The sequence below is a fragment of the Medicago truncatula genome, chromosome 4 (assembly GCF_003473485.1).
Source record: "Medicago truncatula cultivar Jemalong A17 chromosome 4, MtrunA17r5.0-ANR, whole genome shotgun sequence".
Taxonomy (NCBI): domain Eukaryota; kingdom Viridiplantae; phylum Streptophyta; class Magnoliopsida; order Fabales; family Fabaceae; genus Medicago; species Medicago truncatula.
Genome location: NC_053045.1, coordinates 29,755,611 through 29,899,789, shown reverse-complemented (window position 1 = coordinate 29,899,789; position 144,179 = coordinate 29,755,611). Strand labels below are relative to the sequence as shown.

General features: G+C 32.8%; 12 protein-coding genes across 21 annotated transcripts in view; 2 read left to right on the top strand and 10 right to left on the bottom strand.

Moving 5' to 3' along the window:
- LOC25492435 (3-oxoacyl-[acyl-carrier-protein] reductase FabG) overlaps positions 1-2,119 on the bottom strand; it is a 3,175-nt gene extending 1,056 nt beyond the window's left edge. Inside the window, exon 1 of the mRNA XM_013600542.3 lies at positions 1,595-2,119. Within this exon, the coding sequence (XP_013455996.1) occupies positions 1,595-1,907 (313 nt within the window). The 5' untranslated portion in view covers positions 1,908-2,119. The remainder of the gene's footprint in view (positions 1-1,594) is intronic.
- Positions 2,120-2,878: 759 nt separating this feature from the next.
- LOC25492432 (3-oxoacyl-[acyl-carrier-protein] reductase FabG) lies at positions 2,879-6,994 on the bottom strand. Its single transcript, XM_013600539.3, has 3 exons — positions 6,507-6,994; positions 4,288-4,517; positions 2,879-3,250 (listed from the first exon to the last, which is right to left on the bottom strand). The coding sequence occupies exons 1-3, from the start codon at positions 6,817-6,819 to the stop codon at positions 2,972-2,974; spliced, it is 822 nt and encodes a 273-aa protein (XP_013455993.1). The 5' UTR covers positions 6,820-6,994; the 3' UTR covers positions 2,879-2,971.
- A 4,749-nt stretch (positions 6,995-11,743) lies between these two features.
- Positions 11,744-14,490, bottom strand: LOC25492431 (uncharacterized). Its single transcript, XM_024780989.2, has 13 exons — positions 14,407-14,490; positions 14,158-14,307; positions 13,875-13,979; positions 13,649-13,732; positions 13,441-13,556; positions 13,199-13,300; positions 12,998-13,111; positions 12,828-12,884; positions 12,653-12,719; positions 12,519-12,572; positions 12,254-12,328; positions 12,085-12,120; positions 11,744-11,922 (listed from the first exon to the last, which is right to left on the bottom strand). The coding sequence occupies exons 1-13, from the start codon at positions 14,464-14,466 to the stop codon at positions 11,839-11,841; spliced, it is 1,104 nt and encodes a 367-aa protein (XP_024636757.2). The 5' UTR covers positions 14,467-14,490; the 3' UTR covers positions 11,744-11,838.
- Positions 14,491-19,329: 4,839 nt separating this feature from the next.
- On the bottom strand, positions 19,330-24,292 carry LOC11410743 (uncharacterized). Of its 2 annotated transcripts, none has more exons than XM_024782609.2 (4): positions 24,156-24,292; positions 22,313-23,470; positions 20,869-21,539; positions 19,330-20,586 (listed from the first exon to the last, which is right to left on the bottom strand). In XM_024782609.2, coding segments are annotated over exons 1-4 (2,853 nt in total). In that variant the 5' UTR covers positions 24,158-24,292; the 3' UTR covers positions 19,330-19,564. The 2 variants fall into 2 exon arrangements, with proteins under 2 accessions (XP_024638377.1, XP_003606369.2); XM_003606321.4 differs by lacking the exon at positions 24,156-24,292 and adding an exon at positions 23,678-23,807.
- A 12,431-nt stretch (positions 24,293-36,723) lies between these two features.
- LOC11407980 (cytokinin riboside 5'-monophosphate phosphoribohydrolase LOG1) lies at positions 36,724-41,983 on the bottom strand. Its single transcript, XM_003606319.4, has 7 exons — positions 41,536-41,983; positions 40,239-40,336; positions 40,115-40,145; positions 38,916-39,015; positions 37,737-37,807; positions 37,499-37,642; positions 36,724-37,017 (listed from the first exon to the last, which is right to left on the bottom strand). Exons 1-7 carry the CDS (start codon positions 41,653-41,655, stop codon positions 36,952-36,954), a joined length of 630 nt encoding a protein of 209 aa, XP_003606367.1. The 5' UTR covers positions 41,656-41,983; the 3' UTR covers positions 36,724-36,951.
- A 9,614-nt stretch (positions 41,984-51,597) lies between these two features.
- On the bottom strand, positions 51,598-54,949 carry LOC11412066 (protein CNGC15b-like). The gene is given in 8 exon segments (XM_024781535.2): positions 51,598-51,768; positions 51,770-52,222; positions 52,319-52,555; positions 52,669-52,780; positions 52,901-53,193; positions 53,386-53,598; positions 53,696-54,188; positions 54,343-54,949. Coding segments are annotated over 8 exon segments (2,130 nt in total). The 5' UTR covers positions 54,567-54,949; the 3' UTR covers positions 51,598-51,663.
- Positions 54,950-55,449: 500 nt separating this feature from the next.
- LOC11410037 (exosome complex component RRP41-like) lies at positions 55,450-61,418 on the bottom strand. The gene is made up of 8 exons (XM_003606317.4): positions 61,147-61,418; positions 59,961-60,183; positions 58,845-58,923; positions 58,626-58,728; positions 58,413-58,533; positions 57,067-57,155; positions 56,377-56,526; positions 55,450-55,944 (listed from the first exon to the last, which is right to left on the bottom strand). Exons 2-8 carry the CDS (start codon positions 60,094-60,096, stop codon positions 55,846-55,848), a joined length of 777 nt encoding a protein of 258 aa, XP_003606365.1. The 5' UTR covers positions 60,097-60,183; positions 61,147-61,418; the 3' UTR covers positions 55,450-55,845.
- Positions 61,419-62,281: 863 nt separating this feature from the next.
- LOC11408721 (receptor-like serine/threonine-protein kinase NCRK) lies at positions 62,282-68,945 on the bottom strand. Of its 7 annotated transcripts, none has more exons than XM_003606316.4 (11): positions 67,494-67,740; positions 66,456-66,508; positions 65,955-66,041; positions 65,708-65,821; positions 65,507-65,620; positions 64,712-64,990; positions 64,360-64,601; positions 63,922-64,218; positions 63,487-63,720; positions 63,024-63,254; positions 62,282-62,823 (listed from the first exon to the last, which is right to left on the bottom strand). In XM_003606316.4, the coding sequence occupies exons 3-11, from the start codon at positions 66,022-66,024 to the stop codon at positions 62,545-62,547; spliced, it is 1,860 nt and encodes a 619-aa protein (XP_003606364.1). In that variant the 5' UTR covers positions 66,025-66,041; positions 66,456-66,508; positions 67,494-67,740; the 3' UTR covers positions 62,282-62,544. The 7 variants fall into 7 exon arrangements, with proteins under 7 accessions (XP_003606364.1, XP_024638034.1, XP_039689385.1 ...); XM_024782266.2 differs by lacking the exon at positions 67,494-67,740 and adding an exon at positions 66,999-67,318; XM_039833451.1 differs by lacking the exon at positions 67,494-67,740 and adding an exon at positions 66,646-66,954.
- Positions 68,946-69,971: 1,026 nt separating this feature from the next.
- LOC11405602 (E3 ubiquitin-protein ligase WAV3) lies at positions 69,972-75,465 on the bottom strand. Its single transcript, XM_003606315.4, has 2 exons — positions 74,943-75,465; positions 69,972-72,233 (listed from the first exon to the last, which is right to left on the bottom strand). Exons 1-2 carry the CDS (start codon positions 75,147-75,149, stop codon positions 70,326-70,328), a joined length of 2,115 nt encoding a protein of 704 aa, XP_003606363.1. The 5' UTR covers positions 75,150-75,465; the 3' UTR covers positions 69,972-70,325.
- An 11,429-nt stretch (positions 75,466-86,894) lies between these two features.
- Positions 86,895-99,343, bottom strand: LOC11412065 (helicase protein MOM1). 3 transcript variants are annotated; one of them, XM_003606311.4, is made up of 9 exons: positions 98,933-99,343; positions 97,627-98,176; positions 93,901-93,971; positions 93,741-93,761; positions 92,825-92,937; positions 92,196-92,300; positions 88,933-91,095; positions 88,595-88,823; positions 86,895-88,158 (listed from the first exon to the last, which is right to left on the bottom strand). In XM_003606311.4, exons 1-9 carry the CDS (start codon positions 99,099-99,101, stop codon positions 87,191-87,193), a joined length of 4,389 nt encoding a protein of 1,462 aa, XP_003606359.2. In that variant the 5' UTR covers positions 99,102-99,343; the 3' UTR covers positions 86,895-87,190. The 3 variants fall into 3 exon arrangements, with proteins under 3 accessions (XP_003606359.2, XP_024637450.1, XP_013455989.1); XM_024781682.2 differs by having other exon boundaries at positions 86,895-88,152; XM_013600535.3 differs by lacking the exon at positions 98,933-99,343 and adding an exon at positions 98,318-98,834.
- Positions 99,344-113,206: 13,863 nt separating this feature from the next.
- On the top strand, positions 113,207-118,580 carry LOC120580262 (putative E3 ubiquitin-protein ligase RING1a). The gene is made up of 7 exons (XM_039833846.1): positions 113,207-113,305; positions 113,422-113,476; positions 114,888-114,946; positions 117,547-117,628; positions 117,726-117,846; positions 117,971-118,012; positions 118,175-118,580. The coding sequence occupies exons 1-7, from the start codon at positions 113,221-113,223 to the stop codon at positions 118,190-118,192; spliced, it is 462 nt and encodes a 153-aa protein (XP_039689780.1). The 5' UTR covers positions 113,207-113,220; the 3' UTR covers positions 118,193-118,580.
- A 4,981-nt stretch (positions 118,581-123,561) lies between these two features.
- On the top strand, positions 123,562-125,558 carry LOC11410742 (lysM domain receptor-like kinase 4). Its single transcript, XM_003606305.4, has one exon. The coding sequence runs from the start codon at positions 123,643-123,645 to the stop codon at positions 125,452-125,454; it is 1,812 nt and encodes a 603-aa protein (XP_003606353.1). The 5' UTR covers positions 123,562-123,642; the 3' UTR covers positions 125,455-125,558.
- Positions 125,559-144,179: the final 18,621 nt, after the last annotated feature.

Below are 144,179 nucleotides of genomic sequence, written 5' to 3'. Positions count from 1 at the left end.
AAACGTTGAAGATTTATTAATTAATTTTAAGTGTCTGTGGTCAAGGTTCAACCTCTAATTGGGGCGTGTAAAGAATAAAATATGTCGATAAAGTTCAACCTATATAGATTTTATTTTACAATTAGTCACTTTCAGTCACTTGGATGATATAGCTTATGGTGGATGCATCAACTGTTTGTGCCTTATATTTTAAAAAATTATAATAACTTACAGAAGCAACTTAAAAATTATTTTTTGAAAATAGCTTAATCTTATGCTTTTATCTTGAACTATATAAACAACTTATTTATAAAAAAACACTTGAAATACTTTACTTTTGATTACCTTACAATATTTTTTTCATACACTTTTGTTCTTTAAGTTTTTGCTGAATTGAACCAATCATTCGAAGAAAAGTGCTAAATTATATATATTTTTGGTTTTTCGAAATATTTTTTAAGTTTTATTTGGCATTTAAGTTTTTTCCGTTTCATTTGATCTTTGAGTTACAGACATTAGACAATTTAATCTCATAATTGCTTTTGATTTCATTTTGGTATCTTAACTTACCAACATTAGATACTTTGATCCTACCTAAGTTGCAAATATTGGACCCTTAAGTTCTATTAAGTTATAAATGTTAGACGCTGTAAATATAAATGTAGTAGTAAATTAAGGTGTAAAGAATCTAATATTTATAACATAAGTAGTTAAAATATCTAGCATTTGTAATTTATCACTCTAAAGTGTCTAATGCTTTAAATTTAAGTGATTAAAATAAAACGAAATAAATTTTAAAACCCAAAGTGTTTTCACCGATAACATAAAGAATCAAAATGAAACTATATACTTTTAAGGACTAAAGTCAAATCTTGGACAAAAATGTAATTTAGAAAGAAAAAAATAAAAACAGAACTTTACTACATATGTAGGGGACAAAGTAATATAAATTTTATGATTAAAAAAAATAGTATAAACTTTATGATTCAAAAAAAGAAAATAGTATGAACTTTAATAACTTTTATTTTGTGTCACACATTTCCCCTTTTCAATATTGTACCGTTTTTTGGTCAAGTAGCCTAGTGGTTAGAATTCACCTTTCTCAAGATGAATAAGTGGATGTCTGGGATTCGAACCTCAGCCCCTGCATATAATTATACATATCCCTACCAACTGAGCTATGCTCATGGGGACAATATTGTACCGCTTTACTACATCTCAAATAAAAAATGATTCCTTCACACAAACCTTAAATCATCAAAAAAAAATTTCTTCAACAAGAGCAATCATCAACTTTTTGATTCAACTAAAAAACAACAATATTTTTGAGACAAAAAAAAATAAAATTAATTCAGTGAAACAAAATCATATCTAAATATAAATGGATCAACGCAAACATCACCAAAACTTATGAAGAACAGATACTAACTGACACATACACAAACACAAACAAACACCAGATACGGACGTTGACACGCTGATATTATTAATAATTTAAAAATAATAAATAATGCAGTATAATTATATGTGTCGGTATCATATTGGTGTCAGACATGCCTAATCTCAAAAGTGTGGATGCTTGATAGAGCAAAACATTAATTTAAATTCAAATTACCTCTAACACCAGCATTATTGATCAACGCATCAATATGTCCAAAAGCCTCCCATGCCTTCTGCACATACTTCTCTATAGCTCCACCATCAGCCGCCACATCAAGCTCCACCGCAACAGCACGGAGCCTTCCATCCTTTCCATTGATTTCATCACACAATGACTGTAAACGATCTACACGACGAGCCGCCGCGATCACAAAACATCCTGCACGAGCGAGATCGAGGCAGAAATCACGGCCGATTCCAGCAGAAGCGCCGGTGACAAGGACAACTTTTCCGGCAAGGTGATGCCATGGTTCTAATTGCTTTGGCATGTTGAATTGATTTTGAAGAAATGAAAGAATGTTGAAAATGGGGGTTTTATGATGATTTATTGAAATGAGAAATGGGAAATTTCGGTGAATGATTGATTTGGTGGCAACTGGCAACTACCATGAAGTTGGAAGTAAATTCGTTGTATGTCTTTAAAGACAAGAAGGTGACGTTAGACTGTGACTGCTTTGAATAATGTCTTTAACGACAAAATAATGTTGTTGTGGAATAAAGATCTTGATCTCCTCCTTATGTCAAAAATGGATCCTACCCTTTTTAGATATTGTTTTAATTCATGCATCAATTGGCAGACATAATTTATTATTTATATTATATGTTCCAATCTCAACACTAGTATAAATTATCATTGAATAAGAATTTACTATATTTTAAATTTGTATGTATTTTTTTACTTAATTTTTAAAATTGGACAGTAATACGTAGATATTGCAATAATCATGGGTTTTCTTAATAACCATGAGAGCATCTTAACTCATGTTTAGAACAAAATGTTGAAACCAAGTTTCACTCATAATATTTTTGGCCATTGAAGAGTATATCATATCAGGTATTCATTTATTTTTTACAAAATCAAAACGATATTTATTCATTCAAAGTGATAGAGTACATCAAATACAAACATCGCTAAAAACATAAATGGTGAAACTGCGAACAACCTCACAACACTCAAGTTAATAGCATACAACACCAAAGTGTCTACAAATAATATGATAAAACCTAAGTCACCGAAATACCCATGCTTCCGGATCTGCAACGTTGACGCTCAAATCATTGATTGGATTTGTAATTGACTGATGTTGATCTTTCAATAGGAACTAAACGAATACCGCGACAAGACGCGAAATCAAACAACACAACCATACTTAGATGACGATATCACAAAAAACACAAAAGGAGACACTTATATGTGAAAACCACTTATTTAGATGTAGATAAATGAATTTAGGTCAAAAAATGACCTAAAACCACCCCTCCTCGTGAATGAAGAAGAAAGAAATTTTAGAGAAAAATTGGATATTCTATCACTAAAAAATTATGACCGGATTCATAGTGAAGAATAAATAGGAAAGCCTGGTAAGGTAGCACCAGCATCAGCAATAAATATATTTCCTGTCACATATTCAGAAGAATCATGAATTAAGTAGCGAACAATTTTGGTTAATGCTGGATTTGAAGTGCCCCATTCTCTTAATGGCACTGTTCTCTTGGCTACATTGTTTAGCCAATCTTTCTTCATCAAACTTTCAGTAATTTCAGATTTGAAAAGTCCTGGTGATATTGAATTCACTCTGATTTTGTGTGCCCCCAATTCCAATGCCATTACCTGTCAATTATCATTAGAAAAAGACTAAACAATGTCGGTATGTCTTTGCTTAATTATTTAAGTTCTAAGACACATTATTTTAATTTATGAATATTCACAACTTTATTAAAAGAAGAGTTATGTTATTTGAACATCCATTTGTTTAACTACCTATGTGACAACTATATTTTTATAAAGAATAATACTCCCTCCCTTTCAAAATACATGTCCATTTTGGAGAAATTGCAGTAACCAAGAAACCAAATAAATTTTATTATTTTTGATGAAAATATGTGTGTGTTTTCTATAATACCTTTAACCATTTATTATTTCATTTTATTTTTTTCTCTCTCTACAATAAATATGCAAGGGTATTATTGACAAGACAATACTTAATGTTGCATTGAAACTTGAAAGTGATAAATATTGTGAAACAAAATTATTCTCTAAAATGGACAAGTATTATGAAACGGAGGGAGCATATATTGACACGAAAATCAAAACAATAGAGAACGAAAGTTAAAATATAACGTGAGTATAAAAGAGAAAGTTATCACAAAAATATGATGAATGAAACTTGGTTTCAACATATGCACTTCCATTGGGCATGTACAAATATTGTTTGTTTTTAAAAAAAATTCATTCATCACACATAGCAACAAGAATTAATGGTTGTTAGCTTCTTGATTTTACCAATTTCTTGATAAGAAAAAGAAAAATATTAGAATAAAGGACAACAACCTGATACACTAAATCTCCCCCGTATACATTCGGTCCAAAAAAGAATCTTATCATTTGATGTATTATACATATTCTTACCGTATTTTTTATACAAAAAACTCTTTCGAAAACTTAAATCCATGAGATTTTAAAATAGATTGTCTAATTTATATGTTGAGAAAAGAGCCTATTTCTAAATCACTTCATGATTCAGAAAAGAGTCAAATGAAAACGACTTTACTAGTTACATCAAATCACATGAAAACAAATATCAGAATACAAACATAAAAATGAAAATAGTTTGTCTAATTTATAAATTAGATTTAAAGATTAATTACCTTTGTGAGCATGTTCACGCCTGCCTTTGAACAAGCATATGCAGTTCCACCGGGCACTTGCCCCCTTTCTAGGCCAGCAATTGAAGAAATATTGATAATTGACCCTTTCCTCTTTGAATCACGCATCAGTTTGCATACATATTTTGATACCAACCATGCACCTGTTATGTTTGTTCTAAAGACATTATTCCATTCCTCCTCGGTCAATTCTAAAGGTGAACTCACATTTCCTGCACAACACGACATCAGTTGGTAGGGACATTGCATAATTTATATCGGAGTTGGAGTTCATCTCAGACATCCTACTTCTCCACATTTAAATGTGGGAGATCTATCTAGCCACTAAATTACTAGACAAAAAAAATAAATAAATAAAAAAACGTTGAAAACTTATTAATTAATTAATTTTGAGTGTTTGTGGTCAAGGTTCAACCTCTGATTGAGGTGTGTAAAGAATAAAATATGTCTTGGCTATTACTTCAACAAAACCAAAACATAATACCTGACAATTAAAAATATTAAGATTCGCCACAATTAAACTGTGTGAGCTCTAGCCACTAGGCTACTTGACCAAAAAAAATATATATATTAAGATTCGCTTATATGTGCATAGCAGCAAGAACCATGGTCATCAGTGGTCAATAAAAAGTCATCCTACAAAATAATTTGAATCCCAAAAAAAACTTGATATGGCGGAGCGGGTCTAAGCATTGTAGAGAGGAAATTCGAAGATTATAAACCAACTTGGGTTGGTCTGGTGGTATTGACTTGAGATCTGGGAGTGTGCTCTTCCTCGAGGTCTCAAGTTCGATTATCTCTAGTGTCAATTTAGGTAGACTAATTTAGCTTCTTAAAAAAAAAAGAGTAAATAGTCAATTTCCCCCTGAAATTGTAAGTTTCATCAATTACCCCCCTGAAATAACAAAACTTCAATTACCCCTTGAAATTTCACAACATTAGTCAATTTACCCCCTCCGTCAAATTTTTCTGTTAGTGAACATGACGTTTTGCAAATACTCCCCCTGAAGTTTTGCACTTATGTGCAAAATGCCCCCCAAACTTAAAAATTTATATTATTTTTTCTTAAAAACAAACAATTAATAGTTAAATATTAAAGCTAACTATTAATTTTGGAGTTTGGAAAAACTACATACATATATACATCAAAATAGGGAAAAATGTGTATTTTTAAAGTGACAATAATGATTATTTCTAATAGACAAATTATTATTTTTAGAGGTTTATAAACAAATTAATAATCAGATTTAAATTTATATTTTCTCCTTCACCATCTTAGTCTTTTAACTCCTCCAACTCCTTTAACAATTTGCTCAAACCATTTAAACTACACAACCCCCAATATTAATCCACAAATCATCCCATTATTGTCACTTTAAAAAATACATATTTTCCCCCATTTTGGAGCCTATTTTGATGTATATATGCACGTAGTTTTCCCAAATTTCAAAATTAATAGTTAGTTTTAATATTTAACTATTAATTGTTTGTTTTTAAGAAAAAAATAATATAATTTTTTAAGTTTGGGGGGTATTTGCAAAAAGTCATGTTCACTAACAGAAAAATTTGACGGAGGGGGTAAATTGACTAACATTGTGAAATTTCAGGGGGGTAATTGAAGTTTTGTTAATTTCAGGGGGATAATTGAAGAAACTTACAATTTCAGGGGGAAAATTGACTATTTACTAAAAAAAAAAATTATAAACTTTATGATTAAAAAAAAAATTGCAGTATAAACTTTATGATTCAAAAAAGAAAACAGTATAAACTTTAATAACTTATTTGTGTCACACATTTTCCCTTTCAATATTGCACGGCTTCTAAAGGAACCACATCTCAATTTAAAAATGATTCCTTCACACACAAGCGATCAATCCATAAACACTTTTTTCCCCTTCAACAAGAGCCATCGTAAACTTTTTGATTCAACTAAAAAACAACAATATTTTTGTGACAAAAATTTAACTAATTTAGTGAAACAAAATTATATTTAAACATAAAGTAATCAACGTAAACATCACTAAAATCTACGAAGCACTCACACAGACATATATATTGATACGTTAACACCACTAATAATTTGAGAAAATCACATAATTTACTATAATTTTAAGTGTCGGTTTCATGTCAGTGTCGGACACGTCTAATCCGAGGAGTGTCCATTCTTGGTAAACCAAAACGTTAATTTAAACTCAAATTACCTCTAACACCAGCATTATTGATCAACGCATCAATATGTCCAAAAGCCTCCCATGCCTTCTGCACATACTTCTCTATAGCTCCACCATCAGCCGCCACATCAAGCTCCACCGCAACAGCACGGAGCCTTCCATCCTTTCCATTGATTTCATCACACAATGACTGTAAACGATCTACACGACGAGCCGCCGCAATCACATTACATCCAGCACCAGCGAGATCGAGGCAGAAATCACGGCCGAGTCCGGCTGATGCACCGGTGACAAGGACCACTTTTCCGGCGAGGTCGTGCCACGGTTCTAATTGCTTTGCCATGTTGAATTGATTTTGAATAAGATGAAGTGAAATTGAGAAATGAATGTTGAAAATGGGGTTTTATGATTTATGAAAATGGGAATGAAAAATGGTGAAGGGCAACTAGCATGATGTTGGAAGTAAATTCATCATTTCATTGTATGTCTTAAAAGACAAGACTGTGACAACTTTAAATAATGTCTTTAACGACAATGATGCTGTTGTTGAGGAATAAATATCTTGATCTCCTTCCCTTATGTTAAAAATGAATCTTACCCCTTTTAGATAGTAGGAATTAGAAAAATTGTTCAAATTTATGCATCAATTGATAGAGATAATACACTATTATATTAGTATTATTGATTGATTAACAGATTTATGGAGGGTTTAGTTCGAAAGAAATCATTGTACGTAGTAGTATACAGCTTTTGTTTCGGCCTGGTGGGTTTATCTTTGAATTTAGTATATTCTAAATTTGTATGTATTTTTTTTATTTAATTTTTTAAAATTGGACAGTGATACGTAGATATTGCAATAATCATGGGTTTTCTAACAACACCATATATACAATTAGATTGAGTTTGATGATATCACTCTAACACACCATAATTCTATCATATATATTTACTATAAACATCCTATGAAGCTATTTTCAGTTGGCGCTGATATAATTTTCCCTTTCCCCTCTTCTTTTTACACAACACATAAGACCTTCTTCGAACGTTATTCATCATTCGATCTCCATCTTACCCTCACCAAACTCATCTCTCTCCCGTATCATCATCTCGCCCTCAATGATGAGATACCAAACATCATTCGCCGAAGTCTGTTTTGGGTTTCTTTTGTGGGTGTTGTTGCCTTAGGTGGCTTTGGTGTTTTCTTCTCCTCTCTTTGCATTGATGTTGCGCACCCTGCTCATCTGGTGCTTGGTTTTGCGCTTTAATAAAACTTAGCTGTTTCAAAAAAATTGATTGCTATGTTGTGGTCTCTATCCAGTTAGTTGTGTCTTTATTTGTACTACTTATAAGGATAGATACAAACATGGAAAAAGATTGATCTTGCGTATTACTTAACATTGTTTAACATACATACAAAGTTAATGAATGATGCATTGCTTGTAATTGGGTCACTATCTAATTAATATCACAATACAAATTTTATCCTTCAGTTCTTTCAATAGTAGACATTCCTGACCATTTGACTATTGTCATTTCCTGTAGATGTGGTTCGAAATGCACTGCGGGGTATGCTAGAGGTTGGTGTACAGTACTATAAATCCAGCAGCATACCATGTTTCATTTTTTTGTTTTGTATTCCTACATTGATATCTATTCAAATCTTGTTTGACTTGATGCACTATGAAAATGCATCAAGTTACCTTAGTTTCAAACCAATCAGGTGATTCTTAGTTTCTTACCTTCTATTTACACTATAATCTTTCATAATCAAGTTACCTATATTTGCAGAAAAAGATAGCTTTTAATTTTGAAAATATTGATCAATCTTGATTTATGTTTCTGAAAATCTTCATTATGTTTTCTAATGAAAAAACTATATTACTAAAATGGTTAGATTTTCCAGAAGGCAACAATATTTGATATGGATAGTAATTGTTTAGATTCTCTTAAAGGCTAAAGTTGCTCTTACAAAGCAACAATAATAGCTACTTGAAATAAGTTTTATTGGTGTTAACGACTGGGTTGCAATTGGTCATTTGTGTCAAGGGACAAAATGATAACATTGTTCAAATCCTTGTGGATCCTAATTATTAGGCTTGCTTGTTATTTCTAGAATGAGACATGACAATTTTACTTTCTCTTTTTAAAATTTTCCTGTTTACTTTCATTTTCATTTTACTAGATACTAAGAGATTCTTTTATTGTGTCAACTAGTTTTTTGGACATTATTATCTCCTGATCAAAATGGAGTTCACAGCTCAACAGAGACTTCACAATCATTGTCATTTGGGTAAGTTCTTGCATATACTATGCATTTTCTCATCATACATAGACAGTGTTATTATAACTTCAGAGTTTATTTTTTATATTGTATATTTAGTGATATTTGAGTAATGTTTTTTTGCAATGCCCCCGTCGAATTAATGTTATTGCCTGTGAATAATTTGTAATGCGATATATGAAAAAGATCATCATAGGAAATGAAAATATGATCCCCGTAAATGTAAGTGATTTTAATTATTATTAATTTGTAATCATATTAATGTAATTTAGTTCTAACTCAATATTTTTATTGATTTATACTTGAAGTACTTTCCTGACCATAAATGTCGCACCTACTCTAAAGATAAGTTAACTTAGGTCAAGGATGATTGGGCTACCTATGTGGTGGATGATGCTTTCGGTGAGTTTTTGCTCTCTTTTTCTTTGTTTTTATTTTTTTTATTTTTCCTTGGTGTACCCTTTTTTCTGATAAATAAAAAGAAATTTGGTAAGCAGAAAAAAGTAATCTATTAGCTATAATGATACACAACTCAAGAAAATAAAGACAATGTCTAATAATTTCATATAAACATATGACTTAAATGTTTGACTTTTGAAAGCTGATGATTCTATTGGTTTTGTTATTAGTAGTTGTTAGCTATAGATGTTGAGTTGGTCTTAGTTAATATTTTGCTTAGAAACTATCGAGAGAAAAGAGTTCAAGGTTGTTCGAATTAACTGTTTAGTTGACCTTTACGGTTTTACTACACAGTTTTGACAATTCAATTCGTTCGATTTTGTAAATGCAAAAAACTGAACCATTAACATGTGATATTTAACTTATATTTTTATTTTACAGTACATAATATTTATTCCATGAAACATAAAACCAATAAGTTGTTGTTCTTCCTAACTAGGTGATTGCATATGTGATTCAGTTTGAATTAGAAGGTTGAAAGTGTTGGTGTTAACTTGCGGCTATGAAAGATGGACAATGTGGATTTTTTTTGTTTCAGCAGCTGTTGCGTGCAGGTTGGAAAGTACAATTGGTTTGTGAAGCTGTTACTAGTTTATGCTGTTGTTTTGTCCTTATTTTTTGATTTAGGTGGTAATTCTTTAGTTAAGGAAATATGAGTAGAATATTTGTTTGAAATATTGTTTTTAGCGTTGTTGGTTTTATCTACAAATTTGACTATGTAATGCCCTCTTTGTTATGATATTTGTAGACAAGATTTTTGGATTAATACAAATTCATTGATCATATTACATATGCAATGCGTAATTGCAATGTTATTTGGTATTGGAAATTGAATGTAGTTTTTTAACCATTGTTTTAAAATTCTCAATTTGAAAAGAATATGGCTGCATTTGGGTTACAAACCAATCATCATAATGACTGTAGCCTTAAAAAAGAAGTGGCCTTTCAATAGCACTTTGTGTATGAAAAGCTATTAAAAATACACAACTTATGATAGCACTTTTAAAGGAAGCGCTATTAAACATTGCCTGAATCCTATTCAATAGACCTCTCTGTTAGCGCTATAATGATACTACAATAGCACTTTCAAGAAACAATATTAAACACCATGCTTTTAATAGCACTTTAAAAGTGCTATTACAGAGGATGCACTTACAATAGCGGCGCATTTAATAGCCCTTTTAAGTGCTATTATAGGTGGAAAAAAGTGCTATCAAACAACTTTTTTGGCGTAATTGAAATTTGGTGCAAAATCAAAATTAGGTACGTTTTGATGTATGTTTTGAGGACGTTGGTTGAAAAATTGATTTGGATTTAGATAATTGTTGGGATTTTCGTAGTTATATGGGTAATTAGAAAATTTTTGGGTGTTGAAATGGTTATTATTGGGATCCATTTCACAAAAAATAAGATTAAAACTTCACTTAGTTTGCTAATAGAAAGATAATAATAAGATGAAGATAGTGAAAAACTTGATTTTTTTTTTCTGTGTCCAAATCAAATGATCCAAGTCTCTATTTATAGAGAAAAAAAATCATGAATTTTGGTAATTTTTTTTTTTTTTAATTAATTTACAACGAAATAATTGAGGTCAAATTATTAAAATGATAAGAATCCGGACAACCAATTAAAACGCGCCACGTGTCCTTATCTATCCAAAAACCGTTTCTCTCTCCGAGCCTCTGACCGCTCACGCGCCTTGTCGGCGCGTGTGATGCACGCGCCCGTTTTGGGCCAATTTGCTTGCACCGCGTGGCAGGATTAATTGGTGTTGAATGTATTCATCTTCTCTCTCTTCTATTCCCCCATTCAACACACATTAAACAAACCATTGGAGACAAAGAAGGAGTTGAATGGCACATTAAACATACCATTGGAGATGGTCTTACAAGTCTATTGAAGTCAAACTTCCTATGTTGTTACTCGCTCCGTCTCATATACGTGGGACTTGTTTGTAAAATGAAATTGTTTTAAAATGAACGACTCTTGATTTTTAAGATATTATTAAATTATTTATTTTCCAACTCTACCATCTAATTAATATTACATTCATCACTTCAAAATTCAATATATTTCACCATACATTTATGATAGTGGTGATTACACCAATACAAGATAAAAGATATTTAAGTAAAACTATTCACTCTCATTCGTTTATACATTTTTTTAAATCGGAGTCAATTTATAAAGGGTCACTCACTGCAAGACCGATGGAATATTTTCAAGAACTTGGACGTGCGTATAGGGGGTGTAGAAGTGGTTCCAAACACATGGTAATTATTACCATTAAAAAAATTATAATCAAGTGATGCGTACAGGTAGATCCATTTAAGTATTCAAAAACAAAGTTATCTATTGTGATGATCATTTTGTCTTTAACTAACGAAATTCTGTGGTGCTACTCAGATACCAAGAGACTTTCCAATCTTGAACAACATACAATACTATGAGCAGGTTTTGGTTGCAAATTGAGTGCAAAAGACAACCATTTAATGGCAATTTTCTTGAGAAATGAGCTATAACTTTCTTTCCTTTGATAAATATATGTGTATGCATCTGTAAATATAAGTAAAACATGTACACTAGAATTAGAGACTGTATATGTTAACCCCTCACAAAACTTCAAAGTCCTTTAAGATACATTTTATCAGCATTGGTGAGACGTGCTTGAAATTCTGCCCACTCACTCCTGCATCTCGTTTTCACCTGATGTACAAGACAAAAATCATAAACTCATTGTTACTAGACAAATTCAAATGTGGTATAAGAAGAAAAAATGAACTGATTTGAACATTTTTTACGTGAAAAATGTACTGTAAATACAAAGAGTTGTGCGAGTAACATCGTTTGCGTGTAAAATATACATACCGCGTCATATTTATCTTTTCCATCGTCAGCTTCTCCCTGAAAAATTGTACACATATATCTCAGAAAAATTAATTTAAAAAATTAGCTGGTTGAAAGGTTTGTCAAGTTAGGATTTATCAGAGAAAGTATGTAACCACAAAAATGTTGTAAGTTAGTGATAATGACTAACCTGGTCACCAAGAGAAGGAATTGTTTGATGAACAATCCATTGTGCATCCACCACACCAATCTTTTCATGTGCTGGCTGCCAAATACCAAACAAACACTATAAGGTATTGAAGGGGACCAGAAAATAACTCAGAACAAAAATTCCTTCAATAATTCAAAACCATGAAAACAAAAGGGTTCTAATTTTTAAAAACATAGTTAAAACCATTGAATTCATTACAATAATTAAGCTCAGCCATGTATATAAGAGAGAAAAATCTTCTGACCTCTACACATCTTCTGAGAGCAAAATCCAATCCCCATCCATGCACTAAATCATTCTACAAGCATATGTTTTGTAAGCTCATCATGCAATTAAAAAATTTGAATCGTTACGGGTGCTTTGAAAATCATAGCATACCTGAATCATATGCCAGACGCAACGCCAAGCTTCTCGAGAAAAGACTGGGGCCATAATTTCTACAAATCTAAAAAAAAAAAAGGAACTATTATCATGATAGCCTAATGAAAATAAAGCCTATCGAAAAAGTTAAGTTACATTTAAAATTTGCATCAAGGAAGAAGAAAGACCATACGCGGCACAAGGAGGCAAATCTGGACTACCACACCAGCCCGGTTTCTCATCTGTAACTCTTTTCACCAAGAAACATAAAAATGATTAATAGCACATTTTGAAAGTATGGCAAAGGGAATCTCAATAGAGTAATGATTGAAATTAGAGAGGAAAGGAAGGTTAAAGACATACTTGTGAACTTCGGTATCATCCCTCTTCTTTGTCATCTCCCAGGTGAATCCACTATTGGCTCCGAGTCCCGGTTGTGAAATCTCCAAACCATGTTTTTCAATCAGCTTAATATACCTGGTACATAAATACAGCTAAATAAACTAAAAATTACATCCAATGAAAAATAAGAGCAGGATAGAATAGATAAGAAAAAGAAGATACTCGTCTCCATTGAAGTTGTCCAGTCCTAGATCTTCGTCCCATATAAAAATGTATTCATACGCTGCCACAATATCAGGATGCAAAAACCTTTTAGCATACCACCTGCATAAAACAGTATAAGAAGTAAAAGCTTAGATATGACAAACTGCTTCAAGAATTCTCAAGTTTTATTTAAGAGCGAAAAACCTCAGCCTGTACATTGTCAACCAAAAATCGAGGGGAAAGGGATGAAAAAAACATACCATTTGGTTTGTTTCCTAGCACTAATATGGATTACTTTCTTTGACCATTCATATCGATCCCATTCACTAGTTCGTCCATCATAATGAAAGAGCAAAATGTCAAAATCATCCGAGAACTACAGAACAATATGATGGTTGTTAGTACTTTGAAGACAAATATGAAAGGGTGAAACATCGCATATTCAAATATATAGTACTTCTTTATAACCTTTTTGACAGCAGCATCAATATTTTTTCTCTGATTATAGCCAACAGTGAATGTTACCAAATACTTTGGCTTTTTCTTCAGATCCTATAAAATTCAGGATGTCATAGTTAGTTTAATCATTAACAAGATATCGATAAATTATCTGCAACGCTTGAGAGCAATTGTATGTTTCAAACTCATCTTACACGACTTTAATTGTATAGTAAACAACTATCACCGATCATACCTCACTAGGCTCACCCCATAATCTGCGCAAATACAAATCAGATTCTGATACAACAATTCCCGCAGGTAGTGATTCTGCTCCACGAGGATTCGTTGGAACATACATCTGCAAAAGTAACAGTTTCCAATCAGGCTTGATAATCGTTTTTCTAATTATCTTCATAAACGGTATTCCTGCAAACCTAAAGTAAATATAACATATAGTGGCAAACTAAATGAAATCCGTAGCGGCAATACAGTATAGAGCCATTGTAAGAGAGAAAATTACTAGTACTAAGCATGACCTTAGGTAATTTCATGGAGCCAAGAAATTCAATACGCTTGGTTGAAGATTTGTCATCTATAGTTAAAGATTTGTCTAGATCAGCTGAAAATCTCTCTATTTCAGCTATAGGTACATTAAAAGAATGTCCAAAGCCTGAAGATAAGTTAATCTGAAAAATTCAAGAAATCAAAATTGCAAGGAAGTACATTAAAAGAGGATGTTAAATTCTCCATACAACATTGATGATTCAAAAGGTGCAAAATATTACCTTAGTCAAATGCAAAGGTGGAATGGAAATACCAATAAAAACTCCAAAGGCAATTGCCATAATTGTTGTAATGATAGCCTTGGTACCACCATATAGTCTTTTTACCACATACAGAATAAATAATGAACTAAATTATTGAATTTCTATACAAAAATGCTCTTCATTATCAGAGAAATGATATTTTGACACAAAACCTGACTGCAAAATTGACACCAATTTGGATGATTAATGAATATAACAAAATGACACGACTTTGAATGTCATTAACCACAATTTTTCCGAGTTCAAATATTCATATATCCATTAATATTTAACCATCCAAATCATGTTCTAATATACAAAATAATATTTAGCTATGATTTATGTTCAAATATATACTTGAAAATTTCGAATAATGACGTTCAAATCATAGTTAATTGTAATCAATTAATGATTAATGAGTTCTGACACTTTCATATACCCCTGGTTTTAAATATAAGTGAGAGTCAAAATGTATAACTTGAACCAAATACATTTTGACTTTTACTTATATTTAAGACATGAGGAAGTATTCATTAACCATGCGCCGAAACCGTGTTAACCATCCAAGTTGATGTCGAAATTTAATGTTAAACTTGTAATTATTAAACTACAAGATGAAAACTATTCATACCTGCGGTGCATTATTTCCAGAGCAGTAAGAATCTTCCAATATCAAGTAAAAAGATTTAAGCACCACTCCTTAATCAAACTATGAAGCAAATATGTCATCCTTCAAAAAAAAAAAAAAAACCAAGACAGGTTACACAGTGAATAAGACACAAATAAAACAATGTTAATCACGGATGCATGCACATAAACACACGTGAAATCAATCAAAAACATTGAAACTAAATTCACGTGCAATAATTTGCATTCTGGATCTGCATGTAAAGAAAAAAAAAAACAATGAAGTAATAAAGTGATATACATGTAACGTTATTATCGTTATAAAATTATGGTAAAGATTGGAATAAATAAAATGAAAATTTAGATGAAATTAAAGATGAAATAATGTAATTAAGAATTGAAGGAAAATGAGAAGAACTTACGGAATTGAAGGTAGGGTTCTTCAGGGTTAGGTTCTTTGTGGATCGAATAAGAAAAGGACAGTGATTGAAAAGACAAACGCACGCACGTATGGCTGATTGTTGCTCCTATACTATGAAAAAACTTGTAAGAAAGTAAAAAGGAAAACGTTTGTACAAAAATATTAAATTAAATGACTAAATTGCACCCCAAATATTCGTTTTGTTTTATGGTAATTAATTAAAGTAGTTTTAATTGATATTGTAATAAATTTTGACATTGATTTTGGGATGGCTTAATATATTCCACACTCTTCCATCATTGTGTTTTATAAGCAAAATTCTATATTTTAAATTCATATTCAATTAATGATGTACATGATCTTTATTATAGACCACATATATCATTTAATGAAAGAATCTAATATATGGTTTTTCTTTTGTGGTGGTCGGGATTTGAAGCCCGATCCTTACATATATTATGCATTGTCCATCCCGACTGAGCTAAGCTCACGAGAATATATCAATTTTTGTTTATAATAATGATCAGAGGATTGTAGCAAAGACAAAAATTAATGATTGTATTTATATGTTTTTTGCTATGCTTTTTGATGTGGTTTTTTTCTTTGGTCAAAATACCTTTAAACAAAATTGACCATAATTTTGAGAAATTAAATTAAATTAATTTTTTAATAGGAGTTATTATATATGTATCTTATCCATAAGTCCTGACTCAAATGATAAAATATCAAAATAGTTAGGCCGGATGTTATTATCGGAGTTCGAACTCCGGTACATCCATGTATGTGAGTAAGTTTAAAATGACTTTATCATTTCGTCTATCTATCCAAAAAAATTATATATGTATCTTAGAAACAAAGTGCTATATTATTTTTGTAATTGAAAAAGATAAAAAAATTGTATTTTTATTTTATTTTTAAGGATATAGTGTTTTCTTCATCATGTATGGTCGCAATCTTCTGTGACAAATTGTATTATATGTCATCCAAACAGTGTTTTCATCATGATGTATGACCACAATCTTCTTCGTGTTGTTTACACATTTTTAATTGTCATGTCATTGCAAAAATCAACACTAACTTCACAATAATCAGAATAATACATGAAAAAAATTATTAACAAAAGTTTACAATAATAAAAACAACATAGAAATTCAATTTTCATTAAATAAAATGTGTAGCGTCTTACGACTCCATCAGTCAACATCCTGACCACGTGAACATGATACATGGTCAGCACAAACAAGTCATGTGAACCATCAGGATAGTCATCCAACTGCTCTGGCTCTGACTCCACATCCACATGGGGCCCGTCTGTGGCTCATGATCGTTCCCCTGAGATGTTCCACTGCCATGAGCACGACATGTCCTTCCCTTACCCATGCCTCTGCCATGCATGGGCACCCCCTTGCTTTCCATCCTATCCAAACCCTCTCGCCTAACAGAAGCATGCATCGCTTCTCTCTTTGACCCCTAATGCGTTCCATACTTGTAAAACGCATAATCCAGTACACACACAATGAGCAGAAATCCAGAAAACTGCTAAAAAAAAATGCATGCTGGTATAGTTTGAATTATAGAAACCGAACAATAACAATCCTGTTTGAATTTTATAATTCGAACAACTTCAGTTTACATGGAAAAAAAAATCTGAACACAAATAGTTGCATGCAGAGGGAATGAGACCTAACCTTTAGTTTGATGTTTGCTAAAGATTGAAACGTGATGATTTTGAGCAAAAAAACCTCCAAGATTCGACAAATGTGTGGATTTTGGATTTTGAGATAGGGAGAGAAACCGTAGAAATGGAGTAAATATAAAACTGTAGAAATGGGAAAGTTACTGATTTCGTTTTATATATAGACATGTTTCAGATTTTAGAATTCTAAATTCTTCGGATTATAAAATTTGAAGGACAATTTTGAAAGAAAGAAAAAGGCGCGCAAGAATCTTGCAGGGTGGAAAAAGTAATAGTCATAATATGATTATGACTAAGTACCACATCGATTTTTCTTTTTTACTCAACATGTGACTCATAATATTTTCACTCTTTTACGAGAACTTCCACGATGACTTTCTATTGAGAAAAATTCAAGTCCCACATCGGATAGATATGACTCTTGATAAGAGGTTATAAAGAGGAGCCACTTATCACCTTATGAGCTGGTTTTGCACTAACGGATCCAAGAATTTTAAATAGTGGGGGCACCTTATATATGAATTTGTAGGACTCGTGAACATATCTTAATTGGTATGGTCATTGTGACATGAATTTTTAGCCATTAAACTACTACTTGACCAGAAAAAGAAATATAAATCATAATTGTCCTTAATAATTGTTGATATTCTCGAAAACATTGAATGATTTATGATAATTTTATTTGTTATAATAAGTTATAGTAACTAGTGCCCCGAACACGAGTTAAAGAAACAAAAAAGGTAAATTGGTTACACAAATTCCAATTTTTTTTTACTATACATGTTTCTTTAACTAGTGTTCCGGAGGCACCAAGTAACATTTTCCTTTTTATTTTATTTTTATATTTGAAACATGAAGGTGGTTGTGTTGTTATTTGTAGTGTGAGTGCTTGTATGTGTGGACCAAAAGAGAAAGAATTTGTGATATGTTTGGACTATATGGTCTAAATATCAATTCTTACTATATTATAAGAGGGGCAACCCGGTGCACTAAAGCTCCCGCATATGCGGGGTCTGGGAAGGGGTCCCACCATTATTGGTATATTGTACGCAGCCTTACCCTATTTTTTACACAAGAGGCTGTTTCCAGGACTTGAACCTGTGACCTTCCAGTCACATGACAACAACTTTACCAGTTGCGCCAAGGTTATCCCTCTCTTACTATATTATACTACTATAAAAAAAAATAAAAAACTTAGTGCAGGCACAAGCCTACATAGGCTTGTACATGGATCCGTCCCTGCGTGTTTGTAAGGATGAGTTAGACCCCAAATTTCAACATGGTATCTGGAATTGATGATTGAAGGACCACCTACCTATCCACACACCAAACCCAAAGAGTGTTGGGCGTGAGGAGGTCTATTGGAAAAAATTCAAGTCCCACATCGAAGAGATACAATTCATGATAAGAAATTATAAAGAGGCGACACTTCTGACCTTATAGGCCGGTTTTGTGGCTCTTATACCATCCAAATCCCACTTCTCAGCTGACAATGTGTTTACAAGTAGGGACAATCCTCACCTTACAAGTCGGTTTTATGGGGCTCTATTAGGCCCAACCACGATTTTTAAGATGGTATTAGAGTCTCTCCAAGATTCATTGGGTCACCTGCTATCATGTTTTCACTATCGGACCACCACCATTTATGTCCATGAACCAAGTCCAATAGTGTTGGTCGTGAGGGTATGTATTAATAAAGACTCCCACGTCGGACAAGATGGCCTAAACATGTGTTTATAAATGGGGGCAATCCTCACCTTACAAGCCAGTTTTGTGATGTTGTGTTAGACCTAACCACAATTTTTAAGACTTTCATTATGTCAGTATTGATCCAATGGTAGCCTGATTATCACTCTATCTATCCAAGGGTAGCCCTTTTTCCTTTGGTGGTTTCCTTCGATTATGTGTATTCGGTGGTATACAATAATCTAACTTATAGGTAGTTATTTTCGTAACTCAACTAGCAATGAAAACACCAATTGCTATTAAATTAAGCTCATAAGAATAACTCAATCCAAAAAATTAGTCCATTAGATAGGATGAGAGTTTCATGACTTAAAAGTACCTCATTGAACTTTCTATTTTACTCCCTTTGAGACGCATAGTATTAACCATTTTAACAAATCATGAGAAATAACACAATTTATGCAGAAAAAACTTAGCATAACACATTCAACAATTAATTACAATTGCATTTTGGGAAAGACCACTTTATCTTGTCTTTTTGGAAATATACAAGTTATCTCATACATACTTATTCCATCAACAGCAAAATTGCTTTTATAAACAAAAAACAGAAACAATTCTTCAACTCAAAGTAGAATAAACAAAGAGTGAAAAATAAAAGCAGAAAGAATAATTAATTAATTGATAAATGATAACAATTCAGATTTTCAGAATCTTGAGCAGTGATGAGGCAGACCAGTATGATGATCAACAGCAACAATCTCAGTAACATTATTACATCTAAGCACATCCTGTCCCAACTTAGCACCAGCAGCTTTAAGTCCCTTAAGAGAAACAGCTTGATTGAAAAGGTTCAAAGATGGTAATCTTGAAGCTGAAGGCATCTTCATTCCAGGCAAAAAATTACTAAAATCATCCTTCAATAATGGCACCTCAAAATCCATTTTATTATGCTTAACCACATTATCTTTAGCACTAATATGTGCACCTGGTTCCATATGGTTAGTTGAAAAACTTGCTTGGTTTGGAAAATTTGGATAAAGACTAACATACCCTCTTAAATACATCATATCAATGAGAAACTTTTTCCATGAAGCTTGCCAACCATTTGTTCTTGATTTCGGAATTTGAACCGGATTTTTCTTAGGATCTTCAGTGAACCTCATGTTCATGTAAACATAAAATTCTCTCCAATGTTTAGGGAAAAACACTGCTCCCCAACTACAAGGTAATTGATGAAGGTAAGGTGTGTTTGGATGGATTTGTTTGAAGAATTCTGTCGCATTCCATTTCGGTCTTTCTTTGACAACTTCAACAATTCTTGGTGTGTATAGGGAGATGGAAGAGAGTTCTGGGAGAGAGACTTGAGGGTCATAATGGTAATTCATGAGTGCATATTTGATCCATAGGTAGTAATAAGGTGAGACTTCAATATCATCTTCAAGTAGTAATCCAAAGTTGTCATCTGAAGATGGATACCAACTTTCACTCACTGCTCTTATGAGTCCACCTTGGATGATTCTTCTTCTTAGTGTTTTTGATCCATGTGGCCATTCAAATGAACCTACTAGTTTTATGGTTGCTTCATCAACTCTACTATCCATGTTGAAAGTGATTGGAATTTCATCTCCTAGATAGTAGGCATTGGTGAGTGATTTGAGAAGCCTTGTTAGTGAATTTACCCTGTTTTGGGTTATGATGTTGATAGATAGCCTCATTTTGTTCCAATCTGCAAGACAAAATTGTATAAAAAATTAAGACAACATAATGAACTATTGTGCATCACTCCTAGAGCGCGAACGATGCAGGAAGCCCAACGATAGACCTGATAGACTCTGATACCATGCATGAATTACAAGAATCCTATCTATCTGATGTGGGATTAAATCCCACCGACTGTTGGCTACTAACAATGTTGAGTTAGACTGACCCAAAATTAAGTTATATATCATTATTAATAATCTAATCTAGAGTTGAGAAATGCAATTTAGAAAAAAATAGACTTTCTTACTTGGCAATGCTGTTGATCTCAAATCAGCCATCCAAAGAACTTTAGAAACAGAAGCCCTAGGCAAAAGAACCAATGTAGTTCCATTTGAATTAGTTTCTGAAGCCATCTTCAAAGCCTTTCTCACATTAACATCAATATCATCCACAGTAATAACAACACTTGGGTTATGAATTTTAATCAAACCCTTCAAACTAGAATACACTGCTTGTATAACTGGTGCCTCAGAGTTCGACACCCCGGAAATTGAACCAACACCTAAATCAAAGATCTTAAACCGACGTTCTTTGCAAACCAAAAGAGGCCATTTGAGAGCTGCTGCAGCTTGTTCACAAGGACAGAAATTTCCACCAGAGACAACAATGTATGCTTTTTTGCCAACTGTTGATCTGAATTTTTCAAGAAGTGGTGAAAGTGCTTTTACTTCATCAACTGAATGTGCATAAAAGAGTGCATCAACTTTTTGAGGGTACATTGCTGCCCATTGTGTTATGTAGCCAGATGAAAGTGCTTTCCACCATTGATCATCGCGTACTTGAACTATGTCTTTGAAAATTACTGTTGTTTCGGATACGTAGGCTAGTCTGTGTTCACTATCACCCCATGTTTCTTTGTCTTTTGGATCTACTGGTAGAACAAATGAGCCTGCATTTCTATACTTTTGAAGCTGATAGCTGCAAACAATATCAAAAGATTTTTCAGTAAATCTGATTGAATATGTGTCTGGTGTCCGACAAGTTTTAGCATTCAACCCTAATGCACCAACACATGTAAAAAAATATTACTGATGTCTAGGTCTGAATACAGTATCATGTCCGGTGTATGTGACATGGTTTACTAGGTTGAAATTGTTTGTGGATTCAAAGTGTCAAATAAAATGAACATTTAAGTCAAATGCAATAATAAAAATAAGAGTTGGTTTGATTGCAAATAGAGGAATAAAATAAGAAGATTCCTTCATATGAAAACTGAATAAAGTACACTAAGTTGTAGTAAGAAAAACATATATATTAGTTGACACTAGAGAAAAAGTCTTTGGAATTCTGATTTCAAAGGAATAAGATATGCTTACTACAAGTGTTTCTGAACCTAATGGCAACTAGTTGAGCACTACCAAATAAGTCATTGTTTGACTTGGATGGTCAACGTTCAAACAAATTTCACAGCTAATTTGTTAAATTTTCACTAAGTAAGTGGCGTATATACTTTCGATACAACAAATTTCTACGTTAATAAAGAGTTTTTCTATCATATGTAAATTTGGACCTGTTAAAAAGTTCAACACAACAAATTTGTATTGAAACTTATACATTTTATATTAAATACTCCTTCCGTCCCTGTAAATCAAACTCTATCCAATATTTGTTAAAAAATATATATTATCAAAAAATGGTAAAAGAAAAAAAGTTAAGAAGATGTAAAAACAAAGTAGACAATATGATTGTACCTGAGGTGCAAATCTTCACCAGTTGAGAAGGTAAAAGGAGTCTCAATGAAAAGTGTCTTAACAAGCTCAGCAGATAAAAACCAAGAACTTGAAAGAAAATCAACCTGCACAATTTTATCAATAGTGATATCATAAGCAGGATCAGGTAAATATAATCCAGCTTCTTTAGACTTAAATTTCCTATAACTTGGAAAAGTAAAGTCCTTTTGTCTAAATGGCAATATCCTCCCAATACTTCCCAAAACTGAATTCTTATACTTTTCAGTCCCAGCTACATGTGCCAAAATCTCCAACATTTTCTTTCCAGGTATCATATCATCATCAACGATATAAACCAAATCAGCTTCTGTCTGCAAAGCCATTTGAAACCTTCCATAGTACTTAAAATCATAACTCGAGCTTATGAAACTTATCCGCGAATCGTTATAGCTTTCCACGATTCTCTTGAGGGACGCCTCGTTTGGACTGCCGAAAGAAAGCACCCAAACTTGATGAAAAGGTAGGGTTTGTTGAAGCAATGAATCAAGTTGAGCACAAAGTGTTTTTCTCTTGAAATGGTTCAACAAAACATTGATTTTCGGTTTTGTTGGATTTGGACCTTTTATATCCCATTTGGATTTCATGTTCATTAGCTCTTGAAGTGTCTCAGTTCCAATGGTTTTGTTTTGGAAATTCAAAACCTCTTCATAAAGCTCTCTCTTTATCTTGATCATTTGAACATCATTTGACTTCTTTTGCAAGAAATCAATTTTTTCATTCTCACAAACAAGAGATGGAATTGTTGTTGCTTGAAATTGGTTATTGTTATCTTCTTGGATGAGAGAAGATGCAGATTCTTGGTAATGTCCTACAATGTGTGGTGTGATCATGAGACTTTTCCATTGTTGTGCAATTCTTGAGAAATCTGGTTTGGTTCTTAAATCAATTGAAGGACCCATGTAGTACAATAAAAATGTTGCATAGACTGCAAAGAAAAATTGAAGACATGTTAGTGCTGCAACAAATTTTGTTGTGGCTGTTTTATGAGGTTTCACTTTGGTCTTTCCAGCAACATAGTCATTCAACATTCCATCCAATGAATCTCCACTTCTCGCCGTCGAATTTCGACTAAAACTCATGTTACAAATTGGAGTATTAATAGATTCAATGTCCTTTAACCTGAAAAAGAAAATAAACATAGATAAAAAAAAGTTAGCTAATTAAGGCCTCTCATATAAGCTTAATTGCAATCATAATTTAAAATTGCGGCTACGATGCTATTGCAAGACCTCAAAATTCTTTATATTATCTTAGCAGATCGCAATTTAAAACCATGATTGCAATCACAAATTTGCAAAAGGAAAGTAAAGTTCAACAAAATCTAACCAAATTTTTCAATCACTAATCTTTGAGATTGTAATTGAAATCCACTAGAAGATGAATATAGAAAACTAAAGAAGAGGATGGTATCTTGAAATTTGAAGAGTAACGGTTTGTGTGCCCAATATATTATATATATACAAGTGGAAAAGTAGGCACGAAAATTATAATGTATGTCACATGTTCTAAACGCGTTACCTTCACATATATTTTCCCATTGGACCCATAAGATACCATATTAAAAGCCAAATTTGATGCCATAGAAAAAGGTTATGCTGCGTTTTTGGCACTTCATAACTCATATTTTTTACCCAAACTATAAGTTAAGCCTTAACCAATAATTTCATTATTATATTGTGATTATAATTTTATAAAATATAAAATAAGAAAAGAAAAGCATGATTTAAGGGAATTAAGTCAAAAGGCACAAACAAACACGAGAAAATAACATGGGATGGAATGAAATGAAAGTGATCATACGTACATTAATGAGTATAGGTTTGTTAAAAGATAAATTATAAGAGAGAAAACAATCAATCAAAGCCTTTGCTTCTTCAGCAAAACAAGGTTACACGAGATACCTAAAACTATAGGCGCATATATTTGATACGTACCACAATTAATGAAACCTAAATTACAAGGAACATTATATATAGTGTTTTTTTTTTTGTTACAAAAAGTATATATGGTGTGAACTCATTGATATTATTATTATTGCATATAAAATAAAATGGTTGACCTTGATTAATTTTGAAGGATGATACGTAAATGAAATTAGTAGCAAACATTATTTTTAATGGTTGATTGCCAAACTATAGCGGGTTCAACGCAAGAAATCTCATGGCTTGCATGGTTAATTAGCTTATAGAAGAGAGAATTCAAATGCATCTTGGTTGCTTAGACTATCAATAAAGGTATGGTATTGGTGGAATAATGGTAACGCAGCATTTCCTAGATATTAAGTAGTCATGAATTTTATTTTTTTTAACAATATTTTCTTGTCCAAGAACATTAGTCATTTTTCATTTCTATTTTCCTCTTATTTTTGGTCAGTTTCCATTGACGTTGCAAGTGGCCAGCTAGAGAGATAGAGATAGCTAGGAAGAATGAATCAACGAAGATATATAGATAGAGTTACCATGATTGAGAGAGTAATTAATTTACTTGTTGATTGCTAAAAAATAGATATGGGATACGAGTATTTTTTATTTTTTTTTAAATCGAGTATTGTCGGCTTGCGCAACAACGGAGACTAATCCCTAGAGTTTTATATGACCCAAATGGACGAAAAATTCTCCCTACAAATTTTACCGTTGTTGCATGCTCAAGATTGAATTATATGGGATGCAAGTATAATCACCATATAGCGCATCCACAAAGTTTTAAAAGAATATGGTACTTGAATACTCACTTTTAGTACACATGTACGAAGATATTTAGATAATCACATGCAAAAATGTGTTTACCTTAGTTGAGTAGATGGTTAATTTAATTTACGGCTAATTCAATTGTATGCATTAACTATAATTTTTTTTTTTTGGTGAAGCATTAACTATAATTTTTAATATGAATAGAATTAACCACATCATTTTTTATATATAACAGAATTAACTACATCTTTTGACAGATGAACCGAGCGCCGTGGATGCATGAAAAAATGAATATCCATCAAAATTGTGTTACTTAAAACTTTTGTAAAAAAGAGTTATTTATCTAAATGAATCGCTCCCCTGCATTACTATTTCAAAATGATTAATTTAAACTAAAAACAACTTAAAACTATAAAATTATAAATAGGCACCGATTCTGTCTTAAGCAATACAATCATTCAATATCTTATTCATTATGAAAACTAAGTGCAACCACTAGAGTTCTCAATCCATCTCATTCCTCGATAGATGAGTATGAGTTTTAGTTTTTAGTGAGTTAGATTTATGATTACTCAGGTGAATTATGCAAAGAGCTCACCTTTTTTCATTTTGGAGTGTAATCATCTTTTAACTCTTAACTTATCTATTAATATAGCTATTACGTTTTCATTCATCTCTTAGTTACTTTATGTTTTTGTGGTTGAGCTCATCATAAGCTAAATCTCTTTAGTGGTTTAGACATGATGAGGTTATGATTATATTTGCATAGGATTTGAGAGTTACAACTTCAAAGCTTCTTTTTTAAAAAAAAAATATTTTCACATTAATATTTAAAAGTAAAACTTAATTACTTTTACATTTATTGTCAAATTCCATGAGATTGAAAGGAGATGAGAATGGAATGGTTTGTTTAACATGAGGTACTTCCATAAGACTAAAAGAAGATGGGGACTTGAAAGGCTACTTAATATGAACATAGATCTTTGAGGGCAAAGAACAAAGATCTATCTAGATTTCTTGTCATAGATAAAAGGATCAGCCTCTCCATGAGAAGAATTATGTACTAAGACGTAACCAGAAAACTTGCATTTTAAAGATTGTGAGTGAACTCGGAAAGGTGTGTCGTCCCATGTTTGACATGATGGTCGAGTTGAAAGACCCTCCAAAACCACTAGGTTGCTAAAATGTTGTATAAAGCTATATCTCTCCATATCGTTGCAAAACTATGTCATAACCGAATCATTGTTATAAACTATACTTTTATTCTTGAGATTTTCTAAGTGATTTAGCTACTTTCGTAAACTGTTATTCTTTTTAACACTCTATTTTTATTGTTGGGACACAAATGATTTATTTTATTTTTACAAAAACAAATTTACCACGGGAAAGCTACAACGCCCCGTCCCTATGGGTTCGATCTTTTTATACTATTAATTGAGACAACGTATACTTTCATTAAGTAAGACTCTTGAAAATACAAAGTATTTTTAAAGATACCATATTTTCACTAGGTCAAACATTCTCTATAATACTTTTTTAACAAGGCTCCACCCGCTGAGGAGTCTAACATTAACCATGTTGAAGGCATCAAGCCATTATAAAAGATTTCCAATTGAAGAGGACATTGTATATATAAGTAGCTCCTTAAACCTTTTACATGCATCAAAAATATTTTCTTCATTAGTTTGCTTGAAGGAGTTTTTTTTTAAAGGAAAAGACAGCTTAACAGTGTGTTAAGACTATCCAAAATATATCAGCCAAAGAAAAAGATACAAAAGAAAGAAAAGGAAGATGAGGACCAAACCAAAACATCTTAAAAAAATTAACAAACCTAAAACAAGGCATGCCTAGCCTCTTTTAAACATATTCCTTTCTAATGCAACTAGGAACCTCTAACCAAATAGTAAGGTTTATGAAGCTCAGATACATGACACGATACAACACTGACACAGAAAAATTTTAAAATTCAAGATACGATAAGTCTGAGATACTTCAATAAAAATTTAAATTTAAACTACATATTAAAACTCAAAATACAAAATATGCACTAAAACTCAAAAGCAAAAAAATTGGCGCAAAATCTAGGCCAAACAGATATAGAAAAACGATAAGGCACAACAATGAAATTGCCTTCACACAACAATCAACAATAGCATCGTTCTCAAACAAACAAAGAGATACAAAACAGACGGCGGCAACAATATTAATATTAATGTAAGTAATATTGATAATAAAGAAAACAACAATTAGTCAATTACATACATGATATATCCTAAATAGAAAACATCATTACTTAGTCAATTATATATATATACCAAATATAATAGAAACATCAGGTAGCACGCACATATCGGTTTTCCACCGCCTATCCCTCGTATCCCAGATGTATCTGAAAAGTATCAGATAATTGTTTTTTAAAAAAATAAAATTTAATCTTCGGATACTCTCCTGATACGTATCGGGAAGTATAAGAGAGGTATCAATGCAGAATACATAGGGGGTATGGGACGTCATCCATTTTGAAGTATCTGGACTTCATAGGGTGTGATACAGTTAAACGAAAATTAGCTAAGGTATCAACACAAATGTTCTCTTCTCTTTACACATGAGTAACCAAAAAATTCATGCTACTAACGAGGAAAATACTGGTCTTCCATCTGTTTCTTAACCTCAAGGAACCAGAGAATGATTCTTGAAATCATTAACCTCCATATGTTTATTTCACTCTTCTTCCTTGCATTCATAATTGGATGGAAGTATTTCACCAAAAAATTTTGTACATACTCTTGCCAAATGTTAATTAACAGGCTCCAAAGAGTTGAGCCAAATCTACTTATATAGACAATATATCGGTTGATTTAAATTTTGTGGACAACATCAACATGCATGAGATCTTTAATCCCATTCTAATAAAAAAAATTACTTAACTCACCGAGTAACTAAAATTTACAATAATTTTTGTATGATTATATAAGTTGAAAAGTTGATCGCCGCCTATGCACTTGAGGATGATCTATCAAACTCTTGAAGAAAGTCAAGGTTGGTATATATAACTAAAATCATGTCATCTCCTAATCCTCGAGTCATTTTTGGTTGGTGATTGATTACTAAGCATAAGGAAAGGTAGTGGCCTAGTGGGGAACTAAATAAGCAATCTCTTGCCGTTTGTAGAAAATTTTGTTAGGGCAAAGGACACAATCGAGCCAATTATTTTTTTTAAATTTCATTTTATAAGCAAAGAACTTTATTAAAGGGAGCATTAGAGTACTCCAAAACCATCTACAAACAAATAAATAAAATCAACAACGATCCATACATGCAAGAGGTTACATCCAGATCTATTTCCTATCCTATAACAAACTTTTTGTTTTTATAGAAAAAAGTTTAAATTAGTTAGACTTTGGAAGTTTACCATCAAAGATGTTTTACATTAACATCTACTAAATAAACTTTCATTTGCTCAATCCAACCAACTATTATATATATATAGATATACAAAAAATAATATTACATCTGAACGAAATAGTACTACTCTATTAATTACTCTTTACCAACTTACCCTTTATTATGTTCATCATTTTTGTAGGATATATAATTTTTTTCTTTTTGAAGGATTGTAAAATATATAATAAATATATAAAACAATATCAATGTCGATAATTTAATATCACAACTAATTTCTTTAATTCTTATATTTTCACTCGATCAAGAGGAGGACATGCATCAGGAGAGATCATGTCAATTAAGTTGACATTTATGTGAAATACTCATCCTTTGTCTCCTGTCTCATATGATAAATATTATTAAAAAATATGAAAAATATATAAGAGAGGGAGGACTGGACCTAATCCTCATAAACAAAACGAAACAAAAGAAAAATAAAAGAAGACAAACTATAGTGGTCCCTAAAGAAATCATCTCTAATAAAAGAAGGCAAAACAATCATTCTCATACCCTCCGGTTCTATTTATAAGAGACATTTGAATCAACAAAAATTAATGTATTTGCTTCAATTTTTTAACCTGATACATCAACTTTTATCGACTCAAATTTTTCTTATAAATTGTATCGGAGGAAATATGTGTTAAGATATATGTTGTTAACTTTTTTTTCTCCAAAAAGTTTAATGGTTAAACTCACCCCATAATTATAAAGAAAAAAGCTTATTGTGCATTCGAACCAACACAAGAATTAATTAATGTTGCTGAGTCATTTCATTTCAATCTTTACTATCTAAATATGTTATCAAATGCATGTTTGGTTCTTTTATGAATAATTTTAGTCAAGCTCTGCGGAAGAATTTATTTATGGTCTTAAATTAACAGCAATTGCAATTTATTCTGACAAAATGGATCTTCACCAAACTATTGCCCTAGTTGCATTTTATTCTGACAAATAATTAAAGGAGAATGCTTATGAATGTCTTTGGAATATTAATTAAAGTATTAAAATAAATAAGTTTACATCAAAAATTGATTTAATTATTGTCAAGATAAAATAAAAAACTTGTATTTCTAAAACAAAGATTCAATTAAAGAATTCTTTAACCAATACTCGACACTCGTTAATCGTTAACCAAACCCATAATTAAAAACGTTCTTGTAGCAAAATGATCAACAAACTATTGTACCAGTGCCTGACAGAATCCGTACATGGCTTGTTGAAAGCCCATAATTAATTATAAGCGACTGCAATTAAGCTAAACATATGATACCGTGATAGCTTAGTGACTTACACGACCTTTGTTTTAATACCAAACATATTAGTATGTCGATGTAAAGAGAAATACAACTTGATGTTGGTTTATGATGTTCAATACTTAACTAGTCGTTATGCATTAACAACAGTCTGAAAATGCTTCACATGTCTTAAAAAAAAATTAGGCAAGATTGGATCTTTATTTGTAAACCTTAAAGTCAATAAACAAGGTCAAAGTCAGACTTATAAGTTGTCCTTATGAGGCCACAAAACATAAGCAGTGGTACATATATATTTAGGATAAAACTTATCTATAATATCATAACTGATATAGGTGCTGTTTTTTCTCACTAAAAATATCATGAAAGTTGAGAACTTCAGATTCCAAAAACAGTTAAGCAAAAAATATTTTAGGCATGGATAATTGTAGTAGAAAATAACACTTGCTACTAGGGATGGTAAAGAGGGTCAATCCGTCCCGTCCCGTCAATAACTCGTTTAAAAAGAGGCAGAATGGGGAGGGCCAACTATAGATGTAAGGTTGAAAATCTCAGCCCACCCCATTTTATGACGGACCGGCGGGTTGACCTGTCAATGTTGTTTTTTTATTAAAAAAATTATTTAAAAACTTGACATAAACAATGTAAAAATATACTCCCTCCGTCCCAAATTGTATGACGTTTTGGGCATTTCACACATATTAAGAAATGTAATTAATATTGTGTAGGAAAAAGATATTATGAGTTGTTTTACAAAATTGTCCTCAATAAATGATATGGGAAAGATAAATGAATGAATTGAAAGAAGATAGAGTAATAAATGATTAAGGATATAATAGGAAAAGTAACATAATTTTTCATTGGTATTGTAAAGCGACATATAATTTGGGAAAAATATTTTTTCTAAAGTGACATACAATTTGGGACGGAGTGAATATAAAATTGAAGTCAATTTAAGGAAATCAAAATATATAACTAATGACTCCACTAAAACTATGAAAATAATCATTCAAACATATAAATTATATCATCTAAAAATCTATAATAAATTAATAAGACATTTAAAATAAAAACTTCATGAGTTATCAGTTGACTAACTGTTAAAAATATGAGGCTAAAATCATGAAATAAAAGTGATGAAATTAATTGAATTTTTTCCTCACTATAACCGTAGAGAAAATTGAAAAAATTGATTGTGACTTATAAATAAAAGAAATGAAAAAGAGAGTTTCTTTTTAATATATTAAACCAACGGACCAACTCGGCCCACCCCATCATCGCCCTGTTTTTTAACGGATTAGACGGAAATGACACCTTACAAATGGCGGGTTCAAAATCTCAACCTACCTCATTAAAAAAAACGGGCTAAACGGATCAACCCAACATATTAAACCCATTGTCATCCAATTGCTTGCTACCCATATGTATTATAGGTAAGTTTTGTCCACGCATATTTCCAACTTTCACTTTGAAAGTTTATCCAAAATTTCAAATTATGCATTCACGAATGGTCTGTTTGGTAAGCCTACTAAATGAGTTTATAGCTTATAGCTTATAGCTTATAAGTTCGTTTGACAAAAAAAGTTTTGTTTGGTAATGTTCTCTTACCACGAGCTTATAGCTTATTTCACGAGCTTATAAGCTATTTTTCAGAAGCTATTCCAAATAGCGTTTGAGCTTATAGCTTATAGCTTATCATCTTTTCTTCCATTTATACCCTTATTATTTTATCTAAAAACCAATTTTACCCATTATAATTTATCACTCCTATAATTAAAAATAACACATTAATTATTGTAATAAATACCATGCCTTAAAAAAGTCTCGTTAGATTTAAACGAATATAATTTATACTGTACATTTAAACGAATATAACCTTTTGTAACCAAAAAAAACGAATATAACCTTTGGTTAAATTTTTTTTGCATCATACATATAACATTTGTGTTTTTAATCTTTTATCATGACTACATGATTTTTATACAATTGTGTTAGATTTTGCTAAAATAAAATACAACTGTGCTACGTATATATATAATTATAATTTTTTCTTTTTGATAAGAAATATACGATTGTTTTTTATTTTATTTTAAAAATAAATTTTTATAAATTATAAAAACTGAAAAAAAGAATAAATTTAAAATAAAACTTAAAAAACACTAATTTAATAATATATAAAATATGTACTAAATTAAAACAATTAAATTATCAATTGTCCTTTTAAGTCATTTTACCTTTATTACTTAGTTGAACTGCTAATTTTACCAAACACTTTAATTAGCTTATCAGTCATCAGCTATAAGCTATCAGCTAGCTTATAAACTAGCCACTATTTTTACCGAAGAGAGCCGAAAAAGAATTATTGAACTACTTGAGTGTAAACTTCTTTTCCTATGAAGCCACTAATTATTTATTTTTCAATCAAGTCACTAGTCTCTATCTCTATCTCTATCTCTATCTCTATATTATTATACATGTATTCTAAGCTACATTTTGCCTATGTGTCACCTTACCAATACCCCCCTTTCTAACTAATCTCTCATACTTATGCCAAGTGGCGCTCTTTTGTTCTTGATTCTTTACTAGCCATTCCTTACTATCTATCTTTCATTTTCTATCAGTTGCAAAAAACATTTCATTTACTTCACTTCTTGCAAGTTACACGATGAATGCATTATGATCCATTTTATTAATATTGAGGGGTTATGTTTTAAAATTGTTCATATTCTTAATCAATCTTCTTACACACACAAGTTTACTATAAAGCTCCTCATTTTTTTTCTAAGCTTATTATGTGTTGCTTATGTTATCCTTTTCATTTCTTCTTCCATTTCATTTTTTGATAGTTTTGCTTTTCTCTTCAAGCTTTGTGCATGTATTCTAAGCTACATTTCGCCTATGTGTCACCTTACTAATGCCCCCCTTTCTAACTAATCTCTCATACTTATGCCAAGTGGCTCTCTTTTGTTCTTGATTCTTTACTAGTCATTCCTTACTATCTATCTTTAATTTCCTATCAGTTGCAAAAAACATTTCATTTACTTCACTTCTTGCAAGTTACACAATGAATGCATTATAATCCATTTTATTAATATTGAGGGGTTACGTTTTAAAATTGTTCATATTCTTAATCAATTTTCTTACACACACAAGTTTACTATAAAGCTCCTCATTTTTTTTCTAAGCTTATTATGTGTTGCTTATGTTATCCTTTTCATTTCTTCTTCCATTTTATTTTTTGATAGTTTTGCTTTTCTCTTCAAGCTTTGTGTGTATGTTTCTATTTCTATAATATTTCGTATTCTCTAATGGATATTTTTCTTTGATTTCAAATACACAGGTTTTGGGAAAAATGAGAGTTTTGTTGAAAGGACACTTCATATATGAAATGGTAGTTGTATTTTTTTCATTGAAATTAAAGTATTTTTTTCATTATTATTTTTTATTTAACATTGTTATGAGATAAAGAGTTCACTAAACATGTGGAAGGAAACATATTAAAAATCCATAAAAAAAATTGAATATTTTTTTATTCATTTTTATTTCAAGCCAACATGTGGTTGTTGCTATAACTATTAGAGATTTTTCCTTCTCAACTAATTGCCATAAGATGGAGGAGGATTAGGATGGATCTTACAAGAAACTCAAAACTCTCAACACCAAAAATCCTAAAGGGTCGAACAAGAGAAAGTAAGAATCTTTATCCATAGGTGTTAGTTTAATTTGATCAAGTATCCGTGTCTTTGTAATACGAAAAAAAATACTCTTATTATATTTTTAATTGAATAGTTTCTTATAAGATCAAGTATCCTAGGTAAATAATTGTAGAAGCACACTTTTTTTCAAAATTCTAATGGAATGTGCTTGATCTTCGTGAAATTGAAGAGTCAAAATCATGTTTTGATGATTTACATGGAAATTTAACCCTTGACCATGGAATTGGCTGACCTTCATACTTTCCATCAATTGAGTTTCCTACAACTAAGAGTAAATTTGGGTGCATCTGATGAAATTGTCTAACTATACTCACATTCTTTTGAGGAAGTTTTATTATTACATTATTTTAAGGATAATTAAATGACTTTATTGCCATTTAGTTGTTTTCTTTTAATTAAAGTTTAATAAATTTATTAGCAATATTTTTAGATTTAATTTCATAAAGTTTATATGGATTTTATATATATGAAAGTATTAGGTTAAGGTTGAATGTATAAGTGTTTATATCCATTATATATTAGTCTTCTATATTTATATTGTAAAGTAAGTTTGAGTTACTCTTGATCTAGCATTGTGATGATATGGTACCTTAAAGATCTTCTCATAGATTAAATTTGACTCATTATTCTCAAGCTATGATTATGCATATGTGTCACCTCTAAAAAAAACATTCTCCTATATAGTATAACTTCTTACCCTTTCTCATTCTATCTAATCTAATAATTATAACAATGCAAGTAATTTTAAGTTACAAAATTTATCATCCTTTCTTAATATATTTGTAGTTATTATTTATCCTCCATTCAAAAAGGCGTAGAAGGTAGAAAATGTGAGAAAGAGTTAGTAAAAAAGAAAGAAAATGAGAATGAGAAATGAATTAAAAGAAGTGTTGGGAATGATTATTTTGGAGTGCAGTGTTGGATTAGAGGAGGATGTGAGGTAACTATGTGTAATTATATAGCGTATAATTGATGAGTTGTAAACAAATAATTTCATGGGTCTATTTTAATATATTATAAGTTATGGAAAAAGAGTATGTGAATATTAGGAACCATATTAAATAAATTATTATTTTTTACTTGAATTATTCGAAATACAATTTAAATCAAGAAAAAAATTATAAGTTGTCATATTTTTCTCCAGTCTAATTGTTAAACTTAAATTAAACACTATGAAACTTTAACTATCTAAAAAAATATTGTGACATTTTAGCGTAGACACATTGAGACAAGGAATCACTGTATTAGAGATCAAGTAAATAAAGGGAGACTGAAACCGCTACATTGTCCTACTGCTATATATGGAAGCAGACTTTCCAACAAAATTTGTGAAGCATGACAAGTTTGAGGAGTTAAGGAACAAGATAGGTGTCGCATCTTTGGGGCATCTATCTATCTACCTATCTATCTATATATCTATATCTTCTTCTCTATGTAAACTAAACTTGACTCACTCTAATGCAAGGATTGTGCCTATGTGGCACCTCTAATAAACTAATCTAATACGTAACTTATCACATATTTTTGTTCACAATAATGCTAACTCAATCATACAATACATTAGAATACAATGGGTTATGATCCCACTCTAGACAAAAATAACAAAGAAGTTACGTTAATGAATAGAAACATCATTGTTTTTCTATAGCCATGTTTTAAGAATCTAATAGTAACGGTTTATGCACCTAACAAACTATTAAAACATTCCATAATTTCTTGCAACATCATCATTGGATGCATCTTTTAACATTCCTTCAATTATAACCTACAAAATGGAAAATTTTAAAGTGTATTTTTTTTTTTTGAATTCCCACTCACCCTTTATAACCACATCTTATGCCACATTCATTTTCACTCAATCCGGGATGTTTCCACCATGCCTTCTATAAACTATTGGATTATACTCTTCAATCAACTCTTGGATGATACTCTTCAGTTTTGTATCATTATATATTGAAAGAGGACATTATTTTCTTAACAAGATTGATGTTGTGTTTTATTTTTAGAGAGTACATTATTTTTTAACAAGATTGATGTTGTTTTTCTTTTAATTTTGTTTTCAGGTTCTATGCATAACAATTAGAGAGAACATTTTAGAGCTTTGTTATCGTAAAGTCACATAAAGATATTTAAGCAATTGGTTTGACTGACAACAATATGATGCATTTAAAATATTAGAAACAATATTATATTTTAAGGTAGGATGAATAATGTGGAAAAACTGGTGGATCAAATTAAAAATATTGCTTGGGTATGGTTCTTGAGCAAATTGCAAGCAGTATTTTAATCAAACCTGTGCAACGCACGGGTTATATACCTAGTTACCAGTAATAAGAGTGTTAGAAATTATTAGGATCCTGACGTTCACATCATTTTACATCAAACTCCATTAAAAAATGTTTACGCAGCCGTTTTGACGTTGAAGTGACAAATTTAAATCCAGGGCCGTCTTAACAAATTCATAGGCCCGGTTTTAATTTTATAAGGGATGCAAAAAAAAAAAAAAAAACTGGGTCCCAAAAAATTAAATAAGTTATTTAAAAAAAAAAAAAGTATTAGAAATCACACTTTGGTGGATCTTGAACACATGACTTCACACTCAACAAAAAGTGACCATGCCACTAAAGCAAGTTGTACAAATTGAAATAAATTGCTTTTAATAGATATATAACAATTATTTTCGTGTCTTACATATAAAAAAAATATATTTTGGGCCCAAAAAATTGGAGGCCCGGTGTCGTCGCCCAACCTCGACGGGCTATGGGCCGGCCCTGTTTAAATCAATAAATTACATTTTTTTTAATATTAAACAAATGAAAATCTCAAATAAAATTTTTGAGTGTTTTTTATCATGATCACCTTTATATTGGTCAATATACATTTCAACATCTTCATCAACTTTCAACATCTTCGCCAGATTAAAAAAAAAAATACTGATATATTTCAGATTGAATGTTTAATTTGGTATTCATCCTCTTCTTCCATATTATCTTCTTTAAAAAAGAATCCAAAAAATTTCAAGTTAAAAGACCCTAAAATGTATTTGGCTTAAAATATAATAATACCATTGCAACCTTGGTATAATCCCAAATTGATAGGATATATCCACTGTTTCCTACCGAATGATGGAACACCCATCCAAAATTGATGACAAAGGCTTTCACTTATATATCTATCATTTTTTTAATAGAAATGAAATCTAGTTTCTCCCCCAATATCAAACTCTTATAAACTAATCATCCTATACAAAACCTCTAAATTCTATTCAATTTTTTTGCAAAAAAATTAAGCCTTGAAAAACAAGAATTCACATTTAACAAAGTAGCTATGCATCACAGCTAGATTAAATCAGTTTTGTAGTCCATAATCCACACTAACAAAAAAAAAAACTAGAACATAATAAAGAATTATGGCTTGAGGAAATAAAACTAACAACCGTTTCTAATTCACACTTTCTTCATCATCTAACCACAACTTGAGATGTCTCCATGTGAGGACTAATCCAGCTTCCCAGTTTCCCAACTTTGCTTAGATGCAACTCTTTCATGTTGTGGAGAATATTCCTATAAGGGTAAAATCAAATCTCTTTTAATTTCAATGAATAATTAATTCTTTATTATTTACAAAATTCTTTATCTATAATTAAGTCAATCGGCGATGCGATTGACAGAATTACGATGAATTATCACAATTTTAGCATAAACTATACATAGGGTTTCAACAAAATCACATTCTAAACTTGATAGAATCAACTAATGAAGGACTAAACATTAACGAAAATATTGGCACGACTAAACTTGATAAAAACTTATTTTCCATATATTAAAAAAATTTGTAATCCATATTTAAGAGATATCAAATAATTATTAGCATGTTTGGTTTGACATTGGTCTACTCTTTCACGCATTCAAATGTTGTTTCAACGTGAATATTGAGAAGCTACATATTGTAACATTAAAGTGAACGCACGTTTGGTAAGATTTCAACTTGAAAACAAACACAATACTATATGACAATCTTGAAGAAAGAAAAGATGTGAAGTACCTCCATCTTTTTGACAAGCTCTTTTGTTGATGGTGCAGATACAATTATATGACGAGCTTTAGGGCTAATGAAGCCTTCCTCCACAGCTTTGTCAATGAAAGATAACAAAGAATTGTAGTAGCCATCTACATTCAACAACCCCACCTTTTCCAAAAACAAAATAAAATTTATAGATTATGGAATATAATACATGTTTAAAGTTTTTAATAAAATGGCAAGATTGAGGAAGGAACCTTACTGGTTTATCATGGATGCCAAGCTGAGCCCAAGTTATGACCTCAAGAAGTTCCTCAAGTGTCCCATAGCCACCTTCATGCATATAATGGACATATTCATGCATTATCATTAGTTAAAATTGTAACATCCTTACAGCTTTAGAATATATGTTTGTTTAAAGCACACACCATCATAACATCTATTGAAGAAAATTCAAGTTTGCATTAATTTTTTTAAAATAAACTTTAAGACATCTATCTATTTATTTTTTTCATCTGTTCTCTACATTTGAAATAATCATATTTGAGACGTATCGGAAGTTAAACACGAATATCTCTCCTAATTGGATTCAAACCTTGATTGTTGGAGCTTAGTTCATTCCGCCAACTTCAATCCCTCGATTTGTATTTTAAAATAATTTTTAATTGTATGCTGATGTTATGTTATATAGATATAGTAGGATACAAGTTATATAACTATATAAATCTCTCTAAAAAAAAAAAAAACTATATAAATCTGTCCGAATTATTTTTTATTTTAAATGGACCCCTTTCTCATTTCTTTTTCAGCCGACATCAATTTTTCAATAACGTTTATAGGGCATTGTGTTGCTTTCTTGGTCCCACGACTAATCTTCCACATCAAATCAAAGTTATTTGAAAGCTTATTTTAGCACAAAAAGTGATGGGACACAAGTAAATTTTACCTAATACAAAAATGAATATTAGAGAGAATGATAAAAATGGAGTGTTCTTAGCTTTTCTTTCTCTTTTATGTAATCTAAAATATTAGTTTATAGAATATCCAGTTCAAACAAGAAAAACGATAAAAAAAAAACTTGAACCTTGGGTAATTTTTCATTCAAAACTGCAGAAAATTGCTTTATTTTGATCTTATTTTGAAATGTAATTTGTCATTATGCCTTTAGTTTGACATTCTAATGTCATTTTAGCCTTAGTTTGGAAGTTAGATGTTATTCTAACTAATATTATGTATTGTCCCTATTAACTGAGTTAATCTGAATTGTACCAGAATTTCACAGTAAAAACATAACAACAACGAGTGTACAACTTTAAATTAAATTAAGTGATCCTTGATTTAGTGTTGCCAATAACTTAAAATAAAATAAAAACAAACACATTAAAAATGCATGTACTATATATATAGTTAAAAGAAGAATATTGGTGGAATGGGAACCAACCTGGTAAGGCAATAAAAGCATCAGAATGCTTAGCCATCTCAGCTTTTCTTTGATGCATGCCTGCTACTGCCTTCACTTCTCCCACTGTCTCTCCAGTGATCTGCACAAACCCACTCACACCCAAAAGAACAATCCAAATTATTACTCCTTTTTGTGAGTGATTCGTGCAACAATGCATGGATGCAAAAATAGTAATGATGAGTGCTTCAGAAGTGGGCTCAAAGGAGAAAAACAACAAAAAAAATGTACAAACCCATGTTTTAAATACTTGATGTGAGGTCCTACAAGTGAGGCTTCCTTAGTCATGATTCAATTTGTTTAATTACAATTGAACAAGATGTCTAATAAATAACTATTAAAAAATTGAAAATAAACACAATGAGGTCGAATTGTTATTCTATCCGGTTCGGAGGATCAAGAATCGATCGTGGTTGAACCAATTAACTGATTGTCTTGTTCTTGATTCAATCGATTGATCCGATCAATTTTAGTATCCTAAAAATATTGGCCCCAAAGAAAAAGAAATAAAAAAAAAATGAAAATGAAGTTATGATTTTAAGTTGTATTGTAAATCAGAGTTTAGAATTTGAAACACAAACTATCTAATCTCCATATGATATAATTGCATTATTTTGTAAGTGCATTCAATCTGGATCCAACGATCACGATGTTACTTTCTCAATGACAAGAAAAGGAAAATTAACTCGAAACAAAGTTTGATTGATTCTCCATATTAATCGATCTTCTGTTGAATACTGAATTTAAAAATAAAATAAAAAACAAACAATGACAAAAGAATCTAAAAAAGGTTATGTAGAGCTTTGAGAGAGAGGGACAAAAATGCTCAGAAGGGAATGCCCCAGATTGCCAGGTGTAATGATAGGTAAGTTTGTTAAAGAAATCCAAAATGTGACATCAAAATAAAAAAGCAAACACAACAACACAAGTTACTTCCCACTTGGAACATAAATGAATCACACACAAATAAAAAAAAAAAGAATGGAAAATCAATATATTTGGATAACAAAAGCAAGGTGTAAATTAATCAAAAAGATGATACATAGAATTGGAACAAGAAAATAAGCAAAATAAGCACATATTGTGGTAGAAAGGGAAAAGTATATTTGATAATTTTCTCTCCTATGGTAACTTTTATTTGCAATGATGATTAATGAAATTCCTTCAAATCCTAAAATTACCTCTCTTGGCATCAATGTCCTTGGAATAACCCTGCAACAATACAATGACAATAAAAATAGCATAAATTAACAACATCATCACCAAGACAAATCGATCATAAGGAAGAAGATGCTCATTTCTCACCCAATCACATGTCGACCTCCATCAGAAACAGCTTGAGAAACCAACCCCATCAAACCAATGCTGCCTCCTCCATAAACCAAATCAATATTTCTTGACACCTTTTTAAGACATCAAACAATATCCAAAAAAACGGTTTTATTAACACTATTACTCAATGTCTCGTTTTACAAGCAATTTTTAGGGGAAAAAATATCTCTAAATAAAAATACATTTTTAAATTACTACATTCATTTGGTAAACATTAAAATGATTTGAAGAAATTTTACCTTAAGTAAAATCTCATGTTTGTATCTTATGAATGAAAACAAATGTATTTGAGAGGAAAGATCTCACTAAAAGAGTTCGGTGAAGTTCTCTAGCTTGCATATTAGTCATTGGTAAAACCGATAGATACTTTACACCAATAACATAGTCATAAAACAAATACTATATTTTTTTTTTCTTTCAAATAAACCTCTAAATTAATACAACTACACACACATTTCCCACACACACACAAAAGGATATCGTAGATACATCTATATCTATATATAAATAAAATAGAGACAATAAATTTCCCACATACTTTTTTTGTTTTTAGGTAATAACTATATGTGAAAACTACAATTATTATTTGTTAAAATTGACAAGTAGAGAACAATAGTAATCATCAACACTTTTTTTTTGGTCAATCAACACTCTTTTATTTACCACAAATTTATCTATGTGAAGTTGTGAAATAAATGGTTTGTATATAAATTCTAGCTAGAGGGTCCATGAAAAAAGTTGAGAAACTGAAATGAATTATTCTTTTTGTTTATCTAATTTGATTAAGTATAAAAGGTCACAATTAAACAGTGTGACAGATTTTTTTAATAAGCCCATTTATTAAAGAAATAGAAGACTCCCACAACCAAAAGTGTCAAGATGAAAATTTGTTTCACAACATCGTTGATGAGATTAATTAGTTCAATTGTGAATGAAGGAATTGATGGGCTATCAAGAAGCTCATCAAGGAACACCAAACAAAAACAAAAAGTTTTAAAAAATATAAAAAAAAACAAGATAAAACCAAAACACCAAAGCAAAACATGAAATGTTAAATTTCCAAGAAGAATGGAGGGTGGACATTAGGATCCAATGTTTTAAAGAATAACGTCAAGAGTCTTACTTAGATGAAATACAATTTAAACATGCGTGCGATTTTAATTGAGAGACATCATTATATTACAAACAGATTTTGTAGGGTTGAGTTTTACCCGGTCTAAATTTTAAGAAAGAAAAAAAAACATGTGTGAGTTAGAGAGAGAGGCATTACCAACTCATTTCCAAGCTCAATAGCAGCATCTTTATAGCTACTCTTGTTACCAGGACTACTACCACAAAAAACACAAATCCTCTTAAACTTTGATTCTTTCATCTCACTTTCTTCCTCCATCTCTTTATTTCAGATCAATTCCAAACCTTCACAATTTGTATGCACAACACCTATATATAGAGAAATGTAGAAGCATGATTACATGATGAGCAATAGCGATGATGACTCCTTACAAATTGTACACGAGGGAAGAATTGATACACATAATTCATAACACAGACGTGTGTGTTTGTTTTCTACTTTAATTAATATGGTCCCCTGATTGTACCAGAAAAGATAAGAGAGAAAGAAAATAAAAAAGGAAACCCGTGGTCCTATGTAAAGATGATTGTGTGGTTTGGTCTCACCAAATTAAGTATTTGAATAGGAACCTTAATATGATTAGATGTTGATGATGAAACACTCTGTCATCATGTTCTATATATAATACAGTTTCATAGGGTTAGTGGTGTTCACTTTTTTTTTTTTTTTTTTTTTTTTACGAAGACTTTGGTGTTGCATTTTTATGTTTGAGTTATTCTATTTTTTTTTTTATAACACTGCTAGATTATTAATATTTTGTCTTCGTGAACTTAGTTCAGTTGGTAGGGACAATGCATAATATATGCAAGGTCTGAGGTTTAAACCTCGGCCATCACCAAAAAAAATATTATTCATATTTAAGTGGTTATTGAGTAATCTTGATTAGACTATGATATTATTTTGAAATGAGTCTTGTTAATCATCTGCTATAAAAACATTGATTGATAAATCTTTTAATAGAAACATTGTCTTTGAAATATAAGTTTGTACATTTGTCTTATCAATAATTATACCATAAATGTCCTTGACTCTGCATCTCGTTGTCACAATGTTCCCTGATTCAGGATTAAATACAAAATAGTCCTTGAATGTGCACTTCTGTTATCACTTTAGTCCCCGACGTTAAATAATTATGTTAACTAATGATGTGGCACAAGTTTTATACTGACAAGGAGTATGAGGTGTCACAGAGACTAAAATGAAAGTAGAAAATGGTCACTTTGCTCTATGAACCGAAAATCAATCTCCTCGAAAATCAATATTCCGAAACTCGGCCAACAAATTATTGTTCTTTGTCAAGAACTGGGTCATCTACCTCAATGAAGTTGTTTTGTGGTTGCAGGAGACTTGTTAGGTCCATGATTGTGCATACTTACTATCAGTTAGGTCCATGACAGTAAAAAATTATTGTCACTAAGGTCCCTGACAGTAAGTTTATTTGCATTAGTTTATGGGAAATGATAACCAGTACCCCGGGTGCATCGATTAAGGAAGCAAATATAGTAATATTTACATTGAAAGTTGTGTAATCAATGCATTAAAAATTTGAAAAATGTCTTTTTTAACTTACAATTTTTTCTTTTGGCTTCCTTAACCAGTGCCGGCACTGGTTAACATGACCCTTAGTTTATTTATGTACTGAAGTTACTAAATTATAAGCACGACTGTGGTGCAATATTTTGTTTAATATTTTGCTGAATCATTATGTACTAATGACTTATTGAATTATATGCCCAAATATGGTGCAATCTTTTGATTACTCTATGGTTGACCTTTATGTAATGACTTAATGGTTATGTTATAGAAACATGTTGGTATTTAATTATGGAATCATTTTGTCAAGTGTTAGACTAGTTTACAAGTTTTCTAACACGGATACAACAAAAATTAAATGTTGCAACACCTCTTTCCTGTTTATTTTAGATACAACCAGTATCAGGTGATGCTGTCATTTTGTGTTTGTAAGTGTTTACTGTCAAAGACCTTAGTGACTGTAAGTGTTTATTGTTAGAGACCTAACTGATAGTAAGTATGCACAGTCAGAGACCTAACATAAGTCACCCGCAATCACATAACAACTTCATTAAGGAAGATGATCTAGTTCTTAACGAAGAGCAACATTTCATTTGAGCCGAGTTTGGGGATATTGATTTTCGGTTTAGGGATATTGATTTTCGGGGATATTGGTTTTTGGTTCAGGAATCAAAGTGACCATTTTATACTTTCACTTTAGTGCTTGTGACACATCATACTCCTCGTCAGCGTAAAATCTTTGTCACATCATCAGTTAACATAATTATTTAACATCAGGGACTAAAGTGATAACGGAAGTGCACATTCAATGACTATTTTGTATTTAATCCTGAGTCAGGGACCAAAGTAACCATTTACTCTTAATTTTAACACTTTAATCAATGCCTCAAGGGGCACTCATTAGCATTCCCCTTTTGAAATTTGGGTATAGATATAAGAGATCTTATTTTTAAACATCCCTTATTTTTTTTATTTTTTTAAACTCGATATCTGATCCAAGGACCGGCTAATCCGAGGGAACCAATTCCACCGAATTATATCCTTAATTTTAAACATCCTTAATTTTCAAATATTTGTTTCACACCTTATTTTGTTATATCTCTATTTTTCTATCATATCAAATTGATCTCTCTATTTTTCTCTCTTTCATATAGATGGGGTGTTGAATGTCCATTGATAATTTTTCTAGGTTTAATTCGGTCACAAAAGTTAGTTTATATGTTCATATGTGAAGATTATCTCTTGTGTAATTGTCTAATGTGGACTCTTTACACCTTAAAAAGTGTTTTGTAGACATTATTCTTCTTAGGATGAAACCTTCTTTTTATTTTATGTAAACCAATTCAATTCAATCAGCATATTTATAATATAAATGGGTCTTTTGACAAAAAATAATGTTTTGTCGTATGATTCATATTTTGACTTTAAATTTTAAACTTTTTTTTTTAAATTCAAAAGTTAATCAGGTGACTAAAATCGTATGATTACATACATGAATCTACAAGTATCTCAAAAGTGTCAATTTTAGGGTCTATCTATATAAAACTCATGTAAGTATCTATCTTCATATCGGTTGACTTTGAAACTCCCTATTTTATCACTTTTTTTTTCATTTTGATAACCAACTAAACATGGCCAATCACAAACTTGCATTTTCTCTCTAAAAGCTTTGAATGATCTAAATGAAACACACAATAATACATGCAAAGACATGTGTACATCATGTGATACTGTAGATTATATATGAAATAATTGTACTCTTATATTGCTACTACCAGACAAGATTCATATTTAATTTATGCTCCAACTATAGTCACATGGTGGCCATCACATGCCCTAAGAAATGTATGTATCATCAACCACCTCCCTTCACTAGACAAACATGATGCATGCCTAGGAAACATTGATTCTTTGTTATCACTAAAATTTAATTTGGACAGAAAATAGTTTACCCTATTTCTATTGTTCGCAGACAAAACCTTGCAGTCTTAGACATATTGTTTTGTTGTCTTTATTTATTTTTTTAATTTTGTTGGCATCAATTTATTTATTTATGAATAAGTATATACTTTCCATTTAGTCAAAAAAAAGTATATACTTTCCATTTTAATTAATGTTTGTTAGAATTCATTGTTTTTTTTTAACAAGCTTGTTACAATTCATTGTTAATACTCTCTTCATCCCTATTTATACGACTCTTTGACACCTTTTATGCATATTAGAAAAATGATAGTGTTGATTCATATATGTATAATTTGTATATGATAATTATCATTAAATCATCTTTTGTGTATAAATGTATTTGATGTCAATTTTTATATTTCAATACAAATTGGTGGTATTAATAAAGAATATTTTTGGGAAAGAATAATAAATACCCTAGAAATGTGTAGTTGAAATAAGGGATATTGTACTTGTTGAAAAATTGTTATTCACGTTTTTACATGAGTCTCACAACAAATTATATATGATCTGAAAAATATTTGTAAGTGAGGGGCACCCCTTAACTTGCAAATTTTGTAATGATGAATCAATTCAAAAATCTAAGGTAGTATCAAAACATATCTAATTATGATCCATTAGCTATCTGCGGATAATTCAAGTCACATTCTAGATGCATGCCTGATTCTAGGCGTAAAAGTGGGTTTATACTTGAGAGCCTCACAGTGGATTTAGAATGGAATAAAGAAAGAAAAAAATCTTATCATGTCTGGATACTTGTTATGGATGCAGGTACGATATAATATCGACACGCGGATACGTGAAATTTTTAAATTTTTAGAGCTTCTGCATGTAAAATATATGAAAAAAATATTGATTACTCTTTATTACTATACAATCATAAAAGTCACAATCGACAAAAAAATAATACATGTGATCAAAATATAAAATATAAAATTTTCGTAAAACACATTCTATTTTTATTCATATGTTAGGATATTAACACGTGCATCAATAAAATAACTCAAATAAAAGTTTGTTTAATGTTGATTGATTGAATTTTCTCTCTCATTACCTTCATCCACAAAAAAAATAATTTTTCATTGATTAATCGAAAAACAATTATACTCATTCATATCTTAAAATTGAATCATATACATCTTCATTGAATTTTCACAAAGTTGTCTCACTTTTTCCCTTCGTCTTTTCCAAGATACATATTTGTAAAGTATTTTATAAGTATTTATTTGTATATGTGGAGTATCATATAAGTAACCGATAAAACATTTTTTTTAAATTAAAATAATTAATTCAGATACTTCATAGATACATATCCGTAGTGTATCAATATCTTATATGTATCCAATATAGGTACGTCTTCATATTTGGAGCATCCTAACTTCATAGCTAGAATCATATACTTAATGTTGAGATTTATACCCAAACCTATAACATACAATGATATGGGTCACCTAAGGGCGCATATTAATCAATCCATAAATATTAATTATATCTTGAAATAACTAATTTATATATTGTTCAAATTAAATGTTTTATTCTCATTTAAAATATTTGTCTTTTTAATGTTAATTCATATGTATTTGGTGACTCAAATTTTCAATAACAATGTGTGTGAATTAAAAAAAAAAAAAAAAACTTTGGTGGTTTTTGAATTGTCTCTTATAATTAAGTTCGAAAGGAGTAATTTGTAGTAAGACTCTCAACATGTAAAACGTGAATATCTTTTCTCGTTGTGCAAAAGTTATGATCACGATTAGCCCCACATTAATACAGATACAAATCAGCTGATGTTCAAACAAACAAGCGGACTCGACCACCACATGTAAGTCTCAAAAACAAAACGGACTTTTTTAACTTGAAGCCACCATAAAGAATACGACTATAACTTTTTCTAATAATTGAAACATGGTATTTTTTTCTGCTTAAATAACCTGCTGTTACGCTCATTCCACACAATCCAAGCACACAGCAATCAAATCAACTAAAAAAAGGACCGCCGCAATTTCAGACCACTTGTTTAAATGAACTGCTGAAAATGATATGTAATCACTTGAGAATACGCACCATCAAAACAGATCCACGACTGCACTAGCTGCCACAGAGTACCAAATGTGCTACACGAGAGGAATAAATGTTGAGCGTCCTTCTCGTGACAGCACCCAGGCACACAAAATTGATCTACCATAGAAAAGATGTAAAACGTAATTAAAAATTAAGTTTGAAAGGATACGAGAGAAAGGAGTAGAAACTTAATTTTTAATTGGTTCATCCACATCAAAACTTAATTTTTAATTCTTAAAATAATTAAGTTTGAAAGGAGTAATTTCTGGTAAGACTCTTAACATGTAAAATGTGAATATCTTTTCTCGTTATGAAAAAGCTATGATCACGATTGGCCCCGCATTAAGAAGATTTTTAAGGGTCATGACGTCATTGGTTGCGTCGTGTGAGCCATATTCGACTGAAGTATAAGAAATCACACTCCCTTCGCCTCTTAAATACAAGACTCTTTTAGAAGATCTTATTTGTCCCTATATATAAGACCATCTACATATTTATAGATGTATTTACTACTATTCTTTTCTAAATATATCATTTATAAAATAATATATTATAATTCCTTTTCTTTCATTTATAATTTTTTTAGTTTATGTAAAATTGTTAGATACAACAATAACTAATTACTATGAGACCAGAGGGTAATTCACAATGGTCTTTACAACACAACATTAGTTTTGCCAATTATTATCAAAAGAAAATGTTTCCATTTCATCCGTGCAATAATAGGTGGTGTAAGTTGAGAATAGAGAACACATAACAGTAAATAAGTACCTCACTGACATCAATGTTGGTTTGCTCTATTAAGAGATTGTTGATAGGAACATGCATGTGCTATCCTCTCCCAACCATTCTTTGTGGAGAAAATTATGGGTTGTGGTCACCTAGTCCTATAGGATATAGGACCATTTCTATCTATTTTATAAATCCAATAGCAACTCGACGCCAATAACTCCATGACCAAATTGGTATATTGGGTTCACAAAAATTAATTTATCACGAGCTTGGTTACTATGTTATGTTCCTCATATTATGGAACTATCAATCAATTTTTTTTGAATGTTGAGCAATTAGCAATGAGTTATGAGGCTTGTGTTTATTCCCATCACTCATCATATAGTAAAAAATGTTTGGCATTATTTATTGGTTAACAATTGATATCAATCCATACCTTTTATTCTTTGTTGGGACCGTGGGAAGTGAGAAAACTAATGCTAACATGTCTTATGTTAAGGAGAAATTAAGTTTCATCTAAGTATAACTCATTATACAATATTATAATATTGTGGCAATAAGTTATTGTGCTTCCTTCTTTAAAAAAAATTGAGGAGTGTTATTTGAACATCCTTTAATTGACAACTTATGGGGACAACCATAATTTGTAAAGAAAGAATAGGTATTTGCACGAAAATCAAAACAATAGAGAGATAAAGTAAAAAATAATGTGAGTATGAGAGAGAAAGTTGTAACAAAAATTGTCACAAAATGGATGTTCAAATATCATTTCTCAAAAAAACTATTGAGCTTTTACTTTCTTTTATAACGTTGACTCAAGTGATTAATGAGTTTCGTTTAATGACAAATCATTTGAGAGAATCTAAATTTAATAGTTAGGTGAAATACTACTTAGTTAGAGTTTACTTAACTTTCGATCAAACTCCATATTATTATGGTTCTCTTGCCTTACAAGTCGGTTCACTAAATCAAATATAGCTTTCATGAAGTAAATTTTGAACCATAATATATAAAAATAAAATAAAAGTGTCGTGTTAATAAATGTCTTAACAACATTTTTAAAGAACCTAAAAATTAAAAATTTGTCTTAAAAATACAAGTTACTTACTTTGTGAAAGTAAAAAAAATATACACTATTCTATGTTAAAGTCATTTATTTTGATTTCTTATACAATATCCTATCTAAAGGCACCTTTTGTTCTTGACAAAATATCATAAGAACACCTGATAGTATTTTTCTATATATAAAAAAATCTTAACCCTAACAGACATCATAATATTTTCATGTTAGACTCTTACGAGGATTAATGTAGCATGCTTGGTCTTTCAAAAAAAAAAATGTAACATGCATGATTGGAAAATGTATGTATGAATGGGTGGAGATTTTATTCATACTTATAGTATCCAAAATGACCCTATATTTTCAAGTGAATTTGGTTCGAATTGATCGATCAGATCATCAAATTGATGAGGAATGCCATCATTAAGGAATGGTACGTACTATACAAGTGAGGAATAATGCTAGTCACGTAATTTTCTTAACTTGTCACTTTCAAGTATTTCAACATCAAAATAAAGATTGTAGCAAACATGAATGAGGTAGGAGAAGCAAAGATGGATACGCAACTCGTGGGGATTTTGCAAAACACACTATCTTATTGGCTACAAAAATTCTTTTTGCTCTATTGTCTCTATGCAATGTGTCCAATTCAAGCATAATATTCCTCTTTGATTCCGGACATTGTTTCTCAATAGAAGACCAACCAAGGAAAGATTCCCTTTCTTCACTCAATAATTTGTACTAATCATAAGACTACTTTTTTTTTAGAGGAACGATATATAACACTACTTGCTAACCATCTCTTGCTTGAATGTGTGTTGTCGGAATAAAAACGATGAAGACATATCAAATTATTAGTAAAAAAAATGCACAAAAAAATAATCGCACTTTTAGTCCTTATAAAATTATTCTGCAATCAGTTTAGTTTTGTTATTAAGTTAATATCCATTTTTAAACAATTTTTACATACACGTTTAGAACAATATTGAAAATTTGTCCATAAAAATGAATTCAAAATTTGATTTGTAAGTCATAATTCTTTTTTTCACTTTTATCTCAAACTTTTGACGTTTAAAAATTTCTATTATTCCATCTCATGTTAAAAAGATCTAATTTTTGTAGACAAAATTTTACAATGTTTTTAACATTACTTCAAAAGTCCATAATTATTAAAAAAAAAAATCATTCAAAAATTTAAAAGTTGATGCAATATCGACCTATAATAAGGATCATTTATGTAGACAGAGATATTTCAGAGGATCGAAAATGTCAATTTTTTATGAGAACAAAAAATAAAATCTACATTTTGTAGGACGAAAAACATATTTATCCTAAAAACAAAATATTAATAATTGTAGTTTTTTTTCCTTCAAAAAATTGTAGTTTTTTTATTGGAGTTATAGTCGTGGTTGTACTTTCTTTTTTGAGAGACCAATCTTAAGTCAAAATGTAACTTCATGTGTTACAACTCTATTTTTGGTTCTTCAAAATTTTTGGTGGAATTAAATTATTTCATATCTTTAAAACTGTAATATAAGTTCAATCATTAGTTAAGTGAGCAAAATGTTTAATACTTAGGTTGAAAGGTTTGTCTCCGGAAACATGGAACAATTCAATGAACTCTACATTGTTCTTGAATATTTGCAAACGTTTTTCGTTATCTGCAGCATCTTTGTATGATATCCCAAATTGTTCGATCCATTTCTCATGTTTATTTGATGAGGAAGGAGAAGGGTTCAAGGACACTACTAGGTCTTATGATGACACTAGGTCATATCATCTTTTTAGTAGTCTTTTTTATTTATTTTACTGAAGTTCATATGAGTTCATAGGTGCTAGAGGTTAAAAAAGGACAGAAAAATAATGTTGAGGAAGAGAAAAATCGGGCCACGATTTTGGAGGAGCGTCTGATTGATGATGCAGTTAATGCAAAATCGGATCACGATTTCTTCAAATCGGGCCACGATTTTGACGTCACAGAATTAAAATCTATAAAAGCCAAACACGTTTATGAAAAAAGGGTTCGGCTTCTTGGGAGATTGAAGACACATTTGGAGCCAAGGATTGCAGATTTCGTGGTGGTTTGCCATCCAACTCATAGTGAGTCCCAAATTCATGTAATGTTGTTTTCTTTTAATAGTTATTTGTGCATTAGCCATCAATAGCTAAGTTTCAATTTATTAGGTCTGAGATTATTTTGTTCTAGCTTTTTTGCCATGTAATATGTAACTCTGAATTATTATGATTGTTATTCTAGTTTATTCAGTATAAATTGTGCGTGATGATTTTATGATTCTGACCCGATATAATTGAGCTTAGAGTTTATATGACTACTGACACTAGCTTATAACTTTGACCTATTTATGATGTTCAACTTAACGGGTAATCTAGGGATAGAAAAGTGTTAGGTTGTGATTATGAATTAACGGACTTTAAAACCTTCTATGATTATAGGTTCACCTAAGGGATTAGAGAATTATAATTAGAAAAGAGGTCTCTGAGTTAAGGGATTGAACTGAGCTATTTTGTTAATTATCGTAAACTAGAGGAACAATTAAACATTTTAAATTCAGATTACCAATTAGTGATGAACAGATGATTCGAAAGACCTGATCATATTTCCTAGAAATGTATTACCAATTTTATATTTAATATGTTATTTGTTTCGAATTGGATTCCAAACATGCAGTGGTTAGTATTTTTAGAAAAAGAATTGACGATGTATCTTAGCTACTAATCTTAGGAACTTTCATGTTAAGTTCATTCCGAAACAAACAAATGAGATTGCAAGATCCTTGCTAGAGTAGCGATTGATCATAAAGTTTAGCAAATTGTGTTATGACTCTAGTGGCTGTTAAACTTTGAGCATGCAATTCTTAAGAGTTAAAAAGCACAATGCATTGTTTAAATACTAGGATTTAATTTACAAGTTTACTCTTAAATTGCATACACTTGAGTGAATATGAGTCACACTCAACATCGACTGCCATTTCAACAACTACCTTTCTTTTCTTGTATCGTACGTCTCCATGCAACTTGTATAAAACAAGCAGCCCACGTTCTCCATTGGTGCGAGTGAAACCTTAACTTGTTCCTCAATTGCTTGCTATGCAACCTTCTAAACTGAGATGCAACAAACTTCAAGTCTTCTGCTATAAGTGCAAAGGCTTCTACTTCAGATATGGCTTTAACCGTTCGAGTCGAAGAAGGAATTACCATAGTCGGTCGTGGATCCAACGCCCATGTCAAAAGCTCCTCGCCACAAAAATCACCTGGGCCAATACGACATGAGTTGAAGAAACCAGTGCGGCCTCCATCCGTTGTGTAGGAATCAAGATTTCCTCTTATTATGAATAGCATCTCGTTCACAGGATCGCCTTCACGAACTAGATAAGTATTCTCGGTGCATAGTGCAGGCTTTAGTCTTTCGCATATTGCGTCTAGCATCCTCTCATCCATTGCATCAAACAGTGGAACCTGTTCATGATAAATCATTTACATAATCTTAAACAGCACATAATATGAGACGGAGGGAGTGATTGAGAAGGAAAGTTTAACGATTAATTGACTCACTCTTCGAACTAGTTCAAGACAAAGGTGGCGTTTAATGTCTCTTCGAAGATCCAATGGAAGTCCTCTGAGAAGAGATTCTTCATCTACGCCTCGTGTAGCTATCCATTTATATTGATCGTACTTACGCACGGATTGTCTTAGTTCTTGAGGTAGTTGTCTGTGATGCATCCATTGTTCTGTGTCAGTTCTTTTGACTCTCCACTCTTCTAACCGGACAGTTGTCGATTGTAGGTATGTCTGCCCAAATTTGAATTTTATATGTTTTTAGTACATCTATTGGGAAAAGTCAATTTATGCTATTAGTATATGCAAAGAAGCTATGGCTTAAGAGATTATTTGAGTGCATTTACCTGCATATTACCAATGAGCAATGCAAAAAGAACCAATCCAAGGGTTGCAATAACAATGGCAAACATTATTTCTCCAACAAAAGTGCTAGTAAGAAGACCTTGTCCCAAAGAACTAAAACCAGCAATCAGAAACTAATTAGTGGGTATTGTGTCACACAACTTATGGACATATCAGCTTATGCCGATAGATAAGCTTAAATAAGTCAATCCAAAAAGTACCTATAAAACATACCTCAGATTCCTTAGGCCCCACCAGAGACAAAAGAAGTACTTATTAAAGAATGCAGAGGTTGTAACTTTGGATGTCACTGCATCACCATATATACCAAACTGATAAAAGAGAGAATTTGGTGAGCATAAATTTGTGACATTACTTGTTACAAACCATGATACCCTGAGGGAATCTTTAACCATGTTGCAGTCGAAAAAATCAAATTGACAAGATGACTCCTCCAGTTTGCAAACACTCTTCCAGCATGCTTCTTGTCTTTCAATTGATAGAAGATACCAACAAGCCCCTAAAACCTTCAACAGAGAAATATGAGTTCAGTATATAATGTATTAGTAATGCATTGGTAAGATACACAATTGCAGCCGCATTTGTCTGCATTTCATAACGTAACATTGCAGCTATAATTTAAAAGAAAAACTGAAAAGACTCTAATATGTGACAATGTCCATCTTCTTGAAATAAAAGGCAAGGTGTCAGATATTTACATGACTGGCCAACATGTAAAGCATCAAGTTATAAGCAGCTCCTGCCCATGCTGTTTCTGTCACAACTCCTGTAGCTTTTACAATTTGTGAAGAAAGTGGAAAAATGAGAAATAGCCTTGGCAAATATTGGATAATGATGATGAACCTAAGGACATTTTTTGTGTTTGCAATGGTTGAGCCTCCAAGATTAGGTATGACAATCCAAATTAACACCTGTCTCAAACATGAAAAAAGAGCAGCATTGTCAAAGATTGCGACAAGACGTCGATTATAGGTTAAAAAGTTAAAACCTCGCTCTTCATTAACTTGCCTGAGGAAGGGGCAGGGCAGCAATAAAGTCCAAGAAGAAACCCTTATGCAAGTACCTTGATGCTATCTTAGAAGAGTCTATAACAAGTTCTCCTCTCCCAAAAACCCTAGAAGAAGGTGCAACATATGCCGTATGAAACCTCATGAAAATGTGAATGACGTAAAAGACGTCCGCAATTGATCTAATAATTATGAGGAAAACTTCAACTGCTATTCCAATATCAATGCACACTTCATCTTGAACTATTGGCAAATAAAAGAAGAGAGGATCCACAAACAAAGAAATTAAACATGCTACCAAGAAAATCTTGTTCCATTGGTGAATGGTTTGTCCCCTAGGATCAAATATTCTTCTTCTTCTTTTCACTCTCTTGTAGTCTTCCGAGAACACTCTTGATAATACTCTAGGAGCAACATGTTTTTCGTTGAACTTGATTCCATTGTCACCATTAGGTGATGTTAGTTTAGCTAATTCAAGATGATCACCTTCAAATCTAAAATGTAAAGTGTTATAATTATGGTTATAAATTTTTTGTTGCTATTGAAAGCATGCAATTAATGTTGATTGGCATAGAAATTCAATATTCTAATTTCTAAAGAACTTGTAAGAAATAAGTTCAAACTTAAGATGCCAGAAAAGAAACTTGCCTAACAAATCTTGAATCTTCTGAAGCCATGTCGATTTTCCAGCAGTGCCAATCTCTCTCAATTATCAAACAATATGATACGCGTACGGTACCGATACATACAAGTCGGACATGAATTTTGGAGTAACCATGTATCAGAGCTACCAAACCACTAGTGTCCTTAAAATGGAACTGCCAAGGGGTATACTTGTGTTCAGGTGCATATGTATCAGTTATAGATAACATATAAGAAACCAGAAAACTACTTTGAGGATTAAAAGGGGGGAGATGAGTTGGTTGCTTAATGTGAGAAATAATAGTACAAAATTTGTCACTGTACCAAAAACGTTGTGATCATGTAAAAACAAAACTAAAAACAAAACCGTTTTCATAATCATATTATTTGATTGAAAAGATATCAAAGACGGAATAGCCTATGCAAATGCAAGGAAAGCAACAAATACATTGCAAATACACAAGCATATGGAGTATGCAAACATATATAAATAGGCTACATGCATACCTAAGTATAAGATATGTTGAAAAAGTATAAGATATGTCGAATAAACTAAGAAGTTAAGAAAGTTCTTTAGAGACGAAATTAAGAAAGTTAGTAGTGATACTAAATTTATGATTAATTTATATTGCTTTTACAAGTTTATCTTAAAGAAAAGAGTAATAATTTATCTTTCCTAGTATTTATCATCACTTACAAATAGATATAGAATAGTAATTAATAGTATTTAGTAAAAAAATAATTAATTGTTAATATTTTTGAAAAAACTATATAAATTAAAGATATTGCTAGTGCATGTAACTTTAATAACAAGAACATCTAAATATGGATAAGGCTGGGGTAGATAAGCAGACGAAAGAGGGCATATAAATACGATCAAGTCCAACCAAATAAGTTGGGTGGCTGGATACAGAGATGGAGAGATATGTAATGTGTTTAGTTGTTGAAATTTCAGTTGAAGTCCTGATCCGATAACCAAGAAATCTGACTATTTTCAATGCAAATTCCGAACTAGGCACACATGTTTGTAACTCATACACTTGCAACCTCGAACAAATATAATGTTTGCTAGAGCTAAAATCAATCTCATCTAACACAGACTTAAAACACGTCTTCAAGAAATCGTAGAAACCGATTTGAGATTCAGGTTAGTGAGTAATTTTTCAACAATTCAAACTTCTGTTAACAAAATCCAAACGTTAAGCAAGCATATTAATGAAGCAAATGCCAAATTCATGTTTTATCGATACAAGTCTAGCCTAAAACTTTTGCTTAACCGAACATCTTATGTAAGCTGTGCCTTGAGCGGCAAGCATTTGCAAACTCTTGCTATATGAATAATTAATTTTCCCATTATCTTTGATAAGCTCATGAACCAAAATTTGCAGGACATAAAAGGCATCTTTCCCTACATCCCTCCCAAGAAAAAATTCTCTCCCAGAGATCAGCTAGAAGAGAAAAAAGAAAAAACGAAGCAATTTAAATGCACATCTTGTGATCTGTGTGTTGCTAAGAGCTTTCATCCTGTGCATCAGAAGCAGATTCTTTCAAACATGACCTCATAATCTTAGCAAGCTTTGCACAAGCATCCAAGCACAGCTGCATTCCCTGCATGAAGAAAACCAAATGTCAATGAGAGCTTGTTCCATCTCTATTTGTTGTATTGACTCAATTTACGTTATTTTATTGCGTCTGGTAAGATCTTGGTGCTACAAATATCTAGTTACCAAGGTTTTAAACAAAAAGTTTTGCAACTGCAATCAAGGCTGCGACATCATGGGTTTGCAATTGAACATTAGCTGTGATTCTCTCTAAATATTAAGGACTGCTGTGCAACCATAATTTAAAAAACCATGCTAGATACTCCCATTTCAAGCATTAAAACATAAAATAGATTAAAAATATTTAGATAATATGCCGACTGGTTTTTTTTTTCTTTTCCAATCTGTAAAGTGAGACAGTATCCTTAAGTTAATTAAAAACGTGAAATAGGCATCACTAATAATAAAAATATTTAAAAAAGATGGAGAACAGGCGGACCTCATTAATCTTTGGGGTGGACCATTCGCCGGTAACTGTCAGTTGGGTAATTTCATAGCGAGATGGCATGCAAGTAATCATTAAGCTTCCATCTTGGGAGTTTTCCTCCTCAAATATAGGATCAATGACGAGGTTCTTGCCGAGACATGACTGGAATCATTAAAAAAAATACATTTTATAAGACAAAAAATAATTAAATTGGTCTCTTAGCAGCAAAACAAGCATTTCATGAAGGAATAGTTCATATTGTCAAAAAAATAAAATGAAGGAATAGTTCATGGCAGGGTCATAAACAAGTATAAGCTCAGTGTCTTCCTTGTGATAATCTCATTTAGTGATGATTTTGTGAAGATGAGCCTAGCATTAATAAATCCAGAAAGATCAACCAATAAAAATGGCAATGCCAAACATGTTATTGTGCATAGTCTATGGTCTCCACCGAATAAACAAAAAACAGTTTAACAGGCATTTCAAGGCTACAGGACATGATGCATATATGAAGAAGTAATCTAAATATGCATAGAGTGTGATTCTGGTGCAAAGTAAAATATTGGAAGAAAAAAAGAAAGTAGAAGATGATATCATGGTAAACAAAAATTCAATAATAGTTTAAAAATGGGAGGCAGTTCAAGCAACCTAAAAAACAAGGCACAAATTACAAAGAATTGCAAATGTGTGTAAAATTCATACCACTGAAACTGAGGCAACAAGGTCATACATCAGTATTCCGGCATCTGCCAAGGCAAGACTAGCAACCGATATGACAACTGGGAGATCACCTGCGACAAATTGAATAATAAATTACAGCTAGAAACTTCACAGAAAATCAAATAAAACAGATTTTGCTTAAAGATTTAAATTAAATTGCAACTCTGGCCTCCAAAATATAAAATACGGTCCTTCACCACTGCTTCGTAGTTTTTACAATTATTAAAATCCAAAGAAATGTTTCTGTACGATAAATCTGAGACTAGTTCACTAACAACTAGACTTCTATCACACAAGATTATATACCTACCTTAATTTATATAGTAAAGGTGCCCATAAAAATCTACAAAATTATGTATAAATCTTACATGTACACCAGTTGCGTAAAACAGCTATTATCGTGAATAATGTATGTACTTGGCTATATCTTTCAAGGAATCCTTGTGTTAGGATTCTTTGAACATCAGTTGTTGAAAGGGGATTATTTTCTTCCAAAGTTTAGGGATAACGAAAGAAAATGAATACACATAAGATGCTACTCTCTCGCACTAAATACGGTCAAACAATCTAAAAAATTCAAAAGCTGCTTTACATAGAAGCTAGAAATATATTTATAGACTTCTTGCAACAAAAAAGGACTAACTTAAACCAAACTATAATTACCTCACACTCCCTATAAGGGGATTAATGCAATCAATTTCTAATTTTACTAAAACTGCAACATATTCTATCCTAAGGATCTAATACTATCAATTTTTATTCCTCTTCCTATAATAGATGTTCAGTGCCTCACCTTACAACTTGGAATACACTAATTGCTGCAGTGGTTAACAGTAAGAGTATATAATTAATTCTTACAAAACAGAAATCTTGTTTGATATCTCTTTCCAGTGCCTATGATAGCAATTCAACTAAAAGAAACTACTTCATGTCTCCTACGAGCTGTATCCAGACCAACAAGTCTTGATATAATCTTCACTAAGGCTACCAGTTAGATTCAAACCCCTTCATTTTATTCTAGGTGAGTGCATCCGTATGTAACTTAGGTTGCAAACAGAATCATACCTCATGATTAATTAGCTAAATGAAAATATGGTCAAGCAAAATACCTCTTCGCATTAACGCAAGGGAACACAAATTGTTGAAGCATAGCAATAACCAGATAAAAACACGGTAAACAAGAATAACAATAAACTTAGACTTTGATTTCTATTGTGTTTTTGTAATTTATATTCATCACATTTTAATCCTTATATTTTCTAACCTATCCATCAAAAACAATATGACTGTGGGTTAAATAGAAAATCAACACGAAATTGTAAGCTTACTGCCACTAGATTCCAGCACCAATGCAAAAACATCCACAGTGGTCTTGGGAAAAGAATCCAATATTATTGCACCCTCCAAAGCTTTATGAAGCATCGAACTGTATTCTTTGTGGTCTGAACCCTAACTTGAGATATAAGATATTAAACGCTACTCAAAATAACCAAGATATGATAAGGAGTCAAAGAAAGCAAAAATTACAACATCTAATATACCTGTCCACGAACTGGAGTTGAAAACGTTGTATAGCTGACATTGCAATTCAGACGCCCTGTATCACTGTACATCATTGCCTTCTTGCTCTCTCTTGGCCCAAACCTATAAAAAGAACGCATCAGGCAGAGAACATAACAAACGAAAACTGATGAAACACACTGCATCATGCTGATTGAAGTATGAAGTAACACATTTGTAAGACAAAAGAAAGCACTCACACAGATACAATGACTTTGGTATTTCCAAACTCAGCATAAGCAGATCCTGATGCAGCATTCACAGCACCAGTCCTGAAAACTACAAACACGAAATCATAAAGCTATGAATACAAACACGGGATATGACGCTGATATGGATGAGTAGATAGTGATAATAATTTAAGAAAATAAAAGTGATTAAGTGTAACTACATGTGTTGGTATTAGATATTGGACATGCTTTCAATATGAAGTGTTGGGGTGGTATATAGCTATGTAGCACCAACTCTTCTGATTGAAGGCATGTCTCTACTCTCTACGTTGTCAAAAGCACGCTATAGCAGAATGGCATTGCACTGTGGCGATTGGATTCGGCACAACACTATTGGCCCCCAAACCGCTATTGAGTCTGGCATGAGGGTTTTGGGGCAAAATTCCTCATCCTTCTTCATTAGACCGTTGTCTTTTTTTTTAAGGTTATAAATGTCAATTCGAACCCATGTTTTGTTCTTCATTCTGTTAGGTTCTTGCTCACAAACAACCACTTTGTTCTTCTTCCTACTTTTAGTTCAGTTGGGTTATGTTCATCTCTGTTTAAGTTTTATTGTCTTTAACTATTAAGCAAGACGGTCTCTTTAATTTGAGTATTTATGTTTACTTTGTACACTGATTTTTAGTCTTTGCAAATAGTGGCTATTCCGCTGTCATCTATACTCACTCCGTCCCAAAATATAAGCAAAATGTGGTCAGCAAAAGTTAATGTGTCTGGTTCAAAAAATATGTACCAAATATATGACTTATGTAACCCATTTTTTGCTTATGTTTTGATACGGATGGAGTAGCATTTTAGGGTTTGGTGTTACGCGAGGCCATGACAACACAGCATGTCTAGTGTCTGACAGACCCCAACACGACACATGTGAACTCACCATAAAAACTTAAAGCTAAGTAATCATCCATGAACACATTAAAATTCATGCAATCAGTCTAATAGAAACAGTGTTGTTTTTGTTCCTGTGCCAGAACTCAGAAATAAGTAAATTTTTATGATACATATAAAAACTTGGTACCGAAGAATAATAATGATAAATAATTAGGGTATGAATTAGCATTGAAATGAAAGAGTGATGAAGCTTACAAGCGGGTCTACACTGGTGGAAACCACGGCCATCGGGTCGGGTCCAATCTTCTTCCTTGAGAAGCAGTGGTTTCTTTTTACCGGTTGTCAGAGACGGTGAGTATGTCGCCGGAGTCGTTCCACTTTTACCGGCCATTCCCAACAGCGGAGGTGTCTACTCTGCTTCACCGAGGTTGGAGAGAAGAGTAGTTGTTCGAGGGTCAGGGCAGTGGCGGAGCCAGACCTAAAAGTTTGGGGTGGCAGCTTTAAAAATAAACTAAAATATATAAATCATATAATATACAATACGACCCATTTTGGTGTCGTTCATAAAAAATTTCAACAAAATAATACTAAAAACCGATCATCATATTCAAAGTGATGCTTTACGCATCCCGACTTTTCATCTTAACTTTTCCTGTTGAAACAGTTCCAAAATCAACTAACAATACATGGTTTCAATGTTACATCAATTCTAATAACATTCAAATTTCATAACAATAGCCGGTTTCAATTTCATTGAAATAACATAAATGATTTCAAAATGAACCAATTTCACTTGATTTTCATAAACAGAAGACGATGATAGCTGAATTCAAAAGTTGAGCCAGGTTTGATAGATCTTTCTGATGGAAAATGCCATGAATGTTGCTACTTTTCATGACAAGTTGCTAGAACATGCTAGTCATATACAGAAAAACCAAACACTATCAAAAATAGAGGAAGATTAGCTCATCTAGGCATGCTAGAAGTTGAAGATATGCTTACATTTTTTTGAATCAAATAAGCTTACATTTTCCATCTTTTCCACCTCTACTATTTAGGATTATTGATTACGTCCTCCTCTCAAAGTCATTGGCAAAGGAAGTAAGTTAACTTTTCTTAATTACATATAGTAACTCTAAAACAATTTGACTAGTTATCAGGCTTTCATATTCTACTATTGTTTAAGACAATTATTTAAAACCGAGGCTTTCAACTGGAATTCGTCTCTCACACTCAATACAATTATTTAAACACAAGTAACACAGTTCAGTAGCAATCAGAGTTCATGTTCTAAACCATAATAATAAGCAGAACATTCATGTCTTCTGTGGTAATCAGTAGCAATCGAAAACTAAAAAAATTCAATTTCACATTACTAAAGAACATGTAATCATCAAATCAGAATCAGAATTGAAGGAAATTACATTCAATTTCACATTACCTTACAAGTTACAACAATTAGGGTTTGTGGAGAGAGATGGATGGAGATAGCTCTCTAAACTAAATAATCAATACAGAAGATTGAGGGGGGTGCGGCGGTGATGGATGGAGAAGGAGAAGAGTGGTCGCGGCTCGCCGGCAGTGGTGTGGTGGTGGATGTTGTTCGGTGGTTTTGCTTTGGCTGGGAGAAGAAAAAAGAGGAACGCGCATCAGATGAAAGAGAAAGGGGAAGAGGAAATGAAATTGAATTGGTAATATTCATATTAGTTAAGGGCTTTCATCAATTCATGTTTTTAATCCTAGCCATTCAATTTTTATTTGACACGTGGCATTCATCGGTCAAAAGAACTGGACTCTAGACTAAAACAACACACAGTACAGTGGTGAGACTTTCTTTGAGTGAGGTGCAAATTTGAAAACCCAAGGTGTGTAAAGTACAAATAATGATGTTTGATCCTAGTGAGCAAGTGATTGAGAGAATGAATATTGATACTAAAATAGTTTCTCTTCTTTCGAATAACTCAAATGCAAGACAACCAAATCATTTGAAAACAATGACGAATATCGCTTCTAACCACCGCTTCCATGAAAATTGAATCATGTACATAAGAAGCTCGACCTCTACTGGTTTGATTGCAAAAGTAAAATCATTATGAGGCGTTGAAAGAGTCCATACAGTCAAAAGTAAAACCAAACTTACTCCTAACAGTCACTATCAACGACACAAACAACAGAAACAAGCCAAGCACACTCCCAGGTAAAACCAAATCCCACCACAAATTTTCTGAATCCCTCCTTGATCTCACATATTATAATCTTTAAATTATTAATTTTTTTCGTTTAATTACTTTTATGCCAAAAGTTATTTTTCTTCTAAGCTTCAGTTGCTTTCTTGTAACGTAAAAATAATATATTTTTTCCTTTTTACATAAGATATAATTTTTTTCTTCTTCAACTTTCAACTGTTATTCCTGTGAATGCAGTCTCCCCATATTATTTCCGGTCACACATTTGACAAGCTTTATAAGCTAAAAATATAAACAACTATTTGGTCACAGCAAAATGATAAGCTTAACTTCAAGGAAGATTTCTTGTCCAAAAAAATACTTCAAGGAAAAGATTTCAGAATATATGTATATTTGTCCGAAAAAATATACGATGTTAATTAATAAAATCGGATTCTTCTCCAAATGAAAGAACCAAAATTAACCTCACCTATAGTCCTCCTAAGCTTTTTTGTACAAGAATACATTGAATATATTTTTTGTGCTTATAATCTAACCACATCTATGTGCTGTATATTCAATTCAAAACAGAACTGAAAAAAAAAATGTAGAACATAATCTCAAAACCAGATTGCATTGCTTCATCCCTTGTGAGCAATGCACAATAAATATCATTATTCAAGGAGAGTATTTTCAAGGGACAGTCCATCTGTCATGCAAAATGATTCGAACCGAGGCTCGGTTATGTCTACGATTTCCTCTTCTGATGCATGAGAGCTATTAGATTTTGATGACAACAAGATTAAACTTTCCATATACTCAGCTGAAACTGCATCTGCTTCTTTATTTTTGTTTCCAACACACGGATTATGATCGATATCTAGTGATGATAAATTATGAGTTGCAAATTCATTGGATGGAACTTGCCTTTGCTCTTCTGCATTCTCCGCTTCCTTTACGTGTACATAAAGAAAAATATTCTGTAAGTGGTTTTTTTTATGCAACAGAAGAACAATATTTATTCGCAGTGTGACATAACTAACATTCAGGCAAGCAAAATTTTCATCAAAACTCAAATTTGAAAAAAATAAGAAACTTGATTAAACTAGAAAGTGTTATGGAGAGCTGAAAACATGATAGTGAATGTGTTCACCTGAAACAAGCTAGCGGGAATGTTTCTTCTCCTCCTTGATTTTCCCGGAGAAATACTTGAAAGAATTTGAACAACCTCGCTCATTGTTGGTCGAGTGTCTGGATCCAGAAGCAAGCACTCCTTTGCTAGGTATGCCATTATATGCACCTCTTCTTCTAGGAAGTTTCCTTCCAATTGTGGATCAACTAACTCCGATATTATTCGTCTACTGTCCAGCAAACGAGGAGAAGCCTAGAACAGAAATTTCGGCGAGCTATATCAGTAATTGGGTATAACTTTTCATAGTTGATAAAGTAAGATTTGCAACAAATTCATATAATAAAGCTAGTAACTATAGCAAAAACCATATCATCCTAATTCTAAATTTAATTAGAAGATACGGCACATTATAAGATTTTAAAAAAGATGATGACAAAATGTAAATTCAGGTTAATTTTATCGTTATGAATTTAGTTTAAAGTACCCATATAACGAGGCTTTCTTCTTTTCCGGTAGTTTTATGGATAGGATGTCGACCCGTGATAAGCTCGAGAAGAACCACACCAAAACTAAAGACGTCTGATTCAAGAGAGGCTCTACCAATAATCGCATACTCAGGTGCAAAATAGCCAAATGTCCCTTGCATTCTTGCTGGAGAATCTGAACCGCTTGGTAGGTCATCAGATCTCAAGTTTTTAGCCATACCAAGATCAGTGATCTGCAAGTTGATTATTTAAATAAAATAAAATAAATCAATAAATATACCTTATGACATTTGCTTTTAGTATACTACTGTCCTCAATCATATCATAAGCCAAGTCTCTTAAGACTCCTAAGGTTGCATATCCAAGGATATTATATCCTCTAAAGTAATTCAAAATGTGTAACTACCATTTAAAATTAAATTCACTATTCATACCTTTGCTTGCCAATTTTCATCTAGAAGAATGTTGGTTGATTTCACATCTCTATGAAGAATTCTTGGAGCAGCTGCTTCATGGAGATATTCCAAGCCCCTTGCTGCTCCAACTGCAATCATAACACGAGTAGTCCAATCCATATATTTTCCAGAAACTCCATCTAAACACTCCCTCAAATTTCCATTATTCATGTACTCAAATACTAATAACCTTTGAACATGTTTTCCTTTTGATTCTAAGCAGTATCCAAGTAACGGCACCAAATGACAATGATGAAGTCTAGCTAATAGTTCAATCTGAACAAACAAAAACATTATACTCATTATGGATATTTTAACATAAATTAAAAAAAAAAGGTCTTATAATCATCTTTTATTTAGATATCATGAGCATTCGAAAGAATACTAAATCACTAGTATTCAAAAATTAGCTTCTACCTCCTTGAAACATGCAGAGTCTGCTTCTGGCCCTCCATGATCTTTTAGGCGTTTAACTGCCACAATATTGCCATCTTTTAGCCGACCACGGTATACGTAACTACTTCCGCCTACTCCAATAAGGTTGGTAGCTGAAAAGTTATCGGTGGCACTTTCCAGTTCAGTAAATGGAAATTGAATAATGTTTCCATAGAAAGTTTCTTTTTGGCTCCCAAACAAAAAAGAAGGTTTCTGAAAGCATCCTACATGAAGAAAAAAAAAAACAAATCAATAATTAATACATAATGGAAAATGAACAGAACTTTGAAGTTTGAAATCGGAATCAATGGTGAGTGATTAAAAATCAGCTTACCTGTGATGTGACAAATAGGAGAACTTATAAAAAGTTTTGTTTCTGTCACTGAAGAAATTCCTGTCCTATAGCTGATTAGGTTGGCGGTACTACCACTACTGGTTTCCTTATCTGACGAGAATATTGGTGATTGAATAGAGCATCTGTCCCTTCGGTAGACGTAGCATACAGCTGAGGTAAGCAATGCAATAGTTGTGCATATAACACATATCACTAGGATAACTACAACAACCTTGCTGGAAATGTGTTTCTTTGAACCTAATGACGTGCTGACAGTTCCTGCATATCACTCAAAAAATCATAAATTAAGGCACAAACCAATGATATAGTGGGAAAGAGCACAATGAGAACTAAAAATTGAAGAAAATCTTCACACACAATGAGAACTAAATAATTATTTTTAAGTATCCGTAGATATTAACACGGTTATACTCAGAAAACAAATATTAGTGTGTGTTTGGTTTTGCATTGACAAAAATTGAGTTTGGATGAATTAACTTTGGTTAAAAGTGAGTTGAGCGCAAAACGACTTATGTTTGTATACATTCACATAAAAGACTGTTAGACAATAAATCTGAGGCTAAAAATCATGTTTGGAGGTAAAAGCTCCAAAGCAGTTTTAGGCTAGAATGAATTCTAGAGGCAAAGTCAATTTTATTCGAAAACTCAAACATATCAAAATCAAGTTTATCTGTCTATAATCACTTTTGTCTCTCATATATGCATTTAGTTTCAGTGTACAATAATAACTACTAACTATGATATAGAAATTTAGAATTAGCATCAAAGATATACCCCAGGTGCAGTTGCAGGCGTGAAAGCAATTAGAGCTATTACCATCTGCTGCCACTTCGGGAAATCCATTGGGATCACAAATACATGTCCATATAGATGCACCCTCTTCGGGATCTATATGAAAGGCAGAGTAGTTATTATCATATTATATTCAGGTTATGATCACTGTCTCCTCATTTGACATAAAACAAAAGTACATACCTGAGTGGCAATCGCATGATTTTGAACAATTAGCAAGAGAGTTGCTTTGATTCCCTTCAAAAGAAGAACATCTACATTTCCACTTGTTTAGGACAGATGTATCAGATGCTTCATCTGCCAAAAACAAAAACAAAAACAATGCAACACATAAAATAGTGAGCTTTATGGTTTCTTTGGCTTTACCTATTTCAGCACATAAAATAATCTACAGGAAACAAACAAATACAATATAAATTGTGATACTAACCACAAATGGAGTGTTGAATCCAAAGCAAACTAATAACAATAGCAAGAGCAATTTTGATCTGTGACTTCATTTATTCAACCCCATACACTACAAGAAAAAACCACTTATCACTACACAGATATTTGGGCAACAATTTTTCTCATGTCAGGAAATAAAGCATATATCTAATATCATTTTCTAAGACAGTAAATTCATGTGCCAACCAAAACAAAATCACAAGCAGATGAACAGAAACTTGCAGCTATATTCTTTCAAATATTGTATTTGTGAGAGACAGAAGTAAAAAGAGCGATAGATTTAACCAGTTAATGGTTACAATGTATTTAAAGTATACAGTAAGTGCCATATCTTCAACACTCAAAATTTTACCAAACTAAAAAAATTCAAGTTTTTTGGAGCAAATAACAAAACTTAATTGACTTGATTTTCTGTTATAAAATCTATGCCATTTTAGAGATGATAGAAAAAGAAAAAGAATGAAAGTAGCAACAATTGGTAAACCTGTATCAAGAATAACAAGGTTAATCTTCAAAAATCTTGAGTATAATCATAATCTGTGGAAATGAAGGTAAAGTGACTTAAAAGATAAACTAATCCAAAAAATACAATCTGCAGACAAAGTAAAAATAGTAGGAAGAAACAAATAGACAGTCGGCCAACAAATACTATATCAGAGTCAAATCCTCATTACCACCAAACCAAATACTGAATCAGATAGAAAATGATGGCAGTAGGAAGTGTATTCACAAAAAAAAAAAAAAAAACATGGTGTCCCAATATTTTAAAAACCGAATTGGACATCGAACTAGTGTGACCTCCAGGTCATGGTTTAATTACTTTAAACCGGTCGAAATAGGACACGGCCAAACCACTTGATTAACCTAAATGTAGACTGTGCCGGTTCATGGTTCAACCGGTTGAACTGTTTCGGTTTTTAAAAACATTGTCAATTGTCATATACACAGCAGCATTAAAAACATGAACATTTAGTTGCCTAGATAGTAGCTAGCGGGAAGTGGCAAAGAAAGTCAACAACTGATTTACCTAAACAATCAATTGAATGAAGACAAATGGACCATTGATATAGTTACATGATAAATCACACAATAAATGCAACGCAGAGAACTGGTAGAAAATGAACTCTCTTGATGGCTTTGAGAATTGAAAGTAGCTAGCAAAATGATATACACTTTTTGAGTGGATTAAATTCAGCAACTACCAACAGTAACCATCATAATTTCTACCTAAAATTCTGCATAGGTTTTAATAATCATCCTTGAAAAAGTTCATTTTGAAATGTGTATAATTAGAATCAAGTCAAAGTAGCAAAAAAGATAAAGGGAAAGAAAAAGAAAAAAAAAATGAGAATCTGAGAAAGGAAATTAAAGACTAATGTCCAATATATAATATATATAGGTAGAAGGGTTTTGGAAAGTTTGAATTTTTTCACTTAAATCACATACGATTTTGATGGTTTTGGAAAGAATCAAGAGTAAACCTTATCTAAATTAGAGCAATGAGATAAATGTTTTCACCAACCTTGAGAGAATGAATAAAAGAAGATAGTGACTGATTCCAAATAGTTATAAATGCCACAAAAGCAACAGAAATATATAGAGTTGAAATGAAGGTTAAGAAAGCAACTATGAAAGTACACCACTTCTCTATGAAAATAACTCATTTGCTAACTGAAAACAACACCTCAACCACCATTTCATAGTCAGAACAAAAAATCAATTATTGTTTTGAAAGAACGGAAACTTATTCCCTAATTTGTATAAAAAACTTAGGGAATAATAAAAAGGTTGGTTCAACTTTAAAGCACTAAATTTTATATTATTACTTACATGTAAAGAATAAGATAGGATATGGTATGGTATGTATGTAGGTAAGTTAACGGCTAGAAAGATAAAGTAGTGTTTTGTCATTTCTTGAATCAAAAGATTTTGGAGACACAAAAATAAAAAAGGAAAGAGTAACGGTAGATTATTCTAACAAAACCGCCCCCTAAGAAAAAAAAACTACAAAACCGTCCCCTAAATTTTGCATATGTGGCAGTTTTGGCCCCCAAAACTAATTTTGACTCGGTCTACGCTGACGTGGCACCCTAAATGAGGTGCCACGTGTTATTTTTTTTTATCAAAAATTGACCTTGGGGTGCCAAAACTGCTACAGTTGCAAAACTTAGGGGACGGTTTTATAGTATTTTTTCTTAGGGGGCGAAAATTAAGCTTTTTTTTTATTTGGATGAAGTGTACATCATATTTTACTTTGCTTGAAAGTCATATATCATAATTTTCAAAGGAATATATCAAATTGTCAAGGTTCATAGTGGAATTACACCAGTGACCGGAGTTAGTTTGAGAAATAGTGAAATTACACCAGTAACTAGAGTTAGTTTTAGAAGAATTTCAATTTTCAATTTATTGAGTTTTGTTTAATTTTTTTATCTCGAGTTATTATACATTGTCCTTATCAACTAAGTTAAGGATATCTAACATTGAATTATTTAATCTAATAATAATATTAAAGTGTTGGGGTTTATTGAAAAAAAAATATAGAAAATAAAGTGTGGGGGCCATTGAGTTATTAGAGTGTGGGGTCGGTGTTATGGTGGGGCCACCAGTTGTGATTGAGAGCGTTAAGCAATTAATACTAGCATAAGGAAGATGGTTATTACTGATTAGAGAGAAAAGAGGATCCTACTTAATCAACGGCAACTTTGAAAACATATTAATCTAACAATGTAAATTGCAATGAAATCATATTAAGTAACGCACAAACAAACAAAAAAAAAAAAAGCAAAGAGACAGAATTAACAGCGTATGTTATGTACTAACCTGCGATGTGATGTGGTAACATGAACTAGAACGCACGCACGAGTGGATGAATCATGAATGAGTAAAGTTTGTAACAAGAGTTGAAGAAGAAGATGAAGTTACGAAACAGAAAATTTTATGTAAGAGGCACTCACTGTTCTGTTGTGTTGGTAGAGGAAACAAGTACTGTACTGCTAAGATCTAAGGTGGCATACACTGCTTGCTTTCTTATAATTATAACCCCACGTGGGTCCTACATGTTTATTCATAGAATAATAAACCATATGAACATCACGTGACATTCATAATTATAGATTATGGTCATTCAAATTCGACTTAAGGCTATTTGCATCCCATTGAAATGTTTCATAGTTGTGTGTCGCACTTCCACCTCGAGATCTACCTCAAATCATTCACACTATCTATTGAAAAAGTTCCAACACTTTTCACCCACAATATTATTCTTTGATCAATTTGATATTGTCGGATCTAAGCGCAACACTACTTCTATGAAGAAACTTGTGAGCATTGTCACTCATCTTCCTCCAAAGCCTCTAGGCAAAGTTACTACGCCACCTTTGGTTGTTGTCCCTAAATATGATTATCTACTAATATGACATGATATCGTTCCAACAATAGAATCAATGCTCCATAACAAGAGAAACAATCACAAATGATTGCTACGCAATTGGAGAGTCTCAACAATGACCTGATGTCATTGTGGAAATCATGACAACAAAGTCCTCATTGTGGAGATCACGACAACAAAGTCCTCCCTGATAAGCATGATCTCATTTGCACCTATTTAAAACCTTGGAAGGTCAAGAACAAACACTTGACAACAAATGTTAATCCAAAAATAGATTCACGGTTAAGCAAAAATACAACTCCAAAATCCCGTACATAAGGGCATCGACCTAAATGAGTCATTTTCATATTTAATAAGTGACCTTGCTAATCACCAGCTCATTGTGTTCACTTCGTTGTACAAGTCATCATCTCGAACTAACAAACATAGTGGCAATTGTCCGAATAGGACCAAGACTCATCCAAACTAAGCTTCATATTAAGGCTCCACGAAGTATATGTTCCTCCATTAGTATGTTTAGAACCCAATAATGCTATATGGTCCGAACAATAAGAATCACTAGAAACGAAATATGAACCTATAAGAAACTAAAGTGGGAAAAAATGAAAATAGAAAAGCCTAAAGATCACCACATATGAAAATTAAGTATATCACATCAACATGCATATAATCAAGTGAAAAAAAATTCACCAGCCCAGTTCAACTGAAAATAGCAAATTATGTACATCACTCAATCACACTGAAAAAATTAGACTTACCCTTTTTCACCATTCTCTGCATCTACAATTTATACTGGCAAAAATCAGGAATTTTTATATCCCCCAACCCAAAATTTCCTTCCTTTTAATTATACCCCCGCCATAACCAAAATTAAAAAATAAAAGAAGATTACAGTAATCTCCAAAGGTCTTCCCACAAGTTTATGTATAAGATAAGCAGAATTTACTCAATGCACTGTTGTTATTATCTTCTGTGCCTTTCAGGAAATGATTTAGCAGGCTGGAGGCTTCGCCTTAGTGGAGCCCCTAACACGATGGTCTGCGAACGCGTCACCATATCAACCATAGAAGGAGTTTGGTACGATTGCAAAAGACTAGAGCTATCAGTAGAATCCCCTCGTGTCGTTGCTCTTTGTGCTGAATGCGAGCTCAATCCTGACAGAACATAAGCTCTTCCAGACTGCTCATAGACATGTTGGTTCGCCATTCTCTCCTGCATTTGCTGTAGTTCAGCAGCAAGTGCAATGCATAACCGATCACCAGCTTTAGCAGAAACTGATTCAGACAATGTCTTATGACAACTATCTAAGACAGAAACTGCAGCAGACAATTCCCCGCGTTCAGCTGCAACCCTTGCCTCGGCCATCGCCTCAGCTGCTCGAAGCCTGTTTAGCTGTCTGTCTACTTCGATTGACACAACTAGTTCTCTGCCTATGTTAGGTCTCTCGATTTTTACTTCACTAGTTTCTTCCAATGCTATCATTTCCTTTGTTATAGGATCTCTATAAAAACCTTTAACATTCAACAATGACATCTCATCATTGGAACTATCAATTGGAACATTGACTGTCACCAAAAAGTCCCTCTCTTCTTCGGCATACAAATCTCCGACAGTAATAGAAGCCATTCTTCCATCAGTAGTCAAACTAGTTCGATAACTTCCTGCTTTTACCGAACCAAGTTGCAGCTGAGGATGAACACACCTGATTTCTAACTGTAGTTCCTGCACTACTACACTCAAGAGTCCCCCAATACACTGCGCAAATGCGTCCTGAATTACGTCCTCAGCTTCGATAAAAGAAAATGTACCTCCTGATATCTCGGAGATTGAATGCATTGAAGTAGCATCGTGGTCAGCGCCGAAGCCAAACGCATGCACAGGTATCTGCAAGCCTACACTGCTATTATTACGGTGAATGGTGTTTGGGACAAGTGACTGGTAATTTGTTCCGACATTGGGTCTACTATTGACTGTGTATGTATCTTGTCCATCAGAGAGTAATATGATGCTGGAAACTGGATTCTTCCACCGACGATCGGAAAACACTTTTGCACCTTTCCTCAAGCCTTCAGCAATGTTTGTTCCGCCATTTGAAACCAAAGAATTAACAGCTTGTAAGGCCTCTTGCCGTCCGATTTCAGTCATCTTTCGAAGAGGAAAGATGCGACGCGCCGTGGAGGAGAATGCAATGACAGACAGACGGTCCGAGGGACCCATATTTTGAATGACAAAACCCATTGCTCGTTTTAGCAATGCCAGTTTAGTACCTAACATGCTGCCACTTACATCAAGAACTGTAACAAGGTCTACTGAAGCACGAGACTTTTCAACCGGAGGTGGTGATGAGTCCGTATTGTTTCCGGGAATATTTTGTTTACTCTCTGACTGAGGTGCTTTGAGATGAATTAACACGGCAAAGGCGTCACAAGAGGCTGATTTTGGAACAGATGAAACCTCAGGACATGTTCTGATCTCAACTTTATCTATTACATTGTGATTAGCCTCGTTATTATTGCTGTTGCGAGGAATTGAAGCATGTTGATCAATAGATTCATCATCGTCAAAAATAGCCGGTTCAGAAACGTGATAAAGTGATGAAATCTGTCCACCTGCATTAGCTTGGGGAGAAGGAAGCCTCCTTACGGCAGGTGGCCAGCCATCTTCTCTTGTTAATTGACTGCTTCGAGGATTAAGAGTCGGGCTCTGAAAAGGAACTTCTTTCCATTTTGATCGACAAACGGGGCAAATTTGGTTCCCATGTTTTACATTGGAAGTGATACAGTGGAAATGGAAAGAATGAGAGCACTCTGCGGTGAAAATGGCATGGCCATTCCCTGGTTTCATTGTGTTCAGGCATATTGCACAAGTACCCTGCAGATCATATGGATAAAAATATCAGTAAAAGAAAGCATAGTAAGCGCCATTATGGCTTCCACAACTATAATTTGAAGGAAGTAAAAACAAGATTCAGATGCAGAATCAAGACTATACTTGACATAGTCAACACAGAAATCCCATTTTTATCAACCAAATTCCTTGTACTAGACAAAAAAAAAACGACAAAACACTAATATCACTGTTTGGATAAGCAACTGAATTAGGTGCTTATAGCGTAAGTGCTTATGTATAAACTATTTCTATAACTAAAGATAAAATAAAGTCAACTATTTTCATATAAGCTATAACTATAAGTGGTTTCGATAAGCTATCCTGGCGTGTTTATGGAAATAAGCTGAAAGCAGCTTATAAACATGTCATAAGCTGCTTCAATAAGCTCTCCCAAAATCTTACAAATGTATGTACTAGTAGATAAGCTCAAATAGTTCAACTCAAACATACCTTATATCTGAAATCAACACTAATAAAAAGTGTACTGAGCATTAAGATCCCCATAAGCTTTGAAAATTTAAATTATAAATCTATCAACAATGGAAGAACTCCAGGATGTTAAGACAAGCATCCTCAAGCTTTTACAACTATCCAAATTTGCATATTTCCCAAAGACATATTAATAATTTAATAACTGTGATTTCAAACTGAATTTTGAAGCTTAATTGAAATAAAGCTAATTTGTAAATTTGACCGTGGTTGAAAGGTAAGCCAACAAGTGGCAACAACCAGTCCTAACTACTAAAGAGTGTGTTTGGTTTTGCGGTAACAAAATTTGATTTTGAATGAATTGATTTTATAAGATTGATTCCAACTAAAAGTGAGTTGAGCTAAATGTAAAATGAATTATTTATTATTTATGTTTGAATTCAATCATGTAAAACTAAGTTGAACAATGGATGCAAGACTAAAAATTATTTGTAGAGGCAAAAGCTTCAAGTTAGAATCAACTCCTGCGGAAAAATCAATTATACTCGAGAACATGTCAAGGTCAATTCTACACCGCTAGAATTAAAATTGCCCCCTTCAAAAGTTTTGTGGCAGTCTATATATGGATCAAAGCACTTAAAGAAAAATTTATTATTAATCAAATAAATTCAGTAATGAAAAACATGGCCATTCTAAACTAATATGACATTAATAAGTTATTAAAAAAATGAAAAGAAAAAGAAGCAAGTTCACTAAACAGGAAAATCTGAACAGTGCAGCAATAAAGTAATCTTTAAAAAATGCAATATTTGCAAAGGTCACTATTAGCACATTATAATGTCTAACACTGCCTTCTTGTCCCACCCAATGTAGGTCCACCCCACTTATAAGACCAAATGCATAAAAAGATGAAATAGAATACAACCCATCTTTACCACACATTCCCACCTAGATGCCAAGATTCTCAACTAAATCCACAACTTATGCTACAAAGATAAAAATAAGGTCAACGTTTAGTGGTCAAAAACCTTTAGAGTACAGCAAGAGATGATAAATAAATAATACAAATACAATAATCACAATACTTTAGAAAATAAAAGACAAAGTACTAAGACAAAGTCTCTAATCACAACTCTAGAATTGAAGCTTTCGAGACATTGACTAATAAAATATAAATGACATCGAAAGAAGGAGAAATCAAAGATGATTTATTCAATGATGTAGCATTTTATTTTATTTTATTATAGTAGAGTATATTACATTGTTTATCCTGCAAAATTCCAACTTTTACTTTGTCTACAGAGTTGAATATCACAATCAATGGTTATGGGGTCATTTTGTTTTGTTTATGTCCTCATTCTTATAATGGAAAGAAGAAAAATATAAAATAATCTATGTAGCTCGAACTCAAACATTTCAGATTGAAGGTGTGTGTCTGATGACCGACAAAATTGATATTGTGTGACAAAACACTAATATATGTAATTACATTTGATCACTTCTATCTATTTTTTTAAATTACTACTCGTATCTACGTGTCAGTGTCGTGTCCGATATCACTATCACAACTTGATAGGAGATAATGCATCCACAGCCACAGCCACATCCACAAAATTGAACAGTAAATAAGTAATGGACTAAACAAGAAGAAAGGTCTTAAATTCAAACCATTTCTAGTAATGGTCCTCTTCTCCACTACAAACCATTCCCCACCTATAATGGGTTTGAAAACAACACAATCAAGAATATAAATGTACACAGAATAGTCAAAAAGGAATGAGTCACACTCCACCCAATTGAAAGATAAAAAGACAAGCCAAAACTAACCCTTGATTATAGCTGATATTGACCTTCATCTAACCATAATCATTAATCACACAAAATAGTAACTAAGCTTAAGATGTTAGTAATAGTAACTTTCTTCTTACACTAACTAAAAGGAAAATTCAAAAAGATAAACAAAAAATTAATCAATAAATGTGCCTACACCCAAACACTATGTAGCACCGGAACGTGTTTCCGGTGTCTAACAGTGACACATGTGATTATGTTCAATTAATTCACGTCTCTGTGTCAGTGTTGTGTCTTGTGTCTGGTGTCTGTGTCAGTGTTGATAGCCAAATGGTGCAAAACTTTTCACTTGAATCTCCATGGTAGATTCAATGGTGAAGTAGAAGCAAAAGGGTAACTTTAGAAACAACCCAACAACAAAAAATGAAACTTTATATCCAAACAAGTAAAAGGGTAGTGAAAAGTGCAAACCTTAGGTGATTTGAGTAACCGGAAACCAGAGGAAGATGGTGATTGAATACTTGGACTATAACCGGAGGTGTCACCGGCGAGAGAAGAAGCGGCGGAAGAGGTGGCGCCGGAGAATCTTGCGGCGGAGGAATCATCTAAAGGTTGTGGAATGTGAACACAAGAATTTAAACCAAGGGCTAGTTTCACTTTTCTCCATTTACTTCCCATAGTTTTTTGTTACTTTTTAAGGCTAAAAGGGTTGAGTTGAGAGTTTTAGAGGATTATGGAGTGGCTCAAAAGGGTGTGGAAGTTGGAGATGAATGTGAGTATGTGAAAGATTTGAACTTTGTGAAGAAACATGGTAGAAATGAACATGGGGAAGAAGACAGTGGAAGATGGGGTTTAGGTGGAGGAGTGGAAACTAATCAATGTAAAGTTGAGAGAGAGAGAGTTTTAATTAAATGGATTAATGGATGAATGAAGATTGAGGTGAGAGATGATGAGTGGTGGTTAGTGGTCAAAAGATAGAGTGGAGTAGCTCAGATGAAAAATCAATATTGTAATTCCATTTATTTCAAATTAATGTTAGTATATTATATTGGCTAAAATACATTTTTAGCTTCAAGTTCTACAATTTGTTGATTTTGATCCTCCAAGTTTTATAAATAGTATTTTTACCCCTTGACTTTATTTTCATTTGCAAAAGAGAGGTTTTCTTTGATTTTGGTCGGTCAACGTTGTACATGGACATGGCTTTTAAAAAATCGTATGTCAAATAAGTGGTGATAAATATTTGGTTGAGATGGACTTGCACCTTTTTTTTTAACAAAAAATATCAAGTAAAATAATATATATATATATATATATATATATATATATATATGAAAAACTAGATAGACACACGACATTAAAAGGAAGTGAATCAGATTGAAGTTTGAGAGGTTCCTTTTCACTCCTTTCATTAGTGCTTTAGTTCAATCAATTGATAATGCTTGAGATAATCCTAATTGACATCCAATAACGATTTTTGCTTGTGTGTTTAGGGTTCAATTGATGCAGAAAACATAATAGAACCCTAAGTTGCATCCAAATTTCGATTGTTTGGGTGTGTTCGCAAAGTAGAGATGAAGAACATGGGCAACGAAGGGATACAAAATAACATCGAAAACATAGCTACTATGAAGATGCCTAACAAGTATGTCTCCAAGTAAGCATTTTTTTATCATTGTATATTATTTTCGAAGTAAATATGGTCGATGGCACTATGTGAGAATGGTATTTAAGTGATAGTAAGATATTTGATATATATATATATATATATATATATATATATATATATATATATATATATATATATTCTTTGTCACATTAGTTTTAGGGCAACTAAGAACCACATGTTAAAGATAAGATTCTACCATAAAGGTTATTTTGTTTATGACTCTAAATCATCATACAAATAAGGCGAAGTTTTTGAGTTCAAAGATGGTTGGGACATACATGAAACTACCTTAATAGATTTTGATAAACTTGTAAAAGAACTTAGTTACTCATAAGATTATAAATTATGGCATACATGCCCACAGAAAGAGTTGAGTCCAAGAGATTGGTTCCTCCCAAAACACAGGAGTAGTCCAGTCTCTTTGCACTTCCAAAGGATTTCACTATAATCTCACATATTACAATTTATCAATGACTCTTTCAAGAGACTTCTCAATGCTCAAGCACACTTGCAAGAGACTTCTTTGCTCAAGGTCACTCCCAAGAGACTTCCATTACTCAAGGATAACTCCAAGAGCCTTCCTCTACTCAAGGACACTTCCAAGAGATTTCCAATGCTCAAAGGGTTTCCCAAAGAGACTTATGTTGCTCTAGGTTTCACCTAGAGACTTATATCGCTCAAACACAACTGAATGAGACTTTTGGTGCTCAAGGTTTCAACAAGAGATTTATATTGCTCAAGCTTCACAAGCAAGAGACTTATGTTTGTTTACAACAAATAAAAACAAACTTGTTCTTACATCGGATTTAACAAAAGATGGTGTAAATTGAACAAAGTAAACAGACTCTATACAACTTTTAGGATTTCTAAGATTACAAATGTTGAAACGAAAATCCAAAGTGTATATGCGCTATTTGATTTGGCAGAGTAATGACACAGTCAAAATAGCAGAGTCTTGTTACAACTACTTATATAGGCATAAATTTGAGAGACGTTGGAGAAGAGTGTCAGCGCATAAGAAGCTTCAAATCAAGGATGTTGAACCATTGTTGGATATGAATAATTTCGTTGAATAGTTATTCGAAAATATTTTGCTGAAACAAAAAGTATCTTATCATTCTTATTGCCCTTAAAGTTCTTTGTCTGTTTCTACATGTGGTTAGAAGAAGACAAAATTGTGCTCATATCCTTTGATTTGGATGGCTACAAAGATGACAAATCTGGCGTGGAGTCTGGGTCTCAGAGGTGCTTCTAAAGTCTGAAGGGGTCTTCTGTGTCCGGCTAGTTCTTCTATGTCCGATGATCTTCACAGAGTCTTATGATCTCTTCAGCTTCTGAGAGTGTTGGCTTTTGGTTGACCTTTCTCTAGATCTTCTACCAAAGTCTTTTGAGCTTCTCTTGTGCTTATGATGCTTTCAATACTTGTTCAATACTTGATGGATATATTATATGATTCTGCACACTTAAACAAATATTAGTACGTCTGATTCAATTGTTCTTTAATCCTTTGTCCATCAAAATCTTAGAGAAATTGTACAAGACCTTTCTTGTTCCAACACTGGCGATTGACTCAGTTGTTCATACTGCAAGACTCGAAAGGGTCACAAGCTTGTTGTATTTGGTGTTTGAGGAAAAGAGTTGTGGTGCATGGATCTATTTCGTGTTGTCGAACGGTTCATTCTCCCGTTATCATAATCTAAGTTCAGTACTTGGAAACGTTCATATGCCATCTTTTTTGCAATTCAATTATGTGCCGGCGCACGGATGTGCTGGATTATGCACATGATGTTTCACTGTTTGCCCCTATTTTATATTTGGCTCCTTCAGGCTCTCAGGTTGTTTTGTTTCACCTTTTGATTTTTTTTTCCTCGTGTTTGTTGGATTAAGTTTATGCCCCATTACTTTGTATTGTTTCCTTTACATAGGGTTTCACAAATGATCTCTGCACTCTTTTTGCCTAAAAAAAATAATAATTCAGCTGTTAATTTTGTCAAACACTATATATTCAATCAGTTAGTTTAACCGTTATCAACTAACTTTGTTATGTAAACTTATAAGTTATATGCTATTTTAACAAAAAAAAAAAAAAACACTTCTTTTGCCACATATACTTTATTTTGATCTTATAATGAATAGTTTATAACTTCTAAATTCATACAACAAAAATAGATATGTTTGATAATAATTTTCTTCACAAGCTTATAGTTCTTTCTTATTAGCCTATAACAATTGTCGCTAAGCTACTTCAAGTAAATTTGTTTATAATTTTTTTATCTAAATTTCACATTTGTTACCTTACATAAAAAAATAGCTAACTTAACCATTAGTTTTACAAAATATTATAAATTTAGGTAAATAATTTATCTTTCATTGTTATCCGTTATAAACCGACTTATCAACTAACAACTATTTTGCTAACATACACCATCCGGTCACAATTATAGTCAAAAATAAACTTTTTAGATTCATTCAATAAATGATGTATGTAGTCTATAATATAGGACACATACATCATTTATTGAATTTACCTAAAAAATAAACTTTTGCTTATAAGAGGTATACACATTTCCACACACAATTTTGTCTCTACCTCTTCCCAACATTTGTAATTGCTATATCTAAATGTGAAATTTCACCATATATAGATTTTATTCTACATATAAAATAAATGAATAAGAGAATAGATTAACTTTTCAAAAGAGAATAAATGCATAAGAGAAAGAAAATTCTTGGATTGAAAAAGACATTGACTTGACTGAAAATAGAAAAAGAAAATGACTTTGTACTTGACACCCTTTTATCAATGAAACTAACACATGCCATATTATTGCCTTGCCGGCCAGGCAAAAACTGATGAGTTATGTGTATGATTGTATCCATCTGGACTCCATTGGTGAACTTGATCAATGAAATGAAGGGCTTGTGAAAGAATATACCATACATATCATAATTTCCACAAAATGAATAAAGTTATGTTGGGTCAAAGAGTGGCTATTTAGCATAATTTCCACTCATGGTCTTTGGACCACATATAGCATAATTTAAACCGATAGTCAAATGAATGAGTACCTTTGGCTAATTTGATACCTCATTTGTTTCATTATGAGTATGATTTTTAGTTATTTTAGATAAACTAAAATTATGCAAGGTAAAATTATTGAGGAAGGAGATTTCAACTATGTTGAAATTTCAAACCCCTTGTAATCATTAGCAATATATCCATATAAATTATTAATGAAAAATGAAAAGAAAATTAGATGGGCAAACCAAAACCAATGAAACAAATAAAAAAAAAACTTTTAAAAAATATGATATTTTGAAACACTGTTAGAACAAGTGTTGTAACTTTTAACCACTATTAGTTCTTTTAAATTGTTGAATCGTTTATACTACTAATTCTCTCTTTCAATTTATCTCCTTCTAGCTTTCTATCTCTCTCTTAAATTTATTCTGTATCTTCAATAAAAATACAAAAATAATCAAGAAATAGAGTAAAATTAAGAGATAGATAAAGAGTTATAATTAAGAGCAGGAAGAGATTCTAAAGTGACTTGAAATGATCATCAAGGACTTTAGCTTAATGCATTTGAGTATTTTTTTTGTTAATCAAACGGCCTAACGGGTGTTTGAATTCACCTTTGAGATCAATCAGTGAGAAATCTAAGATTCCAACATAGTTCATGGAGATGTGTACTTGTGTATTATATTATTTAATTAAATACTGCAATTGAAAAGAAAGTATTTTAGCAACAAAAAATGTGATAAACAGTAAATAAAAAATAACACTTACTTTAAAATTATTTTTTTCTACTTCTAATATTCTTATTTATTAATTTTGTTACGTCTGCAACAATTTAACTTAATTTTTTTCCTCTCATTTGCTTTATTAGGTTTGCAATTATTTAACTTAACAAATTTCATCTAAAAAATGTATCGTACCAATTTCATTCCTATCCTCTTGTCTTTTTTTTTTTTAAGAAAATATTTTCTACACTTATCCTTATTTATTAATTTTGTTAGGCCTGCAGCAATCTTCTTATTCCTAAACAAAGCTTGGTTGCCCTAATTTTAACCTAATAATTTAACCCTAATATTTTAGCAACTTTTCCCTCATTTAAAACCTAACCATATTTCCTAATTCTCCTCCTCCAAACCTTAACCATCTAACTTAACTCCTCCTAAACCATATTTCCTAATTCCCCTCCTCCAAACCCTAACCAATATATTTTAATCCTTTCTCCTAAACCGAAATCTCTTTTTAAAACCATACCTTTCTCTCCTCCAAACCCTCACCAATATATTTTAATCATTTCTCCTAAACCGAAATCTCTTTTCAACATGGCTTCCAGAAACATTCAGACTTTGCTGTCATACCACTGCCTCACTGGTAACCATATCTTCATTCCACTCTGGTTTAAACTAAATATATAGATTTTTGCTCTTATTCCTCGCTGTTTTAAAGTATAAATCATTCTTTCAATCCCTTTCAATCTTTTGTAGGTCCGTTGATGAAAAACCCTTTTTCCGATCTTGACAAAGCAATCAACAAGCTCAGACTGAAATACAGATCATATATCGTTGAATATGACATTGATGTTGTATGTGTTTTTTGCGAAATATACCTATTCTTAATTATTTGCATTCTATTTTTATCAATGTTTGTGATGTTTTTGTTTGTTATTTTTTTAGGGTTGAGTATGCTTGCTTAACATGTTTGGCGGTGATTTCGGAGATCAATTTGGGCGCTATGCAATATTGACTGATCCTAAGTCCAACAAGGTGTGAAGATCAGAGGGGGTGCTCCGATGGTTGAGTCACATGATACCATCTACCTTGATGTTATTTACAATTAGTCCATGTTTAGATAAATTGTGCAAGACCTTTTCGATTTGAATTTTAAGTTTTAGTTTCTTAGAGTTTTGGAAGCATCTATTTTTTTTGTCTTTGAATTTAGCAAATGTCCCTTGAATTTCATAAATAATTCAGCCTTGCTTGCTTTGTTTTTTGATTTATATATTTGTGTTTGTTTTTGTGTTGCTGAATCAATTTAGTAGCATGGCTGTGTTACTGAAGCATTTTAGTAACATGGCTTTTAGTAACATTATTAGTAACAATTACTAGAATCAATTTAGTAGCATAGCTGTGTAACGTCTCCTCTTAACATTATTACTAACAATTACTAATCATAATCTCTAAAATATGTTTTGGGTGGAAACAAACTAAAATCTTAATCCTAATTTCTCTCAATCAAGTAACTAAGAGATTTCATCCACATCTCTAAACTAACTTTTTGGTGGAAAGAAACTAAAATCCTTATTTCTCTCATTCAAATAATTAGGGGATTTCATCCACGTCTCTAAAATATGTTTTGGGTGGAAACAAACTAAAAATCCTAATTCCTCTCATTCAAATAACTACTAAAGATTTCATCAACATCTCTAGACTAAGTTTTTGGTGGAAACAAACTAAAATCCTTATTTCTCTCATTCAAATAATCAGGGGATTTCATCCACATCTTTAAAATATGTTTTGGGTGGAAACAAACTAAAAATCATAATTCCTCTCATTCAAGTAACTACTAAAGATTTCATCAACATCTCTAAAATATGTTTTGGGTGGAAACAAACTTAAATCGTAATCCTAATTTCTCTCATTCAAGTAACTAAGAGATTTCATCCACATCTCTAATCTAACTTTTTGGTGGAAACAAACTAAAATCCTTATTTCTCTCCTTCAAATAAGTAGGAGATTTCATCCACATCTCTAAAATATGTTTTCGGTGGAAACAAACTAAAAATCCTAATTCTTCTCATTCAAGTAACTAAGAGATTTCATCCACATTTCTAAAGTAACTTTTTGGTGGAAACAAACTAAAATCCTTATTTCTCTCATTCAAATAAGTAGGGGATTTCATCCACATCTCTAAAATATGTTTTGGGTGGAAACAAACTAAAAATCCTAATTCCTCTCATTCAAGTAACTACTACACATTTCATTCACATCTCTAAAATATGTTTTGGCGAATCAACTATGGTAATTCTTAAGTAAAAAAAATGTCAATTCTTAAGTAAAACAAAGTGCCCCATCAACAATATTAATTTCATTTTATTCATATTAATCTTTATCCTAAAATGTTGGTCACTTCCTAATTTTGTGCTTATCCTGATAACTAATACTCTTTATTGCTCAACCGACATATCCTACTCACACGTATTCCACCTTTTTCCTATAAATATATCATAACCTATTAGCCAAACCATCTCAATCTAAATAAGCATCCTCTTTCTTGGAAAGGAAAAAACAAGCCAATGATGTATGCCAAATACACTCCAATCTCAGCTGTTTCTGAAGGAAGAAAGAATCTCAAGATGTGTGTGCGAGTTGCTCACATTTGGTTGATTCGAGAGAAGAAGGTCCCCACTAGCATCATTTTCATGAACATGTTACTGGTCGATGAAAAGGTTTCTGCATGTTTGCACTCTTAGCTTTAAAATTAAACTAATGTCATTGTTGTTTTTTAGTTATGTAATTTAACCAGCTGTTTAATGTTGTTGTTGTCGTCAACAGGGTGGACGTATTCACGCCACAGCTAGAAAAGATTTGGTGGCAAAGTTCAGGTCCATGGTTCAAGAAGGGGTACATATCAGCTTGAAAATGCAATTGTAGATTTTAATGAAAGTCCTTATAAGGTAACTTCACACAAACATAAGCTTAGTATGATGCACAATTCAACTTTTACCAAAGTACACTCGCTTGCTATCCCTATGAACGTTTTTGAGTTCAAGCCATTCAATGAAATTCTCTCTTCAACTGTCGAGGAAGTATATACGGGTAAGACTTCAATTCTGAATGTGTGTTGTACATTATTTCTACCTATAAGCATTCGTTTAGGAATTTCATACATTTGTTTTTGCCTTTGTATATGTAATTTCAGATGTTATTGGTCATGTAATTGAAAGAGGTAATATAAGGGAAACTGAAAAGGACGAAAGGAAAAGCAGGGTTATTGATCTCACTTTAGAAGATCTTGAGTAAGATTTGTCTCTTTCTTTGTACTTGGTTGTAATATAATTTTAATATACCTTATGTTTCTGAATTGATATTTTGGTAATATTTTATTGCAGAAACAACCGCTTGCATTGCTCTCTTTGGGGTGAACATGTTGACAAAATTGTGACCTTTTTTGGCAACCATGACAACGACACACCTACTATATTGATATTGCAGTTTTGCAAGACACGCATGTATTTAGGTATGTCGTATTTTAAGTTTGTGCTTTCTGCTGATATCAACAATGAAATGTGAAATTATGTTCACTTGCTGTTGATTTTAAAAAAAATTAGGTGTTATGGGAGTTGCTAATGCCTTTAATGGGACTAAGCTGATACTTAATGGCGATTTGCCTGATGTCGCTGTGTACATGACACGGTAACCATTTACATTTTTATATGCTTTAGAATAAAGACAAGTTTTTTTTGTCACAATTAAGTTGTCTGGAGGTCTCACCACTCTTCTATTAACATTGGTGCCATTTTATTAGAATGAAAAATGCATCAATACAGTTCACCCGAAGTGTCAGTCAAATTTCAACGAACAGCTCCGCGTCTTTATCAGATGACTTGCTCAACACTAACCAAATTACAATTGAAAGCATGATTGAGTCAACTGAGGTAGCTATCTATTTATTGAAATTTTTAGATGTCGTTTTGGATTCATCTTTGTTATTTTTCACATGGACAGTTGTACGTCGCAATATCACGGGTTACTTCGAGGGGTGGTTTAAAAATATTGATTAATGACGACGACGGCGATGATACCGATGTTGCATCAAGTGTGATCTACAGAGAAGTTTCCCGTAATGTGTAGGACTTTTTTGTGTACTATTCATTTTCTTATTTATTGAAACTATTTACATGTCAATGAACTTCAGTTTCCCTTTTAAAATTATATGTTATGTTAAAGTAATAGGAACTACGTACTAGAATTATGGAACAATAACAAAGTCTATGGTAATTGACATTTTGCTTTGATTCACGATAATTTTTACATTCAAGCGAACTACAATGTCTTATTTTTTCAGTGAGTATTAATTTTTTAAATGACATGTGCGTTAGCACGGGTCAATGGTCTAGTTTAACCTAATTTTTTCTCGCTCATTTGCTTTATTAGGTTTGCAATTATTTAACCTAACAAATTTCATCTAAAAAAATGCATTCGCACCAATTTCATTCCTATTCTCTTGCCTTTTTTTTTTGAAGAAAATATGATCTACACTTATTTGATGTTGCACGTTTGTTCTAGAAACTATGAGCATATCAATGATCACGTTTGATGTCTTTTATTTTATACTTTTTTGTTCTAGAAACTATGAGCATGTCAATGATCACGTTTGATGCCTTCTATTTTATACTTTTTTTCGGCTACCCTAATTTCCATGTAAAATTGGTTATATATATCCAAATTATTGATAGGATTACCGAATTTTCTTTTATAATATTTTCATATTTTATATATTTTATGAAGTGTTTTATTTTGTCTACTATAAATTATCACGTGTTATTTTTTCACCATTAATTATTATATATGACATTTTATTATTTGTAAGTCAATCCCTTTACAATAAATCCGAGCGGAGCACCGGCTAAAATTTAGTAAGAGTTAACAATGTCACGAAGCAATGAATATGACCCGCGAGTTCCTTGTCAGAAGTGATTAAAAATTCAAATTCAAAATTGCTAAACTTTTAATATCAGCCAGAGATAAGCATGTCATCTCAGGAAATTAACACAAATCTTATTCAACCCTATATACATATTATCTTTAATAGATGGTGATGATTAGATACGAATCACAATTAAAAATACAAAGGAAATTAGGTGATAAGATTGATGTTAACTTGTGTTTTAGTCAATAGATACCATTCAACCATATTGGAGGCATGACCAATAAATTAGAGGGGTAGTTGTTCTTTATGGAGAAAAATAAAAAATACAAAAAACTACGTAATGCCTATTGGAGTGCTCTACACATGAACATTTATCATGTTGAAGTATCCAAACAATATTTCACTACCAAAATCATAACATTTATCATGTTTTTGGTAAGTTTTAAGATGTTTACAACATATTTTCATGGTATTATTTTCAAACAATGATATTTAGCTAAATCGGATTGGTCTATCTCTATGCTCCATGTTTATCACAATGGAATTGATGTGCTGATTTTCAACTAAGTTGGTCCTCTTCGGGTGCGTTTGATTTGCTAAAAAATAAGGACAGGACAGAACAATTCTAATTGTCCAGTATTTGATTTGTAAAACTGTTTCAGGTACAGGACAAATTGGAGGCAAGGGACAGGACAAAAACTCATATTTTTGTCCCTCACCAAACCACATCACAACTTTTTGTCTCACGTACAAATTGTCTAAAATACCAAAATAGCATGTTGTCCCTCAAAAATCGTATAAAACTAAAAATTACTCAATACCATAAAAAATTTGTCCTGTGTTGTTCTGCCTTGTGTTGTACTGTTCTATCTTATACTGTTCTGTCCAGTACTTACTGTTTTGCAAACCAAACACACCCGAGTTCCGTTTGATTTTATTTGAAGATAACGATGAGAGTTGTCTTCTCATTTAGTGTGTAGTTTTGTTTGATGTTTTGTCTTATTTCTCATTTATTAAAACAATAATGTTTTATGGACACACATTTTTTTTTACTACACATGCACGACACCAAGTTAATCACATATACAATTGTAATTAACTCATTTAAATAGATGATAAATTAAATGATTAACTATAATATTTAACGTGATCTAAATTAACTAAACTAAAATTTTTCATATCATTAATTAGATGTCGTATAAGTACAAAAAAGTAGATGTCCATAAAACATCGTTGTCATGGAAAAAACTAAAGAGTAATATAAAGGGACAAAACGATAAGTGGAAATTTCAGCCATTATCATGGCTTACTTGTGGCTGTAATCCTCACTCAAATATAGTAAACAACAATAAAGATATGTCATATTCGATAAACTCAAATATAAATATATTTTAATAAATTTTATTATGTATACCTCATCATCTACAAAAAATTCATTCAATTAAATAAATTTCTCAGAAAACAAATTATTCCACAAAAAAATAAACAAAGTTTTTTTTTGTTTCTCAAGAAGTTAAAATAAACGAAGAAAATATTTATTTACATACAATTTTTCAATAAATTATTTCTATCTATGTTCTTTCAACCAATGCTTCAATGATACTCTTTAACATTTCCTTAGTTTTATTATTGTGAAGGAAACACGATATTAGCATGTACTCCCCTAAAAAAAGATATATACTACCCCACGCTTTTAATAATATACATATATCAATGTTAAATTCAATAAAAAAAAAATTGCGGAATCAAATTAGCAAGAGTAACTTGTGTTAGAATAATTCCACTTAATAGTTTAATAACACCTTATGAACATCTGTATTTAGTAGATCAAATCTGTATTTTTTTTAATTAAATTTTACTACTCTTTTATATTAGCTTAAATCCATCTGATTCCACCGCTTTATGTATGACCTATTTTCAATACGTGGCTCCCATAATAATTTCATTTAATAAAAGATTGAGTGGCAGAATGTTCAAAATTAAGTGTGCTTACAATAGGTTAACAAAAAAGAGACCCATACTCTTAAAAAATAAAATAAAAAAATAAATTCATGATAGATATGATATTTAAATACTGTTTTATTCTCCGTTAAAAAAATGAAAATACTGTTTAATTTATGCGTACGGCTATTAATTGCAATCCCCAAGATAACCATGTACTTAATTACATTAAGTATACGTTATATATGTACATCTGGTATATAATAAATTAATGATTAGTTACACAAAACAAAAACTGGTGAGCAAGGCATTGCCACTTACCATCACCAAAATTATGTCCTAAATTCAAGTCAGATGCTTGATTGATTAGCAGAAAAATGAGCATATGTATCATCGCCTAGTGTTAGGACAAATATGCAAAAAATATTTGAACACTTCCTCTGGTCAGTCATCATCTGATATACAGACAACATCAGAAGGTGTAGCTTCTTGGGCTGAGTTAGCTGGCATGCTGCTACTTGTGCCAAATTGGGAATGATCTGACATACGCGGCATAGTATTTGGCAGATTAATGCTAGATTGGCTATTAGAACTCATGCGCATATCCCCGGCAGATAGGTTAGGAGAGGGGAACCCACCTGTGTTCTCATGCCCATGCCCCCTATGAGGACCAAACTGAGAGATTGCCGGCATTGGTCTGGGAAGCCACTGAGACGTTAATGATAAAGAATTTGCAGAAGAGTTACTAGGTGCAGGTTGATTAGGAATACAAAGTGGAACTCCACTGAAACTTGAGGCTGGTACAGATGTTGAGGGTCTGTACGGTGGGAGATGCGGTGCAGGGCCACGTATCTCCCCGCTATGAGTGGAGGGTGGTACAAATGTTGAAGGTCTATACATCAGATGTGGTGCAGGGGTACGTATCTCCCCGCTATGAGTGGAGGGTGGTACAGTTGTAGAAGGTCTATATGGCGGGAGATGTGGGGCAGGGGCACGTATCTCCCCGCTATGAGTGGATGCTGGTATCGATGCTGAAGGTCTATAAGGCGGAAGAGGTGGTGCAGGGGTACGGATATCCCCACTGATACCAGAGGCTGATACAGATGTTGAGGGTAAACGAGGCAGGAGACGTCGCAGAGGGGAACGTATCTCCCTACCTGTTTGCTGATTTCCCGAGGGTGAAGAGATGGAGTTGGTATGAGGTATTCTTGCAGAAAACCCGCTGATATTTCCTGATGTATTGTAAGAGGCCTGTGTGGGTGGTGGTACCATAGTGTGAGAGCTAGTTGAAACATGTGAATTCTGCAATGTGGTTGTGGGAGGTCTACAGACAGAGGAACTAGCAACCAGAGGGGGCTGAGTAGCATTTTGCTGTCTTGAAGGCTGAAATAAAAGCTGTGAAAAACCTGCATCTGACAATAGTATAATGTGGTTAGAAAATGATAAACCAGAAAGAGCAGAGGATTTGTCCCTAAATTAGTAGAATGTGAAGAGATGAATGTGCTCGCAAACACAGCAAAAGACATATACAATTGCATACTTAATTAAATAAAACCTTCCCAAAACATTTAGGAAAATCCAAACAGCCAACCTTAAAAACAACAGCTGCAGCAAATGCATTTTTTTGCAGATTTGCATTTTCCTATTTTGGGGAGGTGTTTAAAATTATAAAAGTGATTAAAAATTAGAAGAAGCACTATATTGTCCTTCACAAATATCTTACTGGTAACAGCAATTCAGATATGTTTACGAGAGCAGCAAATATACTTCTTATTTTGGTAAAAAAATTATAGTCAAGATCAAGAGAAAAATAGATGTCATAGACATTTCAACAATTACTGAACTCACCATAAGGGAGTATTCCTTGCAGCATTCCCGATGCACCGGAAAACATAGGATCAAAATTAGCCTTTTTAAAAGTATCAGCCAATATCTTATGTATATATACTGTTCTAGATTGCGTATCATAGTTCTTCTTTGTTTTCTGAAACTCAACCTCAATCTCCTTCATTTGAATATCATACTTCCTGTGAAGTTCCTCAACTTCCTTCTCAAAATTACATTTCAGCTGTAACTTCTGCTCCAACAAATAGAACAATATAGCAGTTATAAAAAAAAAGAAGATATAAGATATAAAATCTAATTGGTATTCTCACATCAATGAGAGAAGAAGGAAAGAAGCTAACCATATCTTCATGGTTTTTCCGATTTTGATCTGTCAGTTTACGTAGTCTTTCCAATTCATAATTGAGTGGATCATGGAAGTAAGGTCGAAAATTCCTCGAAGCCAATTGTGCTGGAGTCTGTATGGGAAGATTATTGATAACTCTGTGAGTTGACATATTTCGTGTGTCTGTCAAATGGGCTCCGAATCCACCAGGCACAAGTGAATCAAGGACCATGTTTGAGCCAGGAGGCACAACTAGACGTGAATGTGAATCAACTTCCATGTTTGAGGTAGGTTGCTCAACAGCTTGATTTCGAACCTCAATCATTGCCTCAGGAAATTGTCTGGAGAGAGAATCTTTATTGGTCCCTTCCCGGTCTACACCTCCAGTCGCCAAAGGTAAGAGACAGAAATCTCGGTTGGAAGAAAGGAACCCTGAAGAGGGTAACCGCACCTGCTCTGGAGGCTCCATGACCATTGAAACACGATTTGGTTGATTTGCAGGTAAAATATGAACTGGACTAAGTGGTGATTCTACAGATGATAATGGCTGCACCTGCACTTGCTCTCGAGGCTCAATGGGATCCCGTGCTCTAGATACTGAAGTCTCTTGGGACAAAGTGTTTTCTGCTATGGTTCTCTGTACTACTTCCTGGTTGTCTGGTGTAGTACTCTCGTTTACTTCCATGTTGTCTATTAATTCATATTCAGCCTCTTCATGGCTATTTTCTGGCAGACTAAGCGGTGATTCTACGGATGATAATGGCTGCACCTGCACTTGCTCTCGAGGCTCAATGGAATCCCGTGCTCTAGATACTGAAGTCTCTTGGGACGAAGTGTTTTCAGCTATGGTTCTCTGTACTACTTCCTGGTTGTCCGGTGTAGTACTCTCATTCACTTCCATGTTGTCTACTAATTCACATTCAGCCTCTTCATGGCTATTTTCTGGCATTGTGACTGGTATTTGTCCATCAGTTATAGCTGGCACGACACTATCAGGAACTTGCTGCTTTGAAGAAGGCGGATTCAAAAGGGAAGATGTAGCTGGACGACCATCGCCTGGACTAGAAAAGATACAAGGCGATGATGATACAACACCGTCTAAACCTCCATCAGATATTTGATCTGTTGATGAAGAATTCAAAGGAGCTGCATTCTCTGGATAATCAGTAGTTCTAACTGTGCTGGGGAATCCCACAGCTGCATCTCTTATCAATTCTGGCACTATGACTGGTATCTGTCCATCAGCTATGGTCGGCAAGACTCTATCAGAAACTTGTTGAGTTGAAGATGGTGAATTCAACAGAGAAATTGTAGCTGGATGACCATTACTTGGACTAGAAGAGTTACAAGGCCTTGATGATACAACCCCATCTAAACCTCCATCAGATATTTGATCTGCGGACAGAGGAGCTGTATTCTCTGGATAAACAGTACTTCTGACTGTGCTGGGTAACCCCACAGCTGCCTCCCTACTCAACTCACTGGCAGTGGCCTGTGCACAACTAGTTTCTAGCACTTCATCAGACAGAAGGATTTTCGGAGCATTAAGGGGAGTTTCAAGTTCCTTCGAAGAAACTAGGTTTGACAATTCATTTTGTAACGACGACTCTCGGAATTTCTGTCTTGCTTCCAAATGTTCGGTCTCTAGAGCACGGAGACGTACGTCATACTTACTTTTTATTTCTGTTTTCATTTCATCAAATCCACTTGTGAAATTACTGAGCATCTCGTTCTTCTTCTTCTTCAGAGCTTGGGATTTAATAGCTACCCACTCTATTTTGTACCTTCTTCCTAAATCAGCCATTTCGGTCTCAAAATCTCTTTGCAACTTAAGTTTGTTTTCCTGTTGCATATGAAGTAGCTCTCTCCATTGGTCTTTGCGCTTCTGAGTTTCTTTAGTATTTCTGGAAATTCTGGAAATAACTTTTTTGGTCAATTCAACATCTGATGTTACATCTGTGTTTGAATGAACCCTGTTTGATGATTCAGAGGCCTTTGGAGAGCAATTGACACCGGAGCTTCCTGTACGTAATAAAAACTTGTCCTTCAGATCCCAAAGCATTGCATTAATTTCATCAACGGCATCTTTATTACAGTCAAAATTCAAGTGCTGCTTTGCAAGAATGAGGGAAGCTTCAGTGTCAAGTTTGTGGCTTAGCAGAGAAGCAGCTGTCCAACACTGAAACAATACAGGAAAAAGCTAGTGAGTTAAATGTATTAAAGGCCATCAAGTAAATAGTATATTCCCATATTAAATGGGGTTTTGAGATGGTGATCGTTGTGCCATAAGGAGGAGGAAAAAAGGATAAAGGGGTCAAATAAATTTCAAAGAAAAAGGAAATTGTTTAAATATAATGACTGGGAGAAAATAAATATTCAATTGAAACTAAGTGATAGAACTTGTGTAGAAGAATTGGGCCAGCTGATACCAAGTCCTGATGGCAGGTCCAAGGCTTAGCAGGTTTACTATAGGAAATTTTTTAAGAATAATGGACCGACTGAGCTGGCAAGTGAGGGAAATGACTTGTACAGGGGAAAGTTAGTTACATAAGTAATGAGGGCAGAGAGTGGGCTTCATTCTGGAATTCTGTTAGAAGTGAGTGGGATCACCAGGAATTATTCTCTGGTGAGGGAACCACTTGGCTGGGGCTGATAGCTTGCTATAAGATTTTCTTCTATTTTTCTGTTACCATTTACATTAATACTACCAGTCTTATTTCAGTATCTTATTTCTTTCTACTGTAGCCTATCACAGAATCGGGTAAAGAATAATTGGAGTTGCTTCAAGTCAACATTTTTTTACCATGAAACCAATGCCTACATGCATGTGGAGGCTTGAATGTAGCCTCATTTATTATCCAGCTGACTATGCTACCCAGGAATCAGAATCTCAACTTGCATTTAGTTTCAAGGTAGGCAACATAAAAAATAAGCATGAAGTTGACCAGCTGGATCAAGAACCAAGCATAATGTTCTTTATAATTTAGTGAGATCCTGGAGAGGAGGCAATAATTCAAAACAAGTTCCAGAAGGCGCAAAACAAAACGAGGAAAAAGCTGGCAACAGCCAAATCTTATGTGACCACAAAAACAATCTACTTATACAATTGACCTTGGATTACTGGCAGTCACATATTTACAGGGAAAAAGAAAAAAAAAAATTCCAATTTTCTGAAGAAAAAAAGAAAGAAAAAGTAATGCTGCCATGCTAAGGTAGGGGGAAACTGAATAAGAAAAAGAAATGAATGAAACAAAAGAAAAATATAGAAAATATTCTGACCAGAGATAATTGAAAGGCCTGTAATATTGATACTGGTTCTGTACAGATCTTGTAATTGTTCATCGTATATTCAAGAAATTTTCCAGCCATACTCTTGACATTATCCTGCAATGTCACAAAGATATGTTAAAACACCATCTAATTTGATGATAATAGAGCTTAGATTGGCATACTAGATCAACCATCACAAGACACGTGAATAACAGTGAACAATCTTTTAAAGTGCTTGATGTTGCGGGCAAAGTTGGATTAGAAGAATTCAACAGCAATCCTCATTTTTAAAACCAAAGTCAAATGCATTCAAATATCTATGAAATTGTAAACTATTTTGAAATTGAAAGGTACGTGCTCCATATTCCTTAGGTTATGGGCATTCATAATCTTGAATCCAGGTTTTATTGCTTACAAGTATAGCCATTATTGCGGCCATTTCAATGTATTCAATGACTCCATAATACAACAAAATTAATCCATCACTGAGTAATGACACATGAACGCTCTCCAACAAAATCAAACCGTGATTAAAAAACTCGAGAACATTCCAGAAAATAAAGCGTACTCTAGTCGACGAAACCATGGTACAAACACACAGCAAGTAAAACCTAGTAAAGTAAAAACAAGTAGCATACTGGGAGATGAAGAATTTCACAAAGCTTTGCTATCTCTGGCTTCAGTGAACGATGTAAGCTTCTCTGCAGTGTCCTTATTTTCTCATTTTCAACAGTGTTCCCTTGAGGTTTCTCTGACATTCAATTAAACAAACAAATTGAGTAAAAGATGTCATTCACATGGAATATATTACAATATGTATCAAAATGAGGAGAAAGGCATGTTGAGGCAGCAGTCCGAAAAACTACGTCATTTTAAGAGAGATAGACAATATTGATGACTCTTGCAAGTAATGCAACAAAATTTATTGAGGGAGAGAGACAATATGAATAAAGTATGCTGTTATCAGTTTGGCTTGTAATGAGCAGCTAAGTTTGTATGTGTTTCCTTCAGTTTGAAGGTGACAAAAAGGAGAATGCATCTTGATCTGATGGTGAAAAGAATAACCACCAAAGATGTGTGAAGCCACCTAAGTTTGTCCTTCAACGTTGTTCAAAGTTTTTTTTTTTGTTTTTTATGCTTCTGTCAATATTTTCCCGCAGATAAGCCAGATCGACAACTCTACTGCTTCTTATTCCATACTCAATAGGATAAAGAACGAATAAGTAGGGATTTTAAGTGTCATTTCAGCTACCAATAAGAAGGCAACTATCTGGTACAGCCAATCTCAAACATGTAGGCGAAATGATGCCAGAGTTTAAAACTTTCTATAGGTCACCTATCCCTCGTTCCTGCCAAAACTAAACAAAAAAGCCATTTTGACCAAAAAGGTCATGATATGACTTAGATGCATGCCTCACACCTCAAGTAAAAGGGGATGCATCCTCAGCAGGATTGACACTTCTGAAATAATGAAAGGATATAAGATTTCCAAGTTTCCAAGAAATGCTACAAGAACAAAAGCAGTTGAACTAAATAGGGATTTAGAGACATTACCCACTGGATCTCCTGATTTTCCTGCAAAAGTACACAGTGCTATCAGAAGCTATTGTAAGAAACACCAAATAGGACAACAATTCCTACTATTTACCAATCTCATTGAACTATTAAAAGCCATCAACAAAACAAAACATAAAATATGATGGAGATCACTGACCTTCCTTGCTTCTGGTACATGACTTTTCATCATTAGATTTTGAAGCATGTTGATCAACATTATTGATCCCCCTAAAGAAACCAATCAAAGAATAGAGAAAAATAAGCTAGTGACAAAATAAAAACCCAATGCAGTGAAGACTAAAGATCCATAATTTACTAGAAAATGCAAAAACACGGTATTAATAACAACTCAGATTTGTGTTTTACTGCCTAACCCTTTCTTCCTCCATTTTATTTTCTATTCCCGTGCTTTTATGACCAAAAGGGAAAAGATAGAAACTAAAAAAATTGATACAATACTGCCCAAAAATAACATGTATGACAAAAATAAAATTATATCTTAATTAAGTTTGTCCCTATATCTTTTCTCTGCATTAAATTTTGTCCTTCATATTTTCAATTTGTTCATCTGAGTCGCTCAGTTTATCCATTACATTAAATTGCCATATCGTGATCATCCATCCAAATTATTTTATTAGACTGTAATGTGTCAAAACAGATGTTAATTTTGCAGTATCTGATAAGAAAAAATTCCAATAGATGAAACCTTACATGTTAATTGAATAACTTGGACAGTTTAAATAATGCTATAATTAATAAATCAAAAGACAAAACGACAAACTTAAAAAAAAAATCTACAACGCAAAAAATAAAATTACATTGTCAGCACATCACTACCAATCATGAGTGTGACTTTAGAAGTAGGAAGAGGGACTTCAATGTAGTAGAGCAATGACTAGTTAACTATTTCTAGCATTTTTCCAGAGTTTAATTTTCATGCGCTGTTAGTGTAAAATAAAATTACATTGTCAGCACATCACAACCAATCATGTGTGTGACTTTAGAAGTCGTCATGATAAAAGTCAAACATTTCTAATTATGTGACGGTTATGAATGACTAAAGTGCAAAAACTCTTGATACTAACAGTGTCTAAAATAAGTTTTTTTTTTTTTTTTTCATGATAGATTTTATATAAGGATGTTTTTGTTAATGCGATTAAAATTGAGTCAGAAGCCATTTTGTTTCCTTCGCCTCCATTTGCCCCCAACGAAACACTATGTGATGGTGATCAACTACAAACAAACGTCCAAATGACTTTTCCTTTTTAAAAACTTCTTCTACCTCCTACACTGGTTTTAGGCCTTCATAGGATCAACTAATGTTTTGAAAACATATGGCTTAATACATCGTTTGGTCCCTTAACTTAATTCTTTTTTTCGAATTGGTCCCCTAACTATTAAACGTTTCAATTTGGTCATTTATCTTTGTTTTCATCATCAATTTGATCCTATTTTATTAATTTTAAACCTCTCAAAAAGAAGACCGTTGGATAAAGGAGGTCTATCAGATCTAATCGTGTATCACCAGCGCCTAATTATATTACTTTCTTCATCTTCTTCCCAACGAATGATCCTCCTAATCTTATGGATCTGTTCATGAGATTCTTCCAAACCAGGCTTAATGGGTTTCATTGCAGCATATGCCATTTTTTTCTTTCCCTTAAGAATTGTGGCTGGATGTGATTTCTTCTTCTCTGTTGCTTGGGGATGATGAAGTGATTTCACGGTCAGAACAATTCTTCCATTAGCAACAACATAAATCAGCAACAATCATGAATCATCATTTAAATTCATAAAAATCAATTAAATCCGTTAATTAACAACAAACAACAATTGATTCTTCAACAACAACAACATGAATCACCACAAACAAACCCATAATCCACCACAAATAATTCACGCCTCTTTCTATTTGTATACATAGTCAAATAAAATAAACTATGACAAACAATTAACATTAAAAAAAAAAGAATTATGAAAAGATTTCTCCAGAGAAAAAAATCACCTTTTATAAATTACACAACTTTACATACCACGTGAATTGAAAGACGAATCGAGGAAGAGGTTTTCGCGTTTTACTGTTTTAGTATCAAAGTTTGACATCTGTGAGTTTATCGTTTAAGTTTGGGTTGGTGGGTGTTATGGTAACTGATTCAATTCCTAATGCAAAGAGTGAGAGTTGTATGTTAAAATTGGAAGTTTGTAAGCTTTTGTGAATGTTGAAGATGAAGATGAAAGAGGCATAATGTTTGATTGTAAGAAAAACCCATAAACTCAAATGTTACCGAAGATGTGGTAAAGAGTTTATTCTACGAGTTTATATGAGTTAATGGGTTAAAGGTTGTGGTGTTAGATATTATTTTCTGGGCTGTGGTGGTAGTATGAAGTTCATAGGATGGAGAAGAAATAAAAGATGGAAGATGAAAGGGGCATTATATTAGGTGTTAGTGATACACTGTTAGATCTGATGGACCTCCTTTATCCAACGGTCTTCTTTTTGAGAGGTTTAAAATTAATAAAATATGATTAAATAGATGATGAAAACAAAGATAAATGACCAAATTGAAACGTTTAATAGTTAGGGGACCAATTCAATAAAAAGAATTAAGTTAAGGGACCAAATGATGTATTAAGTCAAAACATATTTATCAGCCTTAGAACGTCATGCATAATATTTATTTCATATTCCACCTAGTGCGATAAGGCTTGATTGCTATTATTTTATTTATTTATATTTTTTTTCCTACAAAAAAATAATAATAGCAATCAAGCCTTATCGCACTAGGTGGAATTGGCTACATGGATCATAAGACATCACAATTACCTATCATATATTAAGTTCGAAGATAGTCCTTTATCTCTAAAATTTTCTTCATGGTTTGACCTTCAGTTTTTCTTGGTCTCTTCCCCAACCTCTAACTACTAGACTATCCTACACCTGGTCAACCCTCCTTGCTAAGGTTTTCATGGGTCTTTTCTCTACACATCCAAAACATCTAAAGCAAGATTTTGACAATGGAGGTTCAAATATAGATATTGATGTTAAAAATCACAGAAGGGAATGTAGACAAAGTTTGTTGGTATCAAAATGAACTAAAGTGCAACACATATACATCTCCAAGGGAAACAAAGTTAATATTTAAATGAGTGGATTGGAGTACATTTAATCCTTTCTTAAAAGGAGGGAAATGTACACTTCACTAAAATATTGTTCTGTCCTAATTATATAAAAGGCCAAAACATGTTTGATATGACATACATGGCAGCATATTTAGTATGATTCTCGTAGAAATGTGTCTTATAACCAAAGGTGGTTAGGCTACGTGAGAAAGAACATGTATAGAGAGAGTATATCAAATGGAAGACAGTTTGATCAAAACGGCTCCCAGAATATCTAAGAAAACAATCGGAGAAGCTTTTGAAACACGCATTGCTACTGGTTTCATTTACCCCATGTAACCTAACACCCTAGCGCTCGTTGTATTTTGAGCGACCTCTTTGGTACGTCTTGTGCTAAAGAGGCGCCTTGGTTTTTGTGAATATATATCATTTTAGCTTCTTCAAAAAAAAAAAACCTAACACCCTAGTGTGATAATACTCAGTTGTTGATAGCATATGAAATGCAAACTAAAGTAAAGAAGAAATTTTGGGACAGGGGAACATATATTTAGGGACTAGAACTCTTATTCCATATTATTTACCAAATAAAATCACAGCTGTACAACTTTAGTCCCTATAAAAATTGTATTCATTTTGGATAAAAAATTTGAAGTCAAATGGTTGTGGTTTTATAGGAGCTAACAATACATTTAACCCTATTATTCAAAAATTAGCATATATTAATTGAGTAATTCGCTATAGTTTGCTACCAAATAGCAATTACCTTATCCTTTTGGAAGGCCCGCTGGTCTCTACAACATTGCAGCAAAGCTTTTCAGGGTCAGGATTCACAATTAAGTTGCAGTTTTCATCATCAACAACTCTAGGAGAAACATCAGAATGCTTGTCCACCACTGTGCTTTTTCTTTTTGAAGGTGTCAAATTTTGACCCTTTTCATTTCCAACACATTTCCTAATCAAACTTTCATTTGAATCTGAATCCCTAATTGCTAATGTTTGCGATGTCTCCTTTTCGTGGCAATCAGACTGAACTCTTTCAGGTATATCACTAGTCTCGTGCGTAGTTGAATTAGATTGCACCACTGCTGAACCTAAAGTCGCTTCCTTTGCAGATGGTTCTTTCGCAGACCCACTCGAGCTAGACTCCGTCCTCATATCCATCGCTTTGCCTTCTTCAGATGGCAGAATACAATCCTCAAAAACTTCTTTACAATCTAAACTAACCTCTTTAGAGGACTCGTCAATCTTGTCCTCACCCGTGTTGCTATCTTCTGGAGTCGACTTATCCTTCTTATCTGTCTCCTTGTTGCAATCTAGCAATCAAGAACCAAAAAAATAAAAATAAAACATTCATACAAACAAACAACAACGATATATTAAACCAACACACCTCACTCAACACCATTTTGAATTCTATGTAGTCTGATAACCGAAAGAACTATTAAGAAACTTACAAGACCAACATTGTGCTCATCACACTAGCAGAAATCACAACTCTATACTGGGATTTCACTCCTCTGAAGTGAGTAGTTAGTAAAGTGAGAAAATCAAGAATTCACATTTTAACAACCCGTGATTTGTTACGTGTGTAGATATAATTTCAACTATGATTTATTTATGAACGGTCGATATTACTCACTTTAGAGCACAGAAGCATTGTCACAAACATGGCACCGACACAAACATTGGACACGACACTGACATAGACAACAAGTCGACACCGGTTAAAAACTATATAAAATCAATTAATAGAACATAATCACATGTGTCACTATCATGTCATGTCAGACACCGACCCATGTTGGATACCATACACGCCTTTCATCAGAAGTGTCGGTCTCTGACCACGTCGGACACCACACACTCTAACAAACTCTTTCAGCTTGTATAACAATCTAACTAACTAACTACTTTAAAACTAGTTAACTAATCCTAACAACTCCAACAACCTCAACCAACTCATAACTACCCATCTTTACAACCTAATTTCACAACAAATAATTGTCCTTTCCTTAAAAAAACCCAAAATTAACAACATAAACAACAACATGCAAACATAAAATTTTCACCTTTCCTTTTTGGTTGAGTTAAAATAGCACGATAAATACGAGAATCTCTAATAGGAAGTTTCTGATTGGAAGATGAAACGTTTCGATTTCTCTCAGATCTTCGTAAGGGAGGACTAGATGTTGTTGTTGATTTCATCTTCTTAGTAGATGAAGAAGGACTAGGAACCATTTTCTTCAACAATGCAAGTGAAAATCTTAGTCGAATTTTGAAGAAAATGTAGTAACCCTAATTCACCAGAAATAGAAATTATTTTTTTGACTAGGTTTGATTTTGAGTTGAGAATGAAAAATGCAACCTATGCTATATGGTTTTTAATTTAACATATGGTTTGTTGAAAACGGGATTTGAGGGGAATGTAGTAATCAATTGTGTTTTCTTCTTGTTTGAGTCAGTTTGAAGATACTTGCTGTATGAATGAATTTATTATTAATTGGTTTCTACTATTTGGGGGAAATGTGATTTTGATGTTTTCTAAAACCAAATTACAACGTAAATATGAAAGAGAAAAGTATAATTTTTTTTATTTGGTCAAAAGTGTGATTTAGACTTTTTATTGCATTTTTTTTAAGGAACATTTTATTGCATTAACTCGTGAATAGTATAGTAGAAAATTAAGCTTTGAAAAATTAAAAATTAAAGTTTAGATTAAATTATTAGTCAAACAACATTTCTTAATATTGGTGTTTTGGTTAAATGGTTTATAAAAAAGGCGGAGGGAATAGTTATTTTATAGGAACAAAGTTTAGGTGAGTTGGACACTAATTAGATGTATAAATCATCCCTTAAATCAGTTTTTAGCGATGCGAGTTTAATTCAAAGTCGCAATCAATCAACTCCTTACAAATTAAGTTAATAATTATTTGGCTAGTTTCCTTCCTTAAAAAAAAAATTATTTGCCTAGTTTAAATTTTTCAGCGTATTAAATAATTGAGTAGTCACTAAAGCCTAAAGTGTATTTCAACTCCTTATAAATTAAATCAAATGAAAGTATTAAATTGAACATTTTCATTTGATTTTGGAACTTGAGACTTCATAGTTAGGTGTATGTGAATTTTTGTGATATTTATCCCTTCGTTTACAAATAAAATAAATATTAAAAAAAAAAACTATTGAATAATCGGTAAGATCTAGGTCAATTGTAAATGTTCAATATTGTTCGATTGAATATCTTCTTTTATTCTCAAACTTAGGATTTTACAATTATGATGAATGTGAGTTTCAAGTGATGTTTATCATTTCATCTATAAAAAAACTACTAGTACTAAATAATGCTCCTTGTGTCTCATTACCAATGTTTTATTTGAGTTTTTTTTTTTGGTTACATTTGAGTTTTTTTTTAAGTACGTGTTTTATTTGAGTTGTTTTTGCTTTTTAAGAAAAAAAATCAATTCTATTGAGTTTTTTTTATTCATTTATTCAATGAGAGTGTTGAAAATTAAAGTAGCATCGAGTACAATTTAACTTATGCCAAAACTTATGTGTATTTACAAATTGTTTTTGTTTGATTTTCTTCACATAGAAACGGTTTAGCAGATGTTTTCATTAATTATTTAAAAAACTAGTTACAAACCCGTGCGTTGCACGGGTTTAATAACGTATTTTATAAAAAAAAATCTTTTAAAAGAAAAATGAGCAAATTAATGAATATTGCATAAACATTATAAATCTTTATCAAAATATTTATGAAAGTTTTATCAAGTCTTTAATACACATTAATATTTGTGATGATTGATAAAAGAATTAAAAAGAGTAAAGGGTATAGAAATAAATTTATTAAAGAATTAACAATTTGTTTAAACTTATTTTTGTTACAATTTAGACCAAAAAAAATATTGGACTTCATTGAGTTTCTCTATAATTTTTTTATCAGGCTTGAAGTTATGACTCTGAGTTTGAAAACCGCAAAATTCACAAAAATTATTGAAGAAACACTATAAACAAATAAACGGCATCGTCAAAAATGAAATCATATTTGGCTATAGTGATCAAGCAAACAAAAAAAAAGAAGCATATTAAATACCTATAATCAATGGATTCTAATTGCATATAGGCGACACTTATACTTTCTCTATGTTTGTTCATCAATGAGAGTGATTATTTTGCGCTTTCCTTTCAGAATTGTTCTTGACACCTAGTTTGGGAAATGCTAAACAGGGAAATAACTGTAATATTAATCTAATGCATATTAACATGGATAAGATGTATGCGAATATAGTTATATATAACTTATGAAATGAAGGTAACATAACTGATTTTAAGCTAAAGAAAATGTACCATGACTTCTAATTTATCTTTCTATTATCTTCCTATAAAGTCTAGAGAAATGCATGCATGTGCATTATATGTACCCCGTTGGCCAATTAACATTTTTGAAACAAATGAAAATTAAGCATCACTCCCGCATGTGCATCTATAGCTAACACCATTTGACATTGATGTCTTCGAACATTTGGTGCAACTCTCATAATACCATCCAAACTGGTTAGGATTGAATTTAATTGTTTTTCCAAATAGTGATGGGGTATGTATCCTAACACAAATTATGCACGTGAAATAAAGAATAGTGCAATATGCATTTTTAATTTGTGCGTAAAAAAACTCAAAGCATGTTTGTGCATAAAAAAACAAAAGCAGACCTTGACTAAGTTTATAGATTCATCAATTGGCCTAACTTGAGACAGATTGGAAAAATCGTTCTACGAAGTACTTTTTAAACTTTACTTTTTAATCTATCTGAGCTTGAGAAGTGTTAAGTTCACGACAACAATTCAAGAAACATGGTCAATAAACAATCAAATCAGATTGTGAAATAATAAGTTACTCTAACACTGTATTGTGAAATCATAATGCAAACTTACTAAGTCTTAAACTTTTCAACAACCGGATGATGTAGGTTGATGAGCAGCCTCGAACCTGACCAGTTGTTACATCTATTTGCGTTGTCATTGACTACAAAATAGAAGCAAAGAATTCAAGGTAAATAAATGGTAAATGATAAAGCTACAAAGTATTTTACCCATAAGGTTACATCAACTATATTCCCAATGCTCTAAATCTCTATATCGAGTTATTACATGAACTCGATCACCCTAAATCCGAGAAAGAAACCAAAAAATATAAATAAATCAAAATGTATACTAATAAGTAACATTGATAAATCATAAAAGAAATTACTACAAATCTTAACTAACTTATCTAACATTTGCATCACAAATAATGAGCTTCATATGTTGATTCTCATTACTACCAGTCACAATTCAAGAATCCAGTACTCCAAATCCTATTTTCCAAACGTCTAAATCATTTTTGAGATACTTAACGTAGTCATAATCCCTTGACATTGAAATTCATATATAGAAATACAATAATACATCATTTAATTTTATTCCCTTTGTTCATTCTGATATCGAAAGAAGCTAACATATTTCTATGTGATCAATTTTTGTATCATCAAATTAACCTGATCTTAAATGTACAAATTTCTATCATCAACTTTCTGGACCCCAATGATATGATCAAAACAAATTTACACCAATCAACTTTTTGCACGGCTCAATGATATACGAAAGAATAAATAAAATATGAAAACTGTTACAGCTTTAGGATTACTCACAAAAACTAAAATAATTGAAATGCATCAATTATTTTCAACTCCTGTACCAGAAGCTAAAATAACAATTTTGTCAAAACCTTACCATCAGTTAAAATTCAGTCATCATGACCTCTATTATACTCCACATAACAAAAGACGATTTTTCTACAGCCATGCAACATAACAAATTTTGGTACATAATCCAATAACAATTGGAAAAAAAAAAAAACCCCCTTAAAATGCATAATCATGAAAAAAGGAAGAAAACCATCTATGATGAAGCAAAAACTAAAACGGTGTCGAAAAATGAAGCCCTTAAGCCATAAAAATCAGTCAACTCAAGTCATGCATGGTCTCAGAACCATGAAAAAAGATAGAAAATGACCTTTTTTTTTTTTTTTTTTTGTGGTGGTCGGGGTTTGAACTCCGGACCTTGCATATTTTATGCATTGTCCTACCAACTAAGTTAAGCTCACGAGGACGAAGAAAATGACCTCTTATGAAGAAGAAAGTGAAACAGTGTTCCCGACTGAACTTAGATACCGTTTGGTCAAGGTTTTTTACAGTCTAAAAGTTACTTCAAAACAAAGTAAAAATAAAGGTCTTTAAGAAAGAAACTAAAGTTATTTGGTTTTTTTGTTTTGTTAGTTTTAAAGCTATTTAAGTTTAATGTTGTTTGGCAAAATATTGTACAAACTTTGAATTTATTATTTTTTATATGGTGTCTGGGGTTCGAACTCCGGACTTGGCATGTATTTATGCATTGTTCCTATCAACTGAGCTAAACTCATGAGGACAAAACTTTGAATTTATTATTAATTAACATAATAAATAAATAAAATGTTTAGAATAATTTATGAAGGCTAAAAATGTTAAAAAAATAAAAGATATTTTTTTTACAAATACGATATTTACTCAATAACGTTTATTTTGTGTAACATGAATACAAATTAATATCATCATATAAATAACTTGTTAAATATTTGAATAGGAGAAAAAATTTAAGGAGTCTGGAATAATAATATAAATAATATCAAAATATTTGATTTTTTCTATTTCAATTATACTCTATAACAAATTTCGTTATAAGAATACCATATTTTTTGTGTCTTTCAAAAAGATAAGAATTTATATTATATGATATTATATTTGTTACATTGTTGGTGTCATGGAAACAGATATGTTTAATTTTTTTGAACATGAAAATGATATGCATAGTTTGTTACGATATAAAGGTGCAATATATATATATATATATATACCTTTTTAGGCATCTATACCTTTTTTTGAAGAAAAGACATCTACAATTTTACTTTTAATTAAAATTTAAATTTTATAAAAATAATCATACGCATTATGCAACGCTAAAAAAAATTATACACATTAGCGTAACAAAAAAACAGACACACATAAAGAATTACTCTAAACATTAATGTGTATGTGCGTATATATTTGCGAGGTTGAAGAAAGAAAATACAAATATTTGATATCATTAAATGACAGTGTGAATAAAAATATTTGTGAAGTTGTGATGATTAAACGATATTGAAATTATAAGTGATAAAAAGATAATAAAATTCCTTTGAAAAAAAGGTAATAAAATTAAATGGAACCTCCTTAAAAAAAATTAAATTGAACGCTTCAAATTAAATGGAAGAAAAAAATATATTGAAGTATAATATTAAAAAATAAAAAAAAAGGTTCCCAACGTGAATTGAAGAGAGATGCTTGTGAAATAAATTGTCGAGAAGTAGTTTTTTGAAGAAGCATTCAACAACTTTTGGTCAAAGTTCATTGCATTCAATTTTATGCATTAAAAAAGGTACATTTTTTAGAAAGTACTTAATTGATATTGTATTTGACCTAACTTCTCCTTAAAAATATAGGGAAGTTGAAAAAAAAAAACCGGGTCAAACGGTATCTTAATTTCCCACAACGGCAGTGTAGAAACAACTGAATTTGGGAGAAAAAAATTGGAAAATAGTTAAAAATAAAAAAAATTGAAAAATAGTTAAAAAAAATCGGTGAGGTAGCACCTAACCAAACAACACTCGTAACAAAAAAACAGACAGACGGACATAAAATATTACTCTAAACTTTAATGCGTGTGTATATATTCGCGAGGTTGAAGAAAGGAAATAAAAATATTTGATATCATTAAATGACAGCGTGAATAAAAATATTTGTGAGGTTGTGATGATTAAACAATATTGAAATTAAAATAATTAATATTGTGTTTGACCCAACTTCTCCTTAAAAATTTAGAGAAGTTGGAAAAAAGTCGGGTCAAGCGATACCTTAATCTCCCACAACGGTAATGTAGAAGCCACTGAATTTGGGAGAAAAAATTGGAAAATAGTTAAAACTAAAAAATAAAAAAATCGGTGAGGTAGCACCCAACCAAGCAACACCAAAAAAAAATTATATGCATTATCGTAACAAAAAAATAGACAAACAGACATATAATATTACTCGAAACATTAATGTGTGTGTATATTCGCGAGGTTGAAGAAAGGAAATAAAAATATTTGATATCATTAAATGACAACGTGAATAAATATATCTGTGAGGTTGTGATGATTAAACAATATTGAAATTAAAATAATTGATATTGTGTTTGACCTAACTTCTCCTTAAAAATGTAGAGAATTTGGAAAAAAGCCGGGTCAAACGATACCTTAATCTCCCACAACGGCAATGTAGAAGCAACTGAATTTGGGAGAAAAAATTGAAAAATAGTTAAAAACATAAAAATTGGAAAATAGTTAAAAGTTATTAAAAATTAGAAAATAATTTAAAAAATTGGTGAGGGGCAAAATGGGAAATTTAGCATAAAAAAGATGAGGTGGCACCAAACCAAACCCATCAATTAGAAAATTACTTAAATGCCCATTCCAGGGACAAAATGGGAATTTCATATGGCATCAATTTTAATAGAGTATATATAGATAGATTCCAACAGCCTGAAAAACAGTAGAAACACACCAAATTAAATCATTTCCCATCAAGCACTCACTAACACATCAAACTAGGAACCGAGCATTGTAAAAAAATGTACATGTATATCAAACTCTAATGGGGTTTTAAACCTCGAAGACTATCATAGTTTTGGTTCATGACATAAATAATTAAAATCTATACAGGGTGAGAACAACATGGAGTTTTACAAACGTTTACATGACGAGATCCTAAAAAAGTGTTTTAAAGTCACATTCACTTAATTGATTTTTTTAAGGGCCCTTAATTGATTTGTTGATTACCACGTAAATACTTGTTTTGAAAATCCCAAGTTTGTTGATTATCACATAAATACTTGTTTTGATAATCCCAAGTTTGTTGATTAGCACATAAATACTTGTTTTTGAATTTTGAAATCCTCAATTTTAGTTAATACAATATTTCACAAAATTCTCCCTTTTAAAGATATGTATCGTAGAAAATGTAAGATATTTCAATAAATTATTCTTTGCATGTTTGTTATTAACTTGCAACTAATAAGCATTGATGGTTGAGATGTATACCTGTGGAAGAGATTGAGCTAGTGGCGAGATAAAACTTGTGGGCTCTCGAGAGCTCAAGTGTGATGATAGATCAATTGATAGAAAACGAAAACTCTAAGATCGAGAGGAAGATGGAGGAGTCTCATTCTAGAACTCTCTCTATTATGGGGGTGAACAGAACCACGTTCTAAGACGATTGAGGTTGAAAGGACCTTAGGGTTCTTGTAGTAAAATGATAGGGATGTAAGGTCGATTGAACGCCTCGTACAGTCTAATGAAAGAGATTTAGGGTTCTTGAAAGAATTTAGGGTTCATTCAACAGAAGCCTCGGACTTAAGACATTCTCAAAATGCAGATATCGCACCCATATGAAAAGAAAAGTGAAAGGTGAAAGGGAGAAAATGAAAGTGATGTGAAAGGTGAAAACGAAAGCGATTCACAGTTTGTCAAGATATTTATGGAGACAAAAAAACCTTGAAGAGAACGCACACGTATAGAAACAAAAATTGAGTGCGTGCATGTGAAATATTTTGCAACATTTAATATACGTAATTTGGTTATTTCAATATAATTTGATGAACGGAAGTAAGACGGTTGAGGTTGAAAGAGCTTTCGGGTTCTTGCAGTAGAATGAAATGGAAATAAGGTCGATTGAGCGGAAGCCTCATACAATATAATAAAAGAGGTTTAGGGTTCTTGAAAGGATTTAGGGTCAATTGAACAAAAGTCTTGTACTTAAGATTGAAGCAAAAAATTGGTCAAATAAAATTGGTGTAGGATAACAGGGAGCAAATTCCACCAAATGAAATCATTAATAAACTTAAATCTATCAGTTTATCTGCACAATAATTTTCCTATCTGAATATATGTATTATAAAAAAAATATTATCATATTTCTGGCCATCCATCAGTTCATATGCGGTGACTTGAAAGTTAAGGTAGATAACTTTGAGTCACTTTCTACCCAAAGATGATTCCAATATCTGTCAAAAACACATTCAATTGCCAGAATTACTCCCATAAGGTCAGTTTGCAGGGCATTCAAGATTCCCAGGTTGGAAGCAAAGTAGCCTAAACTATGACAATCTTTTTTTTTTTTTTTTTTTTTAATATTCTTGCACATGAAGATTGGCTAGGAGCACCAAGAGCAACTCCATTAGTATTGCATTCGACCCAGTTAAGACTAGGATATTGCTAGAAAACTTCTAAAACTTTTGGAGCATTTGGATAATGACATTCAATCTTGAAAGCTTTTAGGATTTGAAAGTCAGAAATTGAAGATGTCGTTGCTAACTTTGTTACGATACCAACAAAGGGAGACGTGAGAGTGATTGATAAGTGCTAAAATACTGTTAATTTTCATAATATTTATCGATTTGTTTTGCAAAGAATCAATCATAAAACCCCCAATTTGATGTAATCATCATTTATATTTGTATAGGATGCCAGACATTTTTCATACACTTTCATAAAGAATTGGAGACCATGTGGGAGACCATCAAAACTCATAGTCAGTCTTCCAATTAATGTAATGAATCATAATCTTGTATTAGTTGTTTATGTTTTAGCCACGAGTAACTAGTTCCTCCTAGATGACTCTATTCTAGCTTTTGACCATGTATATTTCAACTCTATTTTATGATAATTGCAAATCTAGTTTATTGTTCAGTATAATTTGTGCTTTATGTTTTTATGTTCTGATCAAAATATATACTGAACTCAGAGATTATATGACTGCTGGCACCAACTTATAAGTTAGAACTAAATATATTGTTCAACTTATCAGACAATTTAGGGATAGAAAGTTGTTAAGTTGTGATTTTTAAAATTAACCATCATTCGAACCTTTAAGAATTATAGGTTCACCTAAGGGATCATGAGATTGTAATTTCAAAAGAGGGCTCTGAGTCAAGGGATTAACCTGAACTATTTTGTTAATTAGCGTAAACTAGAAGAACAATTATACGGTTTAGGTTCACATTAACAATTAGCGATGAACAAATGATTCGAAAAGACCTGATCCTTTCTCTTAAATTTCTTACATCAAATCTTTATCTTTCAGTTAATTATTCTAAATTTCAATCAAAACCAATTGCCTAAGGCAACCCCCCATTTAATCATATCTTGAATATTAATGAAATTGCTAAGTAGAGATTAAAATAGTCACCGTGGATACAAATTTAATTATTAATTCTATATAATTTAGTACACTTACTAAAATTGTATCAGTTAGTCATGCGATAAATGAGTAACTAAACTCTTATGTGTTGAGATTGAATGTAAAATAGTTAGGAATCTATGTAATACTTTTAGCCTGTCTGGTTGTATATAATTTATGTTCTCAATATTATTTTAGTCTAAATCTTTTCTTAATGCTTTGCTACCGATGTAGTGTGATCCAATTGATCTTTTGATTTTGTCAGGCCCTAGTAAGACTGGCTATCTAAGGGACATGCTTTAGATTATGTATAGGTGCTATCACCCAAGAGATTGAGGTATGTCTATATACATGTATAACTTTTCAACCACAGGTGGTAGAAACAATCGGTATGTTGCCACCAAGCATGGAAAGTCAGTTGTTTCTATATTATTTCACGTCGTTAACCTTAGTTTGGAGATGTACAATAAAGAAAAGGTAGAGTTATGTATGAGGCATAAAAAATATACAATCGATTAAGAGTAACCATATGAGAAATATTTATTGAAATTCAATCCCAACACAACTCTATATATATCTGTTCAGTTTACTTTGATTCAGACCACAAAATAAAATGACAAACACTTTGTCCATAAAATATGTTGATATAAACTCAATTTAACTAAGCGCTATCTCTGTGGATACGATATTTTATTTGTTTGATAAAATCGACATACTTACCACTGTGATGGAAGAATACCAATTGGTAAAACTTACTTTATCAGTGATATTTTCCAAAATTTTCTCATAGTTGGTTTTATACTGTTTAATCCGAGGTTATCTATACAGAGTTGGCTTGAAGGCTCATATGTCACAATCTTTAGTATAGTTTCATATTGATTTTGAGATATAAAAGACTTTCAGTAGTAGAAGGAGGTTGTTTAAGTCAAAGTATAATTCAAATCTAGAGGAGTTAGATCCCAACTTATCCCAACTTTGTACAAAGTTGTAGCTTTAACAAGACTAGCTCATAAGAGGCTCATTTAGACAAGATTGTGAACAACAACACAATTGATATGGAAAATGACAAGGATATGTCTATCAGGGAGTATGCAGTATTTGATCCATACATCCTTCAAACTAGTATAGTGAGAACATATACCACTAAGTTTTGCAATCAAAACAATTTGCTTTTCTGCGATCAAAACTCAACTACTTTGCGCAGTTAAATCAAACTTGTAAACTTCCCCCAATTTACTCGCTTTTATTTATTTTAGTTTATTTTTTATTTTTTGTTTTAATAAGTATATCTAGTTTCCTAGTTGAAACAACAGTCTTTATAGAGACGATTTTACTTACTACTTTATTACTTGAAAACAGTTTGATGCATTTACCAAATTTATGTTCAGTTTATGTTTAGTTATCATGAGTTGATAGTTTCCTCGGTTAGATCATGTAGATGATATTCTCCATAACTACTTGAACCATATAATATGTTGAGTACCTTTGAATACAATTAATTTTTTTGTTTTATTCGATTAATATTTGTTCTTAATGTTTTTTATGCATTTACAAATGTTGAAAAATCGATCTTGGTATTGAATAACTATTAACCTTAACTTTTGGAATTTGATCTAATAACTTTTGACATATTATATTTCCGTCTTTGTTACAAGAGTATTAACGCACATCAAACCTTCAATGGTCATGGTCTCATGGATTCACCCAAGACATTAAGGGGTTGCGATCAAATAAATGAATTAGGTTCCAAGATATTAGGCTTAGATACTTTGTTAAACCGTCATGAAACTAAATAGAGAAAGAGAAGGGAATCAAAGAAGACATAAGAGCCTGTTTGAAACACTTCTCAAAAACTCTTTTTCAGTTTTTAAAAACTTGAAAAATTAAAAACTTTTTTTGCTAAACTATTTTTTAAAATTACAGTTTTGGAAACTGTTTTGAATTTTTTAGTTTTGGGGACTAAAACTAAAACATGTAAAAGGATAACTATTGTGAGAAGAAGACTTATATATTTCAAAAACTGAAAACAAAAACTATTTCAAACCGGCCAATCACTACTTTAGCTATTTTTACTTCCTTAATAATAAACCAATTGTCATGTATCATAATTATAATCGTAGTTTAGTAGTTTTTTCCACCAGTGAATGAAGGACACCCCCTTATTAGGAGGTATACTCGACTTATTCATACAAGAGCAATTTTTGTTTTGTTACAAAGCTAATCAAAGCAAAAGAACAAAACAAAACAAAGCAAACTACTCTATATGGAATAACATATAGGAGAAATTAATTATTAATTTTAATTTTTTTTTCTTCTAATTAAACATATATTTAATATAAAAATTCATCTTCAACAAGTCAACCCTAATTTTCTCTCATTAATTTTTCTCTTCCATTTTCTTCATTGAGGGGGTGGTTTTGTATCAATTTGTTTTTACCTGAAATCACGCATCTTAATCTTTTTATATTTATTTCATTCGAAATAAGTGATTTTCACATAAATCTAGATATTTTCTTTGTGATTTCGTTGTCTGAGTGAGGTGACGTGTTGTTCGTCATCTTAGTGCCGCATTGTTTGATTTCTCGTCTTGTTGTGATGTTCATTTGATTTCTATCGGAAGATCAACTATTCAATCAATGATTTGAACGTCAATATTGTAGATCCAAAAGGATGAGTATTCTGATCATTTTAATTTTATCTTATTATTTGTAGGCATTTTGCCCTTGTTTGCTATTAACTTGGATGCAATGAGTTTGTTCGCATATTCATCCTTTATGTTTTTAGCAATGTTGATTGATGTAATTTACCAATTTGAATAAAAGAATGTCGTTTTGTTTTGTCAAAATAAATATAAATATTTTACATTTCCTACTCCCCTTGTTTCAAATTATCAGCAATTTCACGTAGATTAAGAAATGTAGTTAATGACTTAATGTTGCATAAAAAAGAGTAACTACAAGTTGTTTTACGAAAATATCTTTCATTAATGATATAGAGAACATAAATTAAAAGAATTAAAAAAAGATAAAATAATAAATAGTAAATGACATAATAGAAAAATGAGTATTAATAATTAATTCATTGTTATTATAAAGTAACACATATTTAAAACAAATAAATTTGACAAAAATGATATATACTCTATCTCATAATTTAGAACTGAGAAAGTACTCTTTCCAATCCTATTTATAAGAAAAAGTTGATTTTTTAGATTCATTGAGTAATTAATGTATTGATATAGAATATAGACCAAATACATCATTTATGCAATGAATCGAAAAAGTCAAATATTTTTTATAAATAGAAACCGGAAGGAGTAATTAATAATATATTCATATTCTTTTGACTATTCATTTTCTTTTGACTCATGTTATTATTTCGGTCAAAAAAACTCAAGTCAAAGTTAATGTAATAAATGCCTCTGAATACAAATATGGTACTCCATGTAGAAAAAATATAAGCAAAAATTATTCAAAACCAGATATTCTTTTGACTCATGTCATTTTTTTTAAGGACCCAATAATACAACTTGTTATTAAATGAATTTAACATTTTTAATTTAAGTGTATTTAATAGTGTGAAGACGTTCCTTCAAAAAAAAAAAAAAAAAAAAACTGTGAAGACATCCATGATGTGTTAGCTTCAATGGTAATAGCAAGAGATTGAGTTCAATTTTTTTTGGAGAAGATTTTTTTTTCTTTTTCTCAAGTAGTCTAATGATTGGAGCTCACACATTTTAAATGTGAAGAAATGAAATGTCTAGGATTCGAACTTAAACCTCCATATATGTTACATTATCTCTACCAACTGAACTAAACTCACAAAAATTCTTAAAGAAGATTCTTAAATGCTTATCGGTGACATTTTAGTTGATGGTGATTCCACATTCCTATTTTTTATTTTACTTTTATAGTTTATTTGAAGAGTGCTTGTTGAAGTGAACTTATTAATAATAATTAATCACAACTCGAATTAAATAAAATAATATATTGAATGACATGTTAAATACTATCCCCAATGAGTATCAAATATAAGAATAAACAAATGAATATTTTCTTAAATAAAATTAATACTTTGAATGACATGTTAGATACATTTTTTTTTTTGACTATATAACTTTTATTAAGGTCCTTGTAAATGTAGCTCAATTGAAGAATGAGATATTTATATCATGTTATTGCAAATCCAAACTAAAAGCTATTGGGCTACGATCTAGATGTAAAATAAGAGGAGTGATAAAGACGTTATCTTTTTAACATTGCCTTTAACATTTTTTTTTTATTGAATGAAACTCATCACTTTAAGTGGAGCTCATTTGCGAAGTATGAGACCCATCATGATTAAACAAAAAAAGTGAGTGTTAAAAAAAGTGCTTAAAAGAGAATGTTGGTTGCTAGCACTACTCGTAAAATAATTGAGTCTAGCTTAATGTTTAAATCTTGACTAAGAATGTAGGCTTAATAGCAGTTTTGGCAACCTATGTTTCAAGAAGTTACGATTTTGACCCTCTAACAAAATATAATACAAAACCGCCCCTTAAGTATTGCTCCTTTTGCAGTTTTGGCCCCAAGCCAATTTTGACAAAGTCAATGCACACGTGGCCCCCAAGCCAATTTTTTTCTTTTCAAAATGAGTTGACTCACGCTAGACATTTTTCAGCATGAGTTGACTCATGTAGACACTTTAAAACTCGGTGAATGAGAAAAAACAAAAAGGAGAAGAGCAATTTTCATTCAGACGAAAGAGAAAAATTTAACATCACAATTTTCATTCAGACTAAGAGAAATGTTAATGACACTCTCTTTTTAACACTATCTTAGGTAGAAATTGCTTAGGACAGTTACACTTGGTCTTTTGGGAAATTGGACCATCCAAATTATGAAATTGTCTTTACTCATAACATGTCAAATTTTTATTGGTCACAATTACGCTTCATTTCCCCTTGCATTCATATACACAAGGACATATAAAAGAAACTTGAGAAGAATCAAAATCTTCAATAGCTAATTTTTTTTCATCTCCCCAAAACACTTCACAATGTCACAGCAGAATTCTCATGAGGAGACTGGGAGTGAGAATAGGATAGACAACAGCCAGGAGAAATCCAAAGATAAACTAGTTGGTAAGTGGTTTTTCTTATCTCAACTATGTAATATGCTTCATACTTTTTCATATGAACTCCTACATGATTTGTTTTGTTAATATATATGTTTTACTTTGCTTATTTGTTTTCATCAGAATTGGATCAAGGGAATTCATCTGACAACCAAAAAAAAAAAGATGAAGAACAAGAGTATGTCAACCAAATTCCTTGTTTCTTCATCCCTCCTCCCCTTATATACTATCATTTATCGTTTTATTTTTCAATCAATTATTTTAATGCTTTAAATTTCAAAGTAGGTTTTGACGACTCTCTCCGATCTTAAATCTAAGAAAAAATGAAGGTGACGATTGAGTCCATGTATCCCTTATCTATTGTACTATAAATTCATCTAATCATCGACTACATAATAAAACTGTTACTGGATTGAATTCAATTTAACCATTTCTTTTAAAAATTCAATGGATTCATTTTCGGATGAAATTCAATGAATCACTTGTTCTTATTCTTTTTTTATTTTTTGAAACGAATTAAAAGATCTATATAAAAAAAAAACTTTTTTCTTTTAATTTGCCGGAATAATTTTTTATTTTTTTTTATTTTTTATTTTTTATAAATGAATTGAATAGATATCCATCTATTAAAAATGTAATAATGGAGCTTGACCAAAAAAAAATAAAATGTAATAATGGATAGATTGAATTGATTTTGCATTTGATGGATGGATTGATTTAAGGTTGGAGGAAGAATGTGTATATGCTTATGTTGGTTCTTCAATGCAGCCTTGAGCCTCACTATGGTTGACTGTGCATGAGTTCGCATATGTGTGTTCCTTTGGTATCATTAATTCATTTATTTTTCATATCATTAATTCATTTATTTATGAGGTCAAAATTTCATTGTTGTTGGTGAATTAAAGGTGTTATTTTTTTTAATTTTTTTTTTAACCTAATTGTGATGTTTTCCCCTCTTCAACATTTTACGTGGAGATTCCAGATGTATACAGTAGATCTTTATTTTCCACCAGCATAAATATAGGCTAGAAATTAATAACATTAACCTGTAGACTTTGATTGCGGTTTTTTATTTAATTAAATTTTTCCCATCGAAATCTACTTCATGTGTACGCTACTTTACTAAGCTAAGAATGTGAAACTATCTGTTTAAGCATGAGATGGAAACTAACTTGATGAAAGTCCTTCTCTGAAAGATGAAATTGTTCATATTTCATCATTCACACTTTAGGTTCAAACTCAGTGGTACGTAAATGTTTAACATCGAAACCTAATGTACTGAGTTATTCAATTGAATCATTTCGGATATATCTGTAAATAACCATTTGCGTCACTTTAATTATTTAATAAAAATTTCTCGTTCCACAATTTTTTAAAAAACTCATTTCCTTCATAGGATTGTCAAATGTAATTTTTTATATAGGAAAACGTTAGTAATTTTTTTTGTATATGGAATGATCACCCCTTCTGTTATTATTTGTATTGCAATCTCTTGTTGTTTCAAAAAAATAGCAAGGTGTGAGGATTTGGCATTTTGAAATATCACAATCTAATGTTTGTAAACTTCTCCTATTGGTGTTCATTTGCAGATATGTGAGGGTGACTATGTCTGAAATACGCAAGAATGTTGAGTGTCCTATCTGCCTTGGTATGTAATTTACAATTAATAAATAGTGCTAGATTGCTTAATTTATTACTGCAATTATATGGTAATTTTGCTCCCAATTTTATTCTAGTAAGAAAATGTAAACGTTGATCAATTAGTTGATGAGAAATCTAAGGTAATATTTAGATGATAAAATATCTTTAAATAATAATGTTGTATTTGATGGGACTTAACTTTACATAGCGAGCAATATATTTGTTTTTAATGGAAGTTGTGAAACTCATGCACAATTTACGTTTCAAGTCTAGCTTCATGATATTTATGTTAAGAGGAAGAAAATTGTTTCTAATAGAAAACTAGCAATCTGTTCTATCAGAATCAGAAACAAGAAAACTAACAATTTGTTTCATTCAAAGTGACAAGTACAATGATATTTATAGGTACAAGTATATAAACTCTAGATACACTTCTAGGAGCTTTCTAGTTCATACACCCCTTCTAGATACATCATATGTTTTTCTATAATTAAAATATCTCTAGATTTTTCAATAGATATTTCAAAATTACAAATCTCACATGTCACCGCCATGCTTCATCTTGAAGGCTCATCTTCTTTGCAACATGCGAAACTTTACACATGCCATGTTTAATAATCTAGACTATTAAACAGGCTTAAGGAATTTACGATTAACTAACATCTTCAGACAAATGGTACACATACCTTGAACTTTTCAAGCCTTGTTGTTTCCAAGCCGAACGACTCCGCATACTTTTAGCTCTAAAGTCTCAAAATACTCCTTTTTCGGGCACACATGATAAGAGCAGCTTGATCCAAGACGCAACTTTTTTCGGTTTCCAACTTGTGAGTGCTAGTGCACCCCCACTCTCATAACCATCTTCATCTAGGAAACTACAACTTGAACGAAATAACTACCATTTTCTCCTTTGTTAGGACAATTCTTCTTGAAGGGACCGAGCATATGACAAATGAAACATCAATATTTCGATTTATCAAACCCTTTAGACCTTGACTTCCCTTTGCCCTTTCCTATATGCTCACTCCTTTGCCTTAAAACATTCAAGCCTTCGCCACTTTCTTCAACCTTCAAATCCTTGAACTTGGTTAACTCCTTGGTTCTCAAAGGTGCTTGAACCTCCTCCAAAGTAGTGGTACATTCATTTCCATAAAGGATGATATCGTTAAAATGGTTAAAAGACTTCGGCAAAGAACATAACAATAACAAAGCATTGTCCTCCATCATCCACATTCACTTCAATGTTTGCCAAATCATCAAGAATCTTGTTGAATTCCTCCAACTACTTTTTGATAGGTTTAGACTCCATCATCTTAAATGAGTAGGGATGTTGTTTCAAATATTGTCTATGAGCCAAAGATTCCCCGTTTGTGTCAAGTTAGCTAACATCGCAACTTCACCCTTTAACGCTTCAACACACTTTCGTTGTGTCAACAATGCTTGCATATTAACCTTCCATAACTCAAAATAATTGCTTCCAGTGAACTTTTCAATGTCCCACTTTGAACACATGATACTTGACCAATTTACCTCTTTTCTTCATGGTGGACGTCAATCGTTGTGAATTCGTTACTCAAAATCACACCAATAAACTTAGATGTGTGGATCAACAAAAAGGAGTAATCAAAATCAACGTAGCTTCAAGCAACAACAACAAGCATACCTAGATCTACCAAGATAAGATAAGAAAAAAACAAAGGAAAAATAACACCAATAATTTTTTTTTTTATCCAGTTTGGACCAATTTATCTTACATCCGGGGGAGAGTAGATCTCTAATCCACTATGATAAGAGTGATACACAGAGGTTGCAAGAAATCAATTTCTAAGTTCACAAAGAACAAACCCTTACCCATTTTCCAAGTCACTCAAACTCACAATGAATCTCTTAGGAGAAATTTTGATCCTTTCTCTAATGAGATTTCATAACCCAATATTTTTGTGAAGTGTTTCCTAACCCATGAACCTTACCTAAAGACACTTAACCCTAAAGTTCTCTCCTTTAGATTTCTCAAGATTCTCTCTCTTCAAGCCACTAAAAAAAAAATGAAGATTGAAGGCTTATATAGTACTCATGCCTAGGCAAAATCGCACCATTTAATTTTCCTAGTTCGCGCCACGATTTGGAGCTCGTAACAGTGCAATATTGAACTTGATCCACAAATCGCACCATGAGTTCTCCCATTCGTGCCATGAAATTTTGCAAACCAAAACCTCCAAATTGCTAAACCAAATCGCATCACGATTTATACCTATTATGACATGATTTTTGACGAACCTTAAACGTCTTCAATACATATTGGGTCATGATCTTTTGATTCCTCAATAACATTCACTACATACAAACATCTATTTTGTCTTTGTATCTATTTGATTGATTAAAATTGTATTCACCCTTAATCAATAATCTGAATTTGGTATGGATTCCCTTATCTTCAGAGCATCAACATACCATATTAGAGATTAAAATATCATCTTGTTTACTATATCATTTCATAAGATATATAATTGTCAGATGTACTACAATCATAACTATTTTATAATATTTTCTTTCATAATAGTAGTCAAATGATATACTAAGAGAAGGTTAATTTGATTATATGTGTAGGCATCATTCGAAAAACAAGAACTTCAATGGAATGCATGCATCGCTTTTGCAAAGTGTGCATAGACAAGTGCATGCGTAGGGGGTTTGTCTTCAAACTTCTACTTTATTATTTCATTTATTTTTAGTTGTAATTTTATTGGTTAACTAACCATAAATTGTTTCTTTTTCATTTATTGCAGCACCAATGAATGCCCTACATGTCGTACACATTTTCCTAGCCGACGTGCACTGAGAGATGATCCAAACTATGATGCTTTGATTGCAGCTATTTACCCAAATATCGACAAGGTTGAGAAAGAGGTAAGATATTAATATTATTTGCATTTTTTTTTTGAGGGAATTAATATTATTTGCATATTTACTATAAAAGAATTGTATTTTATTGGAACGAAAAACTAATCACTAGGGTTATGTTATTCCTTAGGAAGAAGCTTTGCTCGAAGAAGAGTTTTCTCAACTTAAGAAGGTGATACTTCTATTTCACTTTAAAATTTATTAAAAATAAATGTATATTTAATGTCTTGATTTATACCTAAACTAGTCATGTTTTTGTTGTTGCTAACTTTGCCTTTTATGAAATGAGAAAATTGTTATCTCACACACAATTTCATAATTCTTGTTCTTTCAGGTTCCTAGAAAGTTTTAAGTGCATTGTATGCTTTGGGATCGATATGGTGGTTGATTTTGTGTAACTTAAATATCCTATATATAGTACAATATATATTATTCAAGATATTAGTACAAATTAAATTTGATGTATCAACCTGGATGTTAATTATATATTGTCATTGGTTTGCAACAATCACACAAGAATACTCTTGTGCGGTAGACAAAACTTTGTTATGTTTTGAAATTTTGATATTAATATCTCAAATTAGTAGAATTGATATTTCTTCTTTGATCTCCGAGTAATGCATGTATGTGGTTCAAGTTCAAGTTCTATAATGGGTTTAGGTTCAATATTAAAGACTAAGGGATGTGTGGAATGATATGTGCAATGAAAAGTTTGATTAGTATCATGGTAAAATATAATCATGATAGGTCATATTTCAAATTAAAGTACAATCCCTCAAGCAGTTCAACTGAAGTTACAATACATTTTGAGAATCAATGCATCATTTGGGTACTAATAACAAATTTATGTTGGAATCAAGTACAAACAGGACATTTAGTGCAATTAAACGAGGTGAAAGCTGCGATGTTCCTAAATACTTTGTTTATGACATGTGAACATTGGGAAATCTAACATGTATGGGTGATATTTACTTGAAAATTTTTGAGTTTATTTTGTGGCGGCACAAGAAAACAAGTATTCAAGTATTGTATTCACATGGACTCGTGCGATACCAAAGTTGTTTAAAAATTTAAAACTGTTTTGAGTACGGAAAATGAGTTTATTTAAACATATGCTTTGGTATGTGTAATGTAAGTAGTGAAACAACAATAGAGAGATTGTATTGTCGGAATTAAGTTTCGTTAACTATGAAGGTGAGAAAAACACAAGAAGGGAGGTTGAATTGTGCTGGATTTTCTGAAAATATTTTTAGAAGTTTAAACAAAGCAGAACAGAAAGATAATCGAAGAAAGATAAGAGTTAGAGAGAGACAACACAAAATTTTTTATCCTGTTTTACTCCACAATCCTAGGTTACTTCCCGTCCCCTTGCATTTCCAAGGTTTTTTTTTTCTCTCACTATAATCACACAAGATTATAATTGTTCCAACACACAAGTCAGTGACTTCCTCGCCTCACACAAGACGACTTATACAATAAGAGTTTAATAAAATAGTTTTTATGTTTTTACACTTTCAAACATAAAGAGTGGTAAACTAATTTCAAGCTTAAGAAACTTCTGACACACAAGAAATTCTAAGATACTAAGTTTGTAAGAATTTTTTTAAGTGTTTGAATACTTTTGAATTTGACAGAGTTTTAGCACTTGTAATAATTCTTAATCTCTTAATTTCTTGAAACTGCCCAGGTCCTTATATAGGAGAGAAATAATAGAGCATGTGTTTGTAGATTTTCAACTCATCAAAATCGTCCTTGAGAATCTTTGATTTGGATTTGAAAATTTTGCCTCAATTGGATAATGTCGTTAAATAGTACTTAAGAAGTCTTTTACTTCTTATGGAATCCTACACTCTATTTTCCGTTGAAGTTCTTTGTCTCTTTTAGAGAAATTCTATATCTATCACTTCCTAAGTCAAAAATTCATTTTCTGAATGCAAATCGAAAAAAGTGTTAAAAACTGGAACAAACACATCAATATAACAAAATAGAGTTTATATATAATCATCTAGATTAAGTATCTTCAAAATAGTCATATAAGCTACACATAATCCCAACAATAGAAAGGATTTGTTATACATAACCTTACTGCAAGAAACAAGAAAAAAAGTTTAGACACCGAAACTGATTCCTTGTTCTCCGTCGCTATTTCTTTCTCCTCTATATCACTATCTCTATCTCTCTTTTTATGTTCATCTTTGTACATGAGATTTGTCCTCCATAAATTTATATGGAATTGATATCCTTAAAGAGAAATAAGACACCTATTTATAAGATTCTAATAACTGAGAATTTGCTGGGCGAATTGATGCTCGCCAAGTGAATCCGAGCTTTCTTCAAATTGTGGGAAACGACAGTTCATACAATCAGATCATTAAAACGCCATGAATCGCAATGCGAATTGATGCCCACCTAGTGAATTTGCTCTTGCATGTCCCCGGAAAAATCTTTGGAACTCCTCGCTTCTATCTCACTTAGCTTGCCTAGCGAATGTGCTATGCCTCATAATCCATTTGACTTTATCAATTCTTGGTCATCAATATGAAAAACCTACAAAATATGAAGAGAAGTAGGTAAAAGCAACTTATATTAGCCTAAAACTACTAATATTATATATTTACAGTAAATTAGATGTGTTTACCTAGATTACTTGGAAAACAAGTCAATAAGTGCCATGCAAATTATCAAGAATTTGACACTTATCAAACATTCAAAGAAAACAAAGATATTCCATGCATCGATTTCATTTTTAAGAAAACAATGCTTTGTGTTATGGATTCATCAACAATATTCATAATCCTTGAATGTACATATGACAATGATTCCAAGCCTTGAAACTTGGATAAAACTAAGTTGGAATAGGAATTGATCCATCAACAGAGTCAAATTTGTTCTTACCTCCAAGAGCTCTCCTCATGAATCGATGCCAGGCATGGTAATTTGAATGATTGAAAACCAGTGTAAGTGCAATGGAAGAAGGTCCTTCGAAAGCAAAAACATGGTAAAACATTACTAGGAATTAGAGAAAGATCTTCTACCTAGGCATGACAACAAAACCCATGCCCATGGGTACCCGCCCAAACCAACCATGATTTGATTGGGTTTGGATTTTTCCCGATTTCAAAATACGGGTACGGGACAGGTAATGGGGATATATGTACCCACCCCGAACCCATACCCAAACCCTACCCGAAGGTAGAAAGGTCATATTTTTGTTTTTGTTAAGGGGGTTGATAATGATATGCCATGTTATTTGGTTTGATAATTGTCATGATATAAGAACTTTCACGGATAGTTAAAGGAGCCACCGAATTATTCGGTAACAAAATGTTAAAATGAGCGCAAATTGTTGGATAATGCATTATAACATTACCATTGAAGCTTAAAAAAAACTCTTTTTTTATTAAAAAAAATTGATTCACTGCGGGGACGGGGATGTGGTGGGAATACCCGAACTTATTGGGGACGGAGATTAGATTCAATTTCTCATCCCCGTTGGGTATGGGTAAGGTAACAGCTAAGTATATGGAAGTAGGGGATGGAGATGGGGAAGGCAAAACCCGTCCCCACCCTGCCCCATTGCCATGCCTACGTTCTACCAAAGGAATCACATTAACGCCGACATTGCCAGGACCACAAACCACGGTTGAGGAATAAGAGATATGCAAGAGAGATTAGAAGAGTTTTGATGCCAACATGAAGTTAATCATCATGATGAAGAAGATTCTAAAAACTTGGAGAGAAAATGAGAGATACTAGTCAAGGATAAATCTTGTTATTGAAATTATGAAGGAGTTTGAGACCAAATGCTACTCATAGATTGTGAGTTTTAACTAACTCTTATATTACAAAAACTAAGTAATATCTGTCAATTTATAAAGTCTTCATCCTGTTTTGTTTCCTCCCATTAGGAATCACTTCATCCTCTTCCATAATTTCTTGTTCTAAGTTTGGAACTAAATCAAATTTATAATCTCACCCTACATTTCCTTTGTTCAACCATGCATGCCAAAATTTTCAAATTGAGTCCATTCACCTCCCACTTCAACTGTTCAATTTTAAAATTTTGAAAAACATTTAGTCTTTGTCAAGTAATTTAGAGACTGAATAAATTTAAAATTTTTCAAAAACATTAGTCTTTGTCAAGTAATTTAGAGACCGAATAAATTTGAAAATTTTCAAAAACATTAGTCTTTGTCAAATAATTTTAGAGACTAAATTAACGGATCTAAATAAGACTAATATGATTAAAGATTTTTAATTTAAATGACTACTTTAAAAAATTAATAATTTCAAGGGATCAAATTGACAATAATCTACAAGATTAGAATAGAGATTCCTCTAAGTTAAAGGTTTGTATTGTTGTTTAGCTAGTGTGAGTTGGAAGTCTCACATTATTTGAAAAAGTGGAGGTTAAAAAATTATAAGTGAAATGACTCGTTTGAGTTAAAGTGTGATGTTTCTCACATTTGCGTGGTTGGTCTTGGTCTAATGTGGAGGATCCTCGAACATCCCCATGTGACCCAACAACGGTATCATAACCAAAGTTCAACAAGATTTTGAACGGCTCCTTGTGTCAAAAGTCGTCCTGGCAATCTCACATTACTTAAAAACGTAGAAGTTGAACAATGTTTCAAGGTTTTCGGTTAAATTGATGTGTCAAATTCAATTGTGTAATTGCTCTAAGCACAATGTAAGCTATCCTCTACGCGCCACTCTTGATCCCGCATATATACATTTAACATACATAAATGTATCCACATTTATTCTCGGACGTGCATGAAATGGAAGGGAGCTTATGAGAAAAAAATAATTCTTTGTATTTTTTTTACAGAAAATAATAAATAAAACTTCGTATATTTTGTTTATTTATTTATAAGTCTTATAATTTTTTTGCTCAAAAAGATAAAAAAGTCTTATAATCTTTATATATAGCAACTAAACCAACTGCAAGGGCCCATATAGGCATATACCCGCTAACAATTCAAATCCTTTAATTATTTTTTTTGCAACCAGGTCTCTTGGAATATTTAAACATATTATTGATTGAGTAATGGACAATCTGCAATGTGTCTGAGTTGGAGAAAGTGTTAGTTTGCTGACAGAGCACATATAATAATGTTTGGAGGTTATTACTGAATTTGATTGGTAAGAAACAAATGGAAACAAATGGAACATCATGTAACCACTATAGTACTTTAATATAGGAAATTAAATTCACCCTATATGCATCAATATTTTTATATATATGCTTTTGTAGCCATTTGCTTTTCAGCCGGCTTCTTACATATTTATGCATCTCACCATACATATTGATAAATTGATAATTTCTTTTTAGTCAAAGGGTCACAATCTCTAATGTCATCTTTGTATGCTTGTTATAGAATAATAATGTCATGATGTATTTTTAATCAAAGAAGATTGATTCCTATAAATATTTTAAATTTAGTTTTTAGTTCTTATAAAATAAAATCATATTTTTTAATTTTTGGGACATTTTCTTTTAGCGTTTTAGAGATTAAAAATGCTAATAGAAAATTTTATAAGGATTAAAAATACTGACGGAAAATTTCACAAAAATTAAAAAATGATATTTTATTTTATTTTATAGAGACTAAAAATAAAATTCTAAATATTTATAGGGACCATTTATTTAATTAACCCTATACTTTTTTAAACAAAAACATTTCATATATGCATCAAGCACAACATATATCCTTCAAAGTTCTAACTCTTCCTTACGTTCATCTTTCACTACATTCTTTGCTATTTACTAGTGACTCTTAAGAACTCATAGCTAGAATCATGGGAACTAATCTTGTACTTATGTATAACAACAAAGTCATGATTCATCTTTGGTTTATCATATGTATATGCATAAATTCATGCTATTCTCAACAACCTTACGACAGTTCTAATTGTTATTCAAATGAAACATCACCAGGTTCAAGGTACACTTGCAATTCAACACATGACACATGCAAAACATTCTTAGTATATAGAGCAAATCAAAATTTCCAAACCATTTCACAAATCTCAAACCTCTTCAACAAAAACACCAATGAGATTCTTCACATAAACAACCTCACATCTTCTTCACAAATACTCAAACAAGGTAAAGAAGTTCTTATTCCTATTGAATGTACATGTTCTAACCAATTTTACCAAGCCAAACTCAGCTACAAAAATCTTGAAAGCTCAACAACATTTTCCAATATTGCTTGTGAGGTTTTTGAAGGTCTATTGAAACATGTCACACTTTCCGATCAAAACGAAAATCAAGGTAATGAACCGAAATTCGGTGATGTTATTCATGTACCTCTTAGATGTTCATGTCCAAAAAATTACTCTAGTATTATGAAAGGTGTAATAAAGTACTTTGTTACATACCCTCTTATACAAGGAGATAATTTTGATAAATTGAGTAAAAAATTTGGTATCTCACTTGATGATTTCTTGGAAGCAAATCAATTGCAACCCTTGTCATCAGTTTTTCCTCAGACGGTTGTTTTGATTCCAATAAGAGATGCAAATGGTCCAATCAAAATATTCGACATTCCAGATTCTCCTTCGCCACCTCCTAATTTTCTTCCAACAAATCCGTTTACACAAGAATCAACACAACCATCAAATTTGTATATTGCAGGACCTATTATAGGTTTTGTATTGTTCATTACATTGGTTGCAAGTGGATTTTATATGAAGAAATTGAGAAAAACTGATGATGTTATTGATTCCTTTAATCCAACAAACTCAACCACTTTATGGTCACCAATAAGAACCTCTACAACTTCATGCTTATCTCCTGATTTTCTTGTTGGTATCAAGTATTGTTTGCTTAATTACCATATAGAAGAGATTGAAAAAGCTACAAATTTTTTTAGTGATGTGAACAAGATTGGTGATTTTGCTTATAAGGGGTTAATCAATGGTATTGAGGTTATGATAAAGAGGATGAGATTTGAAGACACTAGTGAGGTAATTGATTTACATTCAAGAATCAATCACATTAATATTGTGAATTTAATTGGTGTTTGTTATGGTGAGAGTGATTTAATTTCATGGTCTTATTTAGTTTTTGAGTTACCTAAAAATGGTTGCTTAAGGGATTGTTTAATGGATCCATGCAATACTTTAAATTGGCATAGAAGGACACAAATAGTATTTGACATAGCAACATGTCTTTACTATTTACATTATTGTTCTTTTCCTTCTTATGCTCACATGAATGTGAATAGTAGAAATATATTTGTAACTGAAAATTGGAGAGGAAAATTGGCAGATGTGGGGGGTGTATCTAACAATCTTTTGCATGGGACAGTTTCACAAAAGGTTGATATTTTTGCATTTGGTGTTGTGTTGCTTGAGTTGATATCAGGAAGAGAAAAGTTTGATGGAAAATTGGTTAAAGATTGTGTTGGATTTTTGTTTGGGGAAGGTAGTGAAGGTGGTGGTTGTTTTGAGGGGTTAAGGAATTTTGTGGATCCAAATTTGAAGGATTATTCACTTCCAGAGGCTCTTTGTTTGTGTTTTTTAGCTAAGGATTGTGTGAAAGATGATCCATTGCATAGGCCAACTGTGGATGATATCATGAAGGTTCTTGCAAAAATGGTTTAGATAAGTGTAGATTAAGAAAATTTGTTACCAAATTTAGGTAAAACTAAGTTTGTAACTATGGAACTTTATTGTAAGAAAATTGTAATCATGAGAAATATTCTTAATTTCATAACATTTTTCAATATTGACAACCTTGTATCCTAGTAATTGATAGATTGGTTTGGTCAAGACATTCCGATCTATGAAGCACGTATACGAACACGGACACAACATAGACACTGACATGCCGACACCATTAATAATTTAAGAAAATCATATAATTTAGTGTAATTATATATATCCGTGTCAGATATGACACATATCCGATATCGAGACACGCCTAATTCGAAAAATGTCCGTACTTCATAGCATTCCATAGTTATATTTCAAACTCTTGGTTCACTTTTTTTTCCTCTACAAAGTTATTGTCCATGTTAAATAAAACTAGTCTTTTCTAATGATCTCAATTCTAGTTGGTCACAATGCACATTCAAATGGAAGCTTTTGTTTTCTTTAAGTTGATTATTTTTAGTTTCAAACAACTAAGGGATGAAATCAGACACGCTTAATGCTGAAAAGAACCATTGCTATCTCTAAACAACCCTAAAAGTGCTCCTAGAAGCTCTGTCGAAGTTTCACTTAATCCAATTAGAAGGAGGGACAATCCAATAAAAATGAAGAGTAATTGAAGCAGGAGGAGCATGACATTTGACAACAAAAAATACTTCAAATTTTGTAACTCTTAAATAGATGAATAAATGTTGCCCCTAGATAAATCTCGAGAAAGAGACACTATTACAACAATGACATTTAGTAATATTTGTAACTAAATCAAGGAAAATGTTACTGATTAAATTTAGTAACATTTAAACAATTGTTAGATAAGTCCTTGTTACTAAAGAGATTTAGTTACATTTTTTAGTATTATCGTAACAATAAGAAAATATCGCAAAATGTAATATTATTGTAACACCTTTTGCATCACCAATAACAATAAAAAAAAGGTTAAAGCACACTTTTCCACCCTTAATTTTTAAAAACTTGCAATTTTGGCCTCCTAAGTGTAAAAACTACAATTTTGACCCCCTAAGATTTAGCTCCTTTGCATCTTGGGGAAAGAGCTAGGCTTTTCAGACCTCATAAAGTTGTCTACGATATTTTGAGAATTGCTTTTTAAACTTTCAATGTTTCCTAGAAACACAAGGAAATGACCAAAAACACCCCAATGGTAGTTAATTACCGCTGGCTTATAATTAGAAAATCGATGGTAGTTAATTACGGTGGATTTTTGGTTATTTCCATGTGTTTCTAGAAAACAATGGATGTCAAAAAGAAAGATTTTGATATTTTTTTATTTATTTTAACATATCGGGGATATAACTTCCTAAAACACATTTTTCGGTCAAAAGAGATATTAGGGGGTTTAAAAAGAAATCATCTTATAATAATATGAGTTGGGCTTCCCATTCTCGGTCCATCAGAATAGTCTATGCACTTATTGCTTTTTGCACGTCTCTAATCAGCACCAATGATGGTCAAAAGAGCATATGAAAGTTGCTTTATACATATCTAATAGGGCTGAAAAACACATGTAAAATACCAAAACACCCTTATACAGTTAACTATCGAGGAAAATATAACCGACTGCAGTTAACTACTGAGGAAAACTTCAGCAGTTAACTACCACCGGTTCCATCGGCAGTTAACTGCGCAGATGCAGGTTTATACAGGAATAGAAACACGAGAAGCCATTTCAGTTTCAATTTTCTTCAAACTTCTCTCAAATTCTCTCCCATTCTCACCAAAGCCATTTTCACGAATTGCAAGCAAATCAACCACACATTATCACAAGTAAGTTGCATCAATCATTTTAATCATAATGTTAGTTTGTTTAGTTTAAGTTTTTTTAAAAATATAAGTAGTTTGCATGTGGTTAGGGTTTATGAATGAATTGACAATTTGAACATTGCATGGGTAGTTTATGAATTGATAAATGAATGTAGTTGTTGCCTATGTTGTTTAAATGATGTTTAATGATAATGTGGTTTTGAATGATGCCAAATGAACACAATTTGAATCTGTTTGATACTTTGCACACAAAGTGTTTGATAAAATGCCTCAATGATAATTATATTGATTATTTAGTTAGTTTAGGTTATGGAAATGATGTTAATTATAGTTTGATAAAGTGTATATTGATTATTGATTATTTAGTTAGTTTAGGTTATGATGGAAATGATGCACACAAATTATATTGAAATGATGATTATATTGAATGATTTTAGGTTATGGAAATGATGTTTATTGTGCTTTGATAAAGTGTATATTGAATTAGGTTGAATTAATGTGGTTTTGATTTTCACCGAATGTGAATGTTTATGTTTAGTTTAGTTTAGGTTTAATGTGTTTGATTATTTACATATAAGTTGAATGATGTTATTTTTTTTTTAATTTTTGTGCAGATATGTCTGATCAAGACCAGGGGCAGCCGATTGATCCATCTAAGATAATTGGTGGTAGGCGTGCTATGACACAAAGTCACCAGAAGGAGAGGAAAAACGCACATATATCGAATAGGGAAAGAGGTCGGAGGGGGGATGGTTCAGGGATTTCTCAGGCTACACAACCTGAAGAGTCACACGTGGTTGACCCGACCTAGTTGGAGTACCTAAATTATCAGGATCAGGTACACCACGATGTCACTGATGGTGGTGGCTATGACCAGCAGCATATACTAGAGCAACATATACCAGACCAGGATGACATTGCAGCAGCGGCTGCCCCAACGACGTTACTTTTGCAGCCTCCCTTTCATGGAGGACCGAAAAATACATCTCTGTTGCACTCTTATGCTAACCATGTGGCATTGCCACTTTGGTATAATTCTAATAACGAAAGTGTTATTTTTAATTGTCTAAAATTATCATATGCAACACAATTTAAATGTTTTAAATTTTTTTATGTGTTTTTGTTTAATTATTATAGGCTTAATTGCACTTTTGGACCCCTATCTTTTCAAAAGTTGCACTTTTGGACCCCTAACTAATTTAAATACAAAACAGCCCCCTATGTTTTGATTCTTTGACAGTTTTGGACCCCCAGTCCATTGTTGACTCGGGCAACGCTGACGTGGCACCCTAAGTGAGGTGTCACGTGTCATTTTTATTTTTTTTTGCCTTGGGGGTCCAAAACTGCCAAAGAATCAAAACATAGGGGGCTGTTTTGTATTTAAATTAGTTAGGGTTCCATAACCGCAACTTTTGGAAAGATAGGGGTCCAAAAGTGCAATTAAGCCATTATTATATCAACTTTTATATGTGTTTTTGTTTAATTATTTTATTTATGTTTAATTATTTTCTTTCTATCAACTTTAATTATTTTCTTTATGTTTAATTATGTTTTAAATTGTTTTTGTTATATTTTTTTTAAGTTTTACATGTGTTATGTCTTAAATTAAAAATACGTGTAGCAATTTAAATTTGTGATTTTTATTTTTACATGTGTTAAGTTTTATTTTGTTTAGTTAAATATTTACATTGTTTAAGTTCTTTAAAATATGTTTATTTTTCTATTATTTCAGGTTCGTAAGGTGCGTGTTGTAAAATCGATTAATCATGGGGCTAAGATTTTGAGTCTCCAGCGTCCAAACGATAATCAAGATTGGTTTTGGCATCTGCATAGGGAGAGCAGGTTACATGATTTGGTTTATCTGGCTACACCACCGTGCCTCATACTTTGCTGATGACTTTAAGCGAGAGGTGACACCCCGAGACGAGTAGTTTTCACATGGTCTTGGGGGAGATGACTATTACTTTGGATGATGTCACAAGTCTTACGCATCTTCCGATTGAAGGGCGGATGTTGAGCCATCCGAAGAAGATTTCTCGACATGAGGGAGCGGAACTGATGGTGAGGCACTTAGGTGTGTCTCAGGTCGATGTAGAGAAAAATTGCGGTGAAGAGAATGGTGATTACATTAGTTATAAGTCGTTGAGGGAGTATTATACGAGGTACCTTGATAGGGCTACCATATTTGCAGATCCAGGGGATTTAGAGGAGTTGCAGAGGGTTAGAACTGCTTGTGTGAAGTGTTATCTCCTATATCTTGTTGGATGCTTGTTGTTTGGTGATAAAAGAAACAAACACATCAAGTTGGTCTATCTGAAGACCATGTAGAACGGCTACGCGGGAATGCGTAATTATTCTTAGAGAGGGATGACATTGACATACCTATACCACTGTTTAGTTGAGGCCTGTTTGCCTAAAGACAGAGCTCTTGGGGGAAGCGTCACACTGCTCACTGTAAGAAATTGTCACATTTGAACCTTAACTTTATTTTTTTGTTATATTTTTCGTGCGTAATAACTTATAAATGTTATTTGTTTGTTTTGTGCACGGATGTTTTTTTGGCGCATTTTCCTGACTTTTACAGTGTTGATCCAAATCCCAACTATATTGAAAACTATCCGGTTGCAACGAAGTGGACGTTACTGAAGGGACATGGAGTAGGGGGGTGATGTATCGGTCATTGCTTGATTATTTGCAGTTTGATGACGTATGCTGAAGGTCGTATGAATAGCACAGGGAGATCCAGGGTTTTGAGGAGATTTTATGTTATTCAGGCTAGGTTATGTGCAGTGTTATTAGGGTGTATCGTCACTTGCCTGAGAGAGTTTTGCGGCTGTACGGATATGTCGAGACCGTCCCTAGACATCCGACGGATGTTGTAGAGCTGCGACCACCTCAGATTGTGCAGACAATCCTTGACTACCGCACTCACACGCTCAAGGAGCCCGATTGAGGTGAGGAAACATGGTGGATGAGGGATGACTATGTGTTATGGTACACTACGATGTCTCACCTTCAGATTTTTCCACCTCTTCCAGGAGATCTTCTGAGGAAGAGTAGATCATTGCACAACAGTGAGAGCGGTATGAGGCGAGAAGCTCGCCTGATACCTATGACATGGTTAGTGCCGCTGTTGCCTACGCTGATGCACAAATGGGTTAGGAGGAGGTCATGAGCCCTCAGCAATGATTTCAGGCCATGAGCCATGTTAGGGAGCAGATCGCGTCGATATTGACACAGAGGCAAGGCCAGAGGCCGAGGAGGCGGCAACAACAACATCAGAACCAGGACCAGGAATATGATTACTTTTAGATTGTTGTTTATGACTTGTTTTTTAGTTTTGGTATTTTGATGACACTGGTTTGTATGTTCGTATTTTGATGACATTAGTTTTCATTGGGATATCTTACTTTCTTTAATGGTAAAAATGTTGGTGTAATTAATGTGTGAATTTGCGCCAATTTTGATTTGTGATTTGAATGATTATGTTTAAAAAAAACATGTCTGTTATACCCTGTTTTTGGACCTAAAAATACTGGGCCCAATTTCATTTCAAACTTTGTCAATTATCAAATTTCAACTGCACAGTTCAAATTGTCTCTGCCTCGCAGTATTTTCAATCACAATTTTACCTATGTTTTTCTTGCATAAAACCTTTCGAAATGTCTTTACTTGTCTTATAAGTCATTCAAAAGTGTCTCTGAATCATTACATTGCTTTTTCTACAGTTTATTTCAAAATTTGCAAAAAGTCGTACAGAAGGGTATTTTGGTCATTTCCTGCAGTGGGACCCATTTTCATCCTTGTGACTGTCTCTGAGTCTTTCTCAGAATTTTTTAACATTTCATCAGTAAACCTTGTTGAAATTCATTTCAAACTTGCGTCTGAGTCAGTGTCAAGTCTGTTTGAGTCAGTTTAGGTCATTTTTAGCCCTAGGGGCATTTTGGTCATTTCACACGAAATTTTGGCATAGAGAGGTTACTTTGAAGTACCTCATTTAGGCCATTGGTTCGTTTTAGTCCGTTTTGTCGATTTTACTTTTGTTTCGCTTTACGTTTGGTCAAATTACGTTTTTTATTCAATTTTATTTTTAATTGCATTTTGGTCCCTCAATTGAGGTCCCAAAATTGCATTTTTTGTCCAAATAATTTTTAATTTCATTTCAGTCCTTACTTTCATTTTTTAGTCCAATCCATATATTTTTCAAATTTGCAAACAGGTCCTTCAAGTCAAATTACAGGGCAGCGCCCTTTTTCAGTCCAATGCCACATGTCAGCTTTCTAATGGTCCAATCACTCACACATCAGCTATAAATACTGTTCACAGTGCCACATAATCGAAAGCCAGTGCCAACTCACCAAAAACAGATAAATTATTTTCTCTCTCTTTTCTGTTAGATCAAAAACAGAATCAACAGAAAAAGCTTCAAGCTCATCAATGGCAGAAGCAGTTACAACCGCGATCCACCATTGAAACTGATCATAATCCACAAAATCCAGCAAAACTTGGCACTGAATTCAACAAGAACACAACCAAAACCGCAACGATCTCAAGTGGTACCAAAACAGAATCCAAAACAAATCAACAATCAAGCTCAGAACGCAGCAAGATTCAAAGAAATTCGCGCGATAGCGAAGGAGAAGAAAGGGAGAAGAGTGATGGATTTTCATCCTTGAAGTAAACAAAGCAACAACGAAGCCATTCAGGAACCTCACCGGAGCTAAAAGCTCAACGACGAAGAACCACGCCAGCGTCAGAACCACGTCGGAGCAAAAAGAAGCTCGACGGCGAAGCCCTCGACACCGCGAAGCTCCGTCGAAGCCTAAAGCTCAACGACGAGATTCGCAGTCCAGATCAAGACACAAGGTTCACAACGAACTCCAGATCACGGCGGAATCATCATCGGAGCTGAAAAGCTCAACGACGGAGAAACCAAGCCAGATCGAAGCTGTTTGCGCGCAAACCGTCATCATACCTCCGATCCAACTCAGGTACCACTCTCCTGAACTGAGTTATGCAATTTCAATGTTTAGATCTGCGATTGGCCTTGCTGTTCATGCACATCTGCGCTGTCCATTTCATTTCATCATATCAAAATCACATGTTTGCATGCTAGCACTCGTCACCGGTGATGTATGGCCGTGAATGTTCCTTTGCTGAAACCAATCGTTACTGATATGTGTGGATGCGTTTTGTGTGTTTGTTTTGTTTTATGAAAGAAATTCCTGGTATTTTGTGGTTAAATCACGATCTTGAAGGTGTGTGCTTTGTGTTATGGAGTTTTGTTTTTACGGATGAAGAAGAAGGAAGTTGGCCGCGGCTGTAAAGAAGAAAATTAGGGTTAGAATGATTTCCCTGTGTTGTGCTAAGCTTATATACCCCCTATCAATCCTCTGTGCGCGCGTTAGTGTGATCCCACCATGCGCCTTCATTGCTGGCCGTTAGATCTTTGATCTAACGGCTCCTGTGAGTCCATCTTTAGCAGGTTTTATGCGCGTTTGGGCTTGGGTATGGGCTTAGTTCTTGTTGTGTTTCTTTGTTTTTCTGCTATTAACACCATTCTTGCATACTGCCTGCACCTCTGATTGCTCTGATTTTTACCATAAATTCTAAAAAATTACTACATGTTTTTATCACTTTCTTGATGATTTTTAATGATATTTTGCTTGCAAATAACTGGTAAAAATATGTGCATAGGTCTCTTGTTCAATTTACTTCTCTAGTTAGCTTTTTCATGTTTTTCAGGTTGATTCTTGTCCTAAAAATTTTAGTGCATAACATGGCTAATTAGAACGCATTTTCATGATAGATGTGATGATAATTCAACGGTTGTGCCGCTGTTTTCATTTGGTTTGTGTTTGTGCTTGCATTATAGGCCATTTATTACACATTGTGCTTGATAAATTCTCATGTTTTTACCCCTTTTTTATTGCATATTCATTTGGTGCATTTTTCATTGTCATACCCCAAATTTTGACCACTTTTCTCTATCCTTATCCATTTTATTCGTATTTTTAAAGTCGGAAATTTTCGTCGTTTCAGACGAAATTTCGACAAAAGATTACTTTGAAGTACCTCATTTTTTATTCTGAGTCGGACCCTTTTCTCTCTTTATTTTATTTTTTATTTCGGTATTTAATTTCCTCTTTTATTAGTTTTGATTTTAAAATTAGTTACTTTAATTTATTTTCTGTTTTGTGTTATAATGTCAATGAGTCCAAAAAAAATCCCAACAGGGGTCCAAAAATATTTTTTTACACGCCTAATATTCAGGCAGATTGTCAAACTTTTGTTTCCAAATTCAGCATGTTGTTTCCTTTTTCCCATCAACCCTAGTGGTATAAATTAAAACCTGCATAATGAAGAAAGGACGGACAATCTTCCACAGCCGCAAACAGAAAAAAACCTTAGCCGCAAACAAAGAAGAAAAACAGAGTAATTCCACAACCAAAAACAGCAACAAGAAAGAAAACCCTAACGGCACTGTTCACGCAGCCGAGACTTTTTCAGCCGCAGTCATATCATCCAAAACCCTAATCTCATCCCCGAATTTCCATAAGTCATAGTATCTCAGATCAGAACCAAGATCCTCCAAACCGGAACAAAGTACAAACGGAATCGGAGGGGAAAAGCTCGCGCTGAAACGAACCGGAGTGGAAAAGCTCGCGCTGAACCGAACCGGAGCAGGAGAGGAACTCACCGAACCATCCTTTTTGCAAGGCTTTAAGGTAGTATTTCATATTTGTTGCTATATAGAAGCTCAAATCCGGACTGTTTGTAGGTTTTGTTTCAAAAGATTTTTAAAAAATTTGAATTTAGATCTAGAAGTTTTGGTTGTTTGTTTGTAAAAACTAAGTAGATATTTGAATTGAGGAGAAAAAAGGATGTTTAAAAAGGTAATTTGTTTTTGAAAAAGGAGTGTTTTGAAAACTCCGGCACGGTGGTGCACCACCGGCCACCGCGCCGGAAAACTCATGAAAAAAGAAAAGAAAAAGAGAGAGAACGGAGAAGAAGGAGAAAGAAGAGAGAGAAATGAATGGGAAAAATGAGAGAAAATGGGTCATACACCCTATTTATATGACTTCGAACCGGGCGGGTCTAACCGACCCGCCCACGACCCGTTTCTGCTTAAAGCCCATTTTTTTTATTCACTACAGTTTTGTTAATCACACCTCTGTTCTTTACTTTCTGCACCCCTTTTGCTAAAAAAATTTATCTAAAAAAACTTACAAAAATATGGTGTTTGTTTTGACTTTTATTTACTGTTTTTATTTTATAATTGCCATTTTTATTTTATTTAGAATCCTCTCATGCATATTTTAATTTCTTGTCATTTTATTGTCGTTAATTTTTTTTTTTTTTTTTTTTTTTTTAGTGTGTATAATTAGGAAATTGATGTAATTTATCTTGTGCATTTTTATTTATTTCTCGTTATTATATTCCTCTTGAGACCATAGAATGTATCTAGGAATTGATGTAATAATGTAGGTAACACAAGCACCGACACTTGCACCGACGCTTCACGTTTATTTCTTGCGACGTTGCGCCGTTATGTTAGTTTTTACCGTTAGTTTAGAAAAAATCATTTTCCCAAAAAAATCAAATATGTCAAAAGTTCAAAAATATTTTCTTAATAAACCTTGGCTTGTAACCCAAGTGTCCTTTTTTTCCTTTTATTTTCTTAATCAAATGCTTAATTGAATTAATATTCATAATAGACTTGATTTTCTTGTAATTAAAATTTGACCAACCTCATCTTATTTTCTCTCATGCCTCGAGGCCTCTTATCCTTTCTTAAAACCATTTTCAAAAAATCTTAAAATCAACCTAACCCACCAAAAAGAAACTTTTTAGGTGAACTACATTGGTTTTGATCCCTTCTCTTCAAGGGTATGTAGGCATGGGATTTGTATCCTTCCAAATCAAATAAAAATAACCAAAAACATGCTTCTTCTTCCCCCATTCTTTCACTTAGATTTTTAGGTAGTTAATTTTCAAATAAGCAATGAATTTAGCACAAGATAATTTAGGGTAAGAGGTTCCTACGGAATACCGTAGATGCTTAGGGTGCTAGCACCTTCCCTTCGCATAACCAACCCCCGAATCCAAAGTCTCGATGAGGGTTTTTACTCATTTTTTTCCTTCCCACGAATAAAAATCGAGAGTTCAAAGATCGACGATTCAAATCAATTAATGGTTTGATATCCGAAAATCACGAGCACAGAAATGGCGACTTCACTGGGGACTTAAATTCTACGCGGGTTAAACCCACCTTATTTTATTTATTTTGTGTTGTACTATTTGTTTATGCTTTGTACATATTTGCTTACATACTGTGTTACGTGAGTGGTGAGATAAGTCCTACACCCGGACTTGAGTGAAACATAAGATAGGGCGGAGTACGATCATAGTGCCATACCAGGAGCGGTCCTGCGATATGTGTACACGTGATGTAACTCCACTCAACGTAGGTCTTTCAAAAGTAATAATATGTCGTCATGAGCAGTCGTGATTGGCGTTATTATTTTTGAAGTCCGCTAAACGTTGAGGACCTTTAGATCACCCTTAACCCATCTTGGCCTTTTTAGGACGTAGTGCGGTGGCAAAACCAAGAGCAGTCTTGACTTTGGTCGACACGCGATACTACACTCAAACTAGACTTACTTATGGATGTTATTGGACTAGGAGCGGTCCTATGCACTGATATGTTCATAAGGGAAGTTGTAATTTGGGAACTTGGTAGAACCCGTGATACAGGTACATTTGAAACCATAGTCCTTACCAAATGGCGTTGTTGCCCTCGGCTCCAACATTGTGGAACTTAACCTCCTCATGTATTCAATGTACTTTAGTATAACCATGCATACATGCATTCATTCGTATATATATATTTTTCCATCAAAAATTGAAGGACTTAGATAAGTTTTTTGCAAACATTATGGATATGGACCTTGTAAGAATGAACACCAAGATATACAACTTCAAAAATCTTAACTAAGATTGGTTTTGTTCTTACCTTTTGAAAAAGGAACCGTTTGCAACGTCTTTACAATGTTCAAAATGAAGCCATGTTCCTCTACAATGTTTACAATTCACTTTGATAAGTCCTTCAAAAAAAAAAAATCTAAAAAAATCTAGTTTTGCATAAGCATATCATGCATCATTTTGCATTCATAGTTTCTAGTCCGTGTCTCATATTTTGTTTCCACCAACAAAAGGTCAATCCATCAGTAATGTAGTTCAATGTCTTCATCCAAGTTCGGCTCGCATATGCAGACACTCGTGCAAACAGGAAAAATGGATCGACTTGAGCAAGAGGTCCACGAGCTTCGTGGAGAGGTAACAACACTTCGGGCTGAGGTAGAGAAGTTAACTAGCCTAGTATCTTCATTGATGGCTACAAAGGATCCACCGCTTGTTCAGCAAAGGCCTCAGCTACTATGTCAGCCAACATGCATGAAACGGCCTCGACAACATGGTTCTCAGCCGCTTATTCCTCAAATTCAGGTCCGAAAAGCATCTCAGTGTGACCCAATTCCGGTAAAATATTCGGATTTGCTTCCCATTTTGCTTAAGAAGAACCTTGTTCAAACCCTGCCACCTCCTCGGATGCAGAATCCGCTGCCACCTTGGTATCGCCCTGACCTCAACTGTGTATCCCATCAAGGGGCACCAGGTCATGACACTGAGCAGTGCTATCCTTTGAAGGAAGAAGTTTAGAAGTTGATTGAAAATAACGTCTGGTCCCTCGAAGACCCAAATATAAAAGTGCTACTTCAACAACAACATCTGGCCACTCACTATGTTGCCATTGTTAGGCCCATCACCAATGTTGTTCAAGATCCGGGTTATAAACCCCAGTTTCGACCAAGTCAACAACAGTATATGGCTTCTCACTCTGTTGCCGCTGTTATGCCCATCATGAATGTTGTCTGAAATCCGAGATATCAGCCCCAGTTTTAGCAATATCAACAACAGCCTCGACAACAAGCTTCGGGACAACCACAGTTTGATCTGATTCCCATGAAATATGGAGTGTTGCTCCCCGATTTTCTTAGGAGGAAGCTTGTCCAGACCAGACCACCTCCTTGTATGCCTAAGAAATTGCCAGCTAGGTATAGGCCCGACCTCTCTTGTGTCTTCCATCAAGGGGCACCTGGTCATGATGTTGAGCGTTGTTTTGCTTTTAGGAATGAAGTTCAGAAGTTGATCCAAGATAAGGTCTTACGCTTCTAAGATTGAACGCAGACATGCAAGTTAATCCGCTATCGGATCTTGAAGCCAAAGGTTGATGCGTGGAATGTTTAGCTACAATTGGGTCTTTGCTGATGTTTATTTCTACTACTCATTTGTTCAATTAATATGTTTGTTTGTTGCTTTATGTTTTTCAAAAAAAAATTAAAAAAAAAATCCTTCCGTCCCACCCGAGGCGAAAGTGAATTTGTTTAGGGCTTTTGCTTTATGTATTTTCATCATTAATGAAAGGTCGTCTTGATCCCGACCTTATTTTTATTTTTTGCTTTTTCTGGAAAAATGGTAATAAAAAAACCAAAAAATCTTTCCCTTTAATCATTTTCACATATCTGCATAATCATAATGTTTATATCAATAATCAAATCATGCATTAATAAACCCGTTGAACACTTAAACCTGGTACTCTCTCTCGACTTTGAGTTCCTTATATCTGAGGCTGAAGAAGAGGATGATGAAGAAGTTTCCACTGAGATTTCTCGCCTACTAGGGCATCTTGGCCGTCGTAGCTGCAAATATCAAGAAAGAATGTCCAGAAGAGGACTTTCATGTACAAAGATTGGCACGAGATGCTACCATCTGCCTTGCAGGGATATTGTACTTCATGCACATTTCAACAAGGGCAGCCCCCCCCCGCCATCCCTCAGTATTCAATGTAAAGGCACTGTGCCACATGGAGGTCAAAGTCTTGTCAACGGAAGTTCCAATGAAAGCTAAGATTGATTGAACTTAAAAGTGTTATTGCCGGGTGCCATGGACAGTTATATCAAAAGGATAAAGCAAGTATTCGACAAAGAAGGCTTGTCCCAGTGAATGTCAAGAAAGTAGCTTTGTGCTAAAAAATATGCCAAATTACAAAGAATGATGGTAAACTTGTATGTCCTGTGAACACCGTTGCAGTCAAGAAATACTTTGTTAAAATGAAAAAGCTCGATAAGTCGCAAACCTGAAAAGGCGGCTTAGGCAAAAAAGAGCGTCTCGATGGACTGAAAACCCGAAAGGGCGATCCATGCAAAAGTTAGAGACATTTATAAAAAAAAAAAGATTATCCTGATAGGTTGAAACCCGCAAGGGCGATCTATGCAAAAGTTAAGGATCGTGACAAAGTAACTGCATCTGGTCGAACATGACTCACTTGGGGCATTTCAGCTGTCAAAAGACCTCCGGCTCATTGCGAGGTAATTGCACTAAATCATATATGATTCATCTGGGGTATCTTAGCTGTTAAAGGACTTTCGATCTGAAGCGTCCGTAAATCAAAGACTCAGAACAGTGGAATTCAAAGTTGGTAGAGGAAACAGTAGTTATTGTGTTCAATGTACCTTTTTCATATAATTACCATTTTCCAAACTTTTTAAAATCCGTGGAGCCACGCCTTTGACAGGCCACCACTCCATTTACATTAATTTGAGCCTATGCTCATTTATTTGAAACTCTCATTCATTCTGTTTACAAATTTTTCTTCTATTTTTGATGTTAATACCTAAAGCAAAAAAAAAAAAAACTTTTAAAAACTTTTTTCATGTCTTCTGAAAAGGATAAACAACAGGTACATTTTCTTTGAACTTATGAGTAGGTGAAACATACATCAACATCCGTCTCAATTACAGTTAAACTTTGCAAGGTAAGCATGATCAAAAGTTGAGATGACCTCTGTCAAAAAATAATACAAAAAAGAGCTCGCTAAGTCGAAAACCCGAAAGGGCGGCTTAAGCCAAAATGAGCGTCCTGGTGGACTGAAAACCCGAAAGGGCGGTCCAGGCAAAAATTAGGGGCATACATATTCCCGGTGGATCGAAAACCCGAAAGGGCGGTTCATGCAAAAGTTAGGGATTCAAAAAAAAAAACAAAAAAAACAAAAAAAATTGAAATGAAAAAATGAAAAAGACAGAGGCATCACAGCTCAAGTGGGTCGATTGGAAGAATCACTTTGTACTGATTTACAAATGAAAACTTCTGCCAAGTGGTTAGATGAAATGGTGTCTTCTGCCTATGGTTTAATTGTTGGCGACTTCTGCCTATGCTTTGATCAAGGGCAACACCTGCCAATGGTTTATTTAAATGGCGATTTTTGCTTGTGCTTTGTTTAAATGGCGACTTCTGCCAGAATGATTGATTGATGAGTTTCATCCCGAGAAATGGCGACTTCTGCCTATGCTATGATTGAGGGCAACTCCTGCCAATGGTTTGTTTAAATGGCGACTTCTGCCAGAATGGTTGATTGATGGGTTTTATCCTAAGAGATGGCAACTTCTGCCAGGTTTTCTGATCGGTGGGCTTTATCTCCAAGGAATGATTACTTAACCATCAACTGAGACATTATATCGGGTTGTACCCCCCATCAGTGCTTTGTTTATCGGGTTGTATCCCCATCAGTGCTTTGTTTATAGGGTTGTATCCCCATCAGTGCTTTGATTATCGGGTCGTATCCCCTTTAGCGGTATGATTAGTGGGCAGTTACCCCTTTCAGTGGTTGAATCAAGTTTTGTTACCTCTTCGACGGTATGATTGATGAGCTGTTACCCCTTTAGCGGTATGATTAGTGGGCAGTTACCCCTTCAGTGGTTGAATCAAGTTTTGTTACCTCTTCGACGGTATGATTGATGGGCTGTTACCCCTTTAGTGGTATGATTGATGGGCCGTTACCCCTTCAGTGGTTGAATTAACGTTTTGTTACCTCTTCAATGATATGGTTATAAGGCGTGACCCCGCCGTTGGTTTTGATTGTGGAGTTGTTACCCTTCTAGTGTTTGTTTCTCAGGGCTTTACTCCATCAGTTAGTTTGAATATGGGTTTTTACCCCGTAAGTTGGTTTGGATATGGGTTGTATCCCACCAAGTAGTTTGAATATGGATTTTATCCCATCAGTTGGGTGACTGTTGGTCGTATTCCCATCAGCAGTTTGATTATTGGGTTGTATCCCTATCATTGGTTTGATTATTGGGTTGTGCCCCCATCATTAGTTTGATTATTGGTTTGTTCTCCTATCAGGGGTTTGATTTTGAGCTTTACCCCACTAATGTTTTGTTTGGAGGGCTTTACCCAGTAAGTGTTTGACTCACCTCCTGTATTGGTATCCCCGTGGAAGATTCTCGAGTGTTTGTGCTGCAATGCCGGACTATTTCCTTTTAGGACTTGTCCAAATCTTGTCTCAACAGTCTTCCGTTGTACTGTCATATGTGTCTCGTACATGTTCATGCATAGATAGCATGCACACAAATATCATTCATGCATGGTTGCATTATTACCAAGTGTCTTATTTCAATGTATCCTGTAAAAAGTGTCATCCCCAATGTGTTTGATTCGAGTTTGTCACCAATTAAAGTTTATTTCAAGTGGCAGGTCCCACCGAGCAATCTTTGTGTCCATTCAGTTTAGCTCCCCAGTAACTTTTGTAAGCTATCCTCGTACCGGCAACAGGTGACTTTTCTTATGTTGGTCGTTACCCCAGTAAAGGTAAGTGACGGCATTTCCTTTTTGTATGTTGGTCGTTACCCCAGTAAAGGTAAGTGACGGTATTTCCTTTTCGTAAGTTGGTCGTTATCCGAGTTGAGGTAACTGACGGTATTTCCTTTTCGTAAGTTGGTCGTTATCCGAGTTGAGGTAACTGACGATATTTCCTTTTCGTAAGTTGGTCGTTACCCGTGTTGAGGTAACTGACGGTATTTCCTTTCTTGCATGTTGGTCGTTACCCGAGTTGAGGTAACTGACGGTATTTCCTTTTCGTAAGTTGGTCGTTACCCCAGTAAAGGTAAGTGACAATATCTTCCTTTTCGTAAGTTGGTCGTTACCCGAATTGAGGTAACTGACGGTATTTCCTTTTCGTAAGTTTGTCGTTACCCGAATTGAGGTAACTGACGGTATTTCCTTTTCGTAAGTTGGTCGTTATCCGAGTTGAGGTAACTGACGGTATTTCCTTTTCGTAAGTTGGTCGTTATCCGAGTTGAGGTAACTGACGGTATTTCCTTTCTTGCATGTTGGTCGTTACCCGAGTTGAGGTAACTGACGGTATTTCCTTTTCGTAAGTTGGTCGTTACCCCAGTAAAGGTAAGTGACAATATCTTCCTTTTCGTAAGTTGGTCGTTACCCGAATTGAGGTAACTGACGGTATTTCCTTTTCGTAAGTTGGTCGTTACCCGAATTGAGGTAACTGACGGTATTTCCTTTTCGTAAGTTGGTCGTTATCCGAGTTGAGGTAACTGACGGTATTTCCTTTTCGTAAGTTGGTCGTTATCCGAGTTGAGGTAACTGACGGTATTTCCTTTTCGTAAGTTGGTCGTTATCCGAGTTGAGGTAACTGACAGTATTTCCTTTTCGTATTTTGGTCGTTACCCGTGTTGAGGTAACTGACGGTATTTCCATTTCCTTTTCGTAAGTTGGTCGTTATCCGAGTTGAGGTAACTGACGGTATTTCCTTTTCGTAAGTTGGTCGTTATCCGAGTTGAGGTAACTGACAGTATTTCCTTTTCGTATTTTGGTCGTTACCCGTGTTGAGGTAACTGACGGTATTTCCATTTCCTTTTCGTAAGTTGGTCGTTATCCGAGTTGAGGTAACTGACGGTATTTCCTTTTCGTAAGTTGGTCGTTACCCGTGTTGAGGTAACTGACGGTATTTCCTTTTCGTAAGTTGGTCGTTATCCGAATTGAGGTAACTGACAGTATTTGCTTCCGTAAGTTGGTCTTTACCTTAGTATAGGTAAGTGACGATATTCATGTTCGTATGTTCGTCTTTACCACAGTAATGGTAATAAAACAATATTTCCTCCCCAGTGATATCTATCAGTTTTTCCCCAGTCAATGTATTTTTGTCGTCCTTGCATTCATACTTGCATCGCAGACATTCATACCAGTATATTCATAAGCATGGCATTCTTAGCATTTGAACTGGTCAAAATTGGTGTACTTGGTATTTAAGTCTCTTCGACCCGTTGATTTAAAAATTTCATTGTTTTAAATCTCCGTGACGGAGAAACTTAAATAGGGGCATCTGTCATACCCCAAATTTTGACCACTTTTCTCTATCCTTATCCATTTTATTCGTATTTTTAAAGTCGGAAATTTTCGTCGTTTCAGACGAAATTTCGACAAAAGATTACTTTGAAGTACCTCATTTTTTATTCTGAGTCGGACCCTTTTCTCTCTTTATTTTATTTTTTATTTCGGTATTTAATTTCCTCTTTTATTAGTTTTGATTTTAAAATTAGTTACTTTAATTTATTTTCTGTTTTGTGTTATAATGTCAATGAGTCCAAAAAAAATCCCAACAGGGGTCCAAAAATATTTTTTTACACGCCTAATATTCAGGCAGATTGTCAAACTTTTGTTTCCAAATTCAGCATGTTGTTTCCTTTTTCCCATCAACCCTAGTGGTATAAATTAAAACCTGCATAATGAAGAAAGGACGGACAATCTTCCACAGCCGCAAACAGAAAAAAACCTTAGCCGCAAACAAAGAAGAAAAACAGAGTAATTCCACAACCAAAAACAGCAACAAGAAAGAAAACCCTAACGGCACTGTTCACGCAGCCGAGACTTTTTCAGCCGCAGTCATATCATCCAAAACCCTAATCTCATCCCCGAATTTCCATAAGTCATAGTATCTCAGATCAGAACCAAGATCCTCCAAACCGGAACAAAGTACAAACGGAATCGGAGGGGAAAAGCTCGCGCTGAAACGAACCGGAGTGGAAAAGCTCGCGCTGAACCGAACCGGAGCAGGAGAGGAACTCACCGAACCATCCTTTTTGCAAGGCTTTAAGGTAGTATTTCATATTTGTTGCTATATAGAAGCTCAAATCCGGACTGTTTGTAGGTTTTGTTTCAAAAGATTTTTAAAAAATTTGAATTTAGATCTAGAAGTTTTGGTTGTTTGTTTGTAAAAACTAAGTAGATATTTGAATTGAGGAGAAAAAAGGATGTTTAAAAAGGTAATTTGTTTTTGAAAAAGGAGTGTTTTGAAAACTCCGGCACGGTGGTGCACCACCGGCCACCGCGCCGGAAAACTCATGAAAAAGAAAAGAAAAAGAGAGAGAACGGAGAAGAAGGAGAAAGAAGAGAGAGAAATGAATGGGAAAAATGAGAGAAAATGGGTCATACACCCTATTTATATGACTTCGAACCGGGCGGGTCTAACCGACCCGCCCACGACCCGTTTCTGCTTAAAGCCCATTTTTTTTATTCACTACAGTTTTGTTAATCACACCTCTGTTCTTTACTTTCTGCACCCCTTTTGCTAAAAAAATTTATCTAAAAAAACTTACAAAAATATGGTGTTTGTTTTGACTTTTATTTACTGTTTTTATTTTATAATTGCCATTTTTATTTTATTTAGAATCCTCTCATGCATATTTTAATTTCTTGTCATTTTATTGTCGTTAATTTTTTTTTTTTTTTTTTTTTTTTTTAGTGTGTATAATTAGGAAATTGATGTAATTTATCTTGTGCATTTTTATTTATTTCTCGTTATTATATTCCTCTTGAGACCATAGAATGTATCTAGGAATTGATGTAATAATGTAGGTAACACAAGCACCGACACTTGCACCGACGCTTCACGTTTATTTCTTGCGACGTTGCGCCGTTATGTTAGTTTTTACCGTTAGTTTAGAAAAAATCATTTTCCCAAAAAAATCAAATATGTCAAAAGT

Coding starts and splice junctions, on each gene's coding strand:
- LOC25492432 (XM_013600539.3), bottom strand. CDS start 6,819: ATGGCAAAGCAATTAGAACCGTGGCACGACCTCGCCGGAAAAGTGGTC. Junction 4,518..6,506: donor CAATAATGCTGGTGTTAGAG/GTAATTTGAGTT, acceptor CGTGTTGTGCAG/GAAATGTGAGTTCACCTTTA. Junction 3,251..4,287: donor GCGTGAACATGCTCACAAAG/GTAATTAATCTT, acceptor GATAATTGACAG/GTAATGGCATTGGAATTGGG.
- LOC25492431 (XM_024780989.2), bottom strand. CDS start 14,466: ATGGCAATTGCCTTTGGAGTTTTTATTGGTATTTCCATTCCACCTTTG. Junction 13,112..13,198: donor GACAACTTCAATGGAGACGA/GTATCTTCTTTT, acceptor TTTATGTACCAG/GTATATTAAGCTGATTGAAA. Junction 12,885..12,997: donor GATGATACCGAAGTTCACAA/GTATGTCTTTAA, acceptor CTTGGTGAAAAG/AGTTACAGATGAGAAACCGG.
- LOC11410743 (XM_024782609.2), bottom strand. Junction 21,540..22,312: donor GGTGAAGATTTGCACCTCAG/GTACAATCATAT, acceptor TATTGTTTGCAG/CTATCAGCTTCAAAAGTATA. Junction 20,587..20,868: donor GAGATCAACAGCATTGCCAA/GTAAGAAAGTCT, acceptor TTTGTCTTGCAG/ATTGGAACAAAATGAGGCTA.
- LOC11407980 (XM_003606319.4), bottom strand. CDS start 41,655: ATGGAGGAAGAAAGTGAGATGAAAGAATCAAAGTTTAAGAGGATTTGT. Junction 37,643..37,736: donor TTGGCATCCATGATAAACCA/GTAAGGTTCCTT, acceptor TTTTTGGAAAAG/GTGGGGTTGTTGAATGTAGA. Junction 37,018..37,498: donor AGCTTGTCAAAAAGATGGAG/GTACTTCACATC, acceptor TTACCCTTATAG/GAATATTCTCCACAACATGA.
- LOC11410037 (XM_003606317.4), bottom strand. CDS start 60,096: ATGGCCGGTAAAAGTGGAACGACTCCGGCGACATACTCACCGTCTCTG. Junction 58,729..58,844: donor ACCAAAGTCATTGTATCTGT/GTGAGTGCTTTC, acceptor TTCTTTTTATAG/GTTTGGGCCAAGAGAGAGCA. Junction 56,527..57,066: donor TTGTTGCCTCAGTTTCAGTG/GTATGAATTTTA, acceptor TAATGATTCCAG/TCATGTCTCGGCAAGAACCT.
- LOC11408721 (XM_024782267.2), bottom strand. CDS start 66,024: ATGAAGTCACAGATCAAAATTGCTCTTGCTATTGTTATTAGTTTGCTT. Junction 65,822..65,954: donor GATTCAACACTCCATTTGTG/GTTAGTATCACA, acceptor TGTTTTTGGCAG/ATGAAGCATCTGATACATCT. Junction 64,602..64,711: donor TCCTATTTGTCACATCACAG/GTAAGCTGATTT, acceptor TTCTTCATGTAG/GATGCTTTCAGAAACCTTCT.
- LOC11405602 (XM_003606315.4), bottom strand. CDS start 75,149: ATGGGAAGTAAATGGAGAAAAGTGAAACTAGCCCTTGGTTTAAATTCT. Junction 72,234..74,942: donor GGTTACTCAAATCACCTAAG/GTTTGCACTTTT, acceptor TATGATCTGCAG/GGTACTTGTGCAATATGCCT.
- LOC11412065 (XM_003606311.4), bottom strand. CDS start 99,101: ATGGTTCCTAGTCCTTCTTCATCTACTAAGAAGATGAAATCAACAACA. Junction 91,096..92,195: donor AGGCCTTTCAATTATCTCTG/GTCAGAATATTT, acceptor GTATTGTTTCAG/TGTTGGACAGCTGCTTCTCT. Junction 88,159..88,594: donor GCAAGGAATACTCCCTTATG/GTGAGTTCAGTA, acceptor TACTATTGTCAG/ATGCAGGTTTTTCACAGCTT.
- LOC120580262 (XM_039833846.1), top strand. CDS start 113,221: ATGTCACAGCAGAATTCTCATGAGGAGACTGGGAGTGAGAATAGGATA. Junction 117,629..117,725: donor GACAAGTGCATGCGTAGGGG/GTTTGTCTTCAA, acceptor CATTTATTGCAG/CACCAATGAATGCCCTACAT. Junction 117,847..117,970: donor TCGACAAGGTTGAGAAAGAG/GTAAGATATTAA, acceptor GTTATTCCTTAG/GAAGAAGCTTTGCTCGAAGA.
- LOC11410742 (XM_003606305.4), top strand. CDS start 123,643: ATGGGAACTAATCTTGTACTTATGTATAACAACAAAGTCATGATTCAT.